At 43.4% G+C, this 142,891-nt stretch overlaps 6 protein-coding genes across 8 annotated transcripts in view; 2 read left to right on the top strand and 4 right to left on the bottom strand.

Moving 5' to 3' along the window:
* MRPL58 (mitochondrial ribosomal protein L58) overlaps positions 1 to 3,418 on the bottom strand; it is a 10,100-nt gene extending 6,682 nt beyond the window's left edge. The window contains exons 1-2 of the mRNA XM_072645630.1: positions 3,179 to 3,418; positions 1,366 to 1,402 (exon numbers count right to left, since the gene is read on the bottom strand). Coding sequence (XP_072501731.1) covers positions 1,366 to 1,402; positions 3,179 to 3,370 — 229 coding nt within the window. The 5' untranslated portion in view covers positions 3,371 to 3,418. The remainder of the gene's footprint in view (positions 1 to 1,365; positions 1,403 to 3,178) is intronic.
* A 24,662-nt stretch (positions 3,419 to 28,080) lies between these two features.
* Positions 28,081 to 50,136, bottom strand: CDR2L (cerebellar degeneration related protein 2 like). 2 transcript variants are annotated; one of them, XM_072645629.1, is made up of 6 exons: positions 49,521 to 50,136; positions 42,205 to 42,322; positions 35,114 to 35,226; positions 34,371 to 34,519; positions 33,170 to 33,334; positions 28,081 to 30,879 (listed from the first exon to the last, which is right to left on the bottom strand). In XM_072645629.1, the coding sequence occupies exons 3-6, from the start codon at positions 35,150 to 35,152 to the stop codon at positions 29,976 to 29,978; spliced, it is 1,257 nt and encodes a 418-aa protein (XP_072501730.1). In that variant the 5' UTR covers positions 35,153 to 35,226; positions 42,205 to 42,322; positions 49,521 to 50,136; the 3' UTR covers positions 28,081 to 29,975. The 2 variants fall into 2 exon arrangements, with proteins under 2 accessions (XP_072501730.1, XP_072501729.1); XM_072645628.1 differs by lacking the exon at positions 42,205 to 42,322.
* A 15,182-nt stretch (positions 50,137 to 65,318) lies between these two features.
* Positions 65,319 to 94,423, top strand: HID1 (HID1 domain containing). The gene is made up of 19 exons (XM_072645626.1): positions 65,319 to 65,540; positions 72,054 to 72,203; positions 73,876 to 74,046; positions 76,297 to 76,407; positions 77,138 to 77,244; positions 78,480 to 78,596; positions 84,443 to 84,665; positions 85,112 to 85,168; positions 86,009 to 86,149; positions 86,626 to 86,716; positions 86,931 to 87,082; positions 87,279 to 87,357; positions 88,043 to 88,207; positions 88,673 to 88,900; positions 89,996 to 90,129; positions 90,818 to 90,898; positions 91,874 to 91,965; positions 92,383 to 92,541; positions 93,205 to 94,423. The coding sequence occupies exons 1-19, from the start codon at positions 65,475 to 65,477 to the stop codon at positions 93,266 to 93,268; spliced, it is 2,388 nt and encodes a 795-aa protein (XP_072501727.1). The 5' UTR covers positions 65,319 to 65,474; the 3' UTR covers positions 93,269 to 94,423.
* OTOP3 (otopetrin 3) lies at positions 93,852 to 107,954 on the bottom strand. The gene is made up of 7 exons (XM_072645627.1): positions 107,766 to 107,954; positions 104,364 to 104,732; positions 104,055 to 104,191; positions 102,726 to 102,784; positions 102,094 to 102,212; positions 98,593 to 99,413; positions 93,852 to 98,465 (listed from the first exon to the last, which is right to left on the bottom strand). Exons 1-7 carry the CDS (start codon positions 107,782 to 107,784, stop codon positions 98,295 to 98,297), a joined length of 1,695 nt encoding a protein of 564 aa, XP_072501728.1. The 5' UTR covers positions 107,785 to 107,954; the 3' UTR covers positions 93,852 to 98,294.
* A 2,380-nt stretch (positions 107,955 to 110,334) lies between these two features.
* OTOP2 (otopetrin 2) lies at positions 110,335 to 120,211 on the bottom strand. Its single transcript, XM_072638515.1, has 6 exons — positions 119,892 to 120,211; positions 119,079 to 119,215; positions 117,358 to 117,416; positions 116,674 to 116,798; positions 113,895 to 114,775; positions 110,335 to 111,087 (listed from the first exon to the last, which is right to left on the bottom strand). The coding sequence occupies exons 1-6, from the start codon at positions 120,202 to 120,204 to the stop codon at positions 110,917 to 110,919; spliced, it is 1,686 nt and encodes a 561-aa protein (XP_072494616.1). The 5' UTR covers positions 120,205 to 120,211; the 3' UTR covers positions 110,335 to 110,916.
* A 3,151-nt stretch (positions 120,212 to 123,362) lies between these two features.
* Positions 123,363 to 134,148, top strand: USH1G (USH1 protein network component sans). Of its 2 annotated transcripts, XM_072645624.1 has the most exons (3): positions 123,363 to 123,704; positions 128,991 to 130,211; positions 132,021 to 134,148. In XM_072645624.1, exons 1-3 carry the CDS (start codon positions 123,541 to 123,543, stop codon positions 132,022 to 132,024), a joined length of 1,389 nt encoding a protein of 462 aa, XP_072501725.1. In that variant the 5' UTR covers positions 123,363 to 123,540; the 3' UTR covers positions 132,025 to 134,148. The 2 variants fall into 2 exon arrangements, with proteins under 2 accessions (XP_072501725.1, XP_072501726.1); XM_072645625.1 differs by lacking the exon at positions 132,021 to 134,148 and having other exon boundaries at positions 128,991 to 130,215.
* The last annotated feature ends 8,743 nt before the right edge of the window (positions 134,149 to 142,891 follow it).

Genomic DNA, 142,891 nt, shown 5'->3' with positions numbered 1-142,891 from the left:
ACATACATCTCACCTTTGTTTCTCAGAGCAGTAGTTTTCTTTAAGGCTTCAAGGTCAAGTGCCACCTCCTAAGGGAAATAGATTCCAATCTCCCCCAGCTGTTAGTGCTCTCTCCTTTCTCAAATTATTTTCTATTTATTTTTATGTGTGCATGTAATCCTGGGAGAATGTAAGATAATTGAGGCCAGTGACTTATTTTTTTTTTATTTGGAGCCCCACATTTAGCAAAGTACATGATTGTCATTCACTTGTTTCAGCTGTTTCTGATTCTTCGTGATCCCATTTGGGCTTTTCTTGGCAAAGACGCTGGAGGGGTTTACCATGTCCTTCTCCAGCTCATTTAACAGATGAGAAAACTGAGGCAAACAGGTTTAAGTGACTTGTCTAGGGTCACACAGCTAGTAAGTGTCTGAGGCCATATTTGAACTCAGGAGGATGAGTCTTTCTGACTTTATGCCTGGCACTCTATCCACCGCACAACCTACATTATACATAGTGATAAGTTAATAAATTATTAACGAATAAATGTTTGCTTAACAGAACTAAATCTCTACATTCCCTTCCAACTCTATGATACATAATCTATGAAAAGCAATCTTACTGATCAAACTTAACTCAGAAGGAACAGGGGAGAAAATTACAGTGATGATAGTGTTGGAAACACATCACTCTCATGAAAATCACTCAAAAACAGGGTGGGCAGGGGAAGGTGATTTATTCTACACGTCTTGAGCCATGGGTACTGTTCACAGAGAACAGACACACAGACAGAAGCCAAATTGAGCCTTTTTATGGGGTTAGTACTTCCTGATCCTTCCCTTCAGAACTGAGATTGGTCCCAGCTCTTGCCAGGTTACAATCTTTCTAGCCCACCCACTACCTGTCACTCCTTGATGTGTTCCCTCCTCCTGAACATACTTTGACATAGATCCTATGATCAGAAAGTGGAGGGATAATCATATGTGGGTGTGTCAGTTAATATGCATGAAGCTTATTAAGCAAGTGCAGTTGAGGGAACACTGTGACTTCATCTCCCCCTTATTTTGGTAGCCTCCTGCTGAAGCAGGACTTTGAGACTTCTCAGTCCTCCCTCCCAATCATATAGCTATCAGATGTTTCTTTCTGTGGAGGGTAAACTACCTCTTTCCACAGTCAGTATTCTGGGATTTTTTAGTTAGTTGAAAGACCTTTTGTGGAGTTTCTGGAGACGTGCTAGAAACAAACAAGCATAAGGTAGCAGTGGATATATAATCTATTATAGCTGATACCCAATAGAGCTCTCAACTTAAGAGACAACGAAGAGGGAAACTCTTTAGAAGAATAATTTGTTTTCCTAAGACAGTGAAGAGGCAAAAATTGACTTACCTATAGGAATGTCAGTGCTGGCCTGCTTGGCATTATCCTACAACAAACAGACATATACACTCAATGGTAAGAAAGACATACAATGCTAAACAAATCTGAGGTAGCTGAATCTGTGCCCTAGGTGATTTAAGAAAGGGAGTTGGCAAACTACATACAGCTTGAGAAAGAAATCTGGTGGGGAGCTATGGCCAGTTTTTACATTTGTGAAATCCAATAAAACTTTATTTACCCTTCATTTACCAGTATAAGGACAATTATTAGGCTGAGCTGTAGAAAAAGGCAGTCATTTGCCAACTCCTGAGATGATGTGAGTGCTGTGGAAACGTTATGCAAACGTAAGCTATTCGATTACTACTTAAAGTCTCAAATAAGAACACTCCCCAAAGTCACCAGATTTGTGGTCCCAACTAGATCTGTTTGTTTGGCATCTTACTGAATCTACTATTCCTTTTTACGGTGGAGTCTGGCACTCCAATATGAACGTCAAAGAGTGGGATAGAAGCAAAGATTCCATAATATAATATAGCAAAAATTCCAAACTGAAAAGAAAGCTGTTGGTATCTCCATTACAGTCAGGTTTTGTATTATCCTTACACTAGAGACAACGCCATTTTCAATTCAAGTTGAGTTCCTTGTTTGAATTTAAATAGAAGAAAAGCCAAAAGCAAGTATCACTGTAGTTAGGGCTCCTCCTATTTTAGTTACATATGCCTTAGGGTTCATGTCACTTTTTTCCTGGGGGTTTCAAGCAGTAAGATGCCTAAGAGCTGCTAGAAAACTCCAGAGCTGTAGGGCACTTTCACTAGCAAATCTAACAGCATTTGGGAAGTACTGTGCTTTTCCTCAGCCTTGTCAGTATTTAAGGACTGATGGCTGCTAAAACATGCTCAGCTTCTAACTGGGTAGGTAACCCCAGGAAACTCACTTCAGTTTTCTGCGCCTCAGTTTCCCCCATCTGCTAATCTGATGGTTCTAGTTCTGACATTCTATGAGTCCCTGGACTTAGACTAAATGTTCCTCAGGTCTCAGCTCTTCAGGCTGGACAGGCTACAGCAGTAGGATAAAAAAAACACCTCGGGTTTACAAGAACCTGGGATCTATCCTAGCCCTGTTTTCCCTCTCACTGCCTCAGTTTCTTTTTCAGTAAGTGAGGGGGTTGGGCTAGATGATCACTAAGGTTCCTTCCACTTCTGCCACACTTCTTTTTTGTTATTTTGGAGGCAAATGACTTGCCTAGGGTCACACAGCTGGTGAGTGTCTCAGATCGCATTGGAGCTCAGAGCCCTCTGGCCTCCAAAGCCAGCGTGCTCTATCCACTGCACCAAGGGGCTGCCCCAGTCCTCACTCTTTGACACTGAAAGCCATCCACTCCGCTAGCTGCTAAGCTAAGCCGGGCCACGAAAGACCGGCAAAGGCTCTCGTGGTCTGATCTTGGGACTGAGCAACCTGGGGCTTCCTTGGCCACGCTCCCCACCGAAAAGGAAGCACGTGCTCCACAAACTCCGCATTTTCAAACCTAGCCAATGAGGCGCCAGCTTTCCGAACACAAGCGCGTCTCCAAGCGTAGCCAATGAGGCGCCAGCTCTCGGACAAGCCCCACAACGTCTCCAAGCTAGCCAATGAAGAGCCAACACTCTGACATCTCCATAGTAACTCCACATCCAGCCAATGAAACGACAGCTTTCAGACGCCCAACACTGGACGGCGAGCCCTACCCCTACCCAAAGAGCCGCCTGCTCTCTGACGTCACCCGGCGGGGAGGCGAGGCCTCTCCCGTCGGTTCTCCCTCCCTCTTCACCCCATCCGCCCTTACCGGAACCCTCCAGGCAGTCTCCCGGCCTCGGGAGTCCGGGTAAAGCTTATCCAGACTGTAGATGCTCTTGAACTCAGAGCTGGCGGCCTTCTCGTGAATATCACGGCAGAGGCAGCGGCCAGGCGGCTGAAGTAGAGCCAGCCTGAGGCAAGCCCTGTTCGGTAACCCAAGAAGACCTCGGGCGGCGGCCATGTTGCCTTCTTTTGGCTGCTTCCGGCGGGTGTTCACTCGCTACAAGTCCGGCCGGAAACGTAGCGCAAGGACAGAGTCTCCTGGCTACGAAGTGTCCGCCCATCTTCGACCTGGGGAAGCTAGCTGGAAGGCAGGGTCAGGCTTGTTGTAGTCGTGGCCCAAGGTGGCGGGATGGATTTTTTTGTTACTACCTATTACTAGACTGTGAGCCCTAGCAAGCAGGGACTAGCTTTTTCATTTCTTTGTATCCTCAGCGATCCACGCAGTGACTGTCACATAGGAGGCACTTTATAAATGCTTCTTGACTGATGTTTGTGACCCGTGACTTCATATATGGCTTGTATGCATATGTGTACGTGTATGTATGTGTACATATATACGTGTGTATATGTATATGCATATGTATACACACATCCACCAGCATCTGTAGTTGGAAAAGCCCATAGAGATATCAAATCCAGAGGTTCCCCTACCCCTTTTTGTGTCATGTACCCCACCATGGGAGTCTGGTGAAGCCCTTCTTACAGTGGTGTTTTTAAATGCACAATTTAAAATATAGGATTGCAAAGGAAACCAATTCTATTGGAATACCTTTATCAGTTAAAACAAGTTCACCAACCCCACATGAGAACCACTTCCTGACTGGTGAGTAACCCATTCCCTTCATTTTACTGATGAAGAAACACGTAGGGAATATATGTCAGAGACAAGGTTTGAACCCAGGCCCTGTAGACTCTAGAGCTAGTAGCCCCAAGCACTGGGTTTGGAGCCAGAGATCCTTGATTTGGAATCTTTAATCACAGATGCAGGCCTGGATTGACCATTAGTGGTCATCCGATTCAGCCCTCTCGTTGAGGAAGAACAAGTCTAGGGAAGTTAAGGTCTTTGACCAAGGTTATGAAATTCATAGCAGCTCCTTGATGATGAACTTTATGCATTATTCTCTGCAATCTGACTTTCAAAGTCATTCTACTAAAATTACACTCTCCAGAGTTACCAGTGATCTCTTATTGTTGAATCTAACGGCCTTTTCTCGATCCTCATCCTTCTGGACTCCTCTGCAGCCCCTACCCCTCTTAATTACCCTTTTCTCCTTAATATTCTCTTCTCTTTAGGCTTTCTCCTGATTCTCCTCCTACCTGTGTAATAGCTCCTTCTCAGTCGTCTTTGCTGGATCTTCACCCAGGTCATACTAACTCTGGGTTTCCCCTATGACCCGGTTCTGGACTCTCTTTTCTCTAAATAATTTTGGTGATTTCATCACTTCTCATGAGTGCAATTATCTATGCAGATGATTGCCATATACATGCACATATACATATGTATACTCTTGCACATATACACATACATGGATTCATTGCATAGATACATGTGTGTTTGTATCTTCCTAATCACTCTCCTGAGCTCCAGTCCCAGCTGACTTGGACTTCTCAAATTGGATGTCCTGTAGGCATTTCAAACTCAACATATCCAAAACTGAACTCATTTTTCTCCTAAAATCCTTCCTTCTTCCTGACTTTTCCTATTATAGTCAAGGCCACCACCATCCTCCTGTTTACCTAAGTGTTATCATCAATTCCTCACTCTCATCCCACATATCCCATCTTCTGATATAGACCCATATCACCTTATTTCTGTACTAGTGTAATATCCTTTTGGTTGGTCTTCCAACTTCAAGTCTCTCCCCTTCCAATCCATTGTCCGTTCACCTGCCAAAGTTATTTTCCTTAAGCCATGTCAACCCCCAGCTCCATGAATGCTAGTGGTTTCCTGTTACCTTGCAAATTAAACATAAAATCCTTCGGCATTTAAAGCTCTTCACAGCCCCTTCCTAATTACTAGTCTTTTTTACATTTCACTTCTCTCCATATGCTCTTGGATAAAGCTATACTGATCTTCTTCCAGTTCCTTTCACGATATTCTATCTCCCTCCTTAGTGTCTGTTCATTGGCAGTCTTCCATGCCTGGAATGTTCTCTCTCCTTACCTCCACCTCCTGTCTTCCCTGGCTTCCTTTAAGATTCAGCTGAAATTGAACATTTTACAAGTAGACCTTTTGGTCCCATAGCTAGTGCTTTCCCTTTGAGATTATCTTCTACTGGAAGAGATTATTTTTACTCTTGTGTGTAAATAGCTATTTGCATGTTATCTCTCCCGTTAGATTTTGAGTTCTTTGAAGGCAGAGCTAGTGCTTTTGCCCTTCCTTCAGCTTTCTTGCTGAATCCCTAGTGTTTAGCCCAGTGCCTGGCACATAGTAATTGCTTAATAAATATACTTAGTTCTTAAGAAGTGGTCAAATTATGTAAGCAAACTTTAAAAGAAGAATTGCAATCTACTAATGGATCATGTGAATTTGAATAAGATTTACTGTTCCACATTACTAGTTATAAAAGAAATACAAATCAAAGCAACCCTGAGACTTTAATTCACACCCAGAAAATTGTCAAAGATGACCAAAGAACAATCAGTGTGGGAGGAGTTTGGGAAAAGGCATGCTAATACAAGTTAGGGAAGTTCTGGATTGGTCCCACCATTGTAGAAAGCGATTTTGGAGCTGTGCTTAAAAAGTGATTGCAGTATCCAAAGCCTTTGACTTAGAGATTCCACTGCTAGGTCTACGATGGTATTAATGAAAATAACTTCAACAAAACGATGGAAACTGAATGCTTTGAAATTATTTTGACCAAGTCTGGTCCCAGAGAAAAGCTATGAAGAGACACCTCTCTTCTTTCTTTGCAAATGAGGGTGACCATGGGAGTGGAATACTGTATATAATGGTGGACTTGGTTCGTATGTTGATTCATTTTGCTGAATTGTTCCTTTTTTCTTTTTAAAATTGTTATAAGGGATATCTTTCTGAAAGATGGAGTTAGAAGGGATGCGTTGGGAAATGAGGATGCTGTAAAAAGAGACATTCATAAAATTTTAAATAAAAAAAAAAAGAGAAAGATTATACTTCGTAGAGGAAGAGTCTTCTTCCTTACAAAGAGAATGGTGGAGACGGCAATACAGCAGACACAGACCCACTTTACCATGGAGAGAACCACCCAGATAGGAAAATATCTATGAACCCAGAATCAGAATAGACAAGAGTTTCTGGGGAGAGGCCTGTATATCCACATGGTCCCTTAGGAGGGAAGTTGAGATCTGGAGAAAGACTTCCAGCTCCTTTCAACTATAAGCTCAAGTGCCACCTCTTCCAAGAGCTCTTTTCCCCCAGTAATTAATACCATCCTTCCATCACATTGTATTTATTTATATAGCTCTAAACATCTAGTTAGGGCAATTAGGTGGCTCAGCTGATAAGGAACCAGGCCTGCAGCCAGGATGACCCATCTTCCTGAGTTCAAATCTGTATCTCAGACACTCAATCACACTTAGCTGTGTGACTCCTAAGCAAGTTGCTTCACCCTCTTTGCCTCAGTTTCCTCATCTGTAAAATGAGCCGTAGAAGGAAATGTGGCAAACCTGATGGGGTGGTGGGACCTGGATCCCAAAAAGCCCTAAGACCATATCTCTGAAAGCAACCCCACCCCACCTTGTAAAACAATTTTCCCTTGTTGCAGGCCTAACTCTGTAATTCCCTTATCAGAACAGACAGAGGGGTGCCTGACCCAAGGATTTTTGTCCCTGACTGGCCCAAGGACTCTTCCTCCCACCAGATCCCCAAGGTTCATGCCTCTGACAACTCCCTCAATGTCTGATATACTCTCTACACTCTTCCATCTGTAGCTCCCAAAGACACCTGGACCCTTATTACCTAATTAGCATCCCTGGCATTCCTTTCCCATGCCCCTTTTTTCTATATAAGTTCCATTAGGGTGCAAGTTCCCTAAGGGAAATTTGCCTGCTTCTGTTGGCTATTCTCTTGACTGAAAGATGGCTTGAGTGAATTCATTCCAGGCTAGTCTGCCTTGGCATTTTCAAGGTCCCAGCACCCGTAACCTCTCCCCAAAATCTTTCCATCACTTTTATATTTATGTTCTCAGCACCTGCACAGAGCCTCCTATAACACTTACATTATTTATTTATTGACTGATAGATCATTACTGGTCTTATGAGTTATATAGGTTGTGCAGATCTGGAGGAGCTGAATATAACAAGCGTCTCAGAGCTAGCCATCCTGGCTCTGGTTGATCACATGAGAGGATCTATGCATAAACTAAGTGAGGGTACAGATTAAACCTCTTGGAAGACTCACTATGTACTAATTCAAAAAGGAAGACTTACATATCACCAAGGTCACTTAAAAAACTCAGTAAATATAAACACCACAAAACAAACAGACAAAAACCCCCTGAAGTAACACAATAATGATCATCAAAATTAAATAACATCAAGTCTCCTCATAATCTGGTAACCCATGACTTCTAGCCATGCATGATGGTAATAGAGGATTTGAACTCTGAAATGAGATAGTCTGTTTTTTGGCATCTGAGCACAGTACGAAAAGGTTGAACAAGGTTAAAATATTGGACTCACTCAGACTATATTTTGCCCAGTGGCCTGACTTTGCCTAATCTTTTGTCAACCATTTATCAATGGTTTGGTCCAAAGAAACAAATAGAATCAGTTTCCTCCTTAACAGAAGGTTTATTCAAAGAACAAACAAAATGGGGTTCCCCTTCACAAAGGTTTGTTCAAGTACAAACAGAGTGAGGTTCAGCTTACTAAAAGTTTGACCAAGGAATAAACAATCAGGCTGTACACGTGCTTATTTATTCTCATTAAGCCAGAGAATCATGCATGCATAGGAGTCAGAAAATAATTCTGAACTCCCCAAAGGAATCATTTGTAGGAACATTTATACCCTCCAAGCAAAGTCAGTAAACTTCCCCTCCTCCTTCCTGAGTCAGGATGTCTATGTCAGTCAAAATTATATATTTAACTATATATTTGTATATATTTTACTATATATAATACATACAATTTTATATTTACATATAAATATATACACACATGCACACACATATACATGCGTGCATATATATACTATATGTATAATGTGTATATATATGTATGTGTGTATTATATATATATATATATACACACACTATGAGAAAGGAATTTCTTAATAGAATGGCTTTGTAAAACAAGAAGAAAGATGTCAAAGTGTCAACTGAAATTATAGTTCCAGGATGTCTGTGTTTCTTCTATCATAAATATCATATAATGTAAACAACAGGAAAGAGGGATGCTGCTACTCAGATAGTGGCTAACAAAGGCGAGTTTATGGAACTTAAGATAAGAGAAATGTCTGGTGGGCCCAGTCTTTGTCAGGAGGATGTTCCCAGTCAACAGAGTCCAGCAGAAAAGCTTTTGGGCTTATTTTCTAAAGCATGTCTGTTAGACCAAGCAGCATTCCTCTTCTAATTGGTTAGTCCAGGTTTTGGGCTTTTTCAGGTGATTGGGGAACTCAGAGATCCTCACCCCACATTGGTGCTAACCGTATTCATGGTGCAGCACCACAACTGGTCCTATAGTGCTGTGCTGTCCTCAGCTGCATCATTCTAAATCTCTGGGGCTCTTGCTAAATCAATTTGGCTATAAGCTAGTGGACTTAAACTTACAATAGGAAACAAATATACTGTGGCCACGAGTATTATAAAAATCATAATCCCATGCTGCCTTCAATGTCATAAAAGTTAAACTTATTTAAGTAGAGTCATATTCTCATATATACCTTAAGGAGACAAAACTTGTTAAATAGGCTCTATACATAGACTGTGAGGCTTAAACCTCTTGGAAGACATATCATGTACTAATTTGAAAGGATGGACTTACATATCACCAAGATCACCTAGAAAGCTCAATAAATACCATAAAACAAATGGACAAACCATCAATATGAAATAACATCAAATCTTGTAATCTGGTAACCCATGCCTAATGTTTCATTTTTGATTTTTTGAAATATAGCTCTGATAAAATAGGATTTTAAAAAAGTCCATTGAGCATAATTTTTAAATTAAAAAGGTTTGTACAAACAAAACGAATGCAACCAAGATTAGAGGGAAAGCCAGAGAGAGGGGAAACAATTCCCTCAGAGGGAAACAGTGTTTCTGATAAAGGCCTCATTTCTCAAAATGTTAAGTGACTTGCCCAGGGTCATCATAGTTGATAAGTAAGTGTCTGAGGTTGGATTTGGAGCTAGGTCTTTCCTCTATCCATTGCCCCATCTAGCTGCCTTAATAGACAAGTACCAGGACGAGGCAGTGCTGAAATGAAATGTTAAATGTTAAATGCCTAATTAGCAGTCTCACAATACTGTTTTATGTTCTCATGAGGTTTAAATACTAGTTTCCCAGTAGATTTTAACATGTTACAACTTAAGTTACTGAATTCTAGTCTGATATAATCCTTTTATTCTTAGGGTGTATGTGTGTGTGTGTGTATCTGTGTGTGTGTGTGTGCGTATGTGTGTGTGTAGGAATACCCGATTCATATTCTGTATGAAGTACTTCTTTTTACTTTCATCTTTAGGGGAACTCCATAGACTTATGAGCCATAATCTAATTAGTAATCCTACCTCCATTCCAGTATGGCCTCCAGCGTTACTGAACAGAAATTGCTGTCTTCTTTCCTGATGGCATTTTCTGAATTCTCATCTTTTTTAAATCTTTCTCTAGCATTTGACACTGTTGGCTACCTTCTCCTCCTAGACATTTTTTCTTCACTGAGTTTTTATGGCAGGTTTTCTTCTGTTTCTAATCCTCCCTTTCTGGATACTTCTCATTCTCCTTTGCTGTATCGTCATCATCATCATCATCATCATCATCATCATCATCATCATCATCATCAATCATCCATGTCTCACCAGGGCTCTATCTTGGACCTTTTCTCCATTTCTCTAGCTATACTCTCTCTTGGTGATCTCATCAGCATCCATGGGTTCAGTTATCAAATCTATGCAGATAACTCCCAGATCTATATATCCAACTCAAAATCTCTCCTTGAACTTCAGTTCTGTATCATCAACTGCTTCCTGGACATTTCCAACTGGATATTCTTTAGAGGTGGCAAATTCAACATGTTTTGAGGAGGCATCTTGGTCCAAGGTAATCAGAAGATCTGGGTTCAATTTCTACTTGTGACATTTTCAATACCAATGTGGTCATGGTAAGTCACTTAATCTCCATGGATCTCACTTATTTCATCAATGGCCTCTGAAACTCTGCTAAAGATTTAGATCTATAATCTATCTCCAAAACAGAACTAAGTATTTTTCCTCCAAAATTCTTCCCTTTTTCTAACTTCCCTATTTCTATTAAGGATACCACCATCCTTTTTACCACCCAAGATCACAAATTCAGAGTTACTCATGACTCACTAGGTCATTTTTCATAGCCAATTGTTCATCCTTGTAGCTTCTACCCTACAATATATCTCTTTTTTTCCATCACTTACTTTCCCATCACATTACTCTTCCCTAGGGTGGTTCAGGCCCTCATTACCTTTTACCTGTACTATTATAACAGTGTCCCAATTGGTCTCCTTTTCTCCATCTTCTCTCCTCTTCCATTCATCCTCCTCATAAGTCACCAAAGCAGTATTCCTAAAATATGTCTGACCCCATTACTCCATTGCCCATCTGGCTATCTTTGACTCCTAGGATAAAATAAAAACTCTTCTGGCTTTTAAAGCCCTTCATAATCTAACTGCATGTTGCTTGCCAGGCTTATTGCATTCTACTCTTCTTTATAAACTATGTCTTCTAGCCAAATAGGAAGGACATAAATGACATATTTGTCAAGCCTCCTCCCATGATTTGGTAGTAGCTAGACATGCTTTGAAGACAGGATTCCTTTTGACAATCCCCTTGTTACACTAGGAAAACTTGAAGAGGGAGATATTGATGGGGTGCTAATGATGGACCCTTAAAAATGGTTCCCAAATTTCAGCAGCCCAGATTCCTGGAGTTGGCCTGAGACATCCCAGTGTAATCCTTTGAACTGTCCTTTTGTTGTGGCCCCTGACCTAGCCCAGCCCTTCTTTTTCTGTTACCTCTGGATACCAGTTGAGAGCTGAGTGGTTACTTGCCACTCCTTAATCCCATCAAGATCTTTTCACTGACCTCTTTTCCCTTTCTCTGTATAAAAGTTTTATTCTCACCCCCATTAAACTCACTCAGTAGGAATCTTGCCCACCCAATTGATGTCTTAATAAACTCACTACTTAGACTGAAAGAATGCTTGAGTGGTTGAATTCTTTCGAGGCAGCCCCCCCATTTTAAGGTTCTTAGCACCCCTAGGCTGCAACAATATCACTTTTATCTGGTGGGTAGGGGAAATCAGGGATAGTTTAATGGAAGAGATGCTCTCTAAACTGGGCCTTAAATGTGAAGAGTAATTTCAATAAACAGAGAAGAGGGAGTATGTTCTAAGAACAGTCTATATGAAAGCATAGAGAAAAGTTCAAGGTGAGTTATAAAGGAATATCCTATTCAAACCTAGGAGAAAATCAGCGTTATGTCAATGAATATTTGCAGTAGTTAAGGATTAGTCAATGTGGTCTCTAAGTGTGCTTAGGATCACAGAATTTGAGAGTTAGAAGGGAGCTCAATGGTCATCTAATCTCCAAACCAAATAAGGAAAAAGACCCTACTATAATGTACACAATAAGTGGTAATTGAGCCTCTGCTTGAAGACCTCCAACAAGGTGAACATACCATTTCTCGAAGAAGCCCACTCCACTTGAAGATAGCTTTAACTGTTTGGAAGTTTTTTCCTTAAACCAAGCCTAATTTTTTTGCAACTTCTATCCATTGCTTCTCTTTCTGCCTTCATGGTCTACTACCTCCTTCACACAACAGTCATTCACTTACTTGGAGAGAGCAATAACTTCCCCCCTGAATCTTCTCTACTCCAGTTCAACCATGTCCAGTTTCTTCAAATGATCCTGATATGACTTGGATTCAAAGTCCTTCACTATATCCTCCTCTGTAAGCTCTCCAGCTTATCACTGTCCTCATACTGTGGATTCGAGAACAGAACATGATATTCCAGATGAGATCCAAAGAAGATGGAATACAGTGAGATTATCACCTTTCATTCCTGGAAATGATACTCCTCTTAATGAAATCCAAGATTGAAAGGGATTTTTTGGCTGCCATATTGCTGAATCACATTGTGCTTGCAGTCCATTGAAACCCCCAGATCTTTTTTGGGACCACAGCTGTTTCTCCATTCCTCCCCCATCATATACTATTGAAAGTCATATTTTTGTGTCCAAGTGCAAGAATTTGTGAATAGACACTTGAGGCCATGAATTTTAATATTAGACCCTTTCTTGGATTTTTGTCTCCTATGAATTTGTGAGTTTCTAAGCTGATATCCTTCTTTCTTGTGGCAACTATGTATAGTATCTAGTTTGGAATACACCTACACACATGTGTGTATACACATATGTATGCATGAATATCTGTATATTTGTATGTGTGTGCGGATGCATATATGCATGTATACCACGTATATAAATATGGACAGCTTCTCTCCACCCTATCCCATACTCTCATTTTAAATCCTTTCTTATTAGATTAGCAAGACATCTGGCAAATACATTTTTACCAGTCTTTGCTAGGTAGGTATGCTCTATCTCTTGTCAGGAATATGAAAGCCCTATGAGCCATGATCCAGAAATCCAACTCATTTCAAACATCATTTTCTTAGCCAGCTTCCCAAATTGATTTTTCTCTTTGACCATACCTTCAATGAGCGGCAGTTAAGAAAACTCACCTTGTGCAGGATCTTTGGTTTCTTGACCAAAACTTCATACTTCTTTGCAGAACTTTTTAGGTTCCTTCTGGAAGTATCATTCATACCCATGTGAATCACCAGAAGTAGGTAGTTGCTATCCATTTTGATAAGTCTTGGGAGGGTTTCTGTTATGTCTTAAATATGTGGCCCAGGAAGACAACACACCTCTCCATTGTTGTTATCAAGTGGACAAGTAGCTGTCTCAGTGTCACTGAACAAGAAATCACAATTATGGCTACTGTTCTTCTCTTTTTCTGCCTTTTACTGGATGATCACTTACCCGATATCATTATTGGGAGGACAAGACTTCCTACTTCCTTCTCAGAGCATCAGGCTATGTCCAAAGAGGATAGAGGAGGAATCTCAGATCTATCTTTAGCTCTAATTGTATAGGTGCCCTTCAGTATTACACTCTTCTATTCTCTATTATCCTGATCGAAGTCAAGTCTGCCCTCCTCTACCACAGTATCCTTTTTTTATCCATTGAAGTCTTGTGTCTGTTTCCTTTAAAATCCTTGATCCTCCCTAACAACCTGGAACAGATATGTTCCTCCTATTCTCTTCACCTCTTCTTGGAGGAAGATCTGCCTACACTTGGAAGACAGATAAATCATCCAATTGTCACAGAAATAAAGCATCATACACTCAGTGCAAGTCACTGCACACATTTGATAATGGATAAGATTTTCATCCTTGTTTCTTGAAATTGTTGTTGAATTGTTTCAGGTGTGTCAGACTCTTTGTGACCTCATTTGGGGTTTTCTTAGCAGAGAGACTGGAGTGGTTTGCCATTTCTTTCTCCTGCTTATTTTATAGATGAGGAAACTTAAATAAACAAAGTTAAGTAATTTGTCTGGAGTCACACAGCTAGTGAGTGTCTGAGGTCACATTTGAAATCAGGTCTTCCTGACTCCAGACCTGGTGCTCTATCCACTGCATCATATACTTACCTTCTTGAAACTACTTATGTTTATACCTCAACTCGAATCACATTAAAGTTATTCATTTAAAAAGTTAAATGTTTTTTAGAAACACTATGCCCTACCTACAGATCCACTGTGTTAATTTACTTGATTTTCTATTTCTTCCACTTACCTTTTCTTACTTACTTTGCCCTGCCTTGCCAAGTACTTTCTCTTGATTCTAATTCCTGTTTGGCTCTCTAATTTTCCTTTATCATCTTTAATTCTCTGTAGTCCTTTCATAATCCCCTTAATTATCTTTTGATCTTTCTTCTCTGACAATACTTAGATTGAACCTGAACCAATATTTAAACCTGGATATTGTTCTTCAAATTTTTTCTCTTCTGCTAAATTTTGCCAAATTTATCCTCCCCAAATTCAACCCCTCACCTGCTTCAGCAGTCCAAATTTCTCCAAGTTCCTTCTCCCTATTTGGCTCATGTATTTCCTCTTTTCACCCACATGGAAGCCAGAAGTAGAATGAATTTAATTTTTTTCCAATTTTGTTATACATTGTATATCAGTCATTTAAGCATAGTAATCAATAAGCTTAGTTAATAATTGTGTTTAACAACTTTAATAAATGTGTTTTTGGGGTTTTTTGTTTGTTTTTTGCAAAAAAGAATAGAATGAAAGGAAATGCAATGGGAAATTCTTCCACAATTAACCATACATGAAGAGAGCCTGATAGATTGGACCACTAGAATGTAGTCAAGACATTGCCATGTCTTTGCCCAAAATATCTGAACAATACTTGGGAGAAAATCAACAGTATTCTGAGTGCCCACCTTGCAAATCTAAGCCTAGAAAGTCATAGGAAATGTCATAGTCCTCATGGACTCTGAACTGGAAAGGATAGTCTCTGAGTCTTTTTTTTTCTGACTGAATTAGCTAGCTAACGACTTAACCACAGAAGGAGGGAAGACATTGCCATGGTGACAAATTAGCTGGCCAAAAGAGCAAAGACTAGGACCGAAGCAAGTGTAAGGGCTTAGAATCATAGATAATAATTAGAATCGGTCACCATTCACATTTGTGTGGTAGTCATTTCTGAGGCTCGGCCTCCGAACCGGGGGAAGGGAAAAGAAAGCTGTAGGTTTTCATAGCGCTAAAGGAACAGCTTGTTTAGGCCATCTGGTGACCTGGATTCCAGGAAGAGAAAGGAAGACAGGGATGAAAGAGATGAGTTGCCTCCAGGGAGAAGGAAGAGCAGCTGGCAAGCCTCTTTCACCTGCTGCTTTGAAACCATCACGAATGATGTCCCTCTAGGAAGAAATAGACTTGGGACAGACAAGAGATAGCCTGTTCCCTGAAAAGTGCCAGAGCCAAAGTTAGAGGCCAATCTTACCTTTTTCTACCTTGTGTTGAGAAGAGGTTGAAGGAAAGAAAGGAAATTTGGGGGACAAGGTCAAATGAGGTAATGTGTGTAGAGAACTTTGGAATTATTAAAGACTATATAAATGTTAATTATTACAAGGGAAATAAATCCCACTACAGTATGCAAAACTTCATTATTACTACATATATTGTTCACCTACAAGAACAGAACATTATACTAGACTCTAAGAGATATGTAGAATTTAGATGAGATCTCACCCTGACCGTCAAGGACCTCACAGCTTAGTATTAGGATAAAACATGAACTCGGCTATAATAACCAATAGTACATTATACAATCATTAGAGGGGTTAGGAGACTATATATAATGTGATACCTGTGGGAGAAGGGTGTTACTGACCAAGGGGATCAGGAAATATTTCATAGAGGAAGTGACATTTAAGTTGGACTTTCAAGGGTCCAAGACCCTTAAAGAATGTATAGCTACACACACTCATACGTGCACACACACACACACACACACACACATACACGGAGGGAGAATATTCTATGGGTGGGGATCATTGTGGGCAAAAGCATGGAGGCAAGAGAAAATAGGCTGTGTTCAAGGAACAGACAGTTAACTAATTTGACTGGAACACTGAAGCTGTGAAGGCTAGTAATATGAAATAACAGAAAAAGGAGGGCAGTTTCAGACTGTGGAGGGCCTTGAATGCCTGACAAAAGAGTCTGACCTTGACTGAGTAGACATTAGGGAGCCATTGGAGATATCTGATCAGAGGATTGATGTGACTAGATTAATGGAATCATCTACCATTTCCTAAAACATGTGAAACTGGAGTACCTGTCATACCACAGACCAGAGGATAGGCTGGGTCTAGTCACTCCGGCACAAACAATCCTTCAGATGGATGGAGGTTTGGGAATAGATTTACCTTTACTAATTTAAAACTTTTCATAGTCTTTTTGGATCTGGATAGTTTTAAGAACTATTTGTATATGTTTGTATATGACAGAGAAAAGAAAAGAGGTGTACATACACATGAGAAATCTTGAAAGATTTCCTCTTTTCAAAGCTCTTGTTTGTGCATAGTAGGGTAATGGGGCAGCTAGGTGGAAGAGTGGGTAGAGCACCTGGAATCAGGAAGATTCACCTTCCAAAGTTCAAATTTGGCCTCAGATATGTACTAGCTGTGTGACCTTAGACAAGTCACTTAACCCTGTTTGCCTCAGTTTCCCCATCTGTAAAATAATCTGGAGAAGGAAATGGCAAACCAGTCTATGTCTTTACCAAGAAAACCTCCAAAGGGGTGACAAAGAGTTGAACATGACTGAAAAATGATGCAAGGATGACTGGAAACATAAATGAACCATCTCTAAGTAATACCCCTTTTTGTTCCTCCCTGACCTTCTGGGAAGAATAAAGCATAGTTGTTGTTTTTTTAAGCATGGTTTTATGTGCATGATTTTGTCTCAGCCTTTCTGGGGGAGTTTCTCCCTTTCCTCACCATCATTACACGGAGTCTGGGTCTCCAGATGCTGTGAAACTATCCCTTCCATAAAGGGATTGCCCTTCAAATTTGTATAAAACTTATGAATGTTGAATGATTGTCTTGTGGAATGAAGCATCTGTAACCCCTGTGTTGGGTTTTAGGTCTGGAGGGAAGATTTAGGAAATGTGGGTGGGGCTGGAGAAGTGATAAACAGGGAAAGAGGGAAAAACTAATTAAAAGAGCTATGTGGAACTAGGGGGAAATTGGTATAGTGGATAGACAGTCATGTCTTGCAGTCAGGAAAGCCTGGGTTCAAGCTCTGACCCATAATAGCTGTATGTATCCTAGCAAATCACTAAACCTCTTGGTGCTTCAGGTATCTAAGCCTATAAATTGTAGAATAGTTTCTAATATGCCTAGGTAGAGAGAACATTCTCACTGGGAGTTTCTTGAAGCAATGAAATAGTAGATCTGGGAAAAACTCCTATAAAAGGAAAATACAATGAATTTGTATGGTTAAGTACATGAGGAAACATGTTGTAGTGAACCAAGTCCTGGACTTGGCAGCAGGAGAAACTTGGGCTCAAATCCTTAATAATTCTTTGTAGAATTTTTGTAAGGTTCAAACAAAATAGGTTACATAAAGTACTTTGAAAACTTTAGGGTGCAATGTGAATGTCAGTTTAAGGAGGGTGCATCTGGAGTGGTCCCAAAATGACATGTTCTATTTGGGAACTACAACTCCCAGAATCCTGTGCATGAGCTCAGCAGGTGATGATATTATCCAAGCTTGGACCTTGATTGGACAGAAGCATTTTTAGCATTCTAGTTTAAAAAATTCAGTCAAGGAGTCATAGAGAGATGAGACATAGGCTGGAGACAGGAGTAGCAGAACAAGAAAGAGAGAGGAGAAAAAAATGGCATTTATGTCTAGATTATATGCTGGTTCTAGAATTCCCCAGGAGAAAGAATGGAAGGAGACTTTTGCTTCTTTGGTTGCTAGGCAGAGGTTAAGTGACTTTAAGACAACTGAGTCTTCATCATTTCTAAACCAAGAAACCATGCTTTTTAGATGTAATGGAGGAATTGGCCAAAGTCCCTAATAGTCCCTCTCACCATTTGTAGGGTGCTGCTGCTAATGAGAGTCATGATGATGTGAAATGGAAGTGCTTTGGAGAAACTTTAGAGAATATGTAACTGGTTTTCTTCTGCTAACTGCCTGGTGAATGGCAGTCTTTTTGGCTGCAGTTGCAGAAATGGACGTGGAGTCAAAAGGACTCAGTTGGCCTCATCTTTTCATTTGGTTGGACCTCTTCTCTCCATCTGACTTTTCTCTGGCCAACTTCTTCCTGCTTGATGGCTTTTGGTGAGAGTCAGTGCTATAAAGGGGGAGGCCTCTGGTCTCCTCTCCATCTAAGGCTAACATGTAGCCTTGTGAATTCAGCTTTGATACTTTGGACAGTGTTTATTCTTTTGTTTTAGGTGAAAGAGTTCAGAAGCTGTGATCTGGTATTTTGAAAGATCAGGAAAGCAAGTCCCCTGATGTCTAGAGGTCTGGGAGTCAAGTCCATGCTGGATTTTTTAGCTGGCATAGGATTGATGACTTGGGGAGACCTTTGGTACCCAACCCAGTAGTAAGTGAGATGAAGATTCATCCAGAAGTGGTGTTGCATTTGGATGTGAACTTGGTGGGGCCAATGCTATGTAGGAACCAAAGTAAGTTTGAGATCCCTCTTCCCAGAGACCAATGTGATATAGGAAAGAGTGTGCCCCTGAGGTGTTGGAAGAAATGTTTCTACTTTTGTTCTATGTTGGGGGTGTAAGCTCAGTTTCATGTGGACAGTCTCGGGCAGGTAAAGGTGAGGACTTCTAACCTCAGAGTTCTCATGAGGCCCCCCAGGGAACAGCTGGGAATTGAGGCGTGAGACCCAGGCTATCTCGTGCATTTCCGCCTCTTCCCTGTGGGAAACTTGCTGGGGAGACCATCCCACCCTTGAGATTGGCCCATGGTCTGAGCACACTTGTTGTTGACTAGCTAAAGGCTGAGAGCAGGCATGGTATTCAGGTGCAAACTATGTGGCGGGAGAGCTTAAGTAGGGTCAGGAAAGCCTGAAGGTGCTCTTCGGCTGAGGGGCCCTTAGAGGGCAGAAGGTCCCTCCCCTCTCCCACTCCCATTCTCTTGCTGTACGATCTTTGCCTCCTTGGGAGGAGGAGGATTCCTCTCTCCTGAGGAAGAATTCACCCTGCACATGTAACTAAGATCCTGAATAAAGCCTAACCCTTGTTCGACTCTGGAAAGTCTCTTCTCTCAACACGTTTATCCCGTTTGGCCCACCAAAGACCTGCGACAGGTGAAAGGTAAGACTCGGGTAGCCCTTCGGCCTCAAGGCCGAACAGTTGTAGACATATTTTTGAAGTAAATATCAATTCATAAAATCTAATTGATGTCAACTGGTTAAATGGAACTAGGGAGCTAGTCACAGGTGCCTCCCACAAAGTGATGATATTAGAAAAGAGATACATCATCCCCTCAGGGGAACTGATGTTGGTGCCCTCGTTCTGAGGGCAGAGTATATTCCCCACATAGACACTGAGGCTTTAATATTTGTTTAGATGGCATGTCTTTAGTGACCTTTCTTTAGCCTGACATGTGGGGAAGCCATGACAAAGAAAGGAGATGAGAAAAAGAGGAAATGAAACTGTTCAGCTGTTTGAGGACTATAGTAGATGTGTGCAATCTCCTGTTATGCTGGACATTCCAAGGGAAATAGAAAAGGAGTGGCTTTGAAACCTTCAGTCCCTAGACTCATGGGAGGCGGTAGACTTGGGAAATGGGTAGTAATAGTGCTTGCTGTTTGATGTGACTTCTTGTTATCTTCCTTGAATTCTGTTTTAAGCTGAGAGACAGTAGGGAGAAGTGGAAATGGAGCTGGCCTTGGCACCAGTGGAGTTCAAATTCTCCCTTTGACATATACTGTGACAAGACGCTTAACCTTTCAGTGATCTAGGAGTGGATCTAAGTGATCTACTTAATGATCTTTAGTGATTTAAGACTAATAGAAGCTGACCTATGTTGGTCAAGGGAATTTCCTTACCTGGGGTTTATTAAAACTGTCTCAGCAGATGGGATAGACCAACTTGAGGGTAACCAACAGATCTCAAACTTGTAGGCGAGTTAGGGGTGTCTATCCCAAGCATGTGAAGACTTCTCCAGCAGAATTGGTGGATGTGAACAATTTTTTCCAAAGGCCATGAAGGCAGCTGAAGTAGGCACTGTGGAGTGCTTAGAGCAGGGATGGGGAACCTGCAGCCTCAAAGCCACATGACCCTCTAGGTTCTCAAGTTCGGCCCTTTGACTGAATCCAGACTTCATAGAAAAGATCCCTTTGGCCCTCTAGGTCCTCAAGTGTGACCCTTTGACTGAATCCAAACTTCACAGAACAGATTTGTTCTAGAGGGCCACATGTGGCCTTGAGGCTGCTGATTTCCCACCCCTGGCTTAGAGCTTGGTCAAGCATCAAAGACACCAAGGTCATCTACAGCATCCTGAGCTATTATCAGTCATCTTGACTTTTGCCTTGCCACTGGACTCGGATAACTGGAAAAGAGTGAGGCTGAAGACTTCATACAATTCTGCCTCACTTAAAGCCAACTCACACATGAGTCAAAAGATTTCACTCATACCATTTTACTATTTCATTACTATCCCAAATGATTGAATGCCTTACCTATGGCAGAGCCTTCCAAGTTTGTATTGGTCTGATCAGCTATAGTCAGACACACTGTCATTTTGTCATTTGGTCCTCTTCAGGTATGAAGGACAAAGACCAGACCAGCGAAATCACAGACCCTATTTCTAGCAGTTCTAAATACATAAATACATATCCTTTGTTCTATTATAATATCGTGGGTTCGTTTTTTTTTTTTCTGGCTTGGTCAGGGAGATTCAGTGGAAATGGGGCCTCATAAGCTGTGTATTTGGATAGACAATTACCCTCAAATATCATGGAACAACTGGAAATAGGCAACAGGGGGCCACATTAGAAGATCCCAGGTACTATATCAGCTGTTTTATATACTATTTACATGAGTATAATAATTTTTGTAATACCTACTTTATAAGGTTATTACGAATAAAGCATTTTGTAAATCTTAAGGCACTACAGAAATGTGGTCTATTAATATTATGACTTTTGTAATAAAGAAAGAGGAAAGCAGGAAAGAGGAAATTGGTGAAACCCACTATGGGATAAAATGTGTCAGTAAGGAACACTTTGGAGGACAGAAAACAGGAAGGAAATGGAAATCTAGGACTGTTCTGGAATATTTCCCTCTTCTCTGGTTTACTAAATTAACTTGTTCTGTCTTTGGAGGTTTTTATAGGTAGAGGTGCTGCAGCAGAAAAACAAATTTGTCGAAGTTTTCTTACCAGTTGGGTCTTTTGGAGCCCTGAGGAAGGGGATTGGTCTTCAGATAATAAATGGTCATTTGTTGCTCCTTTGGTGTAAATACGCAGAGAAACTGTTCCTCCTGGGCCAGATTCCATTGGAACTCCTTTTAGTATTAAATTAATATTTATCTTCCCCTTGGCAGTTGTTCAAGCCCAGTTCTTGATTCTGCCTCATGTGGCAGTGACTTGGAGGCTTTTCAACAATACAGAGTTTAGGTGGTATTGGGAGTTTGGAACTCCACAGAGGCGCAGCCTTTTGGCCTGAGAAAACAGGGCTGGTCATCAAACAGGGTGCATCTATATCTACTGTGATGAGCAGGAGGAGCATTTACTCCCCCTACAGTGAACTCAGTTACAAACCACACACACACACACACACACACACACACACACACACACACACACACACACACACACACACACACACGCATACAGAATGTTCCAAATCTATTAATGCATAAAAATGAACAAAACCTTTGGGACACCATTTGTGTGTCCCATTACATACACACACACAGATACACACACACACACATGTGTGCATATTTACTTATACAATATGTGTATGTAGGGAGACAGGTTTTTTTCCTGGCCAAAATATAGCACCAAAGTACTTAGGCCCTGCTGTGGACAGATATACGTAATAAAGGCAGAAATTTTGCTTCATGGGTGGAAAATACTGCCCTTGCTTCCTTTGACTTCCTTTAACTGTGGCTCAAATTCTTTCATGGTTAAGCCACAGTGGACCCTGGGAGTGTGTCAAATTGTGTGAACCCTAAACTAGGTAGTTATCTGTATAAAAAGGCTTTGATTTCCCTGCTGGTATAGGGATTGAAAGGGAAAGACCCTGGGGATACTCTACCTGGCTTTTGTTGGCAAGTATGATGGCTATGATTATAAGCTATCCACCTCCCCTGATCAGGGAGAGATTTTAGCCACTAAACCCTCGTAGATTGAGGCTGAGGTGGTTGAATTGAAGCAGTAAGTTCAAGGGCTGAGAGGAGCAATGCATCCTGAGTAGGTCCAATGACTCCAGTGGAGATGCTGGACCCAGAGAAGAGCAGGATTGGTGAGAACAGCAAAATGGCGTCACTAGAAGACTTCAGAAAGTGACTTGCCCCAGCACATGTATTCTCCATATGTGGGCTCCTCATGCTTGACTTTTATGTATGCTTACCCTCCACTGTGATGGTGTGAATATTTATGGGAGAATGTGCCCTTTTATGGGGGTGGGAGTGAATGTTTAATTGCAAAACCTATCACTATACTACTTCATAAATACCTTTGCTTTGAACTGTATCCTTTGGCTGACTAGAGAAAAAATGAACATACCAGTGGGGATTCATGAGCTACCATTTTGAAAGGATACAGACTTATAAGAGTTCCTTGGGGGAGCTATACTGTGGGCCCTAGGTATGAAAGGCAGGATGCCATGTTAGCTACATATATTTGGGAGAGGAGTAAGTGAGTGGGAAGAAAGAGGTAGCAGTATTTTGTGTCCTTGAAACTTGGCCTGGTTGTCTGGCTTCCTGGGAGTTTCCCTGATTTCTCTGAGGAGGTATTCTACTCTGGGCCCAGAGGAGTAAAGACATTCTGGCCTTTGTATGGAGCAGGAGTCAGGAGAATGTGTTGCTGCCAAACTGAACCCTGCATAATTATAATGATCAAGCTTGACCTTGGAAAAGGGGGAATAGAAAGAGGGAACAAATAGTTATTAAGCACCTGCTATGTGGTAGGCACTATATGAAGTGCTTTACAAATATTATCTCATTTGATCATTACAACAACCCTGGGAGGTAGATGCTATCACAATCCCCATTTTACCGATGAGGAAACTGAGGTAGACAGATGTTGGGTGAGTTGCACAGCTAGTGTGTGAGTGTATTTGAAATCTGATCTTCCTGTCTCCAGGTCTAGCACTGTATACCATGAAGGCCATGGGGTTGAAGAGAGGAGAAAATGCACCTGTCTACTGTCTTAATAGAAGCTAGGGACTACCCCTGTGGAACATGGTATATCTTAGGCTTAGCTGAGATGCTATTTTTGCTGAATTGCATTTTTTTCTTTGTTACAAGGGATGACTTGCTGGATGGGGAGGAATGAGGGATATATATGGAAATGAAGATGATATAAAAACAAAATATATCAATAAAAATTTAAAAAGAAGAGAATTTTAGAGGCAGCTAAATGGCACAGTGCATAGAGCACTGGCTGTAGAGTTGGGAGGACCTGAGTTCAAATCCACGCTCAGATACATATCGGTTATATGACCCTGGACAAGTCACTTAATCCCAATTGTCTCCCCTTCCTCCCAAGAAACTCAAACAAAAAGAATAAGGTTCTGGATCTGGCTCTGTTATCAACCTGAGAGGTGATCTTAGATGACACCTTCTTTAGTATCCGTTATTTCATCAGTAGGACATTTTGAACTAGATGCCCAAGGACTGTTCCAATTTTGATGTTCTATGAGTAGGTTTTAGGTGTCAATGCTCAAACTCTCAGTTTGTTGTCAGTCTCTTTCCCAGTGGTAGCAAGATATTTGAGGGATTCAAATGAAGATAGAGTATTGCAGCTAAATCCCACAGAAAGCGGCTTGGTGGGGGAGAAAACTTTGATTTCTGCCTAAATATCTTTCTCTTCTCTGCTTCCCTTCCCTCTTCCCCCTGTCCCTTTTAGGCAAGAGAAGCATCTTGAAAGCTTTAAAGGGTTTAGAGCAGGGGTGGGGAACTTTGACCTCTAGGTCCTTGAGTGAGGCCCTTTGACTGAATCCAAACAAAAAGGCCATGCCCAAGGACCTAGAAGGGTACATATGGCCTCAAGGCCACAGGTTCTCCACCTCTGCTCTAAAGGATCTTCGACTTATCATCTTCCTATGATTGTCCTATTATTGTCTCCAGATCAACTGATGGCAATGTTTACATTGGGAGCCAAAGACTGACTGGACCAAAGATTCATGATCTCATAAGAAACCATGCAAAGAAGCCCTATCATTGCCTAAAGGAATCTTCCTAGGCATCTCATGAAGGAATGAAAAGGACTTTTAGCTACCAAAGGCTGTGTTACACCATTGCTGTGTGTGCTTTCTAAACTTAAGCCACTTTTCACTGGATTCTGTATGCATTGGTAGGAGAGTGTCACAGACATTTGAAGGAATGTTTTGCATCACTATAGTAAATTGTCTTTCCTAAAAGTTACTTAAGGTTGGCTGATTGAACGAAGCTGGGGTAAGGATCTCCAGGGTTTACAAAGGAGGGATAGAGGGAGTAAGCATTCATAAAATGCCTACCATTGTGTTAGACATTATGCTAAGTACTTTACAAATTACTATTTGATCCTCACAACTCTGGGAGGTATGTCCTGCTTTATCCCATTTAACAGTTGAGGAAACTGAGGCAGAGATTAAATGACTTGCCCAGGGTCACACAACTAGAGACTGAGTACAGATTTGAACTTAGGTCTTCCTGATTTTTCCTAAAAAGACTACAGAATTTATACTCCAAAGAGATCCAAGAAAAAGGAAAAGGACCTGAATGGAAACAGATTTAGTGAAGACTTCTCAGGAATGTGGAGTCTTCTCCCTGGAGTGGAAGAGACCTTAGGCCCAGGTTTCCATTCCTCCAGAATGGGGTGATTTCCGTATAAGGCTATGTATTGCATTAGGATCAATGATTGGATATGACTCACTAACTCTTCAATACCTAATTTGCATACATCCAGGAGCGGGAAATTTGAACCTGGGTTTCAAAAGGGATTGGTTAGATTTCGAGCCTAGAATGTAAGACCTTGCTTCTCAGCCAATGAGAATAATGGTCAGTGGTGGGAGGGGGATTTTCCAGTCAAGGTCTATATAAATTGCCATTCTGCTTCTGTAAGGTGCCTCCCTACTCCAGCTTTACTGGTGAAGGGGCTGCTGGGTTCTCACGAGAACCGAATAAAGGAGATTTTCTGTTTTTACCTTGAGATGCCTCTGAGCAGTCAATTTGAGTAAGGGGGTTTGTGCTTTCTGCCCCCCCCCCCCCCACAGGACCCATATGTACAAAACTATAGGAAACTCTTTTTGTGGTGGCAAAAAATTAGAAACTGAGGGGCTATCTATCAACTGGGAAATGGTTGAACAAGTTATATTAATGTGATGGAATACTGTTGTGCTGTAAGAAATGAAGATGATTTCAGAAAAACCTGGGAAGACTTATGTGAACTTATGTGATGCAAAGTGAGTAGAACCAGAACAGCTTAGATAGTAACAGCAATATCACAATCAGCTGTGAAAGACTTGGTAACTGTTTAAGACAAAGATCTACCATAATTCCAAAGTATTCATGATGAAAAATGGAGAACTGCAGATTGAAGCATATCTTTTTTCTCTTTGTTCCCTCTTCCTACTCCCTGACCATGGCTAATGGCGAAGTGTTTTATATCACTTCATATATATAATGGGGCATTGTATTTTCTTGTCTTCTCAATGGGTGGGGGAGGGTGTGGAGGAAGAGAATTTGGAACTGAAAATAAAAATAAAATAAAATTAAAAATAGATAATCTGGTCACACAGAGAATACAAAAGAAACAACTCGTAAGGTCTGGAAAGAGAAAACTGTATGATAACTCCCAGTTCTAAACTGGTAGGTGAAAGTTCTTAGGATCTTAGATGTATATTTAGGGAAAGTTCCAACTTTACACTAGACCAGGAAGTAAAAGAGACCTCTTTATCCGGTCTCTATGGAGAGACTGATTCCTTCTCTTTAACACCAAGGTTCTTGTAATACCAGTGCCTTGCCACAGAGGGGAGGCAGATTTTGCCCTTCTCTCTGCTTTCTTCACCCTCATGAATCTGCTATGGTGGAAAGAGCTCTAGTCAGAAGACATAGGTTCCAATTTCATCAAGGACACTCAGTGTCACAATGGGTATGTCACTTTATCCAGCAGAATGTAAGTGCAGCATTTGAAGTGCATTTTATCTTTATCTCCAGATGCAGCTGGGTGTAGTAGAGTTGTCATTTTAGTATGTCTTGACTCTTTGTGACCCCATTTGGGGTTTCCTTGGCTAAGATACTGGAGTGCTTGGCCATTTCCTTCTCTAGCTCATTTTACAGATGAGGAAACTTACAGATGATGAAACTGAGGCAAATAGGGTTGTGACTTTCCCAGGGTCACACAGCTAGTAAGTGTCTGAGGCTGGATTTGAACTTGGAAAGGTGTCTTCCTGACTCCATGCTCAGCACTCTTATCTGCTGCGCCACTTCGCTTTGGCAAGTGGATTGAGAGCTGGCCCCAAAAGTGTTGGCTGTATGACTACCTTGGGAAAGTAACTTCTCTGTGCTCCAAGTGTCAAATAGGGGACTCTCCTGTATATTCCTCCCCCTCCCCAACCAGTTAAAATGAAATTACATAGAATATGATAATTTTTTTAAAGTCATTATGTGACCTATGGGGATCCTTATGTACAGTTTAATGGCTTTAGTTTGAGTTTGATATCACTCTCTAGGAAACTAATACTTCAGAGATGTTGACCAACATTAGTAGAGTTTCCTTGACTTGGAGTTTCAATACAAATGAAGTCACAAGTCCATTCCTCATTGTGTACCTAGCACAGTAAATACGCAATAATTTTTTTTAAAATTGAATTCACCTCCCTAAAACTCAGCTTCCTAAACTTGTATTATTGACCTCATAGTGAAAGCCTCTTTGTAATTCTTAAGGCACCATAAAGATATGGGTTACCATTTTTGTTTGTCCAACTCCTTATTACCAGTGAGTCTCCTAAGTGATCTATGTTTAAAGCTGGGCCTTGCTGAACCTACCCCCTGGGCTCTCCTAAGAGTCTCTGAGTCAGGAGAACTCATTATTATGAGCAGTCATAAGGGAGCTCCCAGAATTCTTCAGGGAGACTTTTGCTTTCTTCTCATCTCCTTGTCCTTAGAAGACTTACAATTCCAGCTGGAGCGTAAGCTCCTTGAGGGCCAGGCTCTCTTCTTATTGCTTTCCTATTCCTCTATTCTAACTGGCATTCTTCCCACAGTAGGGCTTCCCTCAAAAGTCTTTTACCTTTTCTTCTTGTCTCTCAGCCAGCCCAGCAGAAATCAAAGGGGAGAAAGCAAGCTCTTTCTCAAACTCATGTTTGTGTCTTGGCTCTGGAGAATTAATGAAACACTTTCTTCTTTGGGTAAAAAAGCAGAGGTCTATAGATGTGGAACATTTCATGTGGTGTCAAATGAGGCTGGTTTTGTTTAATTCTGCTTTTTTTTGTTATAAGGGAGGGTTATATAGTGTGTCTCTAGCAGGGTGGTAAGGTTTAATGGGAAGTGACTGTAGCATAAAAAACAGAGCATCAGTAAAACATTTTTTTTTTAAATAGCAAAAAAATTAATTCCATTGGAGAATGGAATTACCTAGAAGCAGCCCACCAGAGAAATGGGTTATGTCTCCCTCCCTTTCCAGCTAAATTACAGGAACTCTTCTTAACTAGGGCTGTGAACTTGTTTTGCAATTGTGATAACTGTATTTCAATATAATTAGTATTTTATACATTTACAAGGATGATTCTGAGAAGGGGTTCATAGGTTTTGCCAGACTGCTAAAGGGGATCATAGCACAAAAAAATGTTAAAAAAAACCCTGAACTATAAAGTTCTCTAACAAAATGCAGGGCTGCGTATGTGTGAATGTTACAGAGACAGACAGGATCTATACCTTTGAAGGCAACTTCTGCTTTCAGAATATTGATGCATTTTTTTTTAATTTAAGAAGAGAATAAAGCATTTGTAAATATATTTCTCTCATGTACACTTCAAAGGTGAAGCTGGTAGGATGCTAGTGCGCTGGAGTCTGGACAGGATGGAGTCCCTCCTTCCCACCCTCACCTTTACCCCTCGAGAAGACGCACAAATGACTGAAGTTTCCCCTGCCCCACAGGGTGAAGATTCAAAACCAAGGGAATATAAAAGACCAAAGCCACCAGCTTCCATCACAGTGATGCCTCAGGAATAGGTTAGGTGCCTTCAGGGATGTTTAAGAAAACTGCTTTTCTGGTTACAAATAAATAAGGCATAGGAGCTCCCAACGTAGGAGCCAGGCAACTCTCTTTCTTCATCAGGCTCTACAGCTGCTAATCTTTATGGGGTCAGCAGACAGCATTGAGACTCTTGAATTTGGTGGCTTGGAGGCAGGACTGTGAATCCCTAGACCTTCCTAGACTGAGCCAGAAAGGGGCAATAGCCACAGTCAGGAAGAGTTAACCCCAGAAGAGAGTCAAAGCCCCTCCTCCCCACATCCCCAAATCAAGTGGGCAGAAGGTTAAGAGAGGAGGCTGAGCTATCTTGGTGAAAAGTAATAATTTTTCGGGACGCAAAATATGTTCTCTCTACCACTGCGTGGAGAACACTGTATGGTGGGGACAGTCTGTCAGGCTGGCCCCAGGACTAACAGGTTAGAAGCTGAAGCTTGAGTAACATGCTGGTTGTATATATCCAGGAATGGGCACTGGATGGAGTATGTGAATGAGATATCATGGTCCCTGAGAGAGGGGCAGACATAGTGAAGTCTGGGGCGACGAAGGTAAGAAACCACAAGCATGGGTGAGAAAGGAGTGGTTCTGCTACAATGCTAGTCAGGGGATCCCAACTACCATGAGGAGTGTCCCCTCAAGTTGGGATTCCTCTCAGAGGCATTTTCCGGGAAGGCTGGAGAATAGTAAGCAGAGGAGTTTAAGCTCCTTCACAGCTGGGTGAGGATCTCTCCTCGTCCCCAGAGCTCACTTGCTACAGACATGGTGCTGGGCTGGCTCCTGAGGGGTAGCCAGGACATCCCAGGGGACACAGACAGCTGGCTCCCAAGTCTGGGGTGACACCAGAGGCCCTCTCTTCTCTCAGAGGGGGCTTTCTGCCTAGATTGAGGCTGTCTGTCTCCAACCTGACAGGGATGCCCTTGCCTAAACGGCTGTTGCTAAAATGGAGTGATGAAAAACCTGGGTTTGGGGTGGCATTCCCAGCTAGCATGCTGGGTATGGGTCCAGGAAACCAATCAGAACTGCAGGAGGCAGTTCTGGGTGGTCTCACTTCAAGTGCATCCAGTCTTGGGGTAGGGGAGAAGCTAGCATAATAAGAAAAAAAATCCCCCAGATTCAAAATGGCTTTGAAAAGAAAGTTGGCCATACATCTGTGAACCAGCTATATAGCCTGGAAGCCAGAGGGCCGGGGAGAGGGGCTTCCCCTGGGATATCTGGCTTTTAAACTCTGGGATGCTTCATCAGGCTGACAAAAAGGGTGATTGGGAGCTCCTGAGAAATGGGGTCCCTTTGTCTTCCTACCTCTGGTTCCCCAGTGCTCCCCATATTCCTGCTCCCCACCCCAGGGATGGGGGAGGGGTATTCCTTAGGTGTCTCTGGAGCCATCATAAACTGTGTCTTCTTATGAGGTTTCTCCCTTCCCCCACTCCCAGTCCTTGCAGGGAGCCCTTCCAGTTTGGAATGACAGCATCATATCCCAAATCAGAAGTGGGGAAGGGCTCCCCTTTACAGAAAGCTAGAGAAAGGAGGTGGGGGTACCTTGTATCCTGGGGTGGGGGAAAGAAGAGAACTGGGGCAAGAGTAAGGGGGTTTTGGAAGCAGGCAGGGCTCACTTGCTGCTATGGGTCTTGACCTTGGTGGCATTGATGTCTGCCTTGGTCTTCTGAATGCGGGAGAAAATTTCCTTGAAGAGGGCCTTGTATTCAGGCTGGCTCTGCTCCAGCCGCTTGTCCACAGCCTCCACGTGGTGAATAAGGCTCTTCTCGCCCTGCTTCCCCCCTCCCCACTCGTCCCCCAGGCCCTCCTCCCCTGCTCGGAAGTCACGGCAGGAGCTGTCTCGGGAGATGGGGCGCGAAGTCTGCACCCCGGCGTGCCGCACCCCGTCCTTGTGCTGCCTGCACTTGCTCAGCAGCTCCTCGTACTTCTCCAGCAGGGCGTGGTACTGTTCGTCCACCTCCCTCAGGATGGACATGCCCCGCTTGCGCACGCTGTGGGCGTGCAGGATGTAGTTGCCCATGTGGCGACTGGCCAGGTCCTTGACCATGATGGTGTTCAGGGCCGTGTCACTGCAGCTCTTGCGCACCGAATGGCCCGGGGAAGCCGCCGGGGACGGGACCCCATCTTTCCCCGCTGTCCCGTCCCCGCCGATCGCCACAGGATCATCCGCCTCGGGCGCGTTGCTGAGAGGTCCCAGCAGGGCCTCGGACAGGTTGTCCTCCCGGCTCAGGAGGTAAGTCTTCACCTGCTTCATCTGCTGGAGCTCCAGCACCTCGGCCTCCAGCTCCTGCACCCGAAGTTTGCAGCCTTCCATCTCGCACACCCGCCGCTCCAGCTCCGAGTACTCCTGGATCACCGACGTGTACTCCCGCTCGGCCCGTTCCTTCCGCTGCTTCTCCTGGCTCACCTGGGACCGCAGCGAGCTCACAATGGCCTGCAGCTGCTCGTTCTCTCGTTCCAAGGGCTTCGGGCTCAGATCCATGGAGGAACTATGCAGGCGGAAGGCATCCTCATACCTGGGAAGGTAGGAACTAGGTCACTGGGATCATGGTAATTAATTCCTTCCACTTAAAAAGCTTTATTCTGTAAAGAATGTAAAGAATTCTTTAAGGAATGTAAATAGGTATAGACTTTCTCCACCTTCTAGCCTGTGTGCTAGAAACATCTTATTTCTCACTACCTCACTAAATGTAGGTGAGGAAAATAATTTGTGTTTAATTTATCTTACGACTTTCCTTTTATACATCTATGTTGTCTTAGATGGGAAACTCTCAGAAGTCAAGGACTGTATCAGTTTAACTCACTTTGTATTGACTCTGATGTACACTGCAGTCTTCATGGGCAAGGTCAAGGCAAAGGCCACCATCCTCCAAGATTTGTGATCCACCCAAACTATTCTTTTTCTCCTCAAATCTCTTAAAGCATTTTGTCTGGCTCTCTCCTTTGGCCTTACCACATTCTACTTTGGATTAAATTTATCTGTGTACATGTCTCTTTCCCCCTTCAAACCTCCAGTAGATTGTAAGCCCCTCCTCTCTGTATCCTCAGTGCTTAGCATAGTCAGTTGTATACAGCAATCACTGAATAAATGAATGTCATTTAAAATGCTTGTTATGTATCTGCTTGAGATGGCTCAGGAGGAGAAAGTGGGGCTGCTGACCTCACACAGCCCTCTCTCACTCAAATCAAAGTGAACTGAAAGTCATGTCATCATTTCCCTAATGTCATAGTCCTCTTCCAAAACGAAGCAATCACAAGCTGTGAACAGACCAAGCTGCCTGAATGGGGAACTAGCTACTTGGGTAACTGACCCCTCCCTCCCTCCCTCCCTTCCTTCCTTCCTTCCTCCCTCCCTTCCTCCCTTCCTTCCTCCCTCCCTCCCTCCCTCCCTTCCTTCCTTTCCTTCCTTCCTTCCTTCCTTCCTTCCTTCCTTCCTTCCTTCCTTCCTTCCTTCCTTCCTTCCTTCCTTCCTTTCTTCCTTCCTCCCTTCCTTTCTTCCTTCCTCCCTCCCTTCCTTCCTCCCTCCCTCGCTCCCTTCCTTCCTTCCTTCCTCCTTCCCTCCCTCCCTCCCTCCTTTCTTTCTTCCTGTGAATTTACAGTGAATGTCAATGGTAACTGTTTCTCTTTGGAACAGCAACCCTGAGAGCCTTCCCCTTTCAGCTTGATTTTGTTTTTGTTTTCTTTTTCATTAAAGGGGCCAACCCTTAACTCACTTCTTAAAGAGGTGAGGCCTATTTCCTGAATGGGCCTCACCTCACTTTAAGTGAGTACCTGAAAAGGCCTTAGCCTAAAAGGGCAAGGTCTCCTATTGCATCCTGGGCCATCTCCAGTCATCCTGATGAATATCTGGTCACTGCATCCAGATGGCTCAGGAGAAGAAAGTGAGGCTCATCACTTTGCACAGCCCTCCCTCACTCAAATCAAAGTCAACTTGCAAGTCATGTCATCATTTCCCTGATGTCATGGTCCTCTTTGAAAACAAAGGACAAACACAACAACAATATGTATCTGCTTTGGCATGCTATAAAACTTGTTGAGTTTAGTGGACAAGGGTGATCTCTAGTGTCCTCCAACTCTGAAAAATAAGGAATCCCAAGAAAGTCTTCTAATTGTGTACAATTACATAACATGGTACCCTCCACATACAGACCCTTCTAATTAATACAATACTTCCCTATTCAGCTGAGGAGGCCTTTCAGTCTATGGCTAGACAGAGCAGTCAGATGTGGGAAAGAAAGGAGCTGAAAATTACTATTTGAAAATCACCCTCACATACAATCAAGCATTCAGCAATGCCTTGGTAGAGCTCCCTGGGGAAAGAAGAACACTAAGAATGATATATTTCTAGGAATGGAGGAGAAACAGGGTGGAAGTGACCCCCACCCCCATTCTGTCAGAGAAGCAGGCACTGTGCATTGTATTAAGTATAATGTGGCAGAGTATATGAAGGGGTAGTGTCATTGCCTGGGGATGGCTGGCAGTTGCAGGGACAGTAAAAGGAGGAGATGGAGGGAAAGAAGGCCAGGAAGAAGACATGCTTAGGGCTAACTATCTCAGTGGGAACAGTCTCTTAGGAAACCAACTGTCCCAGTTAAAGAGCTAAAGCCTTGTTCTTTCTAGTTGTAGCAGGCCAGGTCTAGGAGAAAGCCATCCCTAACCCATTTGCAGAGATTGGTCTGAGACAATGAGAATCCTTCTGACTCCTAAGACCTTGAAGGTATCAGCGGCCAAGGTATACCCTATATTCCCCAGGTTCCAACTCTGTGCCTGTCCCCTTTTTCCCTCCCCCTTCTGTCTCCAACATACCGGGGGCTGGAGCAAAGTTCCTTAAGGCAAGGGAAGGTATGGATGGTTCTCCGTCTCTCCCGCTTCTCTCTTCGGACCCGCAGCTGCTCCAAGCTCCTAAGCTCCTCCACCTGTCCTTGAAGCTCTTCTACTTGGGTCTGAAGACTCTCTATGGTTTCTGTCAGGCTAAAGGATTGAGAAAAAATCAGACAAGCTGTGTAGCCTATTATAATGTCTTTCTTCTCTTTCTGGGTCTTTAAGAACAGTACAGAGGGGAAAGGTCAGCTCTGTGCCTGGTCCTCATCCAGGCATCTTCCTGCAGATAGAAAGACCAAAGGTGGAATCTTAATGTTGGCAGCTCTTTCTGGGTTAGGGGGTGATGTAGAACAAGGAAAGAGTGGGTCGGCCCTGAAATGGATATGTGTGTAGTATGTCTATTTATCTATGCATTATATATAATATTTATGAATATATGTGCATATATACTCACAGGGTATATAAACACATACATATACATATATATATTCACCTGTCTAGCTATCTGTGTATTGTATATATTTATATATATACGCATACACATAAAATGTACACTATAAAGTATATAAAATAATGTATATATGAATACATGCAAGGTATTTTAAAAGCCTTAGTGTGTATATGTCAGTATATATATATGCATATTTGCATGTATATATATATCTATATCTATCTATCTATCTATATATATGTCCGTCTATATTTATCTATCTAGAGAGAAAGAGCTTAGAACTATACTAAGACTTTTGGGGTACCTTGTATAAAAATTTGTGTAGCACTTTAAGGCTACAAAACACTTTACAGATGTGATCTCACTTGATCCTCACAACAACCCTAGGAGGTGGATGCTATTATTATCCCATTTAATAGATGAGGAAACTGAGGCAGATAGAAGTTAAATGACTTATATAGGAAGTATTTTAGAATTGAACTCAAGTCGTCCTGACCCCCAAATCCAGCAGTCCACCCAAGTCCAGCTCTTGCCTAGATCTACTCATAAGAAGGAAATTCCTCCACAACTACCTGTCCCAATATCTGCCCAGATACCAAAATTCACAGAGGGAAGTCCACTTGCCTGGACCCACATGCAAAGGCTCCTGTGTGTCACACATATACTTCCCCATAAGCAGGGTATCATCTCCCCTCCAGCTGCAGAACCCCCCATGGCTCCTACAGGTGTTCTCACCTTTGGATCTTCTGCTGGGCAGCCTTACTCTCCAGAACCAGTTTCTGGTTGGACAGCTCCAGGTCTTGAGCGGTCACATCTAGCTGCTCGTACACCTTGGCATGCTGCTCATTCACTTGTCGCAGTGTGTCTAGTTGTTTTGTCAGGTACTGGGTTGTGCATGGTGTTGGTAAGGGTACAACAATAACACAGTTTATATACTTCCTTGAAGACTGCCAAGTGCTTTGCAAACACATCAATCTATTTGCTTCCCCTAAAAACCTTGTGAACCTGGGTACTACAATTAATACTATTAATTCAGTTTTATAGATGGGGACACTAAAATTCCAGTCGTTCATAAGTGACTTGCTTATGGATATACTGCCAGTAAGTGGTTGAATTGGGATTTGAACTGAGGTTTCTCTGGATACTCTGGGGGAGGAACTGAGTGTTTCTATTAAAAATCAGGGGGAAAGATTGAAGAGGTAAGGGTTTTGGCCATGGTTCTTGAAATCACTAGATTTACTAGTGATTCTGAAACAGATTAAAAGGGTGATGCAAAACTCTAGTGAAGACATAGAAGTTTAAATTACCCTCTGAATATTGAGAAAATGGAGGGAGGCAGGTGTACAAAGTCCTGAAGGACTAAAAAAGAAAAAGGTCTTGATTCTTTGTGGCTCTACCAGTGAAGTCTTAGAAGTGGAGGGGAGGAGGCAAGGCTGTTCACTACCACCCACAGCCACCCAGTCTCCCAGCCTCCTCACCTCAATCTCCTGCACCTGTTCCTCATTGGTAGAGTACATCTGCTGCAAAGACTCCTCCAGCTCTTTGTTGCGCTCCAACAGCGTCTTCCCCAGCTCTGCTGCCAAGTGTAGGTCTGAGCAGGTTGAGAGCAGCACTCATGTTTGTAACCTTGGGGTGATCTTTCTCCCTCCCCTCCCATGTCATTGATTTACTGATATCTGCTGACTTGATTTCCTATTTCTCTCTTTCTGTCTTGTTAATGCTGTCATTAACCTAGTACAGGTCTTCATTGCCATCTATCTAGACTATTGCCATAACCTCCTAATTTGTCATTCCACCTTTTATCTCTTCCCCTTCCAAGTCGTTCTTCCACGTCTGCCAAGTTAATCTCCCTTAGGCACAGCCTTGATCATATCACATCACTAGAATGATGGCCATTGCTCCATTTCATCTATATCTATGGAAACTCACAGAACCATTTAAAAACACAAAACAGCTTTCAGTACTATGCTTTCATGATGAATTGTGGTGGAATTGTGGGAAAGTGAACAAAAGGTACTAAGAATCAGAGTTTTTATATTAACTACAAGTATTAACTGTTGGTATTTGTAACATGTGATTGTTATGTCAAGATAGTTGACATACTATTTGGGGAGTTGAAGCATATGCATATTGGCATTTTCGGTATAAATGAAACTAAAAGTTGTATGGGTTCTCCTAGCTGAGAAGTGGATGAAAGAGTTGGAGAGATGGGTTCTACTATCAGCCCATTCACATCACTTCATGGGACACAATCACCTTGCCTTGCAGCACCCATGATGAGCAAAAGCAATCAGACTATCATGAATATAACTCTAGTTTATATATCAACATCTGTGGCAGAAGAGAAATTCTATGAGTTTGATAAGATTCTCCAAACTGAAACAAAATATACCTTGACACTCAGTGACTTCTATGGGAAGGTAGGTGAGGATGGTGAAAACTAATTTTAGAAAGTAAGAGGAGGCCACATGGTGGTCCACTCCTGTAACCTAAGCTGCTGGATGGGGTGGTTCCCATCCCACTTCCCTTCCACCTTTAAGGTCAGTGGATTGCTTGAGTTCAGGAGTTCTGAGCTACAATAGGTTAAGCCAATCAAGTGTCTGAACTAAGTCTGGCATTAATATGTTGATTCCCTGGGGGTGGGGGTTGCTACCAGGTAGCCTAAGGGGTGGAGCAAACAAGCCCATGTCAGGAAAGGAAGTCAGAGTTCTCTTGCCAGTCAGTAGTAGAATTGGGCCCATGAGTAGCACCTGCCTGAGTGAGGGAAAGGAAAAGAGAGGAGAAAGTACAGAATAAAGGAATAACAAAGATTTGTAGACTACTCAGAAACCTTTCAAACTTCTACATCCTGAATCTATTCTTCTAGAAGACAGCTGGAAGGAAAGTGACGAGAATGTCTACACCCTTTGTGCCAGAGATTCCACTGCGTGGCATATACCTCCAGGAGGTCAGTGTTATAAAAAGAAAGGCAAATATCAAAATACTTGAAGCAGAATTTTTTGTAATAGCCAAGAACTAGAAACAAAGTACATGCCTTCTTCACAGAGGTGCCAGAGAAGATACACGCACCAATCTGCAGTCTACTTCCTCTTTAGAAAATCTTTATGAGGATGATTTATGTGCCTATTAAATCGTTTGTGAAACTATGGGTAGGGAATAAGGTGGGGCTTCAAGATTTTTTTTAGCAGACCACATGCTCAGTCACAAGCCTGATTAAGTAATACAAAGAATATTAGCCTCTCCTGTGCTTGTTTGGTGAAAAACATTTTGATTCATCAGAATAAAACACACTCTTAAAGGCTCTCCTCAAACAAGATGTTGACCATTCACATGTTTAAATCATGCGAGATTCTAAGATAGATGCAACTATGGACATAATTTTGATCATGGGTCTACTGCATACCAAAATCCAGCGAGGCACAAGAAATGGAGACACATAAGATGTTGTCTAGTATTAGTGTTCTGACAGGGGAACTTGGTGGTGCAGTGGAGAGAGTGGTGAGCCTAAGACCTTAGGCTCAAATCTGGCTTCAGACACTTATTAGCTGGGTGACCCTGAGCAAGTCATTTAACCTTTGTCTGCCTCGGTTTCTTTGTCTGTAAGATAGGAATAATAGTAGCACATCCCTCTCACTGTGAAGATCAAATGGGATAATATTTGAAAAGCACTTAGCACAGTGCTGGCACATAGTAAGCACTATATAAATGTAAGCTAAATTAATTATCATCATCATTATTATTATCATTATTACTATTGCTCAGAGTCCAAATAGAAGGACAGTCTATTGATGGTGAGATTCTCCAAATGCTCCTTGATAACTGTATCAAGCCCTGGGACTATGCAAAACTTCCACATCCTTTTGAATACATAGTCATTGTAACCATCCTAACCATCCACAGATGGAGAACACATGTTGTTCAGATCACAAAAGCTCACTGAGCTGGTCCACTAGCATCCATATCCTGGACAGGTGAGAAAGCACATTTAGCATCAAATAGGAGGTAATTGGACTGGATTATATTTGGGAAACTGGGTAATGCCTTCAATGATCCCGAACTGCTTGGTGCTGCTGCATTCCATCTCTTTGACAGTGCTATCTTCCATCATTTGTTGATGATGCTTCATAGTTAGAAATAATGTAACATGACAATTTATAGAGAGTCAAAATTGCAGATAGCCCAAAGGTCAATGGGAATATGTATGGTAGGATATTACTGATGACCTATGTGTGACAAGTGGGGACAAAAAGTCATGAAGGACCTGTGTGACCAACGGAGGAGAGGGGATGCTCATGTAGGTAGAGTGAGGGATGACAGAGCTTGAGGGTCATATTGAAATATCAGAAGAACCAGAGGAAGGTCTTGATGTTTTTGAGCATATTCTTATGTATTACAGAGTTAAGAGACTTTAGAGGTCATTCAGTACAATTCATGCCCCCAAACCTCTACAACATACCTTGACAATGGGGGCCCCTACCTTTAGAAAGGGGAAACCCATTTTAACTGTGGGCAGCTCCAAAGGTTGGGAAGTTTTCCCACACATTAAGCTCAAATTTTTTTTGTATCTGTTCTTTCCAGTTCCACCTCTTGGGGTTAAGAACAAGCCTAATCCCTTTTCCACATGACTTGTATAAACCTAATCCCTCAAACTCATAGAAACACACACTGTCTTCAAACATTCGCAGTTCCTTCCACTGATTCTCACACAGTATAGCCTTAAGGTCCCTCACCACCATGATCCCTCTGCTCTCTGGTTGTTCTCTAGTTTACTCTAAATCCTACTCAAAATGTGGCATACAGGACTGACTATAAATGTGAATGTATTGGGGTGGTTGGTGAGGAGATCATTCTGCACTACTCCAGATCTATGAAGTATCACTTGATGATATTACAGAACAAGGAACTTTGTCAGAAAGAGGCATTTCTCATGGAGCTGCATATTCACTCTAGTTCCTTGCTGCCAAAACATGTGCTCTTTGCTAGGTTGGCATCTGGGGAATTGCGTCTAAGTGTAAAATCAGTTTCAATAACAGCCTCTTCTCCAGATACTATAAAAACTGAGAGGCTTCGGAACGTGGGGCAATGAGAATGTAACCACTACTTCCTGAGGAGTCAATGGGGATTGAGTTTTAATAATTTGCAAAGAAACTGAATTTTAATTGTCATCTGCAAAGATACCATTTTCCTGTCATGGTTGGAGACAGAGTGTATAGAGAAAGAATTCATTTCCTGAGAGAAATATGTGTAACACTCATACAGGATATCCCAAGCTATTAAGGCTTTAAATTGCACTAAGACTTTTGGGACATCCTGCATTGTAAATAAAAAGGACGCAGATTCTTGACGAGAGACTTTAATTGGTATCCTAAGAACCTGAATGGTAGGACCATGTTTCAAAAGTGAGAAGTCAAGGGTAGAAATGATAGTTGGAGGGGACTGGCTGCGATCTTTCTCACTGTTAAAATACTATAAATAATTATGTATGGCTTTGTGTTATTACTTGTTACTTTGTTAGTACAATAACATGCATATTTAAACCTAGGAGACTGAGTTTTCATATAGAAAAAGATGAGTAACTACTTATGGGAAAAGAGGTTTCTCCACTTTATTAAATAAATAATAATTAACAAACTTGGGTGGATATTGAGAGCTACCTGATTAATGGCAAAGAGATTACAATTTTAGTAATTAATAAGGACTACTGATTAGTATAAACTATAAAGTGATTTTCTTTAAACACAGATCTGACCACGTTAGTGGTCCAAGGGGGACCCTTGGTTGATAAATTCCAGTGACTTCCAATTGTCTCTAGAATCAAACATAAACCACCCAGCTTAGCTTTTAAAAGCCCTTTAGAACCTTGACCCAGCCTATCTTTCCAGCCTTACTGCATATTATTCAACCTTTTGTACTCTGCTATCCAGCCAAATTAGCCTCCTCTCAGTTCCTCTCACACAATATTCCATTTCCCATCTCCACATCTTTGCCTTGGCTGTCGAATACATTCCTTCATCTCTGATTCACAGAACATACAAATATACTCCTGGATTACTTTAGAATTTGGGATGATGATAAGGAATATGATGAGTTAAGTAGCAGGCAGAGGGATGGCCACCCCATGTAGGGTATGAATGTGGCTGCCACTGAAAGCTTGTTACTGAAATTATTGGCTGTCTGGTCCCAAAAGCCACTCCAGACCCCTTGGTAGTCTAAAAAAGTGAAGTTCAGTCATTTTTTTTTCTTTTGGACCTTTTTATTTAGGGCTTTTTTCTTTCAGTGCTTTCTTTCCCTTGCCCTTCCACCAAAGGAAGAAGAGATCCCTCTCCTGCTTCCACATCCCCCTCCTCCCCCCCCCCCCCCGCCCTGAGGCAATGAGGGCTATAAGCACATAGCAGCTGGGACAGATGTTTTCCTAAGGAACTTTCCTCAGAAGAAAAGAGTGTCTGGCAAGTTTTTTCTGCCTTGCTGTTTTCTTCTCTGTGCAGAGGCCATCAATAGCCATTCAAAGAAATGGAATTTTGTTGTTTTCAATAGTGTCTGACTCTGTGTGACTCCTTTTGAGGTTTTCTTCTCCAGCTCATTTTATACTTGAGGAAACTGAGGCAAACAGGGTTAAGTGACTTGTCCAGGGGTCACACAACTAGTAAGTGTCTGAGGCCAAATTTGTACTTGAAAAAATGTCTTCCTGACTCCAGACCTGGCACTTTCTCCACTTTGCCACCTTGGCAATAACCTTGTGGATTAAGAGTTCTAAAATTTCAGGGCTGGGTATCAGCCAGACATTGGGAGGAAAACTTCTTGAAGAAATCACCACCACTAAATTATCCTGTAGCAGCTGTAAAGTGATTTTCCTTATACATCATCTGACCAGGCCACTCCCCTAACTCAATAAGCTCAAGTAGCATCCTATTAATAGCTTCTAGAATAAAATAAAAACTCTTTTGTTTAGCTTTTAAAGCTGTTTTCTCAGCCTTGCTCCGATCCATCTTTTCAGCTTTGTTGTACATAATTTTCCTATCCAAACTCTTCAATCTAGTCAAATTGGCCTCTCTTTTCCTCACACAACATTCCATCTCCCATCTCCACACCTTTGCACAGGCTGTCCCACATACCTGGTATGCACATCCTCCCTACAGAATACTTCTTTTCCTCTAAGACACAACCCAAGTATCATCTTTTACATGAAGACTTTCCTGATTCGTTTGACCACTAGCTCTCTCTCTCAAATTACCTTGTATTTAACTTGTCTAGTTGTTTAGTTGTGTCTGACTATTTGTGATCCCTGTATCAAGTTATCTTGGCAAAGATACTGGAGTTGGTTACCGTTTCCTTCTCCAGTGGAGTAAGGCAAACAGAGGTTAAGTGACTTGCCCAGGGTCACACAGCTAGTAAGTGTCTGAAGCTGGATTTGAATTCAGATCTTCCTGACTCTAGGCCCAGAGCTTTATCCACTGAACTATCTAGTTACCTTGTTTTAACTACTCTATATTTATTTTTATTTTCTTCATATTTATCCTGGGTATATTTATGTCCCTGTCATCTTCCCCATTAGAATATAAGCTCCTTGTGAGTAGGAATTGTTTCATTTGTTGTCTTTGTATGATCAGCTCTTAGCATAGTGTCTGGTACACAGTAGGCACTTCATAAGTGCTTGTTGATTGACTGATTGATAGCTGATTGTCTTTAGAGAGACCAAGCATTGCTTAGTCTAGGGAATGGGTGAGTTGCGTACACAGTGCAGAACCTGAAAGATCTGTCCAGGTGTCCCATAAAGGGTTTTTAACCTTTCAGGGGGAGGATGATGAATATATAATGGGCTCTTTTAGATACTTTGTTTTTCTGTATGTATTGTGAATCTTGAAAGTCTTCTGTGTCTCGGATACTGTGTAGTAGAGGAAATGAACTGCTGCCCTAGACATGAGCCATATCTAAGCTTTAATTTAATTTTGATTTCTTTTTTAAATTTATTTTTGAGCCCAGGCTGGAAGCACAGGAGAGTTCATAGGTCTGATACCAATATGGACTGGCTCTCATGCCTGATCCTATTACTACCTGGGCTGGTTTGGCAGCCTGGTGGCCCTACTTGCCATCCTGTTGTTCAGTTATTTCTGAGTCATCATGACCCCATTTTGGATTTTCTTGGCTGAGATACTGGAATGGATTGGCATTTCCTTCTCCAGCTCATTTTCCAAATGAGAAAATTGAGGCAAACAGGGCTGAGTGACTTGTCCAGAGTCACACAATTAGTAAGTATCTGAGGCCAGATTTGTACTCAGGAAGATGAGTCTTCCTTACTTTAGGCATGGTGATCTCTCTACTGTACCACCTAGCTGCCTCTCCATGATGGTTCCCCACATTAGTATCAGACTTAGTGAGGATATTCAATCAGTTAATTTAGTCTTACTAAATCCCAAGGCTCTGGATCTCAAGAGATCTGTCAGCCTTAGTCTTCCCCTTTGGAGGGACTGAAGGTGTACGCTACTGGCCCAACCTTAGTTTTTTAGACATTTCTCCAGAGTTTTGCTCTGGGATAGGGACATAATGAGCCACGAAAAGAGAGAAAACTGACCCTACTCTCTGGAGCTTGATGCCCCCAGGATGAATCCACATCTAATTGAGTCCAAGGTCCAAGCTTCTTGTGGAAGGGGGTCTCCTGGGCCACAGGTCACAAAAGTAATGGGCTGTTACTGTGCCATAATAAATGACAAACAGGAGAAATTCAGAGGAAGTAAACAAAAGATTTTTATGAACTGATGCAGAATAAAAAGCATAGCAAAAGGAGACCATGGTAGACAGTGATCATAGCAATGGAAAGGAAAAGAACAGTAAAATTAAGATAAACTCTAAGTAAATGAAAAGCCAGAAATGGTCCCAAAGAATATGTAAGGCAACAAACCTCCCTCCTCTCAGGATGAGATAGGCTAGGATATTGCCAGTGTCATTTGACATACTCACTGGGTAAGCTTCTTGTGGGAGAAGGGAATATTTCCTTCATTAAAAGCAGTGAGGTGGTATAGTGGACAGTGCTGGAGTTGGGAGTCAGATCAATCTGCTGCTGCTACTACTACTACTACCACCACCACCATTACTATTAATGCTCTGCTACTACTACTGCTACTGCTACTACTACTGCTACTGCTGCTGCTGCTACTACTAAGCACCATAAAAATATTATCTCATTTGATCCTCACAACAACCCTGGGAGGCAGGTGCTATTATTATCTCCATTTTACAGATGAGGAAACAGAGGCAAATAGCAGTTAATATCTGTTAAATGATGGACTGAGTGGGTTATTTCCCTTTAATTGTTTTCCTTTATTGCAAGAGAGGGTTCAATTGTTCTGTTCCCTGTTGAGGTTGGTCTGTGGGGTTGGTGTAGATATGTAGGGATTAAATTGATGTAAAAGCAAAAAGCATCCATAAACCTCATTTATTATCATCATTTAAAAAAAAGTTTGAATGCTAGAGAGAAAGAATACCAGATTACAGGAAGTGACTGAGCAGACTCACAAATGAGGTGAAATGGTTCAGAGAAAAAAGAAACTTACTTAAGGGTTCTGGAAAGACACCTGGGGGACAAAAGGATCACTGAATTAGGGTATGGGGGTTGCAGAGTGAATAATTTCAACATGTGACTCTGAGATGGACCTAGTAGAGAGGTCTGAAGAACCTAAGAATTGAGGCTGATCTGGAAGCAAAAAAAGAAAAAAAAAAGGGTAAAAAACTACTCTCTTAAGAGTCTGATTAATGAATTAAACTGTGTCAGGCTAATTTAAGCCATGAGTCCATGCTGTGATATTTCACGAACTACTTACTGTGTGAGTAGAAGCTAAGTTGATAATATTATCAACTAATATAGTTGATTATTATGGCTGAACAGGTTTGGAAGAGAGTCGGTAGAAGTGTATGTCTGTGGAGCCCAGGGAGAGGTCGTTAGAGGAGACACTCCATTAACACAATGACCCTGACAGACCAAGAATAGAAGGCTTGAACTGAGGAAACAGACTTTATTCCATGGCTGTCAAGACCAGAGAGAAATAATAATAATAGCTCACATTTATAGAGTGCTTTAAAGGTTTGCAAATATCCCTTATTTCATTTGAGCCTCACAATTATAAGGTGTTATCTCCATTTTACAGGTGGGCAAACAGGCTTTCAGGGCAGCTAGGTGGTGCAGTGGATCCCTATCCACTATCCACTCTATCTCTGTCCACTGGGCTTGGAATCAAGAAGACTCATCTTCCTGAGTTAAAATCTGGCCTTAGACACTTACTAATGATGTGACCCTGGGCATGTCACTTAAATATTGTCTGGCTCAGTTTCCTTATCTGCAAAATGAGCTGGAGAAGGAAATGGCAAACCACTCTACTATCTTGGTCAAGAAAACCCCAGTTGGGGTCACAGAGAGTGGAGCATGACTGAACAATAAGTAGGCTTTCAGATTACCTTCATATTCTCTGTATATACCTTGTATGTCCAGGATTATTTGCATATTATAAATATTCATTCATATTTATTATAATATTTACATATTATAAATAATTATAATATAAACTCCTTAGGAGCAGGGACTTAAAAAAAAAAAAGTAGTCTTTCTTTTTATCTCCAGCACAGTTCCTAAAACCTAATAAACTCTTAATAAATGCTTATTGATTGACTGAGACTCAGGTTGAGTGATTTGCCCTGGGTCATACATCTAGTTAGCACCTGGAAGCAAAATTAGAACCCAGGTCTTTCTGACTTCTTATCTATGGGTTCTATGGATTATTTCACTGTATCCCAGAAAGTATACCCACTTCCAAAAGGAAGTGCTGATACTGTCCATGTAAAAGAGGCCAGATGTCTCACCTAAGGACCTGAAAAATGGCAACCCATGGGCCTAGAGTCTGGGCCATCTTTGAGAAAACACTAGGGGCAGGATAGTAAGATCCCTCTTTCTATATTAAGGTTGTTTGAGTCTCCTTTGCTACTATAGGTGCAAAGTCAAAGGTTGGAAGAGAGGAGAAGTAATCCATGGCACTGGTACAAGCCCTTGTCATTTCATGACTCAGCAGCCACCTTTTACTGAGGATGAAAGTGGTACCTACAGCTCTCTCCATGCTTGGTCAGGAGGACGGGAAAAGTGTGGTCTGATGCTTAATAATTAATAGCTTTTTCTATTTTTACAGGTGCTTGAGGCAGCAGATAGAGGGGACACAGGATCTCTTTTCCCTTCCACCCCCCTCCCCACCAATAAGAATAGGGACCTGCCTCAAAGTCACATAGGTGATAGAACCTAACCTAATAATCTATTTGGTCAAGAAAATAAACAGTGAGATATAACAGCCACACTGGGGGTGGGGAGAGGGAGGAGTAAAAGGTCACTAAAAATTGTTTTTATTGGTGAAAAAAAAAGTTGTTACATCACATTCATTTCTAACTATGTCCTTCCCTATACAGTGGGTCATCCTGCTGTAACAGATCTGTAAAAAAACAGATTTAGTAAAACCAACCAACATATCAACTATGTCTGACAACATATAAAATATTCAAGCTCTATAATTCTCCACCTCTGAAATGAAGGGTGGGAAGTATATTTCCTTTAATCTCCTCCATGGCCAAGATTGGGCATTATAATTACACTGGTTTTTTTTTCTCAGAAAAGTAATTTTCAATAATAAAACATCTGGTGTGCTTTTTAGGGACTTCATTTCCCTAAATCACTTTCCCTTCTTCACTCTATCTTTCTGTCTTCTGCACATAGGGACGAAAGGCTATTAACTGATAGGCCTGGCATTACTATTTGTAAAAGAGACCTGGATCCTGAGGACTAGTATTCCATGAGCTTCTGATCCCAGACCATTCTCTGGATGCTGTCATCCAGTCTGGATTTCCCTTATCTCTTAGGTTCTTTGGCTGCTAAAAGGATAGCCTGTATTATTGCTCAGTATTAGGTAGCTAGCTTGGATCCATCTGAGACTAGAGGTGGAAGTAGCAGGGTGATATAAAGAGTTACAGTGGAAGGAATTTCACAGTCATACACAGACTTTTAGAGTCGGAAGGTCCTTAGACATTATCTGGATCTTAGAGAGCACCCATTTATTTTGTTTTTTTAAAAATAATATATTTTGACTAATATTCAAATGTTTTACATGATTGTACAGATATAACCTATATCAACTTGCTAATAGTCTTAGGGAGGGGAGGAGCAAGGGAGGGAGGGAGAATACTTGAAACTCAAAATTTCATTTAAAAAAAGAATGTTAAAAATCGTCTTTACATGTAATTGAAAAAAATACTATTTAAAAATAAAAATAATGCATTTTAGTTTCATGTCACAATCATTAAAACAGTGTAAATAAAAACAGCATCAAAAGACTGCTGACCTCTGATGAATTGTAATAATCAACTTTGTTCCCAGAGAAAAGACAAAATACGCTTCTCTCCTGCTGGTAACACAGGTGGGAGACTATAGGCAGAGAAAGCTGCATGTGAAACAGTTGCTGTCTCTTTGCTAATTTTTACTTAACTGCTGTTCTTTGTTACAGGATTTAACAAGAGTGGGAGTGGAGGGATATATGAGGAAAAGGTATCAGTAAAGAATGTTTTTAAGGGGAAAAATAAGATCTTCAGTGAGTTAGTTTTCCTTTTTAAACTGCCCCTGGACTTATGATGAAAAGTGCTATCCACCTGAAAAGAAAGAACTGATGGAGTTTGATTGCAGACCAAAGCATACTTTTTAAAAAAAAACTTTATTTTTCTTGGTTTTTTTTTGGTCTGTTTCCTTTTGCATTCACTTTGAGTCTGCAGCAATCAATAAACATTTATTAAATGCCCACCATGTGCCAGGTACTGTGCATGGCACTGGGCAAACAAAGACAAAAAAATAAAAGTCCCTGGTAATGGATTGGTGGATATGGTGTTGAAGCTGGGAAGGCCTGAGCTAGATGCCCAACTTACTAGTTGTGTGACCTTGGGCAAATCTCTTTCAGTCTCAGTATCCTCATCTGTAAAATAGGGATAAGAATAGCACCTACACCAAGGAGTTGTTGTGAGGGTCAAATGAGATAACATGTATAAAGAGTTTTATGAACTTTAAAAGGCTATATATTATTATATTTCATAAGGAAGAGATAAAATGAACATGTATAACATATTCGACATTTATAAAAAAATAAATTCAAGATAATTTGGCAGCAGCAAAGGCAATGAATGGGCAGCTAGGTGGCACGGTGGATAGAGCACCAGCCTGGAGTCAGGAAGATCTAAGTTCAAATCTGGTCTCTGATATTTGCTAGCTGTGTGACCCTGGACAAGTCACTTAACTCTGTGTGCCTCAGTGTCCTCATCTGTAAAATGAGCTGGAGAAGGAAATAGCAAACCACTCCAGTGTCTTTGCCAAGAAAACCACAAAAGAGGTCACAAAGAGCTGGACATGAGTGAAATGACTAAACAACAAGGCAATAGCACATGATAATAACAAACAGAACACCTTGTATAACACTGTAAGGTTTACAGAGTACTTTGCATGTATTATCTCATTTAGTGATCTTAAAAACCCTATGAAGTTTTTAAGATAATCAGCATTTATCTACAGCATCTACTCCATGCCAGGCACTATTTTAAGCATTTTATGAATATTATCTCATTTGATCTTCACAAAAAACCCTCCTAAAGTAGGTGTTGTTATTCCCATTAGTTGAGGAAACTGAGGCAAACAATGGTTAAGTGACTTGCCCAGAGTCACACAGCTAGTAGGTGTCTGAGGCCAGATATAAACTCAGATCTTCCTGACTCCAGGTCCAGCGCTCTAGCCACTGCACCACCTAGCTATATATTAACTAAAGGAAGCAACAAGGGAGAATCAAAAAGCCTCAGTATAGAAAAAGGAGAAATGAATAGCCTATCTCCCTCAAATCCCTGCAGTATGTCAGAACTCAGGCCTGGTTTGAGCACCAGCTTTGCCATTTATTGTCACCAGGAGTGATCCCATCACCTCTTTGGCTTCAGTTTCCTCTTCTGCAAAGTAAGGGTGATTAACCTAGATAATCCTTTCTGGCCCCAACCCTATAATTCAATAATGAACAGATACAGGACTACTTGGTCATTATTTGGATGTGAATGGGGGTGGCTGTACAGGGACTTTTTTTTTTGTCTTAAGTAATTTCACAGTTATAACCTTCCCAGTCTTGACAATACAGAGTTCTGTGGGACCGTAGGCAAATCGTCATTTGACTTCAGTTTCTTATCTGTAAAATGGAGAACCTAGACTAAGTGACCTCTAAATTTCTATGGTTTTATATAGAACCTCTTTAGACCCACCTCCCACTAATGTTCCTGGAGCATGGAAGAAACATCCGGCACAGCTGGGCTGACAGTACAGGCAGTCCCCATTTTTGCCAGTTCTCCTCCAGAGTATTAAATCCAGCTCCATTTTTCCAGCTCCCTCCCACATCTGGAATAGTCAGGGTGCCAAAGCCTTCATTAAGGGTGTATGAATGGAAATAAAGGCAGAAATGATATCAACATCAGGTTTGTTTTTTTTTTTAATGTCTTATGTTTGAAGTTTGGTGTAAGAGGAGGAGGGGAAGAGAAAAACAATTGTAGATATCCCCAGAGCCCTCTGTCCTCTTCTCAGAACAGATCAGAAGTGATAAAACCTCTTACTACCCCCTTGCCAACAGGGAGGCTGAAGCTTGGAGCCACCACACATCAGTAGTCCTTGCTTCCAGGACTGAACTTTGAAGTGAGCTAACTAGGAACTTTCTGGGAACAAGGATGTGACCCTATAAGTCTACGATAAGCTAGAGAAAATGAGTGTGAGGTGAGATATTGGACATAAGAAGGAAGGAGGAAAACAGCCCAGGGGTAAGATCTGTGTGGAATCCATGTACCAGGAGCAAGATCGTGAGTCATACCCATGTACCCAGGCTCTAACCGAGAGACTAGCATTGTGGGTCCAAGACTGATGCCAGCTGCAATGAGACCAAGCTCTGGCCCTCTCTTAGCTCTCTCCCTTCCTGTTGGAAACACCCCCTCCCCCTTCCTGAATCAGCAGTGATGTCACTTCAGCCACCTCACCACCCCCCCCCCCCCACCCAGCCACAGAGGCTGACCCATCCTTGTTCCCCCTCCTTACAGAAAAGCCTGCCTCCCACTTTCTTTGACTCTGTTCCCCAGGATCCCAGTTGCCTCTCCAAGTTCCTGCTCTAATTCTGACAGCTCCAGCCAGCCCCTTCTCCCCCTACCCGTTTTTCAAGCTGAATGCTTGAGGATGCTAAGGGCCTCCCTTCGGTGCCCACCCCCGCACTGCACATTGCTGACTAGCCCAGAGTTCTGAAAAGGGGTCTGTTGCATCCTCCTTAAGTTGGGGGGAACTTTCCTGAGCTACAGAGGTTCTCCCAACCCGAGTGGTAGGAGAGATGCTGATTCAGCTAAGGGGCAACTAGGAATCACCCTTCCACAAAATGTTACAAAAGGTGTCCCCTCCCTCAAGTTTTCAGCTCACCCCCTCTTTTTTTCCCCCACTCTCTCAAATACTAAAGAGGTACTTTGGCGGGTGTGTCCTCCCTGAGATCGATGTGTGTGTGTGTGTGTGGGGAGGGGTAGCTGGACATGGGGATGCTCCAGTTCCAGGACACCACCACTTCTCCTTGGGGTCGGGGGAAGGGGTTTGAAGAGGAGGGGAAAGAAGAGAAGGGGGAGCAGGAAGAGGAGACAGCCAGGGCTTCCACTAGTCCCCAGCTGGTGGTCAGGTCAAGGTAACCGCTGGCAGCTCCCTCGTTCCCTCTAGAACCCCGGGCAGCCCGGCCGGACGCATCGGCCCGGAGCGCAGTGCGCCCCGTCGGATCATTCCCAGCCCTAGCCGCGGCGCTCCGCCGGGCACGGGGCTCTCCGGCCCCTTACCGTGCTCCAGGTCCTGCTGGTCGTACCAGGACTCCTCGTCCTCCCCGGAGTAGTCCTCCATGCCTCCGGCTCTCCGCATGGGCCAGTCCGGGGCGGCCCGGAGCTGCGGCGTCCCTCCTAGCTCAGGGCCCGGGGCTCCGGGCCCGGGACAATGCGGCGCAGGCAGGCGGGGCCTCGGGAGGGTCGGGCGGCGGCGCCCCAGCCCGCGCCGCGGCCCCTAGCCATCGGCCCCCCGGACGGGGCGGACGCGCCGGGCTCTCCAATCACTGCCCCCGCTTCCACCGGGCCGGGCAGGACCGGGCCGGGTCAGGGAGCTCCCGGGAGGCTCGGAAGTCTTCTGCAGCCGCGGCGGCACAAAGGGGCTGGGGGGCGGGGACGGCGGGAGAAGGAGGGAGGGAGGGAGGATGGAGGGCGGGGGGAGAGCGGGGGAACGAGAGGCTCGGGGTCCGTGCGCAGCGCAGAGCAGCTCCGAGGGCCTCCAGGAGCCCCGGAGACGTTGCCAACGCCACCCGCACCCGGCCCGCGCGCAGCCACCGGCTCAGTGCGGAGTCAGCCCCCTGGCTGGGGCCGCAGATCCCGCCCGCCCGCCGGGCAGCCCAGCCGGCAGCTTCTCCTCCCTCCCCAGGTTCGGTGGAGGGGGTGGGGAGGAGCCGAGTCATGTCGCCGGACCTATCAGGAAGCTGTATGCAAAGCAGGGGGAGGAGCCTGGAAGACGAAGGCTCCAGCTGTCAGAAGGTGGATGGGATTTATTGAGACCAACTCCTTCATATCTTTACCTACATGCATCCCTCTACTTCTTACCAGTCCTTTTCTTTTTTCACCTCCAGCGCCCTAGTCCACCTCGACCTCACGCGGCTTCTTGACTCCGATCTCTTCCTCCTCCCAACCCTCTTCTCCCTTGTGGAATCCAGATGCTGAAACATCAGGGAGGGATCCTTTTGTGCCAGGGGCCTGGGTGGGGCAATTTCAGACTGGAAAGCTGCTCTTGCATGTGCCATCTAAGTCAAAACATCAATGCTACCTGGGCCCCTATTTTCCCTCAAGACTCCCATGCAGAGAGCCCAGGACTTTGAACTCAAGAGCTGTAGGAACAGCAATGCTTCTAGCCCAATGCCCTCAGTTATCTCGAGGAGTAACCCCTTTGGAGATGCAGCCTAGCAACTGCTCCTGCAGACCCAGAAAAGAAAGCTCTTGCCACTAAAATCCTTAGCATTGTTGTATGGTTCAACATCAGAAATTAATCTAATTTTATCAGTGGAAATGGCATATAAGAAGAGGTATTACCATCTGCTTTGCCACTGTGCCCTAAGGATTTTGGGACTTTTCAATCTGACTGGAAGCTGAAACCTTCCATATAGATTCCCTTCCCTATTAGAAGGTGAGGTCCCTCAGAGCTGGCACAGTCTTTCTTTTCCGTGTGTGTACCCTCAGCACTTAGCACAGTGCTTTGCGCATAATAGGCCCTTCACAATTGCTTTCTTGTGACCTTCTGTTGGGACACCCATGGCCATGCTGGTGTTTGACAAGGCAGATTAGTCCTGCAGAGAGAGTGCTGGATTTGAAGCCAGAAGACTTGGATTTGGATACTAGGTTCTAATATTTACTACTTTTGGCAAATCATGAGCTCTCTGGGTCAGTTTCCTCATTTGCAAAATGAGAATGTTGGGTGAGGTGACCTGTGAGGTCCCTTCCAATTCTAAATCAGTGACTCAACACCCTTGGGCCCAGATCTATCTATTCTAAAATATTCCAGGCAGATGAAAATTGTTTTGAAAGGAGGAAATTCTACAGCCTTTTTTAAAGAGGCAATTTCAACGATAACCTACATTTATATAGCAATTGAGGTTTGCGCAGTGCTTTTCTTACAACAGCTTCAGGAGGCAATGTCCATTTTACTGAAAGGGAAACTGAGGCCCTGAGAGGTTAAGTGGCTTGCAACTGCTAAGTAATAAGTTTCTGAGGCAGGAGTGGAACCCAGGTCATGTGATGAAAGTCCATTTCAACCTAACTTTAAAAGCCCATTTTATCTTTCTCAATCCTCAGGGAAGATAAATTCCTTCTGGATAAGTTTGAAACCAACAGTTAAAAGAGTTCCTTCCCACCTCCATCTTGTATTCCCTAAAAATACAAACCCAGATATGCAGAGATCTAGAAATAAAAGACACAAACAGAAACCCAAGTGTCTTGACCTAATAACTAGATGAACATTCAGGCTAATTTGGAGGAACCAATCACATAAGTTGAAGTAATGAAATACACGCCTACTAGACCCCACCTCCCCCCAACTAGGGATGAAGAAGCTGTCTACTTATAACTCCAAATTGTCTTTCTTGCCTCTAGTTCATTCAGCATCTCACCCTCAACTAACCCTCCATCCTCATCTCCCTTCTCCTACACCTTTCTTTAGACTTCTACTGCCCCTTTTTCCAGTACCACCCTGCTTCTCTCCAAGAAATGACAAAGGATTGAAAATTCATGTGACTGATCTGTTATTACTGGATCCCTGAACCTATTGCCAAGGTTTCTGGATGAATTTGTGATGACTAACCTCCATTCGAACAGCTCCAGGTCAGATGGAAAGGTCCCGTGGTCTTCGGGGGACAGCAGCAAAGCTGATTGATGGTAACACCTTTTCTTTAATAACATTTTCACCGATGAAATCATATTAGTTTCTGAAAGCAGTGCTGCCTATGACTCTGAGCCTTTTGATTACTGATGGTCTGGGCACTGGTAGCTGATTCTGAGAATAAGGAATCATAATTTTCACAGACTTCTTAGAGATGTGAAAGTTCTTAAGAAATCACCTAGTCCTACGCTCTGCTTCCAAGCCATCCTCAATTCAGTTCAGTTACATTCCAGTCAACAAACAGTTATTAAATCAACTTGATAGTCAACATAGAGTAAATATCTGCTCTGTGTCACACACTGAGGTAGACTCTGAGCATGAAAAGACCACAGTAGTGATTCTTGTGCGAGAGGAGCCTCCATTACATAATAGGGTAGAGAGGAAAGAGGATACAACATGCACACAAATAAGTCAATATAAAGTAATTTCAAGAGGGAGTGAGAACTATTTTGGGAGGGACCACATGTACAAAGATGAGGTGGTAGGAGATGGAATGTTATATATGGGGAACAGCTAACAGGCCAATTTGACTGGGATGGTATATGAAAAAACATCAAGTGGAAAAGATATTGGAAAGGTAGGTAGGAACCAGAATATGACAAACTTTAAATGACAGGATTAAGCAACGAGGCACTATGCTTGATTGGCATGGGGTTTGGAGGTGGAAAGGTGAACGGATACACTTACCATGTGAAATTGTTTCTCAGTCTTTTCCTAACCCTAATCCTATATCCTAACCCTGACTCCTATACTCCGTTAGACAGTAAACAGTTTGATGGCAAGGACTGTCATTAGCCTTTCTTTGTATCTGTAGCACTTAGCTCAAGCCTGGCACAAACTTAACAAGTTGCTTAATAAATGCTTGTTGACTGACTGATGGACTTATGAACTATACCATAAGATTCTCATCTCCTCTGTTAGATGAGGTCTTCAATACTGGCTCAGACAGACCTCAGAATCCTCCCTAAATTCTGGCTATACATGATTGTTCTAAAGCTTCATAAGCCTTAGCCCTGCCTTCTCTGCTCCTAGTCCCAACTATTACTTAATGCCACATATGTCAACAAAACTAAGTTTCTGAAGTGCCCTTCCCTGTGGAGAAGTCTACCCATGCTTAACATGACTTTATTCAGCCATCTACCAGTCTGTGCTTCAATGCCCTAAGAGTTGTGGGGAAATTCAAGGATGAAATTGTGGAATTGTTGGCCTGTGTATTACCCATGTCTGCAATGCCAAGGCACATGGAAACTGTCAATGTGATTCCCTGTTTAAAAAAAAAAAGGTTGGTAGGGGCGAGTCTCACTACTATATAGGGCAAAGTGATAGAGGGTTTTTTTTTCTTCAAATTTTAAATGTTTAAATGTTTTAATAGTATTTTATTTTTCCCTAGTTACATGTCAAGAAAAATTTTAACATTCATTTTCACAAGATTTTGAGTCCCAAATTTTTCCCCCTTCCTCTCATCTCCTGAAAATGGTAGGCAGTCTGATATAGTTTATACATGTGCTATCATGTAAGAAATAATTCCATATTAGTCACAGCTATGAGAGAAGAAACATTAAAAAAAACCATGAGAAAGAATAAAGTGAAAAAATATGGTTTGATCTGCATTCAGAATCCATTAGTTCTTTATCTGAATATAGATAGCATTTTCTTTTGTGACTTCTTTACATTTGTCTTGTATCATTGTATGGCTGAGAAGAGCTGAGCCATTCATAGATGATCATCACACTATGTTGTTGATACTATATATATCGTTTTCCTGGTTCTACTCATTTCACTTTGTATCAGTTTGTACAAGTCTTTCCAGGATTTTCTGATATCTGTTTGTTCATCGTTTTTTATTGTACAATAGTATTCCATTACATTCATATACCACAGCTTGTTTAGCCATTCCCCAACTGATAGGCATCTCCTCAATTTCTAATGTTTTGCCATCACAAAAAGGGCTGCTATAAATATTTTTGACCATGTAGGTCCTTTCCTCTTTTTTTATGATCTCTAGGATACAGCCATAGTAGTGGTATTGCTGGATCAAAGGATATGCACAGTTTGGTTGCCCTTTGGGCATAGTTTCAAATTGTTCTCCAGGAGGGTTGGATCAGTTCATAGCTCCACCAACAGTGCATCAGAGTTACAATTTCCCCACATCCTCTCCAATGTTTATCATTTTCCTTTTTTGTCATACTAGTCAATCTGATAGGTGTGAGGTGCTATAGAGTTTTTAATAAACGGTAGAGTCAATGAACCTAAGTAGATCTAATAGGATGGGGGTAAGATAGGGTGATGGGAATGATAATACTGAGCTTTGCAAAGCACTTTAAAAGTATCATCTTATTTAATCTTCCCAACAAACCTGTGAGGCAGGTGCTATTATTATTCCAATTTACAGTTAGGGAAACTGAGGCATGGAGAGGTCAAGTGACTTGCCCAAGTCACAGAGTCAGCAAGTATCTGAGAGAATGTGGCTTCTGCAAGGACAAAATCATATGTGATTATTCTACCAGTGTTCTTCAAGGAAATAAAAAACTGGACAAAGAAGAATGGATGCACATGATTGGAACACTCTTTTATGTTGATGTGACTCCTAGGGGGCAGAGCGGAAATATCTGTGAAAGCCACCAGGTGGTGCTTCAAGCTCAGGCTGCTCTAGCTCACTTTCATGGTACATTCTGAAAAGCTTTTTGGTTCCAATTTTGAGTAATCCACTTGCTACCAGCTGAATTTGCTCAGACCAAAGTATTCCAATGATTGCGTTTCTCACATTACTGTCTGTTGTTTTAGATCCAAGGGTATGATTTAATGCCACTGTAATTCATAACTAGCTTAGCTCATGCCTCCATTCTCTCAGTATTCCAATCTCTTTCCCTAGTTTGCCAGTGTTGCTCTTTTGACTGCAGATTAAATGGACACTTTACTACAGGGAAAATTAAATGAAAAATCTTGGCTTTAAAACTGCTGATCAGTGCTTCTCGTGAGGTACAAAATCTCAATTCCCTCCACCCATTCTTCTGTGCCTAGTATTTCCTGAATATGCTCACAGACCATACTGGTAGGGAATCACTCACTAAGCATTTTGGTGTTAAAATGAAATATTTGTAGACAGTCTCTCTTGTCATTTCACCACATTCACATTCTATTGTCTATCTGGATTGATAATAGTTTTTTCCTCTATCTCTCATTCACCCTTGTCTCACATGAAGAGATGACCATTCTCCTTTATTTGCATAAATAATTGTTGGGGGTGTAAGCTCAGTTTCATGTGGACAGTCTCGGGCAGGTAAAAGTGAGGACTTCTAACCTCAGAGTTCTCATGAGGCCCCCCAGGGAACAGCTGAGAATTGAGGCATGAGATACGGGCTATCTCGTGCATCTCCGCCTCTTCTCTGTGGGATACATGCTGAGGAGAGCATCCCACCCTTGAGATTGGCCCAGGGTCTGAGCATACCTGTTGTTGACTAAGCTAAGGGCTGAGAGCACGCCGGGTATTCACGTGCAAACTATGTGGCGGGAGAGCTTAAGTAGGGTCAGGAAAGCCTGAAGGCGCTCTTTGTGCTGAAGGGCCCTTAGAGGGCAGAGGGTCCCTCCCCTCTCTCCTCTCCCACTCCCATTCTCTTACTCCTTGGGAGGAGGATTCCTCTCTCCTGAGGAAGAATTCACCCTGCACATGTAACTAAGATCCTGAATAAAGCCTAACCCTTGTTTGACTCTGGAAAGTCTCTTCTCTCACACGTTTATCTGGTTTGGCCAGCCGAAGACCTGCGACAGGTAAGGAAAGACTCTGGTAGCCCTTCGACCTCTAGGCCTGACAAATAATCACATTCAATCCTGTCTTCCCTAACAAAATGCCCCCTCCAATACTCCCACCCTTTCACTTATCTTTAATCTCTTGTTACCTATTAGCTGTTTCCCTGATGCTACAAATGTGAATATGTCTCCATTAATTCTCAAAAAACTCTCATTGGATCAATCCGTTCCCACTATTGCCACAAGTACTCCCTTTGATGTCTAATCTTTTTGAGAAGGCTGTGTACAATAGATGTCTCCACTTCCTTTCCTTTCACTCTCTTTTTAACTCTCTACAGTGTTGGATTCTGATCTTGTCATTCAACAGAAGCGGTTTTCTCCAGTGTTACCAGTGATCTCTTAGTTGCAAATCTAATGACTTTCCCTTCTCAGTCCTCATCCTTTTTGACCTCTTTAAAGGTGTTAACTCTGTCAGTCACCAAAACAAATAGGCATCAATACCTTTTGTTAATTTCTGTTGAGGCACTGGGTCAGGGGGTTATGCCCTCCAGCTCTGAAAAGTGTATAAATACTCTGAGGTGAGGTTTTACTTTGGGGCTTACTCATTGGAAGTGTTTGTTTGACTAGATGAGACTTTGGGTAGCTGCTAAGGAGTCCATTGGCTTTGAATACCCAGATGTTGGTGCTTCTCTATGGTAACTATGTATGTATATAATGGTCAGACAGTTGGATCTGTCTGCTGATCTGTGATATATGTGTTGCTTATGGTTGGACAGTTGGAAGCTGTGTCTGTTTGTCTTTAATTCTCTACTTATATTTTCTCAGTTGGTATATGTGTTTCATTAAAATGATCATTGACCCCTCAAAAGTTGCTTTCCTTTTAGAAAAGCAGGTTTAAGAACCTGTACAGTGGGCCCTCCTGTGTATGCTGGGGTCCTTGCTGTCACATGTTCAAAATCTAGGTTTCATCCTTGACTTCTTATTTTCTCTCCCCCTCATAGCCAATCTGTTGCCATGGCCAATATATATTACTTTCAAAACATCACTCATATTCTTTCCTCTGACACTGCCCTGGTGAATGCCCGTGTTACCTCAAACTTGGATTTTTGAAATAGCCTACTGATTGGTCTCTGTATCTCAATTCTCTCTCCACTTTAGCTCAGCCTCTACATAGCTGTCAAATTCATCTTCTTAAAGCACAGATCTTACCATGCCACCCCAATTAACCAATAAATTTCACTGTTTTCCTATCATCTCTAGATGAAACTTAAAACGTTGTTTGACATTTAAAATACTTCACAACCTGACTGTCTCCTACCTTTCCATTTTTCTGTTCTATACTCCACTCCAACATTCTCTGCAGTCCAATGACATTGGCTTCTTCGCTATTTCTCAAAAAAAGACACTGTCTCTAGACCCCAGCATTTGCAATGGCTGATGCCTACGCCTGAATACCCTCCCTCTGACTCTCTGTTTCCTTTCTTCCCTGGCTTCCTTCAAGTTCCAACTAAAATTTCTTCTACATTTCCTTTCCTGCTTTTTCCGATCTAAATTTAATTCTAGTGCCTTCCCCCTCTGTTAATTACTCCAACTTACCTTGTATGTATGTAACTTGTTTGTAAATAGACTGTTTTTTTCCATTCCTTTGTATCCCTAGCTCCTAACAAACCATCTGGGACATAATAGGAGCTTTTGTTGAGTCATTTCAGTTGTGTCAGACTCTTCTTGCTCCCATTTGGGGTTTTCTTGGCCAAGATACTGGAGTGATTTACTATTTCCTTCTGCAGCTCATTTTACAAATGAGAAAAATGAAACAAATAGGGTTGAGTGGCTTGCCCAGGGTCATACAGCTAGTCAGTGTCTAAGGCCAGATTTGAACTCAAAATTAGTCTTTTTGATTTCAGGCCCAGCACTCTATGCACTACAGCGCCACCTAGCTTCCCTCCATGACCATAGAGGCTCTCTGTTCAAATGCCCTCATCACAATGTGGCATTAAGATGATCTTATGCACCTCTCCTCTCACAACATAGAGATGGGGGACTATTAGGACAAAATATTGTATACATTGTCATATATACTCAAGCTATTAGATATTTTTGCTTAATTGCTTTTTTTTGTTACAAGGGAAATGGAAATGACTATGATATCGTGACAAAAGACTTCCACTTTATAGAGTAACTATAGGCAACAGTTTTTATGTGAAGCACTCCAGGCATTTCACCTTTACATTTCCAGTGTCTTGAAAATACAGAGGGGAACAAAAACCTGGCCAAGAAAAGCCATCAAAAAAGAGATGGGTCACTATGGGATTAAAGGGAATTTTTAGTTATAGATATCCTCAAAGACAGAAAGGAAGGATAGAAATAAACAAGCACTTCTTTGGTTAAAGTCTACATGATGGTATATGCTTGGCTTTGGTTCTCTGACTAGTATTATTCCATCAATGTCAAGGTCACAATCTAGTCATCTTCCTGACTTCAAATCCACACTTACTAGCTGTGTGACTCTGGGCAAGTCACTTAACTCTGTTTGCCTCACTTTCCTCACCTGTAAAATGGGTTGGAGAAGGAAACAACAAATCTCTTTACCAAGAAAACCCCAAATGGAATCATGATATGTTAGATACAACTGAAACAACTCAACAATAACAGCCACAGTCTGAAGACAAAAACCTCCTAATTCCCTTGAGAGAGATGGTACTAAGCTAGTAAGATGGACAGCTACCCCGGGTGTGGGTGGGCAGAGGAGGGTACATTGTGGGATAATTTTAGGTATTACTTTTTATAAATGCATATATTTTTAGTGCCAAGCACATAGTTCCTGGCACATAGTAGGTGATTAATAAATACTTGTTGATTGAGCTGAATCACAGGTGCATTTAATTAATGAGAATTCAGATATATTCTGGGTAAAGTAAAAGAAAGAGTGAGCAATTTAAATAGTGCCTGAAATTCTGCCTGACATTCTACCCAATGAATTTATGCCCTTAACTGAGTATAAGATTGGAAATGTGCATTTTCCTATCCACCCCTCCCCTTCACTTGAGCCCTCTCCAATAGATTGTGCCTCCTTCTGGCAATCCTTGACTCCTTCTTGTTGGGGGTGTAAGCTCAGTTCCATGTAGACAGTCTCGGGAAGGTAAAAGTGAGGACTTCTAAACCTTAGAGTTCTCATGAGGCCCCCCAGGGAACAGCAGGGAATTGAGGTGTGAGACCCGGCTATCTCGTGCATTTCAGCCTCTTCCCGTGGGAAACGTGCTGGGAGAGAGCATCCCCGCCCTTGAGATTGGCCCGGGGTCTGAGCACACCTATTGTTGTCTAACAGGCACGGTATTCAGGTGCAAACTATGCAGCCAGAGAGCTTAAGTAGGGTCAGGAAAGCTTGAAGGCGCTCTTAGCACTGAGGGGCCCTTAGAGGACAGAAGGCCCCTCTTCCCTCTCTCCTCTCTTCTCTCTTCCCTCTCCCCTCTCTCCCTCTTCCACTTCCACTTCCATTCTCTTACTGTAAGATCTTTGCCTCCTTGGGAAGAGGATTCCTCTCTCCTAAGGAAGAATTCGCCCTGCACATGTAACCAAGACCCTGAATAAAGCCTAACCCTTGTTCGGCTCTGGAAAGTCTCTTCTCTCATACGTTTATCCGGTTTGGCCAGCCGAAGACCTGCAAAAGGTAAGGTAAGACTCGGGTAGCCCTTAGGCCTCTAGGCCTGACACCTTCTGGGTCAGGGGGAGGGGGAAGAAGAGGTCTGGGAGAATTGGGGTGAGGGGAAAGCAATAGCTGGGAGTGTAGGTTGGGGGAAGAGCTGGGTCTCATCCAGCTGCTGCTCCAATCCCAAGTCAGCTTTCTCAACCTGGTCTGACCAGCTAGGAGTGGCTGGCCCTTACAGTCAATCCTTATCCCAAAGTTAGGGGTCTGATTTGCCAACTTCCCCTTTCTACACTGTGCCAACATGCCAGAGGCTGTTCAACTTGGAGACTTGTGGCAAGAGGGTAACATTTCATTTTTGCTTTAGGGGTTGACTTTAGAATCCACTCCTTCAGTACTCAAAGACAGTATAGGTTGGACAGAAAGGGGAAGCCCACAAACCATGTTTGCCGTTTGGGGGAGGGGGACTGTAAACCATAGGGTGGCACTATGAGTCTGGAATGAACTGTATGCCTGTGTGGGAAAGCAAGAATTTACTGTCAGAGTATTGCAAACCCAAGATCAACAGGATAGGAGTTAATTGACTATCTGAATGTTCTCTATATTTCTGTATCTGTTTATGGGAACCCGTGGCCCTTTCTTTTTGTACTTGAGTTAGGGACCCCTTGTACTTGAACTGAGAAATCTAGATGCTAGCTTAGTTGTATGCCAGGAATATACTAGAGGATTGTCCTGGAGGAACTTTAGGTATGAGCTGAAGAGAGAAACTGCCCCTTTGACTATCACAGCTTGAGAGTTGATCCGATGGTCATTGAACAAGAATTTCTCTGTTGTTACTGGTAGCCAGGTGGCACAGTAAATAGAGTGCCAGGACTAGAATTAGGAAGATCTGAGTTCAAATCCAGTGTTAGACACTCAGTAGCTATGTGATCCTGGGCAAATCACTTAACTCTGTTTGCCTCAGTTGCCTCTTCTGTAAAATGAGCTGGAGAAGGAAATGGCAAATCACTCCAGTATCTTTGCAAAGAAAATCCCAAAAGGGGTCACAGAGAGTCCGATGCAACTGAAAACAACTAAATGATGACAAAAATCTCTGTTATAGTTTTCAAGTAATCTTAAACATTTTTGATATAGGAAGTCACTTATCAATAATGATTTTAGTGGCCTATTTTGGACCTTAAAGGCTGTCACTATAGTTATATATGGCTGAAGTGTTCACCATGCTTTTGAGTGTGATACAGCCCATCTTGGAAACATATTTCCTGCCAATGGTAGCTAACATTCTAAGGTAACAGGAGGCAAGCAGTAGGCTCACATACTCATGTGTTCCAATCAAACAAGACTACTTGTTGTTCCAATTATACAACATCCCATCTCTACCTCCATAATTTTGCACAGGCAGTGTCCCATGCTCTCACTTCTCAAGTGCCTCTTAGAATTATTAGCTTTTTCCTTCTTTTTTCAAGGCAATGAGGTTAAGTGACTTGTCCAAGGTCATCCAACTAGTAAGTGTCAAGTGTCTGAGGCTCTATTGAACTCAGGTCCTCCTGACTCCAGGGCTAGTGCTCTATCTACTGGGTGACCTAGCTGCCTCTTACTATCACCTTCTTCCAGAGTGCCACTTCCTATACAAGATTTATCCTGATTCCACTAGCTGTTAGTGCTGTCCTTTCTCCCCAAATTGCCTTGTATTTATTTTGTATACGGTACTCTGGGTAACAGAGGCTATCCCATGAAACATGAGTAGGGATCAGCCTCTGCCTTGGCCATTTCTGTAACACTTATGGTCTGACTGGGACACTGCCCATGGAATGTTGAATCTAGGCTTGGGAATTTCTAGCAAGATTTATTTTCAGGTATTAAGAGCATACATAGATACTTCTGGCTGGTCTCCATATATAACACTCTTTAGCCCTGTGATAGGGGCGCTTCATCAAAGAAAAGTGATCATTCTGAATCACTCTCACTCTTTTTTTCCCATGTACCCAGTGTGCTAAGCTTTGGGTTTCCCAAGAGCAGGGGGATGGGAAAGAGATTTCTTCCACCTGGTAGTTATGGACGCTGTTCACAATTAGCAACAAGAGTATTTGCTTATCTAGGTAAACCTGAGATTAGATATTAAAGCCCTAGCTAATTCTTCAGTTTTATGTTTCTTTCCCAGATCAGAGGTGACCATTGAACATTGTTCTGGAGCCTGGTGGCTACCCGTGGAGTTTGGGGGTTCCTGGCTTTCTCATTTGGCTCTACCTGCACTGTGGGAGGTGCTTTCTGCAGCCATTATAATGCTTCCTGGAGGATAAGGCGACCACAGGGGAGAATGAGCCACAAACACCTCGTTAAACATATGAACTTTGAGTCAATTACTCAAATAATGCAGTCTGAATAAAGGTGAAGTATCTGTTTATAGAATGGGATAGATTATTGTATCATTCTTTGAATATTTGACAGTGTAGCTGGATGAATGTAGCCTCTACTTACACAAAATCAGCCACTCATACTAATGACACTTTTTGTTCTTAAACATAATCATTTATTTCATAAGGCAAAAGGAATAATATCACAGATACTTATATATTAAAGTAAATTCAGGCATAATAAATACAGCACAATCCACCCATAAACCTGGGTCACACTTTCCTACTAAGCAATTCAGTGTGTGTGGAGAATGGGCATACACATATATCAACCTGCCAAGAAGGCACATGAATGAGGAAAACCAGTGTGCTCTTGGTAACTCACAACTCTGGAATTCTAAACTTCGGTGTCCTTTTTCTGTCTCAGCAACTGTCCATTAAAGTTCTTTGATGAAAGGAGCTTTTGTAGTGAACAGATACTTCCTCTGCTTGCCTGTGCTTGACTAACATCTCACTGGGCACAAGATTTCAGGTAAATCACTTTATTTATAGTGTCAGCTGGACTGAACTGGCCTCTAACTTGTGGATGGCTGGAGCTGAACCTAGCAGGCCAGAGACAGGAGAGTCAGGAATCAAATAGAAGTTTAATTTCAAAGTGAGGGAAACAGTTTGCAATAGAATTCCACCTTCCTAAGGTGGGGGGAGGGGGTTCATCTGCTAGGGGCACAGGTAGGGTTTTTAACCTTTAATTTGTGTGAAAACCACAAATGGTTGGACAACAACACAGGCATTCTTGGGTCTAGAGCAAGGGTGGGGAACCTGTGGTCTCAAAGCCACATATGACCCTCTAGGTCCTCAAGGGCAGCTCTTTGACTGAATCCAACTTCATAGAACAACGTTCCAAACAAAGTTTGGCTTCAGTCAAAGGGCTGTACTTGAGGGTCTAGAGGACCACAAGTGGCCTTGAGGCTGAAGGTTCCCCACCCTTCCCCACCCCTGCTGTAAACAGTTTCCTTTCTCCACAACTGGACCACAACACAACATTCTAGGGTTTTGTGTGAACCGTCTCCAAGTTGTTAGGGTTGTTGAGTCTTGTGATTGTTCATTGAGGCACAGAACCAGGGTTAGCATGGCCAGGAGCTGAATTGTGGCACATGGTTAAGTTCACTTGGAGGTTACAAGCATGGGGATTGTTAGCATGTCGGGGATCTGATTGATCACTTCTGCTGCAGCATGTCAGTTGAAATGTCAGCTTTTAAGTCATGGTCCCCTGGAAAGTAAGGAAGCTCCAACAAATCTAAATAGTGTAATCATTACACATATCGTATTGATTAGTATGAAAATTATATCATTACAACAATAGAATTGCTTCTCATATATTCTGCTTCCAAAACTGTTCCTCTGCTCAACTATAACTGTAGTGTCCATCTCTTTCAGCTTCAGTCTTAGATGATGCAATTCTGAAATCTGTCCTTTTACTTTTTTATCACTTCCTTTCTTTCTCTCTTTTCCTTTCTCCCTCTCCCCTCCCCTGTCTTTCAGTGATCAGACTCTGAGTCCTTTCTGTGTATGACTGATCCCACTTTAGCTTACAGTTAGGAAACATATCTACTGGCTATCATTAGATAAACGACATTCTTTCTATAATCATAAAACAATTCTGGTGTGTGTATTATTCCCTTTATACTACAGCTTGTTACATTTTAAAATCAACAATGGCTCTCTCAGAACTTAAAGTTAGTTTCTCTTAGAAATCTGGGCAGACCTATGACCTCAGATAAGTGACTTAAGGCAGACTTAAATTATCAAATGATTTTCTAGAATCAGACTTATGCCCCATACACATGAAATGTCACTCTCTTCAAGGGTCACTCTCTTACTTTAGCATTTCTTTTATGGTCAAGGAAATAAGTAGCTACCCAATTCCTAGGATCTACTTTTGCAATAAGTACTTTTCTAGAAGAGACTCTTTTAATTCCTTTGAGGATATCCTACATGTGAGCCAAAACTAAGCTTTGGGTGAAGTGTAATGAGCTAGGGAGTTTGAGAAGATCCTGAGCCCCCCTTTTTTAGATGTCAGGAAGTGAGGAACCTGCTGCCAGGACTGGATCCAGTCCTCTTGAGCCCCTTAGTGAGAAAGAGCATGCCAACTCTCCCTCTCTGTTCCTGGGCCACTGACTATTACACTTATCTATGTACATATGGTTTTCTCCCAGTAGAATGTAAACTCCTTGAAGGCAGGAACTATTTCATTTTTGTCATTGTATCTCTGATCCAACACAATGCCTTACAGATAGGAGTGTTTATTAAATTCTACTTAATTGAATTGAATATGGGACACACAGGATAGATTTCATCTTTGCATTTTGACAAGTATTAAGGAAACATTCATCACTTTTATGGATACTTTTAACTTTTTGTCTGTTTACTTGATTAATGCTAATCTCAATTTAATATTTTAAAAAAGATTCCCAGGAAATGGTTAGAAAGTAGAGTTAGGAAATTAGCCTCACTGGTACTGCTTGTCTGAGAAACTATTTACTTAGGAGCAGAATCACCTAACCACCAACTTTGGTAAAACGAAATGCAAAAATTACAAATTATCTTCATTAAAATAACTGAAGGATCTGAAACAGGTAGGAAAAGGGTAAGGAACAGAGTAAGAAGAAAGGGGGAATGGGAAAGAGGGTGTGGGTGTAAACATTTAGAAAAGAGGGAGATGGGAACTGAAAGGGAGGAAAGGGAAGGGGGGGGGAGAGAGAGAGAGAGAGAGAGAGAGAGAGAGAGAGAGAGAGAGAGAGAGAGAGAGAGAGAGAGAGGCAGACACAGAGAGAGAGACAGAAAGACAGAGACAGAGACAGAGAGAATTAGGCACCTTCATTTCGGTAGGGCTAAGGAAGGTGAGGGGAAGGAAAGAATCAGGGGCCGCCAATGGGGACAGGCGTGGTAAAGAAGAAATAGGGGTAGGGAATGGGGCAGGTAAGGGATAACTAGAGGCAGAATTGTAATAGTAAAGAACGGAAGCATAGAGAGGAAAAGGATAGGGCTAGATATGAAGAGAAGAAATGGAAATGAGAAGTTCGGGATGGTGGTGAGGGTAGGGCTAGGGAGAGGGATGGAGAAGAGGGATTTCACATAATATGCATTTAACAAATGTTGTCGAGATAAATGGAGGAATAAATAAAAAGATGAAATGGGAAGGACCAGAACAAGGATGGTGAGAAGGGAAGACGTGAGGGAGACACAAAGACAGAGATGGTGCACGGGAGGTGGTGGGAGAAGGCAGTGGAACGGGAATCGGAGGGAAGGAGTGGCGGAGGAGGCAAATACAAGGATGGGAAGGAGGGAGAGAGCAAGGGAAAGAGGCAGAGGAGGGAGCTGGCCAGTGATGGGGAAGGGGGCGGGGCGGCGATGGGGAGGGCCGCAGGGAGCCAGGGCTGGAGCGGCAGGTGCCGGCGGAGGGCCGGGCCTGGAGGAGGAGGTGGAGCAAGGCCGGGACGCACGGGACTCGGGGATCTCTTCTCGTCCATCGGGAGAGTCTCCCGCGGCGGCGGGGCCGGGATCGGGCGGCTCCGGGAGGAGACATGGGGACGGCCGACTCCAAGCTGAACTTCCGGAAGGCGGTCATCCAGCTCACCACCAAGACTCAGGTGCAGGCCGGGCCAAGGGAGCCGAGCCGGGGCGTCCCCCTCCCCGCTCCTCCCCAACCCCATCCCCATCATCTGGAAGCCGAGCCGATCTGCACCACGGGCTCCTCGGCCGCCTGGGGAAGCCGGCTCTGTTCAAGGCCATAGCCACAGCCGCGGCCGTCTGTGGGGGGTGTGTGTGTGAGACTGGGCTGGGAGGAAGGTGCGGTATGATGGAGGGCGCTCGGGGCTGAGCGGAGCAGTCCCCCCCCGGGCATCCCCAGGCCCCTGGCCCCCAGGGTGGTTGTTGCCCTAGGCTGACGTGTGCCTACGCCGGTAGGCAACTCCGCTCCCCACCCCCTCCCTTCGTGTCTTTCCCCTCCTCCCCCTCCCAGGAGCTATTCCCTCCTTCGGTTCCGGCTCCCACCCACCCTGGGTGCCAGTCGGTCCGGACGCTTAGCCTTGGATGACTCAGTGCAAACAAAGCCGGAGCTGGTGGGGGAAACAGCTGGTGTGCGTTGGACGTGGTCGGGCCTGGTTGGGCTGTGCTAGCCCCGGGGCCCAGAGAGGGCCCGGACACTTCCTTAAGGCTACTGTAGAAATCCTAGCCCGGGGAGGGGGTGGTGGCAGGTGCCCTGCGCGTTGCCCCTAACTGTTGGGAGCCTATGACCCAGACCAGAGACAGCCGACCACAGAGTTGATTTATGAGTCAAAGCTGATACTTGTGTGTATGCGGGATGTGTTTGGGGTGCCCCCTGGTCGCTACGTCTTACAGAGTATATGGGCTGGTTGATAGAACAGGGGCACAGGCGTTTCCACCACCAGCTGGGCACCCCAAACACTGATAGCTATGCTGAGGCCCTCTGCCTGGGTTGAGCAGAACCCAAACTGTGTCTTCATCTCAGCCTCCAGGCACCATAGAACCCTACACAGAGATCGGGAAAGGACCCTGGGGGCACCCGCTTGCACTCCCTCCCTCCCTATTGGGAACATTACACTTCACCTCTTCCCCGAATATAGATCTGCTTTCCCTCCTACCTATGGTCAGATATAGCTCTGTTCTTCTTACCTTCTTTCCTTCCTGTTTCACCGCTTGCCCGCTCCCCCTCCACCTGATCCCCTGAGTTCTTCCAATCAGATGGCATAGATACCTGAACTGAAGTGCTCTGGGGTTCTTATTTTAATCTGTTGATCCTATCTTATCTTCAATGGGGCAGGGAACAGTCCTAGGCTTGAGTCATAGAAACTGAGTTTCAAACCTGACTCTGCCACTTACTAGTGGTCAGGTCCTCTGATCTCTTTGGGTCTCAGGTTCTTTACAATAGCAACAGGTATTACAGATGACCCTCCTCTTTGGTTTCTCTCATTTTGACTCTCTTTGGCCTCACAACTCTCCAGGGCCTCTCCATTTTTTCTTTTTTCCCCACGGTTTGGATTGTGCTCAGGGTGTCACAGTGGAACACTGACTTCCCCTAAAATTGTCGGGCCACTGCTGCTCTCCCAATATCACCTTCCCCAGACTCCCAGGTAAATGTTTGATGGGTCTTTGAAGGAGACCCTTCCCAACTGAAATACCTCCTCAGTCCCTCTGTGTTTCCAGCTACCCTTGTCAACCTCAGGCTGGTGTAGGTTTCCAAGTCCATGGATTTGTGGGTAGGAGAACCAAAACTGGGTACAGAGCAGAGAGAGGGATGAAAGATAAGCTCCCACGTGTGAGGTGCTACATGGAGAAGTGGAAAGCTCCCTTATTTACCTATGAGGTTGACACACCCTGACTGGAATGTAACATGTGGCTTTTGGCTCAGTGAACGTTGGTGAACTCTTAAAAAGAGTTTGATAGGTGATTGATCCCCAAAGGGACCAAGTACGTTTTGGAAGCCAAACTGAGAAAAGCGTATTTTTTTCTTTCATGTTCTCTTCCCTACAAAGGTCTACTTCATACTCTCTATCCCTGATTGTAATCCCAGCCTGGAGGGAAAGTGATGAAATTGTTACTTTTGTTGTGAAAATGAGGAAAATGAAGCCAAGCTTTCCCTGCCAAGACCAGCCCTGTTAGTACCTTCTCCCTATGTGAGTAAGGTCCAGGCCTCAGTCTCTTTGGGATAGTGTTAGGATTTGAATAGATGGCTCTGGTTAGGCGGTGAGAAGAACCCAGCAGCCTTTTCCTGTGACTGAGGCTAGAGCCGCCTCTTTGACTTTCCTGTGGTGCATCCTGTTTTCTTCCTAGCTAGCCCCATAGTCCAGCCCCTAGCAGACAATCTGAGCCTGGTTCAGAGCGCCTTGTAGTTCTCAATGGTTTTCTGTTTCCTGTCCCTTTCCCTAAATGGGTGGTGTCCTGGTGGGAAGGTTAGGGAGAAAGTGGTGGTTGTTTTGAAATAGTCCTGAGGATCCCAGTTAAATAAAGTTCTAACTCCTCTGCCTGATATTCAAAGACATGTACCATGTGGCATCACCCTGTCTGACTTTTTATTTTATTTCTTTCCATGAACCCTATGCTCTGAACTGGACAACCCCAGAAAGAAACTACCATTTCTATCAGTCACCTGGTCCCCTTTTTTCAGCCAGTGGGTAGTGGAAATGCTGCCTTGTCATTGGCTGCTGGTGAGATCTGAAGAGGAGGGGGCGTCAACAGGGGATTTGAAGGTGTCTGCCAACAGCAGGCGTTAGTTATAGAGGCAGCATTTGAGTTGGACTCTATAGAATGGCTAAGAATTCCAGGAGCAATGGTTGGGGAAAGGAGATAGAGGCCATTTTAGGCATAGGACACAAGTAAAGGCATAGATTAAGTGGCACAGTAGATAGAATGCTGGACCTGGAGTCAGAAAGACTAATTTTTCTGAGTTAAAATCTAGCCTCAGACATTTACTAACTTTGTGACCCTGAAAAAGTCATTTAACCTTTTTTGCCTTAGTTTCCTCAAAGCCCTAGAGAAGTGGTTTTCCCCAATTTAAGTCAATATAAAAACCAGCTATGAGAGTTTCTGGGACTTTTAAGATATTTACCCACCTCTGAATTCATGACAGAGGAACTTGTGGAGACTGAGCCCAGAGGGCAGATAGGCTTGTGAAGAGGAGCCTGTATTGTTTGCTTCCTCCTACTTGGGGAAAAAATACATTAAATATTCATTCACCAAACATTTATTCAAGACATATGTCATCATGGAACTTATAGTCTAATGGAGAAAAAGACACTAATTCAGAAAATATATTATATTCACAAGATAAGTGCATCAGAGAGTTGAAAAACAAAGTGCAAACCACTCCAGTATCTTTACCAAGAAAACCCCAAATGGAGTTATGAAGAATCAGACATGACTGAATGACAACAAAGACATGGAGATAGGAGAGCAGATGATGTGTTCAGGGGGACAAGGAGTTGTCCAGTTTAAACCACAGAGTTCAAGGAAAGAAATAGAATAAGAAAAAGTCAGATAGGGTGGTGCCACGTTGTGCCAGTCCTTGAAATGTCAGACAGGGGAGTTGGAATTTTCTTCAATAGGCAGTAGAGAACCATTGAGGATTTTTTTAGCAGACTAGAAAAAAAGATTATTTTGATAGCAGTATAAAAACTGCAGAGTAGCCTTGCATAGTAGATAGGGAGCTGTCCTCAAAGACAGTAAGACCTGAGTCCTGCTCACATGGTGTCATTATGACTCTGGGCAAGTCACTTAACCTCTCACTGCTCTAGACAACCTTTATATAAACTGCAGAGAATGTACAGATCTGCATGGAAGAGGGAGTTTTCTTACCTGGGAGTTACCTATTGATTGGGGGTAGGGAGCAGAAAATAAAATTGAGAAAAGTTGTTAAAAAGCAACCAGGTAGTGCAATGGATAGAAACCTGAATGGGAAGGAAGGAAGGAAGGAAACAAACATTTATTAAGCATCTACTATCTGCCAGGCACTGTGCTGGAAGACCTGAGTTCACATCCTGCCATGGATATTTATTAGCAGTGTGACTCTGGGCAAGTCACTTAACTGGCAGCAACTCTGCCTTAGTTTCCTCATCTGCAAATGATGATAAGAGCACCTACTTCCCAGAGTTGTTGTGAGGATAAAATGAGATAATATCTGGAAAGCATTTTGCAAATCTTAAAGTGCTTGTATAAATGCTATCTATGATGACGATGATGATGGTCACTTCACTAATCTAGGCAAGTAATGAAAGTCTGTAATGGGGTGATGGCAGTCTAGGACTGGAAAAGAAAGGATTACTACAGCAAATATGAAGGAGGAATTAAGAAGACTTTATTGTTGATGGAATCAGTGACGGGAGAGGGTCAAAGATATGCCAAGATTGTGAACATGGGAGAATGGAAGGACAGTGCAAACATTCAAGGAGAAGCAGGTTTAGGAAGAGAGATTTAAAAAGTTTGACTTTGGACATGTTAAGTTTGTGGTTTCAATGGATCATCATTGAAGAACTGTCTTGTAGGCATTTGAGTTGGAACTCCAAGCCAAGTCAGGCCCTGGAGGTAGAGACTTGTGTGTCATCTGACTGAAGGAATGAATGAGATTGTTCTAAACCATGGGCATGAGTGAGTAAAGGAGAATAGACATTTCAGAATACCGGTGTAATGGGATTGAGAAGAGGATGAGAAAGTAGAGGAGTAGTGAGGGAGGAAGTGAGAAAACAAGAAGAGGGTGGTGCTTATGAAGGCAAAGATGGTGATGGTACCCTGTAGCACTGTCACAAAGTAGATTAGTGGAGAAAGTATGGGAACCCAAAGAGAACCGCTGGACTTGGTAATGAGAAGGTCAGTACTGACCTTTGAGAGAATAGTTTCAGCAGAATGGTGGGGGCAGAAGCTTTGCAAAGAGCTGAGGGTAGTGATGTTGTATGGAGCATAGACTGATTTTTCTAACAAGTTTAGCAGTAAAAAAAAAAGGAGAGAGATTGGATGATAACTAGTCAGGGTAGAATTCAACTAAACAAACATTTTTAAAGTATTAAAGGCACTACTTAGATTAAAAAAATACTTTCTTTTAAAGGATTGGGGAAGACTTGATTATATTTGTTGATGGAGAGAAAGAATCCAGTAGGAAGGAAAAGATTGAAAATATATGAAAAGGGCAGCAAAATGGCCCATTCAATAGAGCACTGGTCCTTGAGTCAGGAGGATCTGAGTTCAAATCTGTCTTTGACATTTATTAACTCTGTGACCCTGGGCAAGTCACTTAACCCTGATTGCCTTGCAAAAAAAAAAGAAAAGAAAAAAATACTTGAAAGAGAAGGGATGATTAATGGAGATAATAAGTCAATCAATGAAAAGATTTTTTATTAAGCACCTACTACGTGCCAGAGACTGTCCAAGGTGCTGAGGATACAAAAACATAAGTGAAATAATTGCCTTCAAGGTGCTTACGTTCTATTTATCTATGTTTATGTCTTTATTTGTTTATTAAGCACTTATGTTCTGGGTATAAGTACCAGAGACCCAAAAACAATGGTGGTCTCTGCTCTAAAAGAGAGAATATGTACAATTCCAAGTAGATACATTTTGGGAAGGGGAGGTACTAGGAGTTTTGCGTGTGTGTGTGTGTGTGTGTGTGTGTGTGTGTGTGTTTATGGGGGGAGATGAAGGCCTCATGTGAGAGACTGTTGGGATTATTTGTACTAAACTTTGAAGGATAGAGATTCTAGTCAGAAAGGAAGGAGAAAAAAAGAAGGAAGGAAAGAAGGAAGGAAACAAACATTTATTAAACACCTACTATGTGCTAGGAAGACCTGAGTCCATATCCTGCCATGGAAGTGAGGAGGGAGTGCATTCCAGACATGGAAGTCAGCCTGTGAAGGAGATGGAATGTTATGTATGAGGGAAAGCAAGATGACCAGTTTAGCCAGACTACAGAGTGTTGGAAGGAGAGTAATGTTTAAGAATTTCTAAAGGTAGGCTGGAGCCAGATTGTGAAGGGCTTAAAATACCAAAGAAGTTTATATTTGGAAGGTCTTGAAAGAAGTAAGGGATACAAGTAAGGGAACTGGCTTTAGTGAGGAGAGATACTGTTTCTGTGAGGAGAGATACTATTTCTGTGAACAGAGAGAAAAAGTAGCAGTGGCCTGAGATCCCAGACACTGCCAGAACTTTTTAATTGTGGTCGCCTTGCTCTGGCTTAGACTCAGAGAGAGATATCTAGGGTTACGCAGCTATGCTATGGTGTAGCTCAGAATAAAATGTCATCATTTTGTCGCTCCTCTGACCACAGTGCCCACTCCTCCCCAATGGTCTCTGTTGTGTTGCCTGGACTCCTTTTCCTGTTGGGTTTCTTTATTTGCTGCCTACACAGTAACCAGGTCCCTTGTTGAAGACTCTATGGGGGGCTCAGAGGTAGTTACGGAGTTCTCCCCAAGTGAAACTGAGGTTTGGCTGGGACCAGAGAGGGAACCATTGACATTCCCTTCCTTTGTCCTCTGAGATCTCCTTTGGGCAAGGGGCAAAGGTGGGTGAGCCCTGTGTCTCCTGAACAATTCTCAGGATTGAGGGAGGGAAGGTAGGTGGTTGGAATGACATTTCTGGATGCTTCATCTCCCTTCCAGCCTGTGGAGGCCACAGATGATGCTTTCTGGGACCAGTTCTGGGCAGACTCAGCCACCTCAGTACAGGACGTCTTTGCGCTAGTTCCAGCAGCGGAGATCAGGGCAGTGCGGGAGGAGTCACCATCCAACCTGGCCACCTTGTGCTATAAGGTGAGGGGCTGCCCTGGGGGAGGGCTGATGTTCCTTCTGTCCCACAGATCTTGACAGAGAAGTATTTCTCGACAGAGATACTGGAATGGTTTGACATTTCCTTCTCCAGTTCATTTTACATATGGAGAAACTGAGGCAAACAGGGTTAAAATGACTTGGTTAAGGTCACTAGGCTAGTAAGTGTGTGAGACTGGATTTGAATTTAGGAAGATGAATCATTTTGATTCTAAATTCATTGCTCTATTGGACCAGGGATGGGGAACCTTCAGCGTCGAGGCCATGCGTGGTCCTCTAGGTCCTCAAGCATGGGCCCTTTGACTGAATCTAAACTTCACATCAGTCAAAGAGCTGCAGGGGTTCCCCACTCCTGCTATCCACTAGACCACCCAGCTACCAGGTGGTACAGTTAGGTGGTGCGGCAGATGGAGTGCTGGGACTGAAATCACCAAGACTTATCTTCATGAGTTCAAATCTAGTCTCAGACACTTACTACCTGTATGACCCTGGGCAAGTCACTTTAATCCTGTTTGCCTCAGTTTCCTCATCTATAAAATGAGCTGGAAGAAATGGCAAACCCCTCCAAAGAAAACCCCAAGTGGAATCATGAAGAGTTGAACAGGACTGAAATAACGTTGTTGACTATACCTTCTCCCTATGTACCTCTGATTTTGCCTCTTCTACCCACCCACTTGACTTTAGCGTTCTGGACTGGGCAAATGATTTTGGGTTTTTCTTCCTAAACTGGTCACTGGGATGGTCTCTGGGGAGCTTAGGTTTTACTCTTTTTTTTCCCCATGTGCCTCCTACCTGTTCTGCCTGAATGCTTATTTCCTGCTGTTTGGGGTATCTATCCCCTCCTTATTTCCCCAGTGCTGTCAGGGGAGAGGAGCCTTTCTTCTGGAGTTAGAGCTTAGAGGCCTCCTTTCTACAGCTTAGAACTGTCAACTGGACCGAACCAGCCTCTAACCTGTGGATGACTAGAGCCAAACTCAGTGGACTAGAAACAGGAGAGTCAGGAACCAAATAGAAATTTAATTTCAAAGTGAAGGAAATGGCTTGCAAACAAAGAGAAAATCTAGACACCTGTGCTGGGGCCCCTGCTCCTGGTGGGGGGGCACCCAAGGCAGTGTGAGGAGATCTCAATACTTACACCAATGGCTGTGTGGTGAGCAGTAGCCCTGACAATGAGAAGTAACAGAGATCATGTGGCAAGTTTGATTCATAGCAGGGCTTCGTGACCAGAACTCGTCTGAGCTCAGAGAATATCTGAGCCAGAGGCAAAGGATTATTGTTACACCAAGCTCAGGGCACTGCTTGCTTGCTGGCCCTTCGCTCTGGAAACATGGTGTCTCTTAATATCTTGACAGAACTGTGGGATGTATAGTGAGGTAGGGTTGTGATCCATCCCTTGGCCCAGACCTGTTAGGACCTCTCTTCCTTTCAGGCTGGTACCAGACTGGCACAGACACTATGTTTTCTCTTAGAATCATCATCACTATTTATTAAGCCTTTACTAGGCTAGATAAACAAATACAGAAGTGAGACTAGCCCTGCCCTGGAGGAGCTTATATTCTAAATGGATCCCCTAACCTTTAATTAGAAATGATGTGTTACCAATGAACCTGATTTAAGGTGAGTCCCTTGTCTCCCCACCTTCTTTCCCTAATGACAGGCAGTAGAGAAGCTGGTGCAGGGATCGGAGAGCGGCTGCCACTCAGAAAAAGAGAAGCAGATTGTCCTCAATTGTTGCCGGCTCCTCACTCGTGTGCTGCCTTACATCTTTGAGGATCCTGATTGGAGGGGCTTCTTTTGGTCTACGGTGCCTGGAGCTGGCCAAGAAGGGGTGTGTGTACATGTGTGTGTGTGTGTGTGTGTGTGTGTGTGTGTGTGTGTGTGTGTGAGAGAGAGAGACAGAGAGACAGAGAGAGACAGAGAGAAGGAGGGATGGAGGTAGAGGAAGGGAGGGAGGGAGAAAGGGCCAGGATATGTCTACGGGCCAGGAAAGAGGGGAGGGGGAAGGGCAAAGGTTTATATGTGAGGGGGAAAGGGGAGGGATTTGTAGGAAGAGGGCAGTTTGCTTGGTGGCATATTGAGTTCTGTCTCAGACACTAGTTATGTGACCTTGGCAAATCATTTCCTTTCTCTGGAATTCATCTGTTTCCTCATCTGTAAAAGTGGATATATATAACACCTATTTCACAGGGCTGTATAAGGATCAAGAGAGTTAACATGTGTAAAGTGCTTTGCAAACCTTTTTTTTTGTTGTTGTTTAGTTGTTTCTGACTTTTCATAATCCCATTTTGAGGTTTTCTTGGCAAAGACATGAGAGTGGTTTGCCATTTCCTTCTTCAGCTCATTTTATAGAGGAGGAAATTGAGGCAAATAAGGTCAAGTGAGTTGTCCATGGTCACACAACTAGTAAGTGTTTAAGCCAGGATTTGAACTCAGGTCTTCCTGACTCCAGGCCTGTCACCACCTAATTGCCCCTTTTGCAAACCTTAACGTGCTATATAAATACTATTGTTTTTACTCATCATTTATATTATTCATATTAATTATATAAAGTATCATTTATATAAAAATAAAGATGTAATTTTATTTCATGTATCTCATGAAATAAAGGGGTCTGTAGATCCCCAGTTAAGAGCTCCTGGTCTAGTCCAATTCCATCATTTTACAGATGAAGAATGGGAAGACCAAAGGAGGAGGCAATTTGCCCAAACTCATATAGCTTGTTAGTGGTAGAAGGGACTAGAATTTACATCTCTCATACTAAAGGGATAATTTTCCTTCATTATATCCTGATGCCTTTTTTTTTTTTGGATCCCTCCCTGGGATGTGGCAGGGAAGGAGTGATAATTTAGGCTGATAGGTAGAAAACAGGATGCAAGACTCCTGGTCTCCCCTTTGCCTGGTATGAACCTGTCTGCCTGCTGCCTCCCTCCTTCCAGGCCTCCATTTCCTTCATCTCTGCCCTCTTGGGCCCTTATCTTCTCTTCCCCCACCCCCCCACTCCCATCTTAGGTCTCTTTGGGGCTAGGACAAAGGTAGTGGCAGAGTTAGCTGGAGAGGAAGATGGGGAAGAGGAGGGGAGAATAGGACAGTGTCCAGGGCTAGGATGACGGAGAACAGCAGGGATATGCCTTGGGTGCTGGCACTCCAAAGCCTGGATACTTTCTACTTCAAAGGAACTTTTGGGTCATGTGCCACTTAAGCCTAGGATACCCTCCCTTTACCTCAACCTCTTGAGTCAGATGCCAGGGTACTGGCATGGGGGGAGGAGGAAGGGACTGGGAAAGTGGGAGGGAGATAGACTGGGCTATTTCGCTAGCTGCTAACTGAGAAGTTTGGAGAGAGGACACATACGAGGAGGAGCTTTGCCTCTCTTTGAATCACCCTTGTCCTTAGCTCCTTTCTTCTTCATCATTATCATCATCATCAATAATTAGCATATAAATAGCACTTTAAGATATTCAAAGCACATTACATATGTTATCTCATTTGATCCTCACAAAGACCCTGTAAGGTAGGTGCTATTATTATCCCCATTTTACAGATGAGGGAACAGACCAGTCACACAGCTAGTAAGTTGTCTAAGGCAGAACTTAAAGTCCAGAGTTATAACCACTGTGCCAACTGGCTTTCTGGTTAGCCCAAATTGAGACCCCTCCCCACACTGGTTCCTGACATGTGAGGAACTTCCCTTCAAAGCAGATGTCCTTATATTAAGACATTTCCCTTCTGCCTTTCAATTCAAGAAATATTTGTTAGGTGCCTACATTGTGCTAAGCACTAAGAATACACAAAGAAGCAAAAGATTGTCCTTAACCTCAAGAAGCTTACAGTCTAATGGACGAGACATCATGCAAACAAATATGTACAAAGGAAGCCATTTACAGGGTCAGAAATTATTAAAAGCAAATTATGTAAGAATATGAGGAACTCCCTCTCCAAAGCCTAGTGGCTTCTTTGCTTTATCTTGTATCTGTGTATACCTGTCTGGTGCATAGCCCTACTAGTATATGACTCTTGAGTCTTAGAATTTCCTGGGGTCAGCTGTCAGTCAGTCCATGAACATTCCTATTGTTGGCAGGGTGAGGAGGATGAGAATGCCCGGCCCTTGGCAGAGTCCCTGCTCTTGGCCATTGCTGACCTGCTCTTCTGCCCAGACTTTACAGTTCAGAGCCATCGAAGGAGTACTGTGGTGAGTTGGGTTTTATGGCGTATGTGTATTAGGGGAGTGGAGACATGCCCATGGGCTGTCTTCTTCATCTTCTGGGTAGCAAAAAATACTGTTCCTCTGGAATTGAGATAGGGACAGTCTTGGGGATGAAGCTGGGGCGTGGATGATGGCTAGTCAAGGACGGCTTCTCTTAGTCACAGCTCTGGTACTTGGTGCTGCCCTGGGATGGTGAGGGCAGCTAATAGAGAAGTTGAAAAACCTGTCATTACATGCATGGCCTGGGAGACAGATGCTCATTGTCTCCTACTGAGTTGGCTGCTAGTCTGGGTAAGGTTGGTCCCATGTAATGGACTGTGTTTCCCTCCTGCCCCTTAGACCTTAGAGGTATCCTCTGACTCACTTCTTTCCTCTCCCCTCTAGTCAGGACTGGTACCCTTTCCCCTCTCCAATAGCTCCAGCTTCCTATCCTTTGCACATAGAATGGATATTAGAGTGGAGGGTAAAAATAGCTTCCTATAGGTTCTACACAAAAATGTCTTTCCCCTTGTATGACAAGAAGCCTGGGTACTGGTGTATAGCTTAGCAGGGGGAGGAAGGAAGGGTGGGACTGCTGATGGGAATGGCTAGAGTTTTGAAAGGTGGGAAATAGGGTGTCAACCATCTAATGCTACACTTAAGGGGGGGAACCACAAGACTTTTCCTCCGGCCTGATCCCTCCTTTCTGCCACCTTCCCCAAACCCTGTTCTCCAGGACTCAGCAGAAGACATTCATTCCCTGGATAGCTGTGAGTACATCTGGGAAGCTGGTGTGGGCTTTGCCCACTCTCCACAGCCCAACTATACCCATGACCTGAACCGGTGAGCCCAGCAGGAGCCCAGACCCTAGAGGGTATACATGGTTGTGCATGCATGTTCTTACTGGATGTCTGGTATAATGAATGTCTTCCCGCTCTCCTCCCCTCCCAGCTAGCCCATCAGTGATTGTAAAGTCTTGCAGGACTCTGTTTATCCTTTTTCAGTACCTGGAGAGAAATATAGCAAATGCTAAAACAGAATGGTTCTAAAAGAGTCACAAAGCTGGGAGAGAGGTATAATATGTCAAATGACAGGATCCAAAAGAATTTGGACACTTTAGAATGAGGAACTGAATTTCCTAAGGATGAAATTTAATAGATGTAAACATATGATATACTTATAGGCAACATAGATATAATGTCCTACACTTGGATAAAAACAAAATAAACTTCCCAGCCTGAGATGAGGAAGGAATGGCTACAACACAGTTTGTGCGAAAAAGATCTGGGGGTTTTAGTGGTTCCCTAGCTTAATATGAGTCAACAACGTGATGTGGAAACCAAAAGAGCTAATTCAATTTGAAGCTGCATTCAGATAGTCATAATGTCCAGACCAAAAGGGGCACTTGTCCCAGCTATACTTTGTCTTGGTCAGACCACATCTGGAATATTGTTTTCAATATGGAACATCCCATTGTCTGAAGGATGATGAGTATGGTGAAAGGTCTTGAGATTGTGGCAGTTAGTTGGTCAATTGATAAATATTTATGAAGCCCCTACTATGTGCCAAGCACGGTGCTAAATACTGAAGATACAAAGAAAAGCAAAAGACAGTCCTTGCCCCTGAGGATCTTACAGTGTAATGATATAGGAGGATTTGACTGAATAAACTCTACCCCCTGCTCCCCTTTTTAAGCTTAGAAAAGAAGAAATTTGGTGGGGAGAAAAAAAGGGAGATTCCTTTTTTAAGTGTTCAGAGAACTGCCGTGTTAAAGAAAGAGTAGGCTTGTTCTTTCTCCATTCCAAGGACAGAACTAGACAGGAGTGATGGGTGGAATCTAGAGGGATGCAGATTTCAGTTGGAGAAAAACCTTCCTAACAATTAAAGTAGTCCCAAAGTGGAATGGAGGTAATGGGTTTTCCTATCAGTTGAAGGCTTGATATAGGGATCCTTGGTCAGATAGAAGTTAGCCTTTGAAGGTCTTTCCAACTCAGTGATTCTGTGATATTGAGTCCTTGAAGGGGAGGTCTATGCCAGGAAAGGGGCTCTCTGGGTCCTGACTGCCCTATATGTCTTAGGACCGAGCTGCTGAAGTTGCTGCTGACTTGTTTCTCTGAGGCGATGTACCTACCCCCGGCCCCTGACAGCAACAGTGCCAATCCCTGGGTGCAATTCTTCTGCTCCACAGAGAACAGGTGAGGCTTGACCCTGTGTGTGTGGGGGTGTGGGTGGGGGTATGAGTGTGAGTGTGATTCTAGGGATCTGCTCCCTCTAGTGGTGATGACTTGTAATTCATCATCAAAGACCTCTTACTGAATTTGTATCCAAAATTTTTGATCATGCAGCCTATCAGTGAAAAAAGATGTTGAGTATGCACCCCAGTTATATGAATATTAATTGACTGATCAATCACATACATGTACTACTGTGCTGGCATTATGTACTTATAAGATATGTGCAAAAATAAAATTTTTCAAAGATTGAGATCAACATGAAATAATTTTTAAAATAATTTAAAATTATTACTACATGATCATAAATAAAGATATAAATATAATGTCCTCTAAAATATTATTAGTAATTTTTATAGTCACAGCAATGTGATTGAATATACTTTATTTTTTTTTAAATCTTAGTTTAACATTCTGTTGTGGAGTGATTAGAAGGTCTAGTTCTAAATTTGGTCTATTTCAACACTTAGTTTTATGGATGTTGTAGCTGAAAGATACAGATACATAGATTCAAATAGAATAAATACATAATTGGCTGTGCTTACTAAATCCATATAATCATTTTTTTGGTGCAATTCACTGATTATAAAAAGATTATTGTTGAAATTCAGCTTTCTGATATTAGTCAGTTTTTGCAAACTAAGATGTCACATTCTTATATTTTTGGCAAACAGACAAATCTCTTAGTTTGGAAACTTTTGAAATAAGTTAGAAATTTTTCTGTCCATGTTTTTAAAGTGTGCAGATGAGAGTTTTTATAAGTGACACGTTTTCAGCAACACAAGCTGAGTTTTTAAATTTCCTGCTTTTCCTAGTGACTTCATAGTCTTATTAGTTAGTCAGTAAATGTCCATTAAGTGCCTACTATGTACCAGACACTCTACTGAGTTTTGGAAGTACAAAGGCAAAAGAAAGGCAAATATAGTCCATGTCCTCATGGAGCTCATAACCTAATGGAGGAGATACTATGGGAACAACTATGTACAAACATAGGCAGCTAGGTGGTTCGGTGGATAGTGTCTGGCCTGGAGTCAGGAAGACTCATCTTCACCAGTTCAAATCAGTCACTTACTAGTTATGTGACTCTGGGCAAGTCACTTAACCCTGTTTTCCTCATCTGTAAAATGAACTGGAGAAGAAAATGGCAAACCACTCCAGTATCTTTGCCAAGAAAACCCCAAAGAGGGTCTGAAAGAACTGGACACAACTGAAGTGACTGAACAACAAAAATGGACAAACAAGCTACATAAGATATATAGGAAATAATCAACAAAAGGAAGACACTAAAATTGAGAGGGATTTGGAAAGGCTTCCTGTAGAAGTTGGGATCTTAGCTGGAAGATATTATTAGGTAATGTTTCAAGGAACAGTATACATTTAAGGTAAAGTTAATCATTAATTATAGCAGATATAAATCCATATGTTGAATAACTTTATTTTTTAAAAATTAACTTAGTTTCTATGAACAAGGGTTTATTTTTCCCCTTCATACTCTTATTAAAATGAAAAAGAAAAACAGAACTTATAACAAATATGTGTATTCAAGCAGAACAAATTCTTTTGTTGGCCAAATATGTCCAAATTTATACAAATAGCATGTTTCATCATTAGTCCTCTGGAGTCATAGCTCATCCTTGTGTTGATAAGAATTCTTAAATCTTTTAAAGTTTTACAGAACTGATAGAATTTGTATAAAATTTTCTCATGGTTCTGCTCATTTCACTCTGTATCAGTTCATATAATTCTTCCCATGATTCTCTGAAACTGACTCCTTCATCATTTCTTACATCAAATAATTTTCTTGATAATTTTTATTACAGGGGGGATTTCTTGTCAATCCTGATAAAATAATCTTTGTTTTTACTTTATGCTGTGACTGACAAAGATCTCATAGCAGGGATAGGAAAAGTGTTAGCTCTACCATTTTCTTATTATTTGCCTGTGCTCACATTATTAGTCTTATTTTCAATCTGTGGTTTCTTTTCAGGAATCTTTTTAGATACCTGTCCATTTTGTGATGACTAGTTCAAACTAGGTAACAGAATAATCACATGCACATAAGCTGCAATACAACACAGTTCAGAGTAAGGGCTCCATCATCCACTTTGCTGTTGTAAAGCTCTCATATGTCCTTCAGAAACACCTTCCTAGGTGATGCATGACTGACATATAGACCTTTTGAGTGAGGGTACCAGTTTCAATCAGAATAATAATGTTAGTAAAAATTATTATTTACTTAAAATTATTAAGATTAAAAAATAAATCTAATATGAATTTCTGATATTTTCTTAACACATCCCCTGAAGGTGGACACATTCCCTTTTAGGGACCACTACCTTTTAGTACAGAACAGACCACCCATGTATATTGTCCTGTTCTGCACCCTGTGAGGTTATAAAGAGGAAGAAGGAAATGAGATGTTCTGTTCCAGCCTAATGAGGCAGAGATACCAAATACACATGTGTAATGTGATAGATTTATTTGAATGGACACCCTTTCCCCCCCTTTTCTTTAATTTATTTATTTTCAGTTTTCAACATTCACTTCCACAAAAATTTGAATTTCAAATTTCCTCCCTGGCTCCCTCCCAGGACATTCTGATTACTCTTTCCTCCAATCTGCCCTTCCTTCTATCATTGCCCCCCCCATACCCTTCCCTTTTATTTTCTTATAGGGCAAAATAGATTTCTATACCCCCTTGCCTATATATCTTATTTCCTAGTTGCAAAACAATTTTTAACATTCGTTTTTGAGTTCCATATTCTCTCTTTCCCCCCTCCCCATTCACCCTTATTGAGAAGGCAAGCAATTTGATATAGCTTATACATTTGTGGTCATGCAAAACAGTTCCATAACAGTCATGTTGTGAAAGACTAACTATATTTCCCTCGATCCTATTCTGTCCTCTATTTATTCTGTTCTCTCCTTTGACCTGTCCCTCTACCAAAGGGTTTGCTTATGATTACCTCTTCCCTCGTTCTGCTGTTCCATTATCCCCCCTTCTCTTACCCCCTTCCCCCTTGCTTTCCTGTAGGGTAAATAAACTTCCATACCCAAGTGTGTGTGTGTGTGTGTGTGTGTGTGTGTGTGTGTGTGTGTGTGTGTGAGATTCCCTCCTGAAGCCAAATTTGATGAAAGGAAGGCTCACTTATTCCCTCATCTTCCTCTTCTTCCCCTCCATTGTAAAAGCTCTTTCTTGCCCTTTTATGTGAGATGATTTACTGCATTCTACCTCTCTCTTTCTCTTTCTCCTAGTATATTCCTTTCAACATTTAATTTTCTTTTTTAGATATCATTCTTTCATATTCAGCTTGCCCTGTGCCCTCTCTCTCTCTTTTTCTCTCTTTCTCTCTCCATCTCTCCATACATACACATACATATACACATATACATATACATACACATATATATGTATTATAAAACAAAACCAAAAGAATGAAAAAATAGAATACAATGTGAAGTATCTCACTGGAAAAACAACTATCCAGAAGTCTTACTGTAGTCATGGGATGAGGTGTGTAATGTTGTTGTTGTTCAGTTGTTTCAGTTGCGTCTGAGTCTTTATGAACCCATTTGGGGTTTTCTTGGCAAAGTTACTGGAGAGGTTTGCCATTCCTTTCTCTAGCTCATTTTACATTTGAGGACCTAAGGCAAATTGTATTAAGTAACTTGCCCAGGGTCACACAGTTTGTAAGTGTCTGAGACCAGATTTGAACTCTAGAAGGTGAATTTTCCTGACTCCAGGTCTGGTGTTCTATTCACTGTACCACCTGGCTGCCCACCCTGTATGATATTTTGGAGTTTTCAAAGGATTTTTGCGTATATTATTTCATTTGCTCCTGTGATGATTTGTTTTATCCCCAGAGTCCCTCTCATGGAAGGAGAGGGCCAGAATACAACTCTCTTAGGGAGTTACCAGGCACGTAGTGCCTATCACATAGTAGGTAGTTAATAAATGTTTATTGATTGGTTGACCTTGTCTCTCACTTACTAGACCTGGCTTGCACAAAATAGGGGCCTTTTTAACCTGACATGCCCTTTGGAAAGGAAAGGAACTAGGACTTTTATCTCTCCTTGCTGAAGCCAGGAGCCATCCATGGCTCTATTGACTGCCCTGTCCCCTTTCTGTCATCATAATATGACATATACACTCAATAGTATGGATAATGGACTTCTCCTGAATAACTCTTCTCCAGTTCATACCCTATACCTTTTCATCTCTCAGAGACAATGTAATACGGAAGACTGAGAGTAAGAGTATGTAAGTTCTAATCTGGATTTTTCCTTTTATTATGTTTGACCTAAAGTAAGTCAACTAACATTGTTACATTTCAATTTCATAATATCTAAACTGCATTGCTGGCTACTTACCTCATAAGGATTGTTGGGAAGATCAAGTGTGATAATATGTAATATATTTACAAATTTATAATACACAGACGTATGCAAACACATATACATACATTCCAAAGCAATGGTGCTTTGGAAATTGTAAAAAGTACTATATGGTGATAGTAACAATAATAATTACAGTGCCTGGCATGTTAAGAAATCCTTTATTCAAAGCAATAATAGCTAACACTATGGATAGCTGGGTGGTGCAGTGGATAGATAGATAATCTACAGATAGATATCTACTCTCTATAGATAGCGATCTATCTATAGTATATATGGTATTTCCATCTATATAGTGTATCTATGTAGATACACTATATAGATAGATATATGACAGATAGATAGATTGGGCCTGGAGTCAGGAAGACCTGAATTCAAATCCAGCCTCAGACACTGTTAACACTATGGGCAACTAGGTGGTGTAGTGAATAGATATACAGATATATAGACAGACTATATATATATATATATATATATATGTAGATATGTAGTCTATGTAGATATTGCATATGTGGTACAGATAGACTATATATATATATATATATACACACACACATAGATATACCAAATATGTACACACACACACACACACACACACACACACACACACACACACACACACACATACTGGATAGATAGAGAGATAGATATACTGGGCCTGAAGTCAGTAAAACCTGAATTCAACTCTGGCCTCAGACACTTGTTAGCTGCATAACCCTGGGCAAGTCACTTAACTCTGTGTGCTTCAGTTTCCTCATCTGTCAAATGAGCTGGAGGAAAAAAAATGACAAACCACTCGAGTATCTTTGCCAGAAAATCCCCAAATGGGGTCATAAAGGGTCAAAGGTGACTGAAATGCCTGAACATTTCCTCCCTTCCACCTGTTCCCAGTCTAATTTCAGTTCTCTTGATGTTAATTGTTTTCCTTAATGAGCCAGTAGCATAGAGTTAAAAGATTGTTGGATGATCTGACTTCAGAGGAAGTAGGGCTGAATTCTGGTCCTGTCACTTACTGCCTATGTGACATCAGTTATCTAAACTCTGCAGACCTTGGTTCTCTCATCTAAGAAATGAGGAGGTAAGATGAGATGAACTCTAAGAGGCTTTGTCTCCCATGGCATGGATGTGTGACTGCCCGTAAGGGACCTTTTGATGAGGAAAGCAAGTCTTCCATAAATATAACCTGTCATTTTTTATTATTATCTACCTCAGCTCTTGATGGAGAGCCCTTCCTCCCCAAACCTGCTCAGTTCTAAGCTTGAGTCCAGAGAGGAAGGAGTCTCTTAGCTCCTGACAGAGGACAAGGGGCTGGGTCACCTTGGCCATGGTGGGGGAGGTCGTTGCGGGGCCTTGTTAGCCCCTCTCCCTGATCCACTCATTTCAGCCCTTCCACCATTGTCTTCCTTTCTGCACAGACACGCCCTGCCCCTCTTCACCTCCCTTCTCAACATCGTCTGTGCCTATGACCCGGTGGGCTATGGGATTCCTTACAACCACCTGCTGTTCTCTGACTATCGAGAGCCACTAGTGGAGGAGGCAGCTCAGGTACTTATTGTGACCTTGGACTATGAAAGTGCCACCAGCACCAGCCCCACCGTAGATGGAACTACCACAGGCACTGCGATGGATGATGTGGATGTAAGGGCCCAACATCCCCTTCTGTCTTCCTGGGTGGGTGGGTGAGGGGTGTTCCTAAACTGGTCTTTTCTACTGCATAATTTGACTGACCACATGAGGATTGCTCCCAGGGGTATGGGTGGCATATGTGGCCTCTGACTTTTCCCATATCTGAAGCCCAGGACAAGATATTTTAGTTGGGCACCTGCTCTTGGTGCCAGAGTGCAAGTTGCCTGGTATGCCTGAGATTGGCAGGTGGGCGCTGGTACTGTTGCTTGTGGACTCTGGATACCTGGAATTGTTTTAAGATGTAGTTACTTGACAGGTCCTACCTGGTCAAGGTCCTTCCAACTAGCCTTCTAGGCCTATTGGAGAGATTCCTGGTGTGGGTGAAGGCCTTGGGGGAAGCTCACTGGATTCAAACCTCTTTAGCTGTTGCTGATAAGAGTGCTTATCCCTCCCCACAGCCACCAGGCCCTGAGAATCTATTTGTGAACTACCTGTCACGAATTCACCGTGAGGAGGTGAGTCCATTGCTGCCCCCATTCAAACGATAAGGGGCTGAGCCCTTTCCTGTGTAGAGCCCCTGAAGGAGATGCAGAAAAAAGAGGAGTCATAGTTCCTGGTATCAGAGACACCACAGAATGGAAGTAGACGTGGGCACACACAAATGCTCCCATATACACACATGCATTCACACACACACATGTGCACACATTTCAAAAGAAGTATAATACTAATGAGTGATACAGATTATTCCATGCACAGGGAGAGTGTGTGAGTCTATGCTTTGGAAGGTGGAGGATGGAAGATGGTGAAAAGGTTGAATTGACCTAAACTAGGGAGGAAACAGTATGGAAAGATGTCTCTGAAAGAAAAAAATTGGACTGAAACTTTAAAATATATTTTGATGGAGGAGAGAGGATTTCATATCAGGAGAAGGAAGTGGGGAGGGTCTTAGTCCTTGGTGGGAATAGTAAACGAGGTGGCTTGCTTAGAGAAGAGTTCAGGGAGTAAAGGTCAGCTCTCCTGAAAGGTAATAACAATAGAGCATTGTGAGACAACCTGTATTTTGTGGGGGATAAGATGGAACAGCAGTGGTTTGAGCCTTGGATATTGACTAGTGGCTTGGCCTCCTGGAAATGTCCGTAGCTTACTGAGGGGAGAGAGTCTTGCTCTTAAAGAGTCAATGGAGACAAGAGATGATGGTAGTGAGATTAAAAGGATTATGACAGGCAGGTATGGGAAAAAATCTAAGCTTCAAAATTGAGGCTGAATTTAGACTTCATGCCAGAGGTAATGGTGTATGAGTGGGGGGATGGTTCTCTAGCCCTAGGCTGGCTCCCAACCCTGTATCACTACAGGACTTCCAGTTCATCCTTAAGGGTGTGGCTCGGCTGCTCTCCAACCCTCTGCTTCAGACATACCTGCCTAACTCAGCCAAGAAAATCCAGTTCCATCAGGAATTACTAGTTCTGTTTTGGAAGCTCTGTGACTTCAACAAGGTGGGCAGCCTTAGCTGGACCCTCTGGGAAGGAGCTGGGATACCCCAAGAGGAGATAACTCAGAAATAATGCAGGAGATGTTCTGGGTCCACTTGGAGATAGGGTAGATAACCATCTACCACCTACCATCTACATGAGGTGTCTTGAGTTAGCTCAGAAATGGGGAATAGTCAACGTCTTCTGGGTCTGCTTAGAGATGGGAGAGAGGCAAGGATCCCTAGATCTACTGAGAGATGGTGGAGTAAGGTCTTTTATGACTCATCTCAAAGATGGAGGTAGTAAGGTCTTCTGAGCCCAATTAGAAATGTGAGAGAGTAAGGTCTCCTGGACCCATTTAGTGATGGGGGTTGAGGTCTTATTCATAGATATGGGGGGTTGAGGTCTCCTGGGGAGGCTCAGGTTTGGGGCACCGGACCTCCTCCCCATTCTGATTCAGGCCTGTCTTCCTCTGCTCTCATCTGCCTCTCCACTTCAAGAAATTCCTCTTTTTCGTGTTGAAGAGCAGTGATGTGTTAGATATCCTCGTCCCCATCCTCTTTTTCCTCAATGATGCTAGAGCTGATCAGTGTAAGTTCATGGGGGAGTGGACCTATTCCATTCTTTGCCCCTGGGGAACAGGGAATTCAGCCTCTTTCTCTCCCCAAATGATCCACCTAACATATCCTTATATGGTTGTCCCTGCCCCATCCCTGCCCCTCTCCCCATTGCTCCATTCCCCTTTCTGACCCTTTCCCTTGTCCATCCCTTGTGACCAACATGGTTCCTGTGCTGTGTGCCACAGCTCGAGTGGGCCTGATGCACATCGGAGTTTTCATATTGTTGCTTCTGAGTGGAGAACGCAACTTTGGGGTTCGGTTGAACAAGCCCTATTCTGTTCGAGTTCCCATGGACATCCCTGTCTTTACTGGCACCCATGCTGACCTGCTCATTGTGGTGAGAACAGTTGCTTCCCTTTGCCCATCAGGCAGTACTCCTGCCCTAGTCCTTAGTGGTGATGACACCCAATGGAGTTGGGGAGTTGGGAAGGGAGGGAGCAGTGGGACTGTGCCATTTCTGATCTGTGGGCTGGTAAATGGTCTAGACTGGTGCTGACTTCCCTCTCTATCTACTGTTACTGACTGCTCTCTAGGTGTTCCACAAGATCATCACCAGCGGCCATCAACGCCTACAGCCCCTCTTTGACTGCTTGCTAACCATCATAGTAAATGGTAAAGATGGTGAAAGGATCAGTTATCCCAACTTTCACCACCAGGGGACACTAGGGCCTCAGGCCTAAAAGCAGCCAGGGCAGCTTCCAATCTTCTGGCTCATTAGGCTGATAAGGCACCTTATGGACCAAGTTTGTGCTGACTTGGTGTCTGGAGCAGCTGGATTGCCCTCTGTCAGCCTCCTGTCCCTGGGGCCCCTGTGGGAGGCAGATCACTAGTGGGTGGGAATAGGTATTCTGAAGTAAAGCCCAACTACACTGGTGATTTAGAGAGAGGTTGGGGAAGACTGAGCTCAGCTTCAGACACTAACCACCTGTGTGACCTTGGACAAGTTACTTAACCTTGTTTGCCTCAATCTCCTCATCTGTAAAATGAGCTGGAGAAGGAAATTGCCAAGAAAACCCTCAAATAGGGTTACAAAGATTGAACAGTAACAATGACACATTTTTATTATTATAGACCCAACCTTGGACAGAGTAAGTCTAGGGGCACGTGAGATAGGCATTTGCTTAAGGCTTTACACACAGAAGGTTATGTTTCATAAATTTTCATGTGCTAGAAAATCTCTGCTCTCTAGGGCAGAAAGGGGAGTTAGACTGGGTGATGATTTTCAAACCTTGCCTAGGGTGTGTGGTTTGGAGACTTTGGGGCCTGCCCAGAGTGATTGACCCTTTCCCCCTCCCAGTGTCTCCATATCTCAAGAGCTTGTCCATGGTTGCAGCCAATAAGCTACTCCACCTTCTGGAGGCTTTCTCTACCACCTGGTTCCTGTTTTCTGCTATCCAGAACCATCACCTGGTTTTCTTTCTCCTTGAGGTTTTTAACAACATCATTCAGTACCAGTTTGATGGTGAGAACTCTCCTTCCTTGGCCCACCCATCCATCTGCCCCATCTCCATTGTTACAGCTTTTTAGATCCTTGGGGTCACCCCTGTGGGAGGGGGCTATTTATACTCTTCTCCCAGATGAGGGAATAAATGTGATCAGAGCCCTTTTGAAGATGCCTGAGCTCCAGGCTTCTAAGGTTGTGGCTAGTTTACAGGGTGGAAGCCTCTGTATTCTTGGGTATGGCCAGTCAGCTTGTTTCAGTATCAGCTTTTCTTGGTGACTTTCCATTGGTCCCCTTTTACCCTCTCCCATGGGTTTCTTGTGTTGTCTTTTATACCTGGGATTATGTTCCTAATCCCTTCAAATTCACTGTGTCTAGCAAATCCATGTGGATTGAATGGGAATATGTTTTTTCTTCCTGATAACAGCCTTTCTGAGTCTAGGACTAACTACTAGCTTGACCTGCTTCTCTCACCATTTCTTTTAGGCAACTCAAACCTTGTCTATGCCATCATTCGAAAGCGAAGTGTCTTCCACCAATTAGCCAACCTGCCCACAGACATGGCCTCCATCCACAAGGCCTTGCAGCGTCGTAGGAGGACTCCTGAAACTCTATCTCGAACCAATTCCCAGGAAGGTGTCTCCATGGAGGGCTCCTGCCCTGCTGCCCCTGCTGAGCCGGGTACCCTCAAGACCAGCCTAGTGGCTACACCAGGTCTGGCCCTGGCAAGGAGGTAGCAGGAATAGGTTCTTACTAGGTTTAGAGAGCCAAGGTGGTGACATCACCTGGGCAGTCATTCCTCCTCAATTTATGTCAAGGAAATGAGAACCAGGGAGGGGTCATGATAGAATTGTAGTTTGCTAAAGCTAGAAGGAAACTGAGAGATTATGTAGTCTGCTTAGTGACCCAAAGTGGTTAAGGGACTTTGTCTATAGCCAAACAGTTAGTACAACAATTCTTTAGCTGGGATCCAAATGAACAGGGATCTCCCACTGCAGCTCCTGCCATGTCAAATGGGTTGACCCAAACTCTAGAATAGGGCTTCTTAACCTGGGGTCCATGGAAAAAGTCCATGAATAGGTTTTAAAGGGTCCATGAAACAATTTATATCTTAATTTTCACTAGCCTCTAATTGAAATCTAATACTTCTTTCAATTATGAATTTTAAAAAATATTATTAAATAATAATTTTAAAAATTATTATTCTGAGAAGAGTTCCAAAGATTTCACTAGACTGTCAAAGGGGTCCATAGCACAAAAAGGTTATGAACCAGCTAGTAGTAGAAGTAGAGTTAAGATTTGAAACCCAATATTGTGAACCTCCCATCCTCCTCAATACACAGTTCTGTTGGTCTTTCATATTTGCACATTTCCCTTAGCTTCTGGATTTTTGTTTTTGTAATCTTTGTGTCTATTCTACTGCCCCTTTATATCCATAATTACTTATTTTGATGTTTTTTTTGATGAATAGTTTTGATGATGAGGCTGGAGAGAAGTAGGCTCTATAGAGTCCTGCTAAAGTCATATGTGACATGTGTAGACATTTCCATAGGTTAGGTCTTTCTAGTGCTGTGTTCTTTACATTACATTAGTCCACTGGTAAAATGAATTCATCATTAATATAATATTAATGATGGAGAAGAGAAAGAGAAACTTTAGAACAGGCCAAATACAAAATAGGAAAGCTTTGGATCTGGGGTGTTCACCGTTAGGGTAGGAATGGGAATGGGAGAAACTTGAAATGTATACCAACTGTTGTCCAAACTTATTTATCTTCATTCACCAACATCACTCCACTCCACCCCCAAGGCATTGATAAACTGACAGAGAAGTCACAGGTGTCTGAGGATGGAACAATGAAATCTTTGGAGCCTGAATCCCGTCGTAGCCTGGTTGAGAGCAGCTCCCCAGCCAGGAAAAGCGAGGAAGAGCCATGGAATGGGGTGAGGGCTCAGCATCAAAGAGCCAGGGCACAAGAGCCAGGGGAAGGGAGAAGTTGGTGGTGCCCTTCCTGGGGGTAGACAGGCTAGAGGGGATGCTTGACATCCCCAATGAGTGTGGGAGTATGCTACCTAGCATCTTAGAATTAGAGAAGTTTGGAGTTCCTCCCTTGGTGGGGATCTCTGCAATTATCTGTCTCTTGACTTGACCTCAGAGCCTGTAGGGCAGTGGAACTTGCTCTGTGGTTTCTTCCCCCTGGGGTGTGGTGGAAGAAACAGGTTTTGTTCCCACTGGGTCTGAGGAGGTTCCCCACCCCTGGCCAAACTTTCCTCTTCCTTCCTTTCAGGGTAATGGGTTCACACCCTTGGCCTTCACTCATCCATCTTCTTTATCAGAAGTTGGCCTTTACCCCGGCTTGTCATTCTGTTCAGTCATTCCCCCACCCCAGCCCTAAACCTGTCACAGGGACTAGGCTGGGCCCGAGCTAAAGGAAGGTGGGGCTCGGAGGTGCCTGTGGCATGAAACCTTAGGGCAAAGGGTGGTAGGCTACAGTTCTTCCCAGGGTTATCCCCATTGCCTTAAAGAGGCAAATCGAATGACTTGGACTGGGCGACTGTGACAGGGGAAGCAGCTCCCTTCATTTCCCTTCATCTCTCATATCTCTGTCCCATTCACCTTTCTTGTGCCCAGGAGCCTGGCCAAGCTTGTCAAGAACAACAGCAATCACCCACTGCTTCAGCTGGCGGGCAGTGGAACCCGACTCCAGACTGGGTGAGGGAACAAGTGCCCTGGAGCCTTGGAGGGTGGGGAGGAATCGATTGTCCCTGATTTGAGTGGACTCTGTGTTGTGCGGGATCCACAGCCCGGGGACAGCGGTCCCAAATGTCCCTTGCATTTTTCTTTACATGAGCATGCATACGAAAACCATATAGGTATGTGTATGGAATAGAAATATGTACACATATGCATATACATACATATGCATGCACATATGTGTATACATACATACATGTATGTATGTAAATATATGGCAGGTAGATGGTTCAGTGGGTAGAATGCTAAGCCTGAGTAATCCAGCCTCAGGTACTTACTAGCTGTATGACCTTGGGCAAGTCACTTAACTTCTGTTTGCCTTAATCCACTAGAGAAGGAAATGGCAAACCACTCCAGTATCTTTAGCAAGAAAATCCCATGGACGGTATTGGCAAGCTACGGTCCACAAAGTCAGGAAAGAGTCGGCCATGACTAAATGACTTTATAAAAACAAGCATATATGTATGTATATATGTATACATATATGCATGTGCATGTAGGTATGTATAGGCATGTATATGCACGTGCACACATATAAGTATGTATATATGTATACATGCATACATACACACATGGCATTTTAAATATTTTTATATGTAATTACATACATAGCACTTTGAAAACCTTAATGTGCTGTATAAAATACATTCTGGCTGTGACTTTAACAATGCTAATATTCTTTGGTCCTTCAGTGTTTTGCAATGAATAGTCAACAAATAAACATCCATGGGTCTGGTTTCAGTCGGTTTTCCCCACATCTGCTTCCATGCATACCTCGGGGTTGATTTCTCTGTCTTTGGAGTAGGTGCCAGCTTGGACAGCTGTGCCTGGAGAGGGAAGTTGAACATAGTACAGCTGATTTTCCAGATCTCACCCCAGCTAGGCTCTGATCTCCTCTCCCTTCCCTCTGACTGGGCTCTGTCCATCCTGTAGGTCCTCTCCTGGAAGTCCAAGCTACCACTACAGACCATCATGAGACTGCTGCAGGTACTGGTGCCTCAGGTGGAGAAGATCTGCATTGATAAGTGAGTGTGAGCAGGGAGGTCTAGGGGCTGGGAGAGATGTGGAGAGGCTGTTGAAGTTAGAAGATGGCAGGAGGAAGACCATGGGCCATTCATTAGGCATCCTTTATATAATAGCTCATATTTCTATGATGCTTTAAGGTTTAAAAGACACTCTTTTCACAATAACTCTGTGAAGTTGATACGGCAAGTTATTGTTCCCATATTCCATATAAGGAAATTGAGGCTGAAACCAGTTCAAGTGAGGTCAGGGTCATACAGTTAGAATTTAAACATAAGTCTCTCCTAATTCCAAGTCTAGTATCTTTCTGCCTTCCTTACTCCCTCCATAACTCTTTGCCTACGATACCCCTGACCTTTTCATAAGTGACAGGCCTAGAGCATCTTCTCAGGCTTCTACTCTTTTCCTTCTCTCTGAAGGGGGCTGACAGATGAATCAGAAATCCTCAAGTTCCTCCAGCATGGCACACTGGTGGGGCTGCTGCCTGTGCCTCATCCCATCCTCATCCGCAAATACCAGGCCAACTCGGGTACTGCCATGTGGTTCCGCACCTACATGTGGGGTGTCATTTATCTAAGGTAAAGAGGCATGATAAGGACTGGGGACAGAGAGTTGTTAGCCACTAACCCCATAGTAATGGGTGAAGGTCACTGGCAAACTCCCTGGCATGCTATTTAGTCTTGAAAGCAATAGAATCCTTCAGTTGTAGCCACCATTCTGTCATATGGGATTGCCTTAGCCTTTAAAGATGCTTAACCTGAGGTCCCTTTACCAAGTAAACAGATTTCAAAGGGCTGGTGAAATTAAATGGGAAAAAATTACATCTTTATTTTCATTAACCTTTAACTGAAATTGAATATTTCCTTTATTATTTTTTTTAAACAACAACAACAACACCCTATTTGGAGAAGGGGGCCTATAGATTTCATCAGACTGGCAAAGGGATCTAAGACATAACAAAGGTTAAGAACTTCTCCAGAATGACTAACAGGGCATTTTACCTTGTGGGCTCAGATTTCAGTAACCAGGACTTCCTCTGACCCTGAGTATCATTGTCTCTAGTGAAGATGGATTTATTAGTGAGTCCATAAGGGTGCTTAGGGTAGGGACTCAGTTGGATGTGAACCTTTTGCTCAGAGGAGAAAGTGAGGATAGAGAGGGTTCCCTAATTCTTCCCTTACCCCTCACTTGAATTCACCCAGCATCCTTGGGGGCCTGGCCTCCATCTCTCCTCCTCATAGGAATGTGGACCCACCAGTCTGGTATGACACTGATGTGAAGCTGTTTGAGATCCAACGGGTGTGAGCAGAAGACAGCAAAGGAAAGGAGAAGAAGGAAGGGGTTTGAGGGTTTGGGTGCCAAGGTGATCCCTGGGCCCTTCACCCCTGCCTGGCTCTGATTCCTCTTCCTTCTGACTGCCATTTCAAGCTTTATTATCACTTTGACCTGAGGAAGGGAGGTGGGGAGGCTATAAGGGCTAGCTTTTCTAAGAGTCCAGGGATTGGGGAAAATGTGGGGAAACAGCTGTGCCCTTTCCCCATGCCTGACTGATGAAGTCCTCCTGGTTCTGGTGGTAGTTGCAGAAAACAAAAGAGTTTGGAAGGTAGAACCAAGGAAGGGAAGCTTCCTCTCAGTAGATACCTTTTGGTGTCCCAGGGCCAAACTTCTGCCTAATCAATTACTTCCCTTCCATTTCAAGTCTGCATTATAACCCTGGCTCCCCTGAAGACTTGTTTCTATACCACCCTGTATATATTCACCCTCTTCTTTGACCATGCCTTCCAGGTCCTCTCTGCAAGTGACTCAGAGGGTCCTGGGCCCCTCAGAAGGGTAACTTTAGTCTGGGGTCCCCACTATCTGGGTAGTAGTGGAGAAGCTGAGGTGTGAATGCTGGGATGCCCTTTACCTTCCACTACAAAGCATTACTCATTCCATACCCAATATGTCACAGAGGCTGAGCAGCTCATGGGAGGAACTGTGCCGGGGGAGCTTTTTAGGGTTTTATGAGGGAAGAAGAGGGTAACATTTCTAACCCAGAGTTTGAGGCCAATAGACATGACCTAGCTGACCATCTAATCCCCATTTTCACATTTTCGTATTTGTACAAAGCCCTATCCCATGAGAGTCTTTTTCATGGAGAGGGGGACCAACCCTCCTCCCCCATTCTAATTACAGCTTTATGTCAAAAGGCATTGTTTTTCCCCATCTTGGGTAAGTGGAGGGGAGTCAGGGGAAGACTGTCCAAGATATCCTCCCCTTGCTTCCCCATAGCTGTCCCAACTGACTCCCCTGAAACTCTCAGTCCTCATCCCAGTCCTTCAACATTGTTCTTCCAAGTGTTCCCCATCTGGTGGCTAACCCCCACTCTCTGCCTGTGTCAGTACAATCTTAACTTTCAAGCACTTGAGATGCACTGTACAATCTGCTACTTTACACAAAATTAAAATCTCCCTTTTCCTGGCTGTGTATGTTTGTCTGGGGTGAGGGTGGAGGGAGGCTGCTTGGAGGATGGTGGGCAGTATCTCCCTTGAATAAGGGCTTGGTTCTGGGTTTAAAAGTTCAAGACATTGGTTCCAGATCTTAAAATGCAAGACATTGTCACTATCTTTCTATGACATGAGTAACCTCGGAGGGCAGTGAGGGGTTTGTCCTTGAATGGGTCTGGTAGGGTGCTGGGGTGGGCTGGTGGTAAAAACTTCCCTGTTTCTTCTACGTTGAGGTTGGACGGAAGGGCAATGCCCTGAGACGTTGAACCTTCTGCTAAGTGGGCTGCCCTTCAGGGCTCATGTATATAAAGATGAGGCAGGAGGTGTATACAGTAGTAGAGTAACTAGGTTCCAATCCCAAGTCAGCTACTTATTATCTGTGTGACCTTAGCCTGTTTTTTTTAAATCCTTAAAATGAATGTTTTTATGCTAAATTACTTCTCAGATCCCCTTTGGCTCTAAATGCTGTCACCTCACTGAAGTAGGATGTGCCTACGTGGTTGGCCATTTCACAGAGACAAACTGTCACCCCAGGGAAAGTTCTTCCAGTTCTTTGGAGGATCAAATGAGAGAGTATATGTAAAGCATTATATAGGCCCTTAAATTGTGCAAAGTGTGCCAGTTATGCTGCTTACGGTCTTATTTGCCCAGGGGTTCTTACCTTGGAAGACATAAATTTTTTTAAAGTATTTTGATAACTATTTCCATAAAACTGGTTTTCTTGTAATCCTATCTATTTACTTTATTCATTTAAGGAAATTATTATGAGAAAAGACAGGTAGCTCAATGGAAAGAGGGTCTGCCTGGAATCAGGAAAACTTATCTTCTTGAGTTCAAATCTGGTCTCAGACACTTACTAACTGTATGGCCCTGGGCAAATCACTTAATTCTGTTTGCCTCGGTTTCCTCATCTGTAAAATGAACTGGAGAAGAAAATGGCAAACCACTCCAATTTCTTGGCCAAGAAAATGTTAAGTGGGGTCACAAAGGGTTGTACATGACTGAAAAATGATTGAACAGTACCACTACCATTCTGAGAAAGGATCCATAGGCTTTACTGGGTTGCCAAAGGAGTCCACAGACATAAAGGAGGTTAAGAACTCCTGTCTTAGTCCTTCTCTCTGGGCTGCTTCTGGATCTTTATCATTAAAATTCTTCTAGAAGCTCCAGAGGGTAGTTTACTGGGTTTCCAGGTCTCTGGCAATCTACCCATATGCCATGTGGGCAATAAGAGGGGATAAAATCTTTGAATATATTTATGCCTGCCCAAAGTTTTGAGTTCTCCCAACTGAGGGCAACATGGAAATGGTCCTGTTCTTCTCTTGCCCCTGATCAGTTCTAGTTTCAGGCAGCCAGATAACAAGCATTTATTAAGTGCCTACTATGTGCTAGGCATCATGCTAAGCACATAGAGATGTTAAATCCAATGACCTGGCCAAAGTTACACACACACCTGGTAAGTGGCAGAACTGGGATTTGAACCCAAGACCTTTGGGTTCAGCTAGGTGGTGAAGTGGATAGAGTGCTGAGGATGAAGTCATGAAGATTCATTTTCTTGGTTTCAAATCTAGCCTCATACTTACTAGTTATGTGACCCTGGGCAAGGCACTTAACCCCTCTTGCTCCAGTTTTTCATGTGTAAAATGAGATGGAAGTGGCAAACCACTCCAGTATCTTTGCCAAGGAAATCCCAAATGGTTTGGAATTTAAATTCTTTTGTGGAAGTGAATGTTCAAAACTGAAAAATAAATAAATTATGTATTAAAAAAAACCCTAATGGTATCATGAAGAGTTGAGCACAACCATAAAACAATTGAACAGTGACAACAACTTTTGATTCCAGAGTAGCGTACTTTTTCCTGTGTCACATTGCTACCCAAGAAAAAGCTACAGCACCCAGGATTCCTGGTCAACCCCCCGATATCCCACTGCCTCCCTGTAGACTCATAGAATGCTAGAGCTTGAGAGGATCTGAGAGAACATAGGATTTAGAACCGGGAAAGGCTTCAGAAGCCATTTATGCAAGGCCTTCATTTTACTGACAAATGAAACCAAAACCCAGGAAGCCTGTGACTTCCCCAAGGTCATACAAGTAGTAAGCAAAAAAGGCAGGATTTGAATCCAGGTCCTCTGACCCTAGAACCACACTGGTAATCAGAGAAAACGTCTGCAGCACCCAGTATTCTAAGGCCTTCTATCTGAGTACTAATCGGCTTAGTTCTACTTAGCTTTTATTTGAGCAGATAAGAATGGGTGTGCTCAGGATGGCAGACAAGGGCATCTATCATTTGATAGATAAGGAAGTGGAGCCCCGAGTAGAGAAGAACCCCACAGATTTGAAGTGGCAATGCCAGAAATGGAACCCAAATCTAGCACCTCTCTACCACACAATGCTCTTTAATTCACCATGTGAGATCATTTAAGCTAGCATAAATAATCTTCCAAACCATCATTCTCCTCCTTCTTGTAGCTACATTCCAGATGGGGCACCAAGGACCTACAGGGACATGCTGGAGACCTGGCTGTCAGGATAAGAAGAATGCCTGGGCTAGGCCTTCCTGGATGAGATGATTCATTCTATGCCCAGCCTAATGTTGGTGCTGGGGCTTAGGGGTAGATGAAGGTTAAAAGAGGTAGGGAGACACTTTTCAGGGCCCTGGCTTCTCTTCTCCACATTTTCTACTTCTTTATGACTCGGTAGAGTGACCAGGACTTGGACACAGGGCACAGTCCCGTTGCACATACCCCATTTGCTAACCTACCCTCTCCAAAGAGAAGAGCTGCCCCCCAGTTACCTTGGTTTGGGAGTACTTGGTAAGAGGGTGCTTCTGTAAAGTGAGGCCAGGTCACCCCTCCAAAAGTGGCTTCCTTCTTATCCAGTTTCCCTCCAAATCTTGGTGGAGATCTATTCCTTTCTGTACACTTGCATAACACCAGGGCAGAAAATATTCTCTGGGTATCTCCCTTCCCCACTGCTTAGCACCATTGCAGAAAAGTGGGAGCCCTTTCCTCCATTCCCAAGGCTGAGTACTGTTTTGCCTCTGGGAACAAATACAATAAAAGGAGCAGGTAATCGATCAAATAAACAGGTTTTATGGCAACAGGAGAGAGGAGTTCAACATAGCTTGGCAGCTAATTAATGAGCTTGTTAGATGACATAGGGTGTGTGTGTGTGTGTGTGTGTGTGTGTGTGTGTGTGTGTGTGTGTGGCTTAGTGGAAGGGAGGGCGGGGTTGGTGAATGGGTGGAGTGGCCCCCAAAGTTGATAGGTTTGCTCTGACTTAGTTTAGGAAGATTAGCACCGAGCAGTAGTTGGACAAACAGGCTAGGAGGCAGGCAGATGCTAGCCTACTAAGACATTTTCTGGAAGGGGGTACAACTGCCTTCCTACTCCCCAACCTCTCAAGCAGACCCCTGGCTCACGCTTCCCACCCTGGCTCTAAGAAGAGCCACAACCACGTACCAGAATTGGATTGGCATCTGTGCCATTTGGGGCTCTCAGGTGATTTAAATTGAAAACATAAACAGGTGTAGCCCTTCCCTTTAGTGCCCTAGCATAGCATTTGGGGACTTCATTCTTGGCTCTGGAAAAGACTGCAAAGTGTCCCCAAACTTTTAGGTTGATGGTTCCTGAAACCAGTGAGACTTTGAGGTACCCACTCTGGTTAGTCTCTGCCTCTGCTCAAATGGAGGGATACTTGAATTTCTTCACTGTGAATGGAGCAGAGGCTTGGTGCAGGTGTTTCCACTGGCCCTTGGAACTGTGTGACTTGGGATCAAAGTGGAGGAAAGAAGAAGAAACAGTGCCAGGGCTGACTGGATTGTCTTGCTGTAGACTGCCTTGAATCAGGCCCCAAGGTAGACTTCTACCAGCCCCCCAACAGAGTGCATTCGGTAGAAGACCCCAAGAGGCAGACCAAAATTGACAATAGTGAACCAAGTCCTGTAGCCATAGAAATCTTTCTCCAGTCCATTCTCAAACTCAGGGTGTGTGCCAAATGCTGGCATCATCCACATCTGGGGGAAAGGAAGAGATGGGTGACTGGCTGAGACAACCCTCCACCACCTTTCATTTAGCTAGCTCATTATCCTTAACCCGGCACTTCCCACTTTAGCCCCATCCCAGAGCCTATCAACTACCTACCGTGATATTACAGATGATGAGGAAGATGGAAATCTCCTTAAGAACTCGACGCTTCCAGTTGAGGTGGCTATAATTGTGGATATAGGCCAGGGATACCCTATGAAGATCCTGGCCGAGCTCCAGCATGGATCCCCGGCGAAGGCCCTGGGGACACTCCTCCCCTGTGTTATCACTGTGGGACTGGGTGAATTTCTCCCAGAGTGGCTGCCGGTGCAGGCCCTCAATGATGAAGAGATTTTGGGTGATGTGCTGAATGATGATGAAGATTGAATAGGCCAGGATAAGTCTGTTGAGCAGCTTTTGGGCATCGGTGGCCACAATAGCCACAATGGAAAAATAAGAGATACCAATCTGGCCCAGGGCAGCACCCATCAGAAGTACCACATCAAGGCTTCGAGTGGGGTTCTTGACTGTGTCCATTTCCCGCTCTTCCAGACCATGTATGACTGTGCCCATCAGGCAAGCCAGAGTCATGATAGGCAGGACAATCACATAATAAGCATAGTAAAGGGTAAAGTACTGATCAGCAATGGAAGGGCCACTGGCTTGGATCTGGAAGAGAACAAAGACACAGATCCCTGCCACCAGAGCCAGGAAACCCAGCAGGGGACCAAAGATGGCCCCGTGGAGGTGGAAGCTGGGCCGGCCAGGACCAGTTATGTGAAGAGACAGCTTTCGACCCACGTTCTTCCACATGACGTACAGGATAGCGCAGCAGATGAGGCTGTATTCGGTGCTAAAGGGGTAGAGCATCAGGTAACCCTTCTGAAAGACTTCACATGTAGTTGTATTGAGGCAAAAGCAAGTGTTGGTCTCATTGCCTAGGGAAGGGAGAGGAGAAAGTCACATGAGACTAGTAAGAGAGGAGAGGAAGGTTGAGATAGGTTAGTAAGCAAAAGCCTGCTCATGTATGAAAAAGGATGGTCATTTAATGATCATTTGGACCATTTGGATCATGGTCATTTGGACCAAAAGTATGGTCATTTCATTTCACAGATGGTCTTTGCTTTTAGAAAATCTGACAGACAATGTGGGAGAAATGCAGAAATAGGTATGGGGCACATAAAATATGTAGGGAGAGGAAGCCCCCTTCCCCATTTCCATAATGTTGTTGACTGAACTGAGTTGTCAATTAGCACCATGTCAGCCAGGGACATGGTTTTAATTTGTTGCTGGCTGGTCTGATGATGACTGACCTCTTAGCCTTCCAATCACAAGCAAGAGACCACATTCTCTTGATTCCATCTCTTTTCCTGATTTAATGCAAGAAGGGTAGTTGTCCAAAGATCCAAAGCATCCATTGCTATTGTGGAAATACCAGAGCAACAGTAGATACTATCCCATCCTAGGACTCCCCTCCTGAACTCTTAAGTAAGGTAGACGGTTTGGGGATCAAGACGAGGAGAAGACTTCTAACTGAAACTTAGGTGTCCTCCAATTCCCCATTTGGGTATGGGATATTGCTATGTCTTGGTGTGTGTGTGTGTGTGTGTGTGTGTGTGTGTGTGTATTCACACATATTACATATATACACACTATTTCTATTAGTAGGTTATATATGTGGTAAAAAATGCTTATCAAAGGATAGTTATTCATACTGCAAAAGGATTTAGTGCAATCTCAAGCCTTTTTGTTTTTAAAGACATTTAGAACTAAACTGACTTAGAAAAGCTTAGTCTATCAATATTTCACCAACACATTGAGAGAGGTGTGCATTATTTCCATATATACCTTGGTTTAGGGCATCTAGATGGCATAGTGGATAGAGTGCTGGGCCTGGATTCAGGAAGACTCATCTTCCTGGGGTGAAATCTGGCCTCAGACAATACTAACTGTGTGATCCTAGACAAGTCACTTAGCCCTGTTTTCCTCAGTTTCCTCCTCTGTAAAATGAGTTGGAGAAGGAAATGTCAAACCACTACAAGATCTTTGCCATGAAAATCCCAGATAGAGTCATGGAGAATCAGACATGACTGAACAGCAAACCTTGTTTTACCTAATCAGTTTATGTGCCCTTGAAAGTGGGCCATGCAGGTTTGAATGCATGAAGGGGGTAAAACTGATGTACGTATGTGGCCATGTCATGCAGACATGAACATGTATGGTTTGTGTGTGTAAGTTTCAGATTTGCAGGCTGGACTGATGTGATTTGTGGCCTCCACAAACATCCTCCCTGCCCACCAGCTAGGTGTTGAAGTGGATAAAGTCAGGTCAGAAAGACCTGAGTTCAAATCTGCTCAAACATTTACTAGCTGGGTGACCCTGAGCAAATCACTTTATCTATTTGCTTTAGTTTTCTCAAATGTGAATCGAATGAAAAAACATTTTTAAAGCCCTTAGCACAGTTTCTGGCATTTGTTATGGAAGAGGACCATGACATTAGGAGGATGATGTCATGACTTGCAAATGAATTCGATTTAAGTGAAGGAGGGCTGTGCAGTCACCAGTCTTATTTTCTCCTCCAGAATCATCTGTGTCCAGTAGCAAGATATAGATCAGAAGGACTGGAGATGGCCCCCCTGGCATGTAGTAGGTGCTATATAAATGCTGATTTTCTTCTCTTCCCTCCCCTCCCCTCCCAAATCTCTCTCCTCTTTTGTGTGTCAGGCTACAGTTAAAGGTTAATTCACTTCAACCCTGAAGGCTTTTTGTTTTCAAGAATCTTCTATGACAGTGTAAATACCCTTGGCATGAGGTCCTTCTCAGGAAATAGTCTATTAGAAATTAGCTGATAGATCATTATTTGGGAGCAAGATAGATGCTGGAAAGGGGAAGGTAGAAGGTGTCAAGGGCTTCAGGGCAGCTCAGTGTCAATGAGGAAGCAGAAGTGTGGGCACTAAAGACAAACTTTTCCTTGTTTTGTTATGCATATATATGCATACATACACAGAGATACACATACATACATGTGTATATATACACACACACATATGTCCATTTATATTGATACCAGGGTACATATATCATGCAGATATGTATATATACCAGGGTAATGCCTGGAACATTTTTTGGGGAAAAATCATGTTTTTTTTTTTTCCAGATCTTCATATCACCAGTCATGAATACATGTGTTCCTGTGTGGATATAAATGATGAGGACATCAGGTCTATGTGAGAACATAATCATGTGGAGGGGCAAATCACCCAGTTTCCTCATCTATAAAAATGATTGTATTAGACCAGATGACTGCTGAGGTCTCCCTAGCTCTTTCTATTATACAATGTTGCCTCGAGGATTTGTGGGAATAGGTTGTACTGTGTCAGGGCTATGAGGGCTAAGCAGGGAGAAAGGAGTAGGCATCCTAGGATTAGAGAATGTTAGAACTAGTTGGACTTAAAGGTTACCTATTCCAACCCTATCACTTTAGAAAGTGAAGCCCTTAGGGAGTAAGTGGCTACCTTCAGGTTACATAGCAAGTTTGAGCTGGAACTAAGCTTGAACTCAGGCTTCCTGCCTCCTGGCTTGGTACTATTGCCACCAGCTCCTGCTGTTGCTTCATACCTGTGAGATTTCCCGTGAAAGCATCCAGTTCAGCCTCAATCTCCCGATGCATGGAGTCATTGGTGACGGCCAGTACCCAGAGGAGCAGGTTGGTAGCCATAGTTAGCATCAGTCCACACCTGGGTGGGGGGAAATACTTGATAGCCTGATCCCTGACCCTGAGCCACTCAGACTTTGAGTTCTATACTAGGACATCCCATAACCCTTTCCCAGGCTAGCCCTGACTCTTCTGCTCCCTCCCGACCTGATCACTTTCCCAATATTCCCTCAAGGAACTCTTGCTGGGAGTCTAAGATTGGGAGCCACAGATACTTAAGTGTGGGTAATGCCCAGGGAGAGACCCACTCAGGCCATTTCCCAATGAATTCCCCAATTGTACAACCAGGATAGGTCTCTGAAGAGAGGTTTGTTGGACGTGGGCTAGAAAGTGCTTTGTCTTAAGGGACTCAGGGAAGAATGGAAGGGGCTGGGGCCGGGGAGGGAGGAAGGGGGAAAATTTGAAACTCAAAGTTTTAAAATTGAATGTTAAAATAGTTTTACATGTAACTGGGGGAAAATAAAATACTAAGTAAAAGCTTAAAAAATATTAAATAATAAAAAAGAATGGAAGGGGTCTGGGAAGCCCTTCTTACCTGGTGAGATTCATCTGGACCTGAATACAGTCTTTACTGTGGCTCCATAGCACATAGGTCTGAAAAGAAGGGTAAGGAGAGATTAGAGATAAGAGGGTGCAAATGAGGGGATGTATATGTCTGTGTATGTCAGTATAAGTGTGTCTGAGGTGTCTACATTTAGTTTATGTGAAAGCAAGTGTATAATAATACTAATCATAGCTTACATTTATAAGCCAGCCTTTTACAATTATTATATCCTCTGATCCTCACAGCAACTCTGGGAAGTAGGTGCTATTACTATCCCAGTTTTACAGATGAGGAAACTGAGGCAATCTTCTAATTAAGTGACTAGTCCAGGGTCATACAGTTAGTAAATGTCTGAGGTCAGATTTGAACTCAGATCTTCCTGACTCCAGACCCAGCGTTCTAACCATTCTAGCTATATCAAATAATAATAACTGGAATTTACAGTCCTTTTAAGTTTTATAAAGCCCTTTACATATACTATCACATTTTATTAAATTATTTTTAAATTTTAAATTTTAAAATAGTATTTTATTTTTTCCCCAGTTATATGGCAAGAAAATTTTTAAAATTTATTTTACTCTTTTTTTATCCTTACAAACTGTTCAGTAGGTAGGTGCTAGTATTGTCCCCATTTTGTAGTTGGGGAAACTGAGTCTGAGAGAGTGCTAAGTGACTTGCCCAAGGTCACACATCTAGGAAGTGACTGAAGCAGAATCAGAAATCTGGTGTTCCTAACTCCAGATGTCAGACATGCCACTGGGGAAGTGAATTCTTGATTCATCTAGGTCCCCCATGCTGAAAATTGCTAAACTCAGCTTTGCCAGACTTTAATTCCCGTACTTTATTCACAGTACTCCCTCCCACCTACCTACTGGAGTGTGTGTGTGTGTGTGTGTGTGTGTGTGTGTGTGTGTGTGTGTGTGCAGGAATGAATGATTGTGTGTTTATAGGTATGTGCCTGAGCGCTTCATTAAGCTGAAATAGCTTAAATATTAGAACTTTAAGCTTTAATTATTTAAAATAGTACTAAGATTTTTGGCATTCCCTGTATACATATTTTAAGGTTATGCATTTATAAGGCAGTATGGAGATTTTATATATTATATATGCATGTGTGTGTGTATCTATATTTAGTTTACAAAGGGATGTGAGTGCACATAGGAGTGTGTGTTTAGGTGTGCATGGGTGCATTTATACCCAAGAATATGTGTGATGTGGAGGAGTATATGCACATGAAGGGTGGCTAGTATGTAGTACAGATTAGAGTGTGAGGGCATTTGTCTGCATGATATTGGGGGTGGGGTGGAGAAGTAACATCACCTGAAGACTGATGAAGAGAATTTCTATGATGGGGAAGACAAGTTCCACTTCAGACTTGCAATGGATGTGACTGATAATGTAGCCAATTCGGAAGATGTTGAGAAGGATGGTGCAGCTACCAAACAACACCAGGGAGCCTGGCCAAAGTGGAACCATCAGAATCTTCTCTGTTCTTTCCCAGACCTCTCCCCTCACCCGTGCCTCCCACCTACCTCTTCTAGGGAATAGCATCCCTAACCCAGGACCCAGGACTCTGTCTTATCATTCTTCTGCTGGTGCTGAACAAGGACGAGGCACACACTTACTTACCCTGAACCCAGACAGGCCCAGCATGGGGATCTCGGTACAGGATAGCATGTGGCAGGTGGATGGTACCCACCACGTAGTAGAGGAGCCAGAGGAGGGAGAGCACCTTGAGCACTGCCAACAGGATCCACACGTCACCCAAGGTGATGGCCACATTGTTGAAGATCATGCTACAGATGAAGGCTCCCCCCAGGAATACCACATTGAGTGCTAGGAGCCCAGAAAAGAGCTGGCTGGCCTTCTGGGCTTGCCGATCTCGACGAAGGAGCAGGGAAAAGTGCCGTTCTAGCCATGACTTATCCCTTCTGGGGCCAGGGGCCCTCAATTCCTTCTCATCTTCCTTAGCCGTAGTCTCTGGGATCCCCTGAGAGTCTTGAGAGGGCAGGGAAGGGGCAGTGGAACTTTAATGTGAGTATACACCATGCTCAATACAACTTTAGATCTGCCCCTAGCTGTTGTCTAGGAAGATAGGTGGCACAGTAGATAGAGTCTGCATTCAGACTCATCTTCTTGAGTTCAAATCTGATCTTAGACACTTACAAACTGTGTGATCTTGAGCAAGTCACTTAACCCTGTTTACCCCTTCCATCAAGAAGGAAATGGCAAACTACTCCAAAGAAAACCCCAAATGAGGTCACAAAGAGTCAGACAGTATGGGGTGGCAGTAGGAAGAGAGGCTCCCCCTTCCTGTGTCAGTTCATAGATTTCTTTTTTTCCCTCTTCCTGCCTCCTCACCAGCCTCTAATACCTCAGAAACCAACTTTCACCAATTTAACCAGGTGTCTTCCAGTGGGTGAAGGCCACTTATGTAATTGTCCCTTACCAAAAATACAGGTTACTACTCCCCACTCTTCCACTGATTTCTCTAAAGGTTCATAGATTTATAGCTAGACTAGCATAGATTTATAGCTTGAGGCTATCAAGTCCAATCATCTTATTTTACATATGAGGAAACTGAGGCACAGAGAGGTGAAGTGACTTACTTGACCCTAGTCTCACAACTAGTAGATGTCTAAGGTTGGATTTGAATTCAGGTCTTCCTGACTGCATGTCCAAACCTCTATCATTATGTCACCTAGCTGCCTCTCTAAACTTTCAGATAGTATAGGCTCTGTCCCTCTCTTCTCCCAAATCACCTGAGACTCAGCTTTATATATTCACTGCTATGATCCTGGCCGACTCCATTCCAGCCCTTTTCCCCATCTGTAGTTAGAAAGTCAGGAATTCCCAAAATGGCTCTGGGCTGCTTTACTGACTGAAATGTATGTTCTCTTTTCCAGGCTTCTATCACTTTTTTATGTTACTCCTTGAGGAGCTCCCCACTCCAAGGTATTCAAATCTAACTCCTATTTCTGTTCCTATCCTTTCCTCTCCTTTTTCCTCCTCCAGTTCCAATCCAATGCTACAATTCTTTCCCTTCCTTTTTCAACCTTCTCCTCCCCCTCCCATTCAAATTGAACTCCTAAGCAATACAGCTCTGTCACCCTTTTCCTCTGCCTCCTCCTCTCACCCCATTATTCCCACTTATTCTGGGATCTGGGCTGTGTCAGGACCTTAAAGACTTCCCTATTTCAGTAACCCGGAAGGAGATAAGCATGGCAATTTCAAAACCTTGTCATTGCCTAGGTTAATCTGTTTTTAAACATTCATCAAAATGATCTAATTGTCTGCACTCTTCCTATCTAGGTTTAAAAATAAATCTGCACTCTTTAAAGTTGTTAGGTTTTCTTTTCTCCCCATCTTTATCAACTTCTTGCCAGCTTTTAAGCACCATATTCCTGCAGAGTAGCCCCAGAGAGGTCTCTGGTCAGTATCCATAGAATCTACAGTTGGAAGTCACCTTAGAGACCCAAACCCCTTGTTTTACAGTTGAGGAAACTGAGGCCCAGGAGTGCAAAATTGACTTGCCCAAAGATTCCACTATATCTGACACTCAACTTGTCAATGCTGTCCAGCACCTAGCACTGAGTAGGCGCTCAGTAATGATCCTTATCTTTTCCTCCAGGGCTTTCACACTTAAGTGGTTGAGGGCCCAGACATTCATTCTAAGTATCTTCTGGCTCCATTTCTTTTAAAACAGGCAACCTCTCCTTGGAAGGATCCTTTCTTTGGAGGTTTTGGGAACTAGGGGTGGTGGAGAGAGGGATGAAGGTAGGAAAATGCAATCCGGGAGTGAAGGCTCTATAAGCCGGAATAGGGGAGATGACTAGTAGGTGAGGAACTGAGATTCTCTCCCTGGTTGGTGTTTTCTCCAGCCATCAGAGGAATGGGGAGTTTGGGGCTGAGACGAGCTGTTTTACCATTCTTCTAGCTCAAGGTTGCAGTGAATTGAGACCCTACAAGGTTGGAAGCACCGCCCCCATCCTTCCCCTCCCCCCCCCCCCTCCCACCTCAAACCCAGGAGTCTTCAGTTCCTAGGAGATGGCAGCCTTTCTGGAAACTGAGCAGCTGTGGGAAAGTCATGGAAGAAGGTGCTTTAGGACTAGACAGAAGGAAGTTGAGGTATCAGCTCTGTTCACCACTGTGCATGCTGCAAGGGGAGGGAGCGACCAGATGCCAAACTGGTTTGTGGGTTTGGGTTAGAGAGGCAGGTGATAGAAATCCCCCGGAGCTGTTAGGGAGGGGAAATGGAGGAGGGAGAACACAGATAGGGTAGACTCTGGATCTGGTAGCGATAGAAGGAGGCCAGGGGACAGCTGGACTTACGGATAGTTTGAGTTCCCCAAGAACACGTAGAATTAAGGATCAAAACCACCCAACCCCCTCCCTACTCCACCCCCTGACTTCCTTTTCCCTAGTGACCCTGACTTTGCCTCCTTCCGACTTCATCCCCATTCTTGGGGATGTGAGCTTTGGCTGGGTTTTAGGTTCAAGATCTTTTCCCATCTCTTCCAGAGGTGGAAGGAGTTGGGGAGGCCTTAGGAGATGAAGGACAGAGCATTCTGCGGCCCCTTCCCCCCTCCCCCCCCCCCCCCCCCCCCCGCCCCGGCCTAGAGCCCCCGCTGACCCAGGTAGCGCTACTTTCTGGATGGTTTCCAGGCCAGAATCTGTCTGGAAGGTGGAGTTGTCTTGAACTTGGAAAAGTAGTGCGCCATGGGCCTGGGGTGGGAGAGGTGGAAGCGGCGCAAGGCAGTGGGTGCTGGGACCCCTAAGGTTCTTTCCTAAGTGATCGTGGCTTTTCTCCTCTTCCGGATTCTTTTCCTCGACATACTTGAAGAATCCTCACCCCTCCCTATGCCTGACTCCGGGGTCCCTATTCTTAAGCCTGGCTTTTGGGTCCTTTACCTTTCTTCCAAAGGTCCCGCTCTATACTCTGGGTTCGAGCCCAGTTAGGAGCAGCAGTGGGCAGATGGCAGAAGGTGGAGAGATGTGTGGGGGTACTGGACAGGGCCCGAGTCGCCTTACCTGAGACTTGAGCTGTCATCGTGGCGGACTAACAGCCAACTGGAAGGAGCTGGGCTGCTCCGTCCAGGTGTGTCTGTAGCCTCCCCCTGCTATCCCGACCTATGCCCCTGGACCCTCTCGCTCAACTGGACTGCGCACCTGCTGGCTCAGCCCCAGCGGCTCATCGATTTTTCCTGTTGACTTTGGAAATCTCATTAATCCCTCGTTAATTATACCGCCCAAAGCTTCCCCGGGAAGAGCAGCCAATAGGATCGGGGGCAGGGCCATCTCAGAGCGAGTTGGCAAATGGGCCAAGCTGTCGGGCGTGGAGGGGCTGGACCAGAGCCTACGGGGGTCAGAGACATTTGGCTCACTAGCCAAGGACTACTGGGCGGGGCTCTAGCCTTCAATTAATGGAGTCAGATGGAGAGGGTGGCAGGGAGCCAAGATTTGAGAGGGGTCTTCCCAACCCTAGTATGTATGAGTCCAAGACGCCTGGCCGGGCCCCGGGAAGTAAGACAGAAAAGAAACAGAGGCAAGTTTCTCCCAGGGTACCCAAGTCATCTGAGCACAGCTGCTCCAGAAAACTTCTCATGGCCCCTTTCCATGTCACCTTCCCCTGATGCCAAGACCTGTGCCATCTGCCTGCCACGAAGCAGCAATCTTTTTGCCCTCAACTGTCAGATTCAGTGTTCCACATGTTCCACATGAGATTGAAGGAAAAAATATGGAGTTTAAGTCTGATTGTTTGGGCTGTGAGGCTCTCTCCTCTTCCCCTCTAGAAATCCCTTTGTCTCTTCTGTGAGTTCTTCCCACCCTCTCATTAGAATGTCACTGAACTGCTGAGTCTGATCTTAGTGCTGACTGAACATGTTGCATGTTGGGATTTTTAGGAAAGACATGCCAAGAGATTTCCTCCCAAAGAAAGTTGAGGAAATCCCCACAATGCTGCCCTCAGGACCCTATTGATCCCTCTCCTTGTCACCCTAAAACTGTCTTAATGCCCTCTGGGATATAGCATTAAGCTATAACTTGAGGGTGGCAGCCTTTCCTATCACTGGGTCTCACCTGGTTTCTCCTTCCTTTCTGGTTCTGTTTGTCTCTGTTATCTCTGTGGGCATTTTTGTCTCCTGAAATCATTCTTTCCCCAGAACCCTTCAGATTGGCTTGGCTATGAATTATACTGAGGTCTTGTAGGGCTAGTGAATACTGATATCTACTGATATCAGATACTGAAGCACTGTTGGTGGAGCTGTGAATTGGTCCAGCCATTCTGGAAAGCAATTTGGAATTATGCTAAGAAAGTCACTAAAATGTCCTTTCGTCCAGAGATCCCAAGACTAGACATATACCATAAGGAGATCAATGATTAAAAAGTCTCATACACACCAAAAGCTGATTTTTTTTTGAAAGAGCAATGAACTGGAGGAGGAAATGACCACAGACTGGGGAATGTCTAAGCAAAATATGTTACATGAATGTAATGGAAAATATTCCATGCTCTGTTGTATAAAAGGTTTAATATGAATATAGAGAATCATGAGAAGATTTATGTGAACTGATGCAAAATGATGTAAGAAGAACCAGGAGACAAATTCAAGTGGCTCCCTAATTATCTTATGAGTCAAATATAGGTTTCTTTGACATTTAAAGTCCTTCACAATCTATTTTCAGCCAACTTACCAGGATTATTACACATTATTCTATATCCTACCGTGTGGCCCAGTCAAACTGGCCTTCTTGTTGTCCATCACTGATAAAACTCTATCCCAATATTTCCCCCCATCACCTAATGTCTTCACTAAATGCCTTGTGTTTATTTTGCATATGCACATAAATCTATGAGATCTGTGTGTATGTGGAAAACAAACACAGGGCATTTGATTTATAGATAACATGTGCATATATGAAACACATATATAGATATGTGTGCATATAGTATACACATATCACATAAATATATGTACATACACCATACACGTCACATAGACATATGTACATATACTATACACATGTATAGATATGTGCATTACTATATATGTACAGTGTATATGTGTATATACATATATATGTATATGTTTATATGTTGTCCCACCTGGTAGAGCATAAACTTCTTAAGAACAGGGATTGGCTCAGCTTTTACTTTTGTCTTTGTATCTCCAGCAATTAATACAATCCCTGGCACACAGTAGGAACTTAATAAATGCTAGCTGACTGACTGAGTCACAACAATTACAAGGATTAAATGGGGGAAAAGAACAACAAAACAATAGAAATTAAGTGCTATGAAATTATAATGACCAAGTTTGGTCCCAAGGGAGAGATTTGAGAACTTACTGCCCTTCCTCTTTCGCAGAGGTAGGGGGTAATGGGTGTTGACCATTACTTATAATGTGGGACTTGATAGATGTGTTGGTAGTTTTGGTGACCTTTTCTTTCTTTCTTAAATTCTTTGTTATAAGGGATATGTTGGGTGATGTAGGTGATATTAAAACAAAAGACATTAATAAATTGTTTTTTAAATAAGTTATTGGGGACGGTTAGAGAATCACAAGTTTATTTGGCTCAAAACATAGTGAACCAAGGGATTTAATAGGTGGGAATGTGGGTGGGTCCTGCAGCCCAGTTTTGGGGAGTTGAAGAACATCAGGAAGGTTATTCTCCACTCATACCATATCCAAATTATCTGTTTCAAAACACTTTGGAGAAATTGAATCAGTTCAGGGGCCTGAAACCAAAATATAGGTCTCATTGTTTAAGTTGGAGAGCAAAGTGGGAGAAAAGTGATTTTGACTTTAAAATGATTTAAAGTTAAGAATTTAGACTTCAAAAAAAAAAAAATAACCCAATTCAAACTGCAAACCTATTTGGTGAAAATGTATATTAAAACCCCTATTTTTTCACTTCTTGTCATCAGTTTAGTTTTCTAGGAGGGTCCGTTGGGCAAGTGACATGGGGAATGGGAAAACTGGGTAGGGAGGCAGTTAGACGGGTAGAATTGAGAAAATGGGTATACAGGCCCTTTATCCACCTCCTGGAGTTAAAACTTCCTTCCAAAGAGTTCTTTTCCCTCGGTGGGGAGAATATGGGCACCAATAGATGTCCATCAACTTGGGCTGGGCTTTAGAAATCTTGTGGGGAAGTACAAAGGCTCATGGGGGCAGGGAGAGCATCAGGACAGTACATAGACCTCCAGTAAGCTGGAGACAGCATGCATTCGGTAGAAGATTCCGAAGGGAAGGCAGATGTTGACAATGGCTGCCCACAGGGAGTAGCCATAGAAATCCAGTTCCAAGTTGTTGTTGAACTGAGGGCGGGCACCAAAAGCAGGCATGATCCAGAGCTAAGGAGAAAGTGGGAATGGATGGGTGGGTGAACATCCAGCAACAAGGTACAACCCGAATCACTTTCAGGGATTGGGTTCACCTACTCACCCCTTCCACACATCTTGTTGGACTGTTGCCTTAGTTTTATTAAATGTTTGAGCTGGAAGGCACTTTAGAGCTCCTCTATTAATTCATACAAATACTTGGGTGGGAGCACACACACACACACACATACACACACACACACATACACACACACACACACACACACACACACACACATACACATGCCTCAGCTCCAAGGGAGCCAGTCAATGGTTACACTTAATCATACCTTCTGCTTGGTCCTACCCAGCTGAACCTGCCTGAATGCAGAAGGGTATGGAAACAAAGAAACAGTGGATGTGATTGGAGGAAGTTATTTCCTCATATTTAAGTACAATATCTTATTCTCCTCCCAAGTAAAATGGGGAGAGGACTATGAGGTTGTAGTAGAGTGGGATCTCAGTGATCTCTAAGGGTACTTCCGTTGAAGATGACGCATCACTACAGTGCTCTGAGGACCATGAGATCTTTCCATCCTACTTGTAGTTAAAACTTTCTGTATTGTGTTGCTTCCCCCACTAGAATGTGAGCTCCTTGAAGAAAGCATTGGGATTGTTTTAGTTTTCTATTTAGGTAAAGATAAAGCACTTATTAAGTTCTATGTATCAGATACTGAACTAAAGGCTGAGAATACAAATCCAAGCAAAATTTTGCATTCTGAAGCACTTATAGTGTTTTGAATGCAGTAAGTTCTTAATAAATACTTTTCATTCATTCAGCCATCCTAGTTCTGAATCCCGTTTATTGTATGGTACAGAGTATTAGAAAAATAAATTTGAAGCCACATACTCTAGATTGGAATTCTGGCTCTGTCATTTAGTAATTTCATAACATTTGGAAAATCACTAAACATTTCTGGACCTGTTTCTTCACCTGTTAATTAAGAGAATTGGATTAGATGTTCTCTAAGGTTCTAATAATCTATGCTGTATAGTATATAAAGTATGTGTACGTAAACAAATTTGCCATTCTAAACTTTTTTGTGAGACATTTGCAACACCAAGGTACTGAGAGCTGATGAGGAATGAGGGGAGGTCACACTCAGATGCCAGGGGCTGGTCCAGAGGACTTCAGTAAGATCCTCTTCACCTCTTATACCCAGAGTCTGTCCTGCCAGACTATTCTGTCTTATCACTCTTCTACCTCTCTGCTTCCCTGGACTGAGGGAGAACTAAGGGAAAACCAGGAACCAAGCTAAGGTTCAGCTGCCCCAGGCAAAAGCAGTTCTTACTCTGTTCTGGAATGTGGTGCTTGTGTGTGCAGAGAGGTACCCAGGCTCCTAGGTCAGTCAATGAATTAGTTCTTGGTGGAACTCATGTCTAGGAGATAGTGATTGGAGAGGTACGTGAAACATGAAAGGGAGAAGGAGGATCAGGTAAAGCTTTAGACATTTAGCAAACTCAGTGCATGGCTAAACTATCAGCTCTTGCCCTCTGATGAATGATAGCAAAGATCTAGAGATGATTCAGTTTTAAAGAAGCTATCCCCTTATCCTGGAGGAGTTTCAGTACAGATGGTATACTTACTGAGAGTTTTACTTCTATTGGGGATGTTTCTAAAGTGGGGATACATTAGAAATGTTTGTGATGGATATACTAGGGATACATTGAAAGGAGGTATTAGTCATACCTTTGGGGGATGGGGTATAACTGCATTGGGTCAAGTGTATCTGTATTGAAGATATACCTACACTGGGGTGTTTTATGTTAGTTACATGTTCATTTTGAAAGTGTTTCTGTAGTAAATATATAAACATACCAGAGCAAAGAATATGTCCAGATTTGGGTTGTTTTATATATTGAAGATATGCCTGCTTTGGAGATATTTCTATGTTTTAGAACACAGTTTCACTGATAAGGTTTTTATATTGAGAATACATCTGGATTTGCAGAGTTTCTATATTGAGAATATGCCTATATTGAGGATGTTTCCATATTGGGTACATAACTTTAAAGGTATATTTGGGATGTACCAAAATTTAAGGTGTTTATATATTGGAGATTTGCTTGGATTGAGGATATTACTGTATTGCCTATATAGCTATATATAATGGGGAGGTATCTGAATTTGGGGGGTCTAGATATTTGGGATAGGCTTCTATTAAGTGTGCTGCCATATCAGGGCTATGTATTTGTTGAATATGTCTATCTATGAGATTTCTTGCAAGGTAGCTTTGCTGATTCACTTTGGGGTATGGTAGCCTTTTTCTACTTCTCCTTCCCCATCACACTGTAACACTTCATTTTGCTCAGTTTTCACATTTCCAGGGGACTCTGGTACTTCCTGCTACTGCTCTAATTAAGCTGAGAAAGAGTCAAGTCACAAGATGGAATGAGCTCTCACATTCCTAGTTTGTGGATGAGGGCTCCCCTCCCTCTACATGAGTTCTCACACTTCCCTCCCCTTTTCTCTTCCCTCGTTCAGCATTTACCCGGAACCCTCCAGCTCCTCCTTCTCCTGTAGCTTTCCCAGCAAGTCAGAACTGGGTTATTTCATTCATTTGTCTTCCACCCTGTTTCTTGGTGGTGGTGGGGGTCTGCCTAGAAGAAAACACCTTGTCCTCTCTGAACCTGAGGAACCAGTTTTTTACTGGAGATCTCTAAAGTATGGGGTAGGGGGCAAGGTGAGTTAAAGAACATATTCACTAGTTTTGGGCAAATAAACAGTGACCATTCCCATCTCCTCCTTCCCTCTTTACCACTTCTCCATCTCTACTCACAATCACGTTGCACAATAGTAGAAATAGTGAAATATCCTTCAGGCACTTGCTCCTCCAGTTCCTCTGGCGGGCTGAGATAATGGTTACTGCCTCCTGGGGGACAGCATGGGTGGTGTCCACCAGTCTAGGAGTGGATGGGTAGTCAGGCAAGGCGTGGAGGGCATCCTGATTGGCATAGGTGAGGCCATGGATGGGCTCATTGGCTGTATTTCCATGGACAGCAGGGGGGCCCCGGTGGAGGCTTTCAATAATGAAGACATTCTGGAAAACGTGCTGAGCAATCATTAGCAAGGAATAGGAGAGGTTCAACCCACCCAACAGGTCCCTGGGGGTACTCGCCACCACAGCCACAATGGAATAATAAGAGATGGCATACTGCCCAAGAGCAGCCCCCATTAGCAAAGCTACATCTACTGTACGAGTTGGGTTCTTGTGTTGGTCCATTGTCCTTTGGTCAAAACGGTAGATGATAGAGCCCCCAAGGCTGACTAGGGTCATAAGGCCCAGGCAGGCTATATTAAAGCTGTAGTAGAGGACCAAGGCTTGGTGGGTCCTGCTCTTGTCCCCACTCACCTGGACTTCATAGATAATGAAGATCCCTAGCCCTACCACAAATATGAGTATGCCTAACACGGGCCCGATGAAGAAGGTTTCCTGGAAGAAGCTGGCAAAGGATGGGGTGTGGCTGTGGCCATGGCCATGGCCATGGGAAGGGCCTATCAGGCGCCCCACATTCTTCCACATGACGTAGACCATTGTGGAGGCGAAGAGGCTGTACTCGATGTTGAAGGGATACAGGTAGAAGTAGCCCTGTTCGAAGACTTGACAGAAGGTTGTGTTGCAAGGACAGGCCTCTTCCTCGGTGCTGCCTGCCCGTGCTGCTGGGGAGAGAGGGGGGCATAGGCAGGTGCTGGGATGCTGGTGAGCAAAGGACTGCTTTTTCCTATTCTCTTTCATGTGTCCTTGAGCATTTTCCAACTTGAGAAACCTCTGGTTCTAAACGTGTGTGTGTGTGTGTGTGTGTGTGTGTGTGTGTACCCCTTTGGCAATCTGGTGAAGTCTATGGACCCCTCCTCAGAAGAATGTTCTTAAATGCATAAAATAAATAAACAGAGGATTATAAGGGTAATCAATCATTTTCAAATTTGGTTATCAAAAAATGTTTTTTAAAAAACTTCCTAGACCCCTGCTCTAATAAACTGAAAACCAATCATCCTTCAAAACTCTTGCTAATCAATCCAGGGATGTGGAACATTGCATTTAATGTGAGATTCTTTTTCAATGTATTTATGGGTTTTTCTTATTATTTTCTTTCTTTTTTAATTTAAAAATATTTGTTATAAGGGAAGACCCTTTACCTATACTGGGGTTGTTTCTGTATGGACACACAGCTTTATGGATATGTTTCTATATTAGGGGTGTATCCAAATTTAGGATTTTTATATATGGAGCTATACCCTCATTAGGGAGATGGGACACAGGAATAGAAAGGGGGGAGGAGGACACAGGGAAATCTAGTAATGTAAAAACAAAAGATACCAATAGAAACTTATTTTAAAATAATAATAATCATCAAATTAGTTAGCATTTATATCGTGCTTAAAGTCTTGTAAAACACTTTATAAACATCTCATTTTATCTTCACAATAACCCTGAGAGATAAGTGCCATTATTATCCTCATTTTACAATAGAGGAACTGAGGCAAACAGAGGTGAAGTGACTTGTACAGGGTCACACAGCTAGTGAGAAAGGATATAAACTCAAATTTTCCTGACCCCAGGTCCAATGCTCTATCTACTTTGACTTCTACCTGCTTCACAAAACCCATGCCAAAACTCATCTTCTCCAGGAAGCTTTTACCTAGAATTGCCAAGCTGGAAGAGACATCAAAGTCTAGCTAGGCCAATCCATACTTAAAAGGTACCCTCTCTATAATATTCCTGACCTCCAGTGATGGAGAACTCACTTCTCAAGGTGGTATATTCCTCTTTGAAACAGCTCTAGTCATTATTATGTTAGAATGTTATTAATCTGTGCTTGTTTCCACGTAGGTTTACCAACATATGAAATTATCTGCCTGAAGACATGGGTTTGTCTCCCCAACTAGATGACCAGCCTCCTGAGGGTACACATTGTTCCTCCTCTGTCTTTCAGACTTCTCACAGTAACCAATATGGGATAGTTCTCTGCCCACTGCAGGTTCACAGTTGGTTGAGTGACTACATCAATGCCTTATAAAACATACTAAATTTTTTTCAGAACTGAACCAGGGGCCCTGGAGAAACTAAGAGAACGAGGGACAGTTAAATTGTAGAGAGGTAAAAAGGGAGGAGACTACATTTCTTGGCAATTAAGAGATTCTCTCTCCTCCCTTTCTACCTTCTACTTCTTCTCCTTGAGGTCCCCAAACTCTTTATCCTTTCAGACTTCTACTCTTGGACCTCCCCAAGCCCTCTTTTGCTCTCTCCAGCTGAAACATCCTTGCTCTCTCTCCAATCTAGGTTCCCCTTTTCTTTGGGATGGGGGCAAGCAAGAAAAATATCCCAGACATAAAGACCAGAAAAGCCATCCTTTCAGAGGTCAAGTAAAAAGTGTCTCACAGCCAGAGGTAGGAGTAGAGAATAATAGTGGTCCCTGAGCCCTATGGTTAGGTTACAGAGAAGTCAACCAATCTCCCAAAGTCAGAGACCTGCTGACCTGAACATTAACTCAGACTACCCACTGGAGATTGCCTGAGACAACAGTGATATGTGGGCCCATGAGGATCAAGAGACTTACCATCAGAAATGAGGCGGGCATGGCTGCTATTGCCACTATGGGAGTGTGCGTGGTGAACAGATTCATCCACCACGGCTGCCATCCAGATGGCCAGGTTGGTGGTGAGTGTGAACATGAGACCACACCTATTTGGGGGAGGGGGAGAATGAAGAGACTAGTGAGAGTCCCCATTTCACACTGGGACTATCCCTCCTGGGGTGTGCCAGGGGAAGAGCTTGGGGAAAACAGCTGAGTACTCTGTTCTGAATAGGGAAGGAGTTGCCTTAGGAAAGGCAAAAAAAAAAGTGGTGAAATTTGTATGGTTGGGCAATCTTCCTCCCCAGTTGACCAAGTCACTGAGAAAGATACCTTGGGGATACTCCCTTTTGGGGGGCCAAATACACGTGGTGCATTTCCTCTCTCCTGAGATAAATCATAGTAAAATTCTATCCATCTTGATATTTGGGAAACAGGTATGAACGCCTTCACTTCTGCTTACAAGGTATGGTACCACGTGAGTAGTCACATTGAAGCAATTAGCAGTGAATGTGGGGATAGACTGGATTAAGTAGCATTGAGTTTGGAGAAATATTGATTCAACTGACATTGACTTTAGGGATGGACTGAAGCAACCAGCATTAAATCTGGGGAAGAACTAAAGCAATTGGCTTTGAATCTGGGGTTGGGCAGGCAGGGATTACTCACCGGGTCAGGTCCAGGTGGGTGTGAATACAATCCTTAGCTGAGACCCAGAGGAAGTATGTCTACAAGAATAGAGGACAGAGGTGGCCTTCTGAGTAGGACTGAAGTGAAAGCTCTGCTTATGTTCTGTTTCTTTCACAGACCTTTATAATCTCCGTAACAGCTCAGATTTACCCAGCATAACAAAATTTATCAAGTGTCGTTCTCCAGACAGCCTTTCTAGGTGGGGCCTGCAAGTATTATTGTCATTTTACAGATGAGGAAATTGAGGGTCCAAGAGATGAAATATTAGAGCTAGAACTTGGACCTAGGTCCTCTGACCTCTCTGATGCTTGCCATAAAGATCAAGGGAAGGGTGGGGTACAAAGTAGGTTAAGAAAAATAAGACATCAACCGTTGACTCAAAAATAACAAATTCATCCTAAATGATATATGCTGATACTGTCTGCATTATTTATTGAAATAGTTCCTTTTTGGAGTGAAGACAAGAGAGTATCTCGGTATCTCTCAGTTCAAGGCAAAAATGTATTCCTTGGTTTCCACTCTCACTCCCCTTCCTTAGGCTAAGACATAGTTTAGGTATCGGGGCTGGCTTTAGGCAGATCATCCAGCAAGCAAAGTTTGACCTTTGTAGCTTCTCACTTACTTTTCCACCACATCTAAGTAGTTCTGTCTGTTTTCACATCCCATTATAAGCTCTTACTGTCAAATAGGTGTCATTGAGTCCTCATTAAGCTATTAGTTGATGTTAGTTTAAACTGTTACCTTTCAGGAGTATTTGCATTTGGACAGAATACATAGACCTCAAAGAAGTGAATTTCTAATAGTTAAACGAACAGTAATGAATAGTGAAAATGTTAGGAATGTGGAGTAGAAAAAAGGAGGGTAGCTTACTTCACACCTGTCTGACCTGCTGGTGACTGATGCCTTCCATTACCTTGACTCACTTCTTAAAGAGGCCTGTTCACTGAACGGGTGTTACTTCACTCAAAGTGAGAACCTAGAAAGACTTTAGCCTAAAAGGATTAGGGTCTCCCATAGCATCCTGAGCCATCTCCAGTCATCCTGATGAATATCTGGCCACTGGACCTAGATGGCTTTGGAGGAGAAAGTGAGGTTGGCAATCTTGCATAGTCCTCCCTCCCTCAAATCAAAGTCAACTGCAAGCCATGTCATCATCTCCCTGATGTCATGGTCCTCTTTGAGAATGAAGGACAAACACAACAACTCAATAACAATCAGGTCTAGAGACAGTGGGCAAAGAAGACTTCAGAAAAAATAATCTCATCCATTAAAAAAAAAACAACCCAACTACTGTTTACTTTTGGCTTTGTATTTCATAGTGTCTGGTACATGGTAAGCACTTAAAAATGTTCATTGACTGGGAAAAAACCATTTTTTTCCTGCTCCAGTTGCTTAGTTAACTGAATCTATTTTGCCTTTTACCCATGATTTTGTTCAAATTGGCTGAGGTTAGGCAGAATTCTGTCTAGAATAGGAATTCTGGTCTATTTGCAGCTGAGATCAGCTAAGGAGAGGGGGCCAAAGTCTTGGGGATAAAAATTGCTGCTGAATCCTTCTCCCCAAGCTACCCCACCCCCACCAGGTATTGATTATGAACAGAGCTCCTAATCAAATTGCCCAACTCCTCAGCCCCTCCTGCACCTCTCATAGGTCCCAGGGGCTCCCACCAGCATCAGGCAGACATTGAACTCCCCACTTACCTGAACAATGACAAATATAGCCTGTATTATGGGATACAGGATCTTGATGGCTGACTGACACTCGAAGAAACTGGAATAGTAGCCTGTTTTGAAGACGTCCATGACCAGGGTACAGACACCAAACAGGACAAGCCCACCTTGAGAGTAGAGATGATGGAGGTGAGATGCTGGGATATAGCATCTCAAACTTGCCTATGGCTCCATCCCCACATTATCCTGCACTGCCCACTGGTCAAAGAAAGATTTTGAGGAGTCGAAAGAAGTTAAAGTTTAATGTTCCCGTCAGTTCGTCGTTTAGTCCCTCGGCTGCTCAGCTCTGGAAGCAAGGGTTACATCAGGTCGTCATATTTGGGGCTGTAAGGGAACTTTGCCACAAAAAGATTTTTCAATTGTTGGGGACCTTGGAAATCATCCCTAAAGCCTTCCCCACCTGTATTTCAAAGAGGAGCAAAAGGTGGTTTTTAATGTGGTTAAATGGTTGGCCCAAGGACATTCAGGTATGGTAAATGAGTATTTGAATTTGTTGTCGGGTTTTTTGGCTTTAAATCTCCACTACACGTTGCAGACCTTAAGATGCTCCTTTCCATTTCTTAGCGTTTGCCTTTCTTCAGTCCAAGTACCGCTCAGATCCACTCAGTCCCCTCGCCAAGCCTGGCTCACCTACCCATGCCAAGGCATAGCATACCCATACCCAGTTCTTTCGAGGGCACCCTTGGGCCAGAACCCCTCTACCCCTCGGATGTTCCCCACTCCTCTCCTGCACCTCATTTCCAAACCCTCCAGTCTTTGGACCCCGAACTTTTCCCCTCCAACCTTGAAGCCAGATTGGTCCTGCGTGGGAGTCCCGGTAGGGGATCGCATCCGGGCGTCGGGCAGTTCGGAAGAGGTAGAAGAGGATCCAGATGATGTTGAGGAGCATCATTGTGGTAAGCAGTGCGAACACATCTGTGTCATACACAGCCACCTTGTTGAAGGCGCCGCTGCTTATGAGAGTGCAGGCGAGGAGGAGCACGTTGACAGACAGCAGTACAGACAGCATCCGGCCGCCCTTCTTCCATCCCTCCGGAGGAGTGGGTCCGGGGGGTTGTGGGCTTTCTCTGCTGCCTGGGACCAGCTCCTCCGACATGACACTGGCGGCTAGGGAAGATAGAGGTGGCGAGTCACTGTGGGAGGAGCAGACAGGACCCCATATCAACCACGAGAGTTCCCTTCTCTCCAGCACCCCCTCCCCTACAACGCCACTTCTGAAGTGGGAACACTTTCTGCAGCTGTCGAAGGGACAAGACTCTGGAACTGAGGACCACAAAAGTCCACGCTCCTGTCTCTTCCCTCCGATTTAGGAGGTCGCCTCGAAGGGAGGTGAGGAGGAGCTGGGGCCCAGGGGATTCCCTGGGCGTCCCCACCAGCAAGTGCTGGGGGCTCTTAGGACACGGGAGCCACCTCTGTCCTCTCTGCCCTCCTCAGCCCCAAGCTCGCCTGAGGCTGCCTGTCAGCGAAGTACCCACCTGGCTGGAGTCAGGGCTGAGCCGGAAAGCGGGGGTCGACTGACGGCTCTTCTCTCCCACGCCGGGCTGGATGGGCGTCTTATATTCGGACTGGCACTGGTTTTTACAACCACTGGCGGGAGGGCAACTCAGCTCCATAAACCTCTTTGCCATGCTCACATGATCCATTTTATTTCGGAGCTGATTTTGGGGAAGAACACCTGGGAGAGAGATAAGGTTAGATTTATAATCATTCAGTGACAGGCCCTTCCTGATCTCGTCTCCCTTCCCGTAACCCCCTCCCTCCTTCCCTTCAGTGCTTCTGCGCTCGAGAGCGGCTCCGCCCGGAGTTGCAGTTTGGAAAGGGTATCTTGCATTCTGTCTTCTCTTTCTCCTCGCCTCCCAAAGTCCCTGGTCCTTCACCTCTCGAGCGCATTCCTAGGTTCTTGGTAGTCAACTCTACCCACCTCTGTGCTACTCAGAAGCTCCCATTCCATAGCTATGTCCTTCTGTCCTTTATTTCCCGACCGCACCCCCTTAGTACCCTGGTCCCTAGCACGCGAAGCGTCCTTTCCCATCTCCACCCAACGGTACAGTTAGCTTTTCTTTTCCTGAACATTTCGTAACAGCTGGATATTCCTCCCTACCCCGTCTCTTTTTCTCTACTCTCCCAGTCTTTCCAAACCCTTGGAAGCAAAGTCCGGAACGCCTGTTCCTTCTTGTCACCCAGGACTTCCTCGCATCTGCCTTTTCTTTATCCGAGCCCCCTCCCTAAGGTCGGGCTTCTTCTCCGACGGAATTGTAATTGATTTCGACTCCTAAGTAGGGGTGGACCTTTCCTGGCCCCGCAGCGCCCCTCGTAGGAAAATCTAGTTGGCTACCCCATCACTAAGCCTGCAAGTCGGGTACATAGGAAGAGAGCTTGATCCGGTGCTTACGTGGACACAAGTTGGCAAGTACTCTCTGATTTTACCCGGTGGTCTACCTTTATAACTGTCCTGGTCCTCTTTGTTTCCGGTGTGACACAAAGAGAATGGGCTGCCTCGGGAGGTAGCTGAACTCCCTATTTATTCTTTATTAGGGATGTTGAAAAGGAAATTTCTTAAATAAGGATGGGTCTATTCTAGATGATGCTTGAGGGTCCTTCCAACTCCGAGATTCTATGATTCCAAGTTCTGACTTCTTCAAGCCATTCCAAATGTGCCTAGAGGCAGCTAGGTAGAGCGGTGGATAGAGTAGTGAGCCGTCAGTCAGAAAGAGCTGAACTCAAATTCAGTCTCCGACACTGTTTACCTGTGTGACCTTGGGCAAGTCACAACTTCTGTCTCATTTTTGTCAACTGTAAAATGGGTATAATGATGGTACTTACCTCTCAGAGTGAGATGAGGATCAAATGAGAATATCTGTAAAGCATTTAGCACTGTCTGGTACATAGCAGGAACTTAATATATACTTGACTCTTTCCTTCTTTAGAAAGACTTTCCATGGAAAGAACATTGACTGAACTCAGATGACCTTTGTTTGAATATTACCTCCCAAACTTCTTACCTGTGTGATCTTGATCACTTAACTTTCCTAGGAAACGGTTTTCTCAGTTATAAAATCAAGGAATTGGCCTATAAGGTCTCTTCCAGCTCTTAATCTATTAATCGGGAAGGCTAAGGTGGAAGTCTATAGCGTTTTAAAGCAGCCCATCAACTCACTGAATCTTTAGAGAAGGAATTCTTGGAGGGAGGGTGGGGAAGGGAGACATGAAACTGGTGAATTTTATCCTTCCACAAATACAGAGGTCCTTTTTGTGTGTTATGGACCCTTTTGACAGGCAGAATGGTGAAGTCAAGGGTGAATCCCATCTCAGAAGAATGTTTTTAAATACATAAAATAAAGTGAATAGGATTACAAAGGAGATCATATATATTGAAATAATGATGTAAGTTTTTCCTATCCCAGTTTTTGGACCCCTGGAAATTTCTTCACTACTCCCTTAGGGGTCTACGGACCCCAGGGTAAGGACCACTGAGCTGATACCATGCAAATGACATACAAAATTATCCGTAAATGAACAAACCGCTGGGTTGAAGGGTGCAAACAGAAAATCCCTATACCAGGAACTTTTAGAGAGGAGAAAGTGGAGGACAAGGTTTGGTTTTTTTTTTGCCCATTTCCCAGTCACTTGCTGTTCACCGAGGCTTTGAGCCTTCACTGTCGCCCATGCTTCGAGACGTAAGCGAACACACTAAGATCTATGATTTCACTAATATAGGGAACTCCAGGTATGGGAGCTCTTCCATTAAGACTGGCAGCGACACAACTATAATAGTGGATGCTCCTAAATTAGTAGTCTGAGGCGCATTTTAGGATTCTGGGACTTCCCCAGGATTACCCAGCTAGTGAATCAGTCACAAGTCAGGGATTTGCGAATCTTCCTGATGGCAGTCTTCCTCCCAGCACTCTAACTACTGCACAATGACTTATCTCAGAATAAATAACCCAGCCCCAGCAGAACCGTATATTTGAGCACTTAAAGGATGTGCACTGATTAAAAAAAAAAAAGACTCTTAAGAATAATCCTAGTCCTGTGTAGTCCGCCCTGGATGCCCTCTTCATTTGTATCTGGGGAGATCGTGAGGTAAACCCTGTCTGGATGAGATGGGAGACGGACACACTGATAGAGCGCACTTAGGACCCAGGGGAAGCTGGGTCCTGCTCTCAGTGCAGGAGGCGAGCGGAGATCTTCCCAGTCCCCCGCTTCTCCCTCCCCTGTCCCCCCTCCCCCGCCTTTGGGGTGAGGGCATCTCAGATGTCTGGGTAACCACGGTTCTAGGATCTAAGCAGCCTCTGTCTGTAGCAGCTGGGCCGGCGGGCCCCGTGCCCTCCGCCCCCCTTTCCCAACCCAATGCCTCTGCTCTAATAACTCGACCGGCTCCCCCCCTTAAGTCCTCCCCTTCCCCCTCCCCGTCCCATCTAAGTCTGGCACCATGAACGACCAGTACCACCGGGCAGCCCGGGATGGCTACTTGGACCTCCTCAAAGAAGCCACCCGGAAGGAACTTAATGCTCCAGATGAAGATGGCATGACCCCCACCCTCTGGGCCGCCTACCACGGTAACCTGGAGTCGCTGCGTCTCATCGTTAGCCGAGGGTGAGGCTCCCATTCCCTGCCACACTTCCTCCCTGGCTCTTTCTCCCTTGGGGGATCTCGGTGTTTCTTTTCCCTGAAAAACTTTGGGGAGCAGGGTGGCCCCGATTCCTGACCCCAGCCCTCTTTTCCCATAGCCTCTCCTCACCCTTTCTTAGGATGCCTTTTTCTTAAGATCTGGTTTTTATCCTGTGCCCTGGCCTTCCCCTCCCCCAAAGCTCAGATCTTGTGACTTGACCTAGGTATGGGGTTCGTGTGTAATAACCTGTGACACTTGTAGGGGGCAGGTTGTGTGTGTGTGTGTGTGTGTGTGTGTGTGTGTGTGTGTGTGCAGGTGGATTGTAAGCCCAATCGAGGGAGGGTTGGGGTTGGGGTTCCAGGTCCTTAGGTCCAGAGAACTTAGGAGAAAGGGAGCTACATGAATAGGAGAAGGAAGAGAACAGGGATCCGCTTCCAAAAATAATCTCCTGAGGAAGAAAAGTGTGATAGGCTGATGGAGGGGAGAGTGTCTTTATCCCTTATCCACCACAAGGAGAAGGGCTGGGGAAAAGCTATCCAACCTGGCTTTACCACCCTTTGCCTGCCCCCTGGCCCCATTCTCTCTGTCTCCTGCTCATTCCCTGGAATTTATGGACACTATATTGTGTAGCCTGAAAATGCCACAGCTGCCTTGCTCCACTGCCCCTGTTAATTGAGTTTCCCCTCTTTCAGTTCTCATCAGAAAGGGTGAAATACAACTGCCCCAGCTTTGCTTTCTCTCCACTGCTTTTCTTCATTGGCCTTGGCTTGTCCCTACACTGCCCTCCTCTGAGCATTTTGTCCTGTGTGTTTTGAAATCATGTGTGTAACTGTGGACAGGGACATGTCTTCACTATTTCCCCTTGGAAGTCCAGTTCTTTGTGTTTTCCTGTGGGGATGGTGTGACCATGGAACCCAGTGGTCAAGACCTTAATAAAGGGATGAAAACTGCCTGGGAGAAAAGGGTAGCGGCTGAGGAATAAAGGACTAATTCCAGAGGGGGAGGGGGAAGGGGAAGGGAGTAATCATTTCGTAAAAGCTTACTATGTGCCAGGTGCTTTACAAATATTATTTCACTTGATCTTCACAATAGTCATGGGAGAAATGTGTTATTATGATACCTATTTTCCAGTTGAGAAAACTGAGACGCTAGAGGTTAATTGATTGGCCCAAGATCACTCAGCTAGGAAATATCTGAGGCTAAATTTGAACTCAGGTTCTGCAGCACAGGGGTCAATTCAATTCAATTCAGTAAGCACTAAATGGTGCAGTAGATAGAATGCTTGACAGAGAGCCAGGAAGACTCATCCTCCTGAGTTCAAATCTGGTCTCAGATAATTACTAGCTGTGTGACCCTGGGAATGCCACTTAAGCTTCTTTGCCTCGGTTTCCCCATTTGTAAAATGAACCGGAGAAGGAAATGGTAAACCACTGCAGTGTTTTTGCCAAGAAGACCCCAAATAGGGTCACAAAGAGTTGGACACGACAGAACATTAACAGCAAAGCACCCGCTATCTGCCAGGAATTGCTAAGCAGTGGGGATACAGAAAGAGGCAAAAGGCAGTTCTTGTTCTCAAGGAACTTACCACTAATGATTGTGCTCTATCCACTAAGCCACTTTGCCTCCAAAGGGGGATGGAATATTTATTAGGAATATTTATTTATTAGGAACCTACTATATACCAGTCATTGTGCTAGGTACTTTACAGACATCTCATTTGGTCTTCACTATGATCTGGGAGGTAGGGGCTATTATGATTCCCATTTTACAGTTAAGGAAAAGTTTAAGTGACTAGCCAAGGGTCATATAGCTAGTAAGTTTCTGAGGCAGAATTTGAATTCAGGTTTTCCTGACTCCAGGGCTAGAGCTTTCTCAACTGTTTCACTTAGTTACAGGGACACTTAACCCTGAGTCTGTGAACTTAAAAAAGAAAAAAGTGAATATGTTAAATATCTTTTGAAAATATAATTCATTATTATTGGTTTTCTTTATAATTCTATATAATTTTTTATGCATTTAAAGCATTATTCTGACAATGATGCTCTCAGGGTCATTATTCTCCGAGTTTATAGGTTTCACTAGAATACCATAGGAAGCCATAGAAGTTTGAGAACCACTGTCCTGGAAAAAGTAGGAAAGGATCTGACCAGCTAGCTAGTCAAGAAGCATTTATTAAGGGCTTACTGTGTGCCAAACAATCCATTGAAAAGAACTTTTAAAGGCACCAGGCACTTTACCATCCAAGGAAGAGGCTTACACATGCGATAATCACACTGTATCCCCCAAAATTTATGACCAGGTAAAATCATTTGAAAATCAACATTAAGAGCAGCCTTAAAGGGATGAAAGGAAAGAAAATAAAAGTCATTTGAGGGGAGCATGAAGAAAGAAGGAACATCCATCCTGTTGCCTTGGTGGGGGACATAGGTGTTGTTAAATGTATATAAGCCTCAAAATGTTTTTTGGTTTTGTTTTTTCAAGCACCAGCTATTAAGCCACCTTCCACCCCATTAGCTGTCTCCCTGAATCACGACCCAACCATTAGGGGCCTGTTAGCAAAGGGCTCTCAAGAGATGTAGGATCCCAAGGAGACTGAAAAAGAATATATAGATTCATAAAACATAATCCAAATTCCCCAGGAAACTGAGGTTCTTATAAGGTAAAGATCACCCAAGATCACTCAGTTAGCAAATGGCAAAGCTGGAACTAGACCCAGTCCTCTTCTTCAGCCTGGTGGTCTTTCCATTATATCACACTCTGCACATGTGTAATAAAAATAATAAATACCATTATACATACACATATATATATAGTTCAATATGACAATATAATGCCTTAAAGTTTACAAAACTTAAATATTTCAATATTCAATAAATTTCTATTATAATTTAAATATTCAATAAATTCAATATTTCATTAGCTCCTTAGAGTAACCCTGTGTGGTAGGGAATTATAGGTATTATTCCTATTTTGTATGAACTGAGGCATGAAAGGCTGAGTGACTTGCCCAGCGACAGGTTCAGACCAAGGGTCTCTCTTGGTTCCACTTTGCAGGGGTGGACCACATTTGACATCTCTTCATTTTACCTGAGCTCTGCTTTCTCTGTTCTCTTTACCTTAATATCTCATTCCTTCCTGCTCTCGCCAGAGTGGGATAGCTGCCTTAGAGTAGGCTAGACAAAGACATATCCCCAGGAGGCCAAGTCACTGGACAGTGTTGCTCCAGAGGCTCTGACTCCTGCACCTTTTCTTTCTTCCCTCCCCCATTCCCCACATAGAAAAAAAGTGGACGTTCTTTCATGGCATTTGCCTTCAGGGGAATCTTGCTCTGGCTCTGGGAAGGGATCATCGGGAGAATGAGAGGATTTCTGTGGCCTGAAAGGGTTGTGTTGCCAGGTCTCACTTTAGAGGAGGGTTCGTGGGTTGTTTTTTTTTAAACTTGACAGTGGTCTACTGTAAAACCAGTGGGGCCTCTCTATTTGCCTGTTTTCACACTGGACTTGGGATCCAATTAGGAAGAGAATTAGGTGGTGGAGGAATGGAGGAGAAGCTCACTAGACAAGGGAACAATTCTTCAGCCTGAACTGGGATCTCATTAGCTGCAGAGTGGGGGGTGGGGGTGAGGTAGGGTAGGGAGGATAGGACTGAATGCTTTGAATCAGTCACAGAAAGGGAGATTATGGAAGGAGACAGTATTCGATTACTCCAGAAGACAGGGCCTGCCTCAAATAGTGGCTCTGATGGTCTTGAGGGCTTTTGTCAGGGAGGGAGGTAACAGATTTCCAAAGTATTCTATTCCAGGAGCTGGGTTTATAAGAAGCATTCAGGGATCTCTAAAGAATATTTCTCCCACCTAGGAGTATGGAAGGATACCCTAACCAAGCTTCCTGAAACAGGTTTTGAAGGGGTAGCTCAATTCCACTTCCGTAGGGCCCTCCCCCAGCCTGGCTGCCCCCACAGTCCCCTTCAGGCCAAGGCCAAGGCCGGACACCTGCCTCTCACACATGGGCTTGCCAGGCCTGGCCCTGGTCCCTGCTAACAAAATGCACTTGAGCTCATTTGCTAGAGTGCACTCTCACACACACATAGACACACCATGCACATACACACACACATACACACACAAGCAGACTGCTCACATAGTCTTCCACATGCCCATATGCACCCATCTGTCCCAGGCATTCACACACTCTAACACCCCAGGCCCACCACCTCTCTGGGCCAGCTCCTCTCTGAGCAGTATGAATAATTAATTCCTCTCTCTCAGGGCATCAAATATTAATCCTCTGAGATTCCCAGCCCCTGTGTGTGTCACTGCGGAAGGCGGAACTAGGCTGGGCCTTCCCCAGAGACCCACCTACCAGTGACTGGAATGGTGATGGTAGCCAGTATACTCAGAGATTTTTTACATTTTATCAATAGCAAACTCTGTCTCATACCTCTGTGGCTGGTTCTGTCTATTTAGTTTAGTGTTTCTGCCTTTCTATCTTCCTAACTCAAGGCAGGTTTATTTTATAGCAGGGGTTCTTACCCTGGGATCCATTAAGTTGTTGGGTTTTTTTTAAATGAGCTAGGCGGCAAAGTGGTGAAAGTGCTAGACATGGGATTAAGAAGACCTGAATTAAAATCTTACCTCAGACACTTGCTAGCTGAGTGACTCTGGGTAGGTCACTTAAACTCTGTCTCAGTTTCCTTATCTATAAAATGAGGATAATAATAGCATCCAGTTCCCAGGGTTATGAGGCTCAAATGAGATAATATTTACATTTTAGTAATAATATTTGTTCTTTGAAAACTCTAAAGCACTATATAATGCTAGCTATTGCTATTGAAAACATTCTTAATAAATGTATTGTAATTGATTTCTTCTGTAATCCTATGTATCTTATTTTATGCATTTGAAAATATTATTCTGAGAAGGGGGGTTCATGTCACCAAAAAGTTTAAGAACCCCTGTTTCAGAATAAAAGTCTTAGGTTTAGACCAACTCGTGGGACCTCAGTTTTTCAGGGGTAGAGAGGACATCTTTTCAGCCAGGAGATATTCTGACTCCAGGCATCTCAGATCACCTTCTGCATGGTCCATTGTGCTACCACCAGAAGACAAGCAATGTCTGATGATCATCCAGGCTGAGGCCCCACACCTCAATGTTTCCTATGTAGGGCCAACACCACTGATCTTATATGTGTTCCAAAAAGCAGTACCATGTGCCCTCCTCTTCCCCTTCCCCAACTTCTCCACAGTCAGCTGCTTCTCCTATCTTATTCCAGAGGTGATCCGGACAAATGTGACATCTGGGGCAACACTCCTCTGCACCTGGCAGGCTCTAACGGGCATCTCCACTGCTTGTCCTTCTTGGTGTCCTTTGGAGCCAACATCTGGTGCTTGGACAATGACTACCACACGCCCTTGGACATGGCGGCCATGAAAGGGCACATGGAATGCGTGCGCTACCTGGACTCCATCGCGGCCAAACAGAGCAGCCTGAACCCCAAACTTGTGGGCAAATTGAAAGAGAAAGCTTTCCGTGAAGCTGAGAGGCGCATCAAGGACTGCGCCAAGCTGCAGCGCAAACACCACGCACGCATGGAGCGGCGTTACCGGAGAGAGCTGGCGGAGCGTGCAGACACACTGAGCTTCTCCAGCCTCTCTTCCAGCACCCTGAGCCGGCGTCTCCAGAACCTGTCTCTGGCCAGCCACCTCCCCTACTCCCAGGCCACTCTCCATGGGACCGGCAGAGGAAAGACAAAAATCCAGAGGAAGTTGGAGCGGCGTAAGCATGGCGAAGGAACTTTCAAGATATCGGAGGACGGGAGGAAAAGCATCCGCTCTCTCTCTGGCTTGCAGCTGGGCAGTGACGTGATGTTTGTCCGACAGGGGACCTATGCCAACCCTAAGGAGTGGGGCCGTTCCCCACTCCGGGACATGTTCCTCTCAGATGAGGACAGCGTCTCTCGTGCCACCCTGGAGCCTGGCCTAGGCGCTGAGTCGGCCCACTCAGAGGTCAGCACAGACTCAGGCCATGACTCTCTCTTTACCCGTCCTGGCCTGGGTACCATGGTGTTCCGGAGGAACTATGTAAGCAGTGGGCTTCAGGGGCTGGGGAGGGAAGACGGAGGGATAGACGGGCCGGGCACGCTCCGTGCTCGGATGCAGCACTCGCCAAGCCTGGATGATGATAGCATCGGCAGTGCCAACAGCTTGCAGGAACGCCTTGATGAATTGCCTTGGGATGAGTTTGACCTGGGGTTGGATGAGGCCCTGGAACCTGAGACCAGCCCTCTAGAGACTTTCCTTGCCTCCCTGCACATGGATGACTTTGTGGCCCTCTTGAGGCAGGAGAAGATTGATTTGGATGCCCTGATGCTCTGTTCTGAACTGGACCTCCATAGCATCAGCATCCCTCTGGGTCCCAGAAAGAAGATCTTGGGGGCGGTCAAAAGACGGCGCCAGGTGCTGGAGCGACCCCCTGCCCTGGAGGACACAGAGTTGTAAGTCCGAGAAGGAGAAAGTGGGATAGTGAGACAACTCAGGAAGTGCTTAGGCTCACAGGACTTTGAGCTGGAAGGGACCTTAGAGATCAGCTAGTCCAACCCTCTCATTTTACAAATGAGGAAACAGACCCAGAGAAGGGGAAGTTACTTGGTCACACACCTAGGGATTTGTCCTTGCAAAGGGATCCTGTACTTTCTTTTTTGGATTGGCACAGGGAGCAGCAGGAGCCAGTAGATGAATTCTATATACCTTGGCCTTGAAAGAGTGGCGACTTGGTCTTCCTGTGTTTGGCGAAGTGCAAGGTACTGGATTCCCAGCTCTCAGGAACCAGGGATATTTTAATCTTGTTTGAGTAGTGCAAATGGGAGCTGATAAGGAATCCTTACACATATGTATTGAGGGAAAGGAGGGTTGGATTGGAGCACTTCTCATCGAACTGAGAATGTGCTTAGACCATTTCCAATGAGACATGTACTCTGCCTCCTTGCTAGAAGAACAGGAGAGGCTGTGCTAAAGATATCTGGCAACTGAGCCAGGAAAAGCAGCCCCTTCTGTGGGAGCAAGAAAAGACGGTTTCTGGTCCCTCTTTCTTTTTTCATTTTCATATCCTAACTTCTTTTATTGTTCTTTTCCACAGAATACATTGAAAGAAGTGGGAAGAGCTAAATTATTTTAATGACATTTTGTTTTTGTATCACATTCATTTCTAAATGAATACCCTCTTTTCTTTTTCTACCCCATTTGCCTTTCCTTTTAACAAAAATTTTAAATATGTATATTATTTTAGCAGAACCAACACATATCAATTGTTTTTGAAAGCATATGCAGCATTCCACATCCATAAAACCTCTCCAATGAAGTGCATTTTCTCATGTAAGAAAGATTTAATGTGGGGACATTAGTAGGGATATGATATACAAGGTGGCCCAAAGTCTTGGTATAGTTTTAAACCATTAAAACTTTAAACAGCACTAAGACTTTGGGGGATACCCTACAGTCTTCTCCATCATACCTTTTCTGAGCCCTAATCTGCCAGTGTGCCCCTTCCCCAAATTGCCTTGAATTCATTATATATACATTCCATATTTGCTCCATTAGTTGCCTCCCCCAACAGAATGGGAAAGGACTGTTTCCTTTTTGTCCTTGTATCCCTAGCCCTTAGCTTAGTGCCCAGCACATGGCAAGCACTTGATAAATGATTATTGATTACTTGATCGAGCCTCTTTTTCAGCCTTTCCCAGCCTCTTCGCTGGGACACAGAGAACACCAGCTCTCCCTTCAACTCCTAATGAGGGACCACAGCACATGTCTTATGGAAAGTGATCAGAGTAGTAAATGCTCAGTTTTCATGGGAAGTGCTCTAAACTATTCTGTATTTACTACACGTAGCTTTAATGTCTTAGGTGCCAGAGTGGGTCCTCCTGAAACTCCACTTAGCCCAGGGTAGTGGCAACACTGATCATATCTATGACATAGCTCTATACTTGGGGGTGATTTCCTAATGGGAATACACCAATCCCCAGTAGTCTTGTGTTTTTAGGGGTTATCCTGGGAGCATCATAGATATCTAACAATACTTACGGGAGGTGACCAGACTTTGAGGTTGGGTAGGTAGGGCATTTAAATTCTCTTTCCTCTAGTTCCAGGGAATTCTTCAGAAAAAAAAGACTACCAAATTACTGGGGTTGGGGTGGGGTGGAGTGGAGGTGTAGGGTCAGGAATGGGCTAGTCACTACAATGGCTCTTTAATATTAATTGATATTAATATTCATGAAGGATTTCACTATTCTCCCCTCTCTTCACAGATAACCAAGGGATTTTTGCCCCAAACCAATGAATTGCAAATTGCCACAGATCTCGGTGGGACCATCAGAGGCCTCACCAGCCACAACCCAGTGACCCTTGTTTCCTATCTGTGCTGCAGTTCCAGGAGCCTGGGTCCTGCTGGAAGGATGAACTGCTTGCCTTATCTGTTCTTTCAAGATTGTTCTAGGTCTGGGAATAGAGGGTGCTCCCTTTCCTCTCTTTCTATCTCACCTTATTCTCCTCTATCTTGCTGTAACCCTGGTAGGGAGGGGGAAAGGGATGCAGGTCTCACTCTTGTGTATTTGGGTTTTTGTGATCCTAGAGGACCTGAGTACTTGGGAAGGTGAGCACAGCTTCTTTGTTGGGACGCTGGCAAAACCGGATCTCCCTTAGACCTCTAGTGAGGAGTCAGAACACGTAGGTAATTACCCAAATGGTGAATGTCCTGATCCAAACTACTTCTTACACACCCCCTCTATGAATAGTTTTAAAGTTGTGGCCATGTTAAATAGGAGGGTGTCTGCCCCCACCCTGAACCTGGCAGAAGACCCATCAAAGGGCATTTATATGCATTAAACCCCGGCTCACAGAGTCAGGGGAAGCCATATCTCCCGGGTTCTGAAGTGTTCCAAGCTCAGCAGAGGGAAAGGGTGCCCCTCGATGCTGGCCACCTCGCCCCTCTTAGAAGAGGATCTCCAGACTGAGTCTCTCCCTCCAGAGAACCTCTGTCCAGAGGGGAGATAGCCATTCATGAGACAGACTCCTCAGCCAAAATACGTTTCTACCTTGTGATGCTGATAACTGAGAACATGCACAGTTCCCCCTTCCCTCTCACCTTTTCCAGCCCCTCACCCTTTGCCATTGGCTAGCTGGGGAAATAAGGAGCACCGAACTAGGAGTGAAAACTATTGGCTTCTCTTTCCAGCTGAGCCATGTGCTTCAGGTCCCTGCCCTTCCCACCTGCCCCATGCTTCCCTCTCCCCCTTAACTTTATAAGCAGGAGAATAACAGCTCTTCTCCTGCAGAGAAACTTCAGAGAGAGAGAGAGCCAAGGTGACCTCAGGTGCTAGAGGAACGGGTTTCCGAGCTATGAACCTAGAGGTTGGGCATGAGCACCTCCCTGAGGTAGAGATGGGCACAAGCCACCAGCCTCAGAGACACCTCCCTCCACCCCCCAAACAGATCCTGAGTGCAGCTCCCAGAGGAGAGCTCCTGACTTAGTGTCCAGTACAGGCATTCGCTAGCATAGTCAGCTCTCAATTATCCATTCCAGTGGGGGTAGGGGAGGGACCAGCAACTTAGGGAATCCGACACATTTGACAAACTCCAAAGCTTTGGTGATGGCTTTTTTCTTTTTTTTTGTATTTTTGAGGGAATTGTCCTCCTTTGGAAGGAAAAGGAAAACAATATTGTAATTCAACTTTGCTGCCCTGTTTGGCTCAGTGTGGCAGCACACCTAATTTGCTGTTCCTGAGCAACCACTGGGGATGAGGTGGGAAGGGGAGGGTAGCTGGGAGCATCCTGGGTGGCAATAGGATTAGGAATTCCCCAAGAATAATCCACAAAGTAGCTAAGTGAGAGTTGATTAACTTTTTACAGAACATGTTGATGGTTGTGATGAAACTCAGAGAGATGCTAAGAGACACAGGATATAGACATGGGACATACATCCTCATGTACATACTTGAACAGCTCTTCCATCTGCCTCTGATCCTCTGCCCTTCAGTTAAGAAGCCGCTAGCTTCTTCTGTCACCACAGCTCCTAGTTCCTTCAGCCTCTGAGCTGGCCATGGCTTGGTTTTCCTCCAGGAAGAGGACCATGGTAGGGGGAGCTTCAGCATCCTACAGAGATGAGGGTCTTCTAAAGTGGGGCATCTATTCCCCACTCTCCTTCAGGGACCCTCATATGCCATTCCAAGCCTGATCTTGATCAGTCTTTTGGCTCTGTTTCCCAGGCCTGGGGCAACCCCTAAGTGCCGATATCTCTCCCACTCAGCTCCAGGCTATCACCTACCCCCTTACACAACTCCTGGATCCCACTCCCTCTTTCTTTACCCTGCCCACTTACTGCACATACCCCTTGCCCAACTCTGTATAAATTCGGTTCTTTCTGCTGTACTACTGTTACTCATTCTGATTATAATTATTTTATACAGAATTCCCTGACATGGTGTGATGTTTGATTGGCTGGATCTTTGGGTACTGGGTAGGGTGGATTGAGTGGGGAGAGTTACTGGGTCTATCTATAGTAAGTAGTAATACATTTGGGGGATGGTGTTGAGAGAAGGTTTAATGTGGTGAGGAACTGATGCTCTGTGTTTGGATACCATCTTTCCTTTTTGCCTCCACATCTGTGCAGATCCTTCACTCCTCTTTCTTATTTCATCCTGCCACTTAGGAACAAGACTAGGAGGGTTATTGCAGTAGGGGGAGCAGGAATGGATGAGAAAGGAATGAGAACTTAGTAGGTGAGTGGTCCATGCTCAACCCATTCCTAGAGCTGAGACTCTTTCTATCATCTCCAAAGCCTAAGGAACAGGGGGCAGCCTTTCCAAGGTAGGTTGTTCTCAGCTCCCATATCTCCAGATGTATCCTCTGAAATGGGTCAGTCTCTTTTCTAGAAGTAAGACCAACTGGACCATAGGGTGGCATGAAGAATATTGGTTCTGGAGTCAGAGGACATGCCTTAAAATTTCACTTCTGGTGAATTTGGGCAAATCACAACCTCTCTGGGCCTCATTTCTCTCATCTATAAATGAGTGGTTGGATAAATTGGCTTAAGAGAACACTTCCAGTTCTAAATCCATAATTCTTTGACCTCTGGTATCTGTATCCTCTTAATCTGACCATTTCCTCCATTTCCTTCTCTATTAAGGTCCCCTTCAACTCTAAAGTACTGTTGTTCTGTGGCAGTCTAGTCCAATCTGCTCCACTGCTACTAAGGATCCTACTATAGTACTCAGTTTCCCAAACTGTCCTGATCCAGAGCCAAAGTCCCTGGTAACACAACATGACTTCTGTCCTCTAGAAGTCACCCCTGAGTTAAGGGTACAAAACTATGCCACCAGGCTAACAGGCCCCCAGAGATCAGTTATGGTCTAGGAAAGGGATCTGAGAATCATTGTAGCCTCTTCCCTAAAGGTGCCAGTCAACTGAGAGGCGGTGTAGAGCAGTGGTTAGGGAATCACAGTATCTGGGTTTGAATATCAGTTCTTCTCCTTGTCATCTATGTGACCTGGACGAGTCATTCAACCTCTATGGGGCTCAGTTTTCTTATCTGTAAGAAGAGGTGATTGGACCCAATGATCCCCAAGGTTCTTATCAATTTTCAAGCGATGTTCAGATGTGCTACTAATGCTTCTTAGATTAGAGGCATCAACAGAATGAGCCCAGAGTTCAGTGAATCTTACCACCCTTCAAACAAAGGAGAAAACAATTTCTCTGCCCTTGTTGTGAGCCATGATGTGCCTGCCTGAGAAGTGGAGGCATAATTCTAAAGCGAAACCTCAGGAAATACCCAATGGAGATGGAGGAAGTTGAGAGTGGTTGTAATCAGAATAAGCAAAGTCTTGGGAAAGGCTTCCTATGGTATAACAATGGTGATGATTATAGTAATAGTACTACTAACTGTCCCTTGTATGTGCTTTATAAAATGCTTTCACATTTATTATCTTCTTGGTCCTCCAAACAAACCTATAAAGATTAGCAGGATGGTTAACATGAATACCATTTTACAAATGGAAAAACTGGGATCCAGGTTAAGTGACTTACCCAAGGTCACATAGACTAGCTCAAGAGTAGGAAACCTGCAGACTTAAAGCCACACATGGCCTTCTAAATCATTAAATTTGACCTTTAGACTGAATCCAAGTCAAAAGGGTGAACTTAAAGATTTAGATCAAAAGGCCAAACTTAAGGTTCCCCACCCCTGGACTAGCTCACGTCAGAGCTTGGACTACAAGTTATGTTTTCTGATTATGCCAACCTGCTTATTATCAGGACAGATTAACATAGGACTCCAGTCTGGAAAGATGACCACTGAGGGAGGTGGGGATATAATTGGGAGGCAATGTAGAGCAGTGGCACCTTAGCAGAGGAGAAAACTGAGGCTTGGATTGTTGTGGGGATAAGAAGAGAAAATATTTGTAGGGCACTTTGCCAAAACTTTTTTTCCTACTTTGCAAAACTTAAAGCATTACACAAATGCTATCTAGACATGGATAATTTACTGAGTATTGGGGAAGTGTGAGTGAATTTTGTAATATTTGAGCTGGAAGAAATTTTAGATGTCATCTAGTCAAACATCCCTTTACGTGAAAACTAAGGGATGAAGTGATTTGATTGACCAAGAGGACAGATCTAGTTAGTGGTGGGGCTGCAACTAGAGCCCACATATCCAGGCCATCAATTCAGCACTCTTTCTACTACCCCACACATTTCAGAGTGACATCTTCCTGGTTAAATGAGGTAATATTTGTAAAGTACTTAGTACAGTTCGTGGTGTAGTAGGTACTTAATAAATTCATGTACTTTTTCCTTCCCTTCCCCATCATGACAGGTTTTCCATATCATGACCTGTGTTCTAGCCCTGGACTAGCCATTAATTCCATGGATAAACAGAAACAATTTCCTGAGCTTTTCTCATCTATATAACGAGGGGCTTAGTCTATGGAGGATCACTAAGGTCTCTTTTGCCTCAACATTGTACGGCTCTATGTGGTTGTATGCTGCTGTTACAGAATCAAAGAGCCTGACCCAGTGCTATATTTCTTAGTATTTTAGAGCTAGAAGGGAACTTAGGAAGTCATCAAATTGTAACTCATATTTATTTACCACTTTAACAAAGTGCTTTCCTTAGGACAACTTTTTGAAGTAGGTAGTATTGGTTTTATTATCCTCATTTTTCATTTGAGGAAACTGAGACTTAGCTAAAATGACTTGTCCAAGGATATACAACTAGAAGCTAGGACCATAATTCTGATTTTTTGACTCCTCCTTCATCATTCTGGGCATGATGTCAGCAGTACCCCTTTGTACTTGCATTTCTCAGTATTGTGCTGGCTTTGATCCTAGCCCTGACCTCTGCCCAAAGGCAGATGGGATGAAATACTACGTGTGATTCCTGCTCTCTATGTGCTCCTGGAAGAACAGATTACAGGTCCTCTTCCTACCTGTCCCCATCTCATATTTGTGTTTACCCCATCCCTCACACCACCTTCCTGGGAAGTGTTTGCTGCAATTACCACGATCTGACCAGCAGGGGGAGGTGGAGAATCATAGGTGGCATCATATGTCCAACTAAACATCTGGAAGTGAAGGATGATGATACTATGTGTAGGAGTGGTAAATTATTCTAGAATGGAGTGATTTCAGATTAGGGGAGCCATTCAAGATTGTAGGACCTCCAAGATTGTTGCTGGGAGACCTGAGAGATTAAAGATACTCTCTAAAAAGTGATGGGTGACATTTCTGTTGGGAACTATGCCAGGTTCTGTATAGACCTAAAAATAGTAGTGGGAGTCCCTCAGGGACTATAGCATATGTGCAGAGGCACTCCTAATTCAGATGAGCTAGAAAATCTAATGGAAGGAGGTAAAATTGACCTCAAAGCTATTGCTAAATCTCAGTGGGATGAAACCTGTGGCTATAATAAATGTTGAGAGAATGAGTGAGTGAATGATTGGTTATGCCATCTTCCAAAGAAATGGAAGAACTAAAAGGAAATAGTCAGGGTGGGGAAGTGTTGTATATTAAGCATATATAGTCATGTGGTGAAATCATGAAATGGAATGGAATGAAAGTATGGTGGAAATGACTTGGGTGAAGAGTAATGAAAGGTAGAGTACAGAGGAACTCCCACTGCACAATGATGCTTCCATTATGAATACTTCATATATCAATATTTCTAAGAGAGAAGCACAATGGAAAGTAGGGAGTTTAGGGCATAGCTTACAAGAGTAACAATAGGAATAGGAAATAGGAAAGAATAAGGAACCCAACCCTGAGATTTCAGGAGCTTTATCCTCATGAAGCACACAGAAAAAATAAATAAATAAAGAGCAAGGGCAAAATAGCCTAGCAATCAGAAAATAGAAATCACAAATAGACTAGAAGGGAAGAGAAATACCGTAGAAGGCAAAGGGTAGAGGAAAAGATCAAGTTACTTAAAATAAGAGGTTGTAGGAAGCTACTATGGTTAACTGGGCAGAGAAGGGTCAAAAGAGGTGGAGAAATAAAAAGGAAGAGAAAAAAGTCAACTGAGGCAATTTTTCCATTGACAAAGAATGTAGACCAGAGGAGAGAGTGAAGAAGAAGCACTGAACACTTGGAGCTAAGAAAAAGGTACAAGACTCTTGTTGAAGAGAAGGAAACTGAACATTTTGTGTAGGAGGCACTTGCCTGACCACCATGGAATGATGCTACAGATTGTCAGGAACTTTCATGTGAAAGATCACCAAGCAAGGGTCAGAAGAAGAAGGAATGAGTAAGGGGTGCTCAATGACTTGCCTCTGGGGAGTATTGAGTCAGCTGTTTGCATTCTAGGGTGTATTGAGTATTGAGTAAGGTGATAATAACAACAGAGTGATCTGTCTTTCTGGAATAGGTATCAAATACAATCTCTAAAGATTTGTCCAATGGGATGGCTATTACCCATTTCCAATGACTTTAAATAGCCACAGATGAGACTACTAGATACCAAAAGGAATCTAGAAAGCATTACTAAAGGTGATCAAGTGAATTGGAGACCTTAGGCACACAGGTGGGATTTTCATTATGTAAATAGCAGGCAAGGGCTTCAGAAGAGAAAGATTTAGGAAAGTAAGAGCTGGTGAAGAAGATGATGACTCAAAGTGAGATATATGCTGGACCATAGTTTAAAATATAGAAATGATAGGCTTTTGGAAGTGATGGAATGGTCCTAACAATGGCTATTAAGGATATATTTGCTAGAAGTCTTTATAATTTAACCCAAGAGCATGGAGTGTTTTGGGCTAGGGAAGGAAGACGACAACACTGCTTACTTTTGTCTACCAAGCTAATTGTCATAGAGAAAAGCTACAATATAGGATGAAGGCTAGCAGTAGAGTGTCTTACACTTCCACAGAGGTCAGAGACAGAGGGAGAGGTCCTAAATATTTAAAAAATATATTTATAGAAGCACTTTAGTAGTAACAAAAAACTAGAAGGAAAGTGATGTCCATTAGTCATGGAAAGGCTGAACAAATCGTGGTATGTTAATATAATGAAATAATATATAACAGCTCTTGGAGGAAATCTAGACTTTCTAGAAATCTTTACTGGGGTAAAGACTTCAACAAAAACTTCTGGGAAAAGTGCAGATCAGTCTGGTAGAAACTAGGTTTAGAACACCATTTTACATATGGACAATGTGTAACTGTACAGTGGCAATGTAGAATTTGTCCCACAGTTACTAAAAACTTCTAGTTATCAGGATTTCCCTGTTATCACTCTCAAAGTCTGCACAAGTCACATGCAAATGAGCTTTTAGGGAACAAGACAGTGAAGACACAAAATATCCAAGTGGGTATATGCCTTAGATAGAAAAAGCCACATCATAAGCAAATTAGAGAAGCAATAAAAGAAAATACCTTACACAATTATGCCTAAGGGAAGAATTCTTGATCAAACAAGGGACAAAAAAGGATGCCAGGACATAAAATGGTCAATTTTTTGTTACATAAAATTAAAACATTTTTACAAACAAAATTAATGCAAATTAAAGTAGAAGGGAAACAGTTCACTGGAAAAAAATACCATTGCAGCAAGTTTCTCAGGTAAAAATATATCTAAGATATATTTTGAACTAATTCAAAATTATATGAGAATAAGCATTATTCACCAATAAATACATAGTTAAAGGAAATGAACCAGCAGTTTTCAAAGGAAGAAATGTAAGCCAAGAGACTGTTGGATTTGGCAACTAAGAGATCAGTGATAACTTCGGAAAAAGCAGTTTTGTTGAAATAATAAAGTCAAAAGTCAGATTCTAAGGAGTTAAGAAGAAAGTAAGAGAAGAAAAAAATGTGGCTAAGGTGGGGTGGAGGAGTAAGTCATGGTTTGTGAATAGGTTGAGGAACTGTGTATTTAGGTTGTTTGAGGGAGAGTCAATATGTATATTGAAACCCCCAAGTATGAGGGTAGGAGTTGTAGAGGAGAGAAAAATTGTGATCTGGGTACCAAACTCATTGAGAAAGAAAGAGAATGATCTGGAATAGTGTAGACAACAGCTACCAGGATTTTGATTGGGTGGTAGATATGAACTTTAAGGGAGGAGAGGTTATTGAATGATAGAGGTAGGGAGAGACTGGAAGTGACAATGCGGGACAAGAGTATTTTAACTCCCCCACCTCAACCAGCAAGCCAAGGGGAATGAGGGAAGGTATTGCCAGTACCTGCACACTGTGACTATCCATACAGACTCTGCCAAAGCTCACAAGAGGCTAGAAATAAGAGGGGTATGTGACCATCACAGGAGCACTGACTTCAAATTCTGGACTGGATCCTGAGGCATTTGACTTTGGTATATCCCTAGTACAAGAAGAATGGAAGATCAACGGAGGTAGAAGCTCAGTAAGAGAACAAGCATGTTCCTTAGGATGAAGTATATGTGGAGGTGGGGGTGGGGTGGGGTGGGGTGGAATGTAGGATGAACTTGAGGAGTAACTCAGAATCCAACTCACCAGTTCGCTACAATTCTAGGAAAGATCTAGAAAGATTATTCTTTCTGTGATGGAAGATCTCAGAAAAGATCTCAAAGAAATGCTGGTCAGTGGCATCTTTTACAAAATCCTGCAAGTCTTATGCATCCTCAGGAACCAAAGGGAAGGTGTCCCTATTATTGGGACAAATGTTTTGTAACTTCTGTTCTTGGTGTATCTTCTCAGTAAATAGCCTTTTGTAAAATCTAATTGATATTAATTGATTAAATGATATTGGGGCACTAACCAATCAATGACATAAGGGATGGAACTATAACTGGAAATTGATATTAGAAAGACTTAGGGGCTCAATCTGATAAGATTCAAAAGACACCCTCAACACAAGGGTAGTCCTAGAACCTTGAGGAAGAGATAGAGTTTGCTTCCCTTTAAGGACCTTATTCATCAGTGCAAGCGGGAATTGAAATGAGGTGAGTCTTATATTACTGCAGGAGTAAATACTATTGGGAAAAGAGGGTTTTTCCCCCCAGTTTATTAAATAAATAATATCTGATAAACTGCTAAGGTCTCTGAGCTTAGTTGATTGAGAGTCATGTTGAAATTTTATTAATTGAAGAAATATATAAACATTCTTCTTGATTATCCTAGAACCCAGAAAGATGCGATTAAATATAAACATGAGTTAATTAGCAGGTTGCAAGGTGACATAAATAAAACTGACCAACCTGTATAACCATGTTCCATGTTGGGAGCAGACCCCATACCCTTTACATGGAGGGGTGCTTATATCTCAGATTTTTGACATTTCCCCCCTTTTCCCGTGGGTATTTCCTCATATAATCATATATGTAAAGTACCTGTTGGTGCTGCTAATTAAGACAGTAATCTACTTGTTTTATGTCATACATGTTAATTACATATAACTAGCGCTTCATTGTTCATTACTTTATACAGTACGTATAGTTTAGCATTATTGGTTTTTAGTATAAACTTATCGTTATTACTGTTTCAAAGATAATACTGATTTTAGGGGAAAAGCTTAGTACTCTGCATTTTAGCTTTTATGTTTGTCAGATATATATGTGTATGTTTATATTTATTTTAGTATACAGAGTAATTTCCATGCATGTATATATACACAAACTTCATTTTGAGTTTCAAGTTTGTCAGAGACAATATGTTTATTATAACATAGAGAGATTTATATATATATATATATTACTCTGTATTTTAGGTTTCAGATGAGCATTTATATATAGGTGTATATGTACACATACATATACACGTGCGTATATATCACACATGTGTATAGATATAACATTTTGCTGCTTAAAGGGATATTCAGTTAGCAAAGTTACCATGGATAACTGAAACTCTTTCACTCCAGGCAAGAACAAAGACAAATTTCCAGTCAAGATTAAGGGAAGGTTCAGAGTCTAGTTAACAATTTCTGATTTATCAAACAGAATAATAGTAATTTAATATGTCAGGATACCCCAAAGAAGCCTTTTTTTTTTCAAAGCCATTTTATTCCTCTAAGTATTCACCTTTCTACGTGGTCAGTGGTGAACTGAAGAGATTTTTCTATTAAATAGATTAATCAAAGACTTTCCTTCTGTTATTATTCCTATCAATATCCTAATCACTTGAGGGAAGAGTCCTTACTAGGCTGATGAGGCCTCTCCTCTACATACTGGTTAGGCTTTTGATAAGAATGATTTAAAAATATTTCAGTGCAGGACATTCTTTTGAAATTTATAGCCAAAGAAACCCTGGTTAAGAGTTTCTCATTCAGATTAGAGCAAGGACATCAGACTAAAATATTAGCCTAATATTGTTTTTTTAATACATAAACCAAAGAGGGAGGGATGACTTCACAATAAGCTTTATGTATATATATGTGTGTGTGTTCGTCCTTCGTTGCTGAAGAAGACCATGGCATCAGAGAAATAATGACATGACTTGTACTTGACTTTGTTTTGAGTGAGGGAGGGCTGTGCAGGTCACCAGCCTCACTTCCCCTCCAGAGCCATCTGAATGCAGTGACCAGATATTCATCAGGATGACTGGAGATGACCCAGGATGAGACAATTGGGGTTAAGTGACTTGCCCAAGGTCACACAGCTAGTGAGTGTCAAGTGTCTGAGGTGAGATTTGAACTCAGGTCCTCCTGACTCCTGCACTGGTGC

The sequence above is a fragment of the Notamacropus eugenii genome, chromosome 2, assembly GCF_028372415.1.
Source record: "Notamacropus eugenii isolate mMacEug1 chromosome 2, mMacEug1.pri_v2, whole genome shotgun sequence".
Lineage (NCBI taxonomy): Eukaryota > Metazoa > Chordata > Mammalia > Diprotodontia > Macropodidae > Notamacropus > Notamacropus eugenii.
Note: the sequence above shows the minus strand (reverse complement) of the source record. Positions and strands in the feature narration are given on the sequence as shown.

What these genes read in the sequence shown, in the direction of transcription:
- CDR2L (XM_072645628.1), bottom strand. Translation starts at nt 49,599, where the DNA reads ATGCGGAGAGCCGGAGGCATGGAGGACTACTCCGGGGAGGACGAGGAG. An exon ending in AACAGGTGCAGGAGATTGAG is followed by an intron (nt 34,520 to 35,113) that starts GTGAGGAGGCTG and finishes TGCACAACCCAG; the next exon opens with TACCTGACAAAACAACTAGA. An exon ending in GAACTTTGCTCCAGCCCCCG is followed by an intron (nt 30,880 to 33,169) that starts GTATGTTGGAGA and finishes CTACCTTCCCAG; the next exon opens with GTATGAGGATGCCTTCCGCC.
- HID1 (XM_072645626.1), top strand. Translation starts at nt 65,475, where the DNA reads ATGGGGACGGCCGACTCCAAGCTGAACTTCCGGAAGGCGGTCATCCAG. An exon ending in CTGCGATGGATGATGTGGAT is followed by an intron (nt 84,666 to 85,111) that starts GTAAGGGCCCAA and finishes CCCTCCCCACAG; the next exon opens with CCACCAGGCCCTGAGAATCT. An exon ending in CACGAATTCACCGTGAGGAG is followed by an intron (nt 85,169 to 86,008) that starts GTGAGTCCATTG and finishes GTATCACTACAG; the next exon opens with GACTTCCAGTTCATCCTTAA.
- OTOP3 (XM_072645627.1), bottom strand. An exon ending in TGGGCCTGTCTGGGTTCAGG is followed by an intron (nt 104,192 to 104,363) that starts GTAAGTAAGTGT and finishes CACTTTGGCCAG; the next exon opens with GCTCCCTGGTGTTGTTTGGT. An exon ending in TTTCACGGGAAATCTCACAG is followed by an intron (nt 99,414 to 102,093) that starts GTATGAAGCAAC and finishes TCCCTTCCCTAG; the next exon opens with GCAATGAGACCAACACTTGC.
- OTOP2 (XM_072638515.1), bottom strand. Translation starts at nt 120,204, where the DNA reads ATGTCGGAGGAGCTGGTCCCAGGCAGCAGAGAAAGCCCACAACCCCCC. An exon ending in AGGACCAATCTGGCTTCAAG is followed by an intron (nt 119,216 to 119,891) that starts GTTGGAGGGGAA and finishes TCTACTCTCAAG; the next exon opens with GTGGGCTTGTCCTGTTTGGT. An exon ending in CTATATTTGTCATTGTTCAG is followed by an intron (nt 117,417 to 119,078) that starts GTAAGTGGGGAG and finishes CTATTCTTGTAG; the next exon opens with ACATACTTCCTCTGGGTCTC.
- USH1G (XM_072645624.1), top strand. Translation starts at nt 123,541, where the DNA reads ATGAACGACCAGTACCACCGGGCAGCCCGGGATGGCTACTTGGACCTC. An exon ending in CGTCTCATCGTTAGCCGAGG is followed by an intron (nt 123,705 to 128,990) that starts GTGAGGCTCCCA and finishes ATCTTATTCCAG; the next exon opens with AGGTGATCCGGACAAATGTG.